Raw genomic sequence first — 144,179 nt, 5'->3', positions numbered from 1 at the left:
GGATCACAGAAGACTACACCAGATATTAATCTTTATGTGATTATAAGGGATACTGTGAAAGATAATGTACACCTTGATTCATGATTTATTAAAAGTAAATAAAAATGCAAATGATGATTACCTTGCACTTCAAAGGGGGGGATTCCATTTGCTAATTAAGTATGTGTATTAATCATTCTTTTAATCTATTAGTCTGTTAATGATGATCATGAATCATGTTGCCTACCTACCTTTTTTGTCCCTTTGACAATTTGATCTAAATATACAACAGATTGTGTAATCTTGGTTTCAGTCAGACTAATGGAAAGTGATTCTCTGCTGGATATAAAGTGATATGCGTTATCTTCTTTCTGTCTGGTGTGGGCTTGACATCACTGCAACAGACACACGCACTCAAGACATGCAGTTTTGTTGTCGATTTAAAAGCATTAAATATTGTGGGTCCAGCATATGTGTCTCTTCTCTCTCTGTACCAAACTACAAGATTAGATCAGCAAACTAAATGCTTTTGACTGTCCTAAAGCCTAGATCTATGACAAGAGGTGAGACTACTTTCACTAAATGTGTCTCAAATTTGAAATCTGGTTGAGGAAATATGTTTGGAAAGCTGAATGTCCTGTTTTAAATTCAAATCTCACTTTTTTAGTCAAGCCTCTAATTACATTCTTGTTTCATGTCAGTTGTCCGAACTTGTACATTTATTGCAAAAATATGCAAATATTTATTTTCATTCTCAACTTGTATAAGAGTGCTCTAGCTATGAATGCAAAATTGTAATCAATATTATAAGTACACATCATTGCATCCCACTTTCATAAACTAGACCAACTCACAGTTGAGGGAGACACTTTTTCATGACAGCAAGAGCCGACCATGAAACTTTGTAAGTGAACAAGTCCGACATCACGGTTCAAAACTGGCTTGGCAAAACTCACACAGCATCTCCTGAAGTGGCTGCACAGTGCACCTCACAGAGTGCAGGTTAATGAGGAAGTTCCTACAGTAAAGAGTAGTGCAGTAACACACTACTTAATACTCTCAGAGTATTCTCCAATCTCTGACCTGAAACTTTGTCGAACGTGAAATGTCCCTTACACACTGGAATGTAGTTAAACATTTCAAAACCTCAAGGTAGTGTAGGATCTCTCTCGTTTTTGTTCCACTTTTAAAAGCAGGTTACTGACCATAACAATAAACGCACATGGTTTCATTTGTTAAGTTTTTCCTTTTGGCAATCTAAACATTTGTTTACCAATATTTTGACTAACTTAAAGTAGCCTATTTTGCATGCATAGTGAAATATTTTCACTACCATCCTGCATCATTTCAGTGGATGGAAACTTTTCTATCATCACAATTCTTCAGTGTGCCACAGTACAGTTTCCTCCGAGAGGGCGTAGGTGCATAAATCATCATTCCGAACTTTGAAGGGGCATTCAAGTAAACGTTTACCAGCCTATATGCACAACTGTTGCAACTCAAAGTGAAAGTATCCGCTGAATGTTAAAAGCAAAATTAATCTTAAAAAATGCTCATTTTCAATAGATCTGGTAAGTCTTAAACAATCCAGCACTTCATGCCAGTCTCAGGCATTTATCATAGGTAACTACAGTATTCAACAACAATGTAAATGATGGGTAGAGATCACAGCAGTTGTAGTTCTATTTTTTAAATACTTAGTATACAAGAAAACATGAGCCAATTTCAGATTTAAGTTTGGAATTGTATGTTCTAATGGGTTTATGGTGTGGTTTCCCCTATGTGTGGAAACCACACCCTTATCTCTGATTTTGCATACATAATCTATATTAAATATTGAATTAACTAAGAGAAATGAACTGGAAAATGTAAGTGACATGAAAAAATTATTTCAGATAATACCTGCATGTCAATTTACTGCACAACTGCACAGGGTCATATTTTTTTGTCTTCATGTGCACACATAATTTAAAAAGCTCTCCACCTTGAGTGCTGAAGAGCTCTTGCGGTTCTCAGCACTGCTCTTCATGCCTCCTCAAAACTTCATGGAAGCGCTGACAGGTATCTTCTCCTTTCTCAATGATTATTTTCATAAGGACTCTCATCTTCTCTATTTCATTACTTTGCTTTGAAATCTCTTTGAATTGATTCACAGACAAAATATCCCCACATTGTTCAATGATGTAATCAGGTTTGCTTGAACGCCACTTACAAAGGCTGTCCTTCACTGACTTCAGAATATCTATGATCTGTGTTGAAAGAAAAAAAAATGTAAATAATAAAAGATAGACTATGGTTTTCTTGAGTGGGCAATAGGGCCTCAATGGACCCATATGTGACAATGTTTCCTTTATTATACCCCAGTTTTATTCCAGTGTTTATGAAGAAGTGCCACACAAATAGTTTTTTTTTTTCTTTTTTGTTTTTGCAGAGTCCCAGTGGCCAAGTGTGTGCTGACAGTAACAGTGTTGTTACTGCTTGTGATATAAAAAATTCAAAAGCGAAATCCTTCTCCATAAAGGTTGACACAGTGAACAGTGTACGATGCTGTCTGGGTGGTAAGTAGAATTATAGGAAATGCTGTGTTAGCTAAGAGTTCATTCTCGACAAATAGCTAGCAACAAAGATTAGCCGGCCACTTAAGCAGTTGCCTTTAATAATTAGGGTCATGATTGTTGGATGTATTTCACATTCAAAGGCCCTTAGGTTCGCTTTTAACCATTACCAGCCAACATTATTTAGCCATCTACAATGTTGATGCTGAAAATGCCCTAAAATCACATTAAAGAGAGAATCATACAACGTGAAGACAGTTATTATTGTCCTGAATACCACAGGAATTAGTTACAACACCACATCTTTTGCCTTTTGATAAAGACTTATAAGTTGTCTCTAAAGAAACATCCTCAAAAAGAGAAAAAATGGAGTATGACACAATTTCTATCTATGATTTTTTTAATCATGAACAGAAATATAGACCTGATTTACTCTAGAGTAACAAATGTAAATAAACCTATTACAGCACGAAAACAACAGTTTAAACCTCATCTTTATGTGTTGTGTACTGTTATTCTTAGCATTAAGAGCTCAATCTTGATGGTTCCTCACAAGCACCTGCAGATAATCTGCTCACTTTTTATGCTGTTCACCATCTATTGTTGCTGTTTCATCTGCCAGATCTGGTACATAGAGTGTGTATCATACGATACGATACGATACGATACAACTTTATTGTCAGTACTACTGAAATTGGCTGTACGACACAGCACCTGTATGCAGACATAATCACATAAAGCAACAGAGAGCAACATAGAGCACAAAAAAGTGCCAAGCACATGCAGCACATGGAGCAGACAGAGAGCAACATAGAGCACATAGAGCACACACACACATGTGTACCAATGTGTGTGTGTGAGTGTATGTGTGTGTGTGTTCATTCACACACACACATACACTCACATTCACACACATTCATTCAGTTTTATTTTAGACAAAATTCTTTCTGAAAGGTTCACAATAAAGGTGGTGGTGAGTACCCCCTCTGCTCAGGTAGATGCACAATATTGTGCAGCAAAAAGCCTCTCACAACAAATATTCTTAATATTTTTTTTCCCCAAAGTTTAATAAAGGAACTCTAGAACACAATTATTCTCCATTATTGGGCCCTTCTGTGGAATTGAGCTCAATAGGGTGAAACTCACTGAGTGGCTGAGAGCAGATGTCGTCATTATGCAGCATGTGCATGCCAAAGAAACTGTCACAGATAGGGAGTATCGATGACTGAAAAATATCCTGCAACCTGAAGATGTTGTCATTGAGCTGCTTGCATTGATCCATAAAGATGAAGAATCTTTCTCTCAGTTTTTAGAAGTTCTTAAAGACCCTGAGGTTCTCACTACCTATCCACTGCTCAGCCACTGGTTTGGCGTTGTTGCATCATTGGATAATAAGAAAAACTAAATCTAAGTGAGTATCAGTCAGTATGGTTTAACTTCTTCTCATATTTTAATAATTTAGTGTTTAGGCTCTTCACATATCCATCACAAGATAAGTCCGATATGAAGACATGGATTTTTACAATAGCCATACAATATGTGCTAGGATTTATACTTACAAAACGCTACACTTCTGTGTGACAGAAAAGTTGCCTCTTCCATTTTGTACTATAGTGTTTTTGGGAACAAGAGTATATTGTTCAGGGTAAGGTCTTATGTTATTTTGCTCTCGAGAAATACTGTGTGCTACTACTGTAATAACAGTGTGATACAGTGACAAGTTCAAGGATTTAATTTTCTGGCTTTGAGAGAAAATTCTAACTGTTCACCACTACTGGTAAGATCCTTATAGAAAATACAACCATTATGTATAAATTATGAAGTAAATGCTAGTCGGTCATCTGCCACTGATGAATTCAAACCACTAGAGGTCACAATTGTTTAAGTTTTTTTTGCCAAGTTTTGGGTCAGTCATACTCGTATTAGTAGTAATATTCCACTATTCAGTGGAAAATTCTTGATACTTGTTAAGCTCTACAACATACCATGTTATGTTTATTTAAATTATAATTGCATTCAGATTTATTTACTATTTTTTACCACCACATATCATTTTATTAATCATTCAGAATCCAACTTTGGATTATGGAACTAAAGCAAGATTACAAGGGAATATATTGGGCCATTTTGTGAAAGTTTCAAAGACCTCACTTTTTCACTCAATGTTGGGAAATTTATATTATTTAGGATTAGGAGACAATAACCCCCACCCCCACCCCCCACCCCTCTTCAGCTACACAGCCGCACACCTTTGCCCACACAGTCACTTACTTCAATGTGAACCTGCTGTCAGCTCTGTCAGCCAAGTGTATGGCCACACTATCTCCAGTGAAGTTTCAGATGTCATGAAACACAGTGATTATATTGGATTGCATAAAAAAAAAAATAAATCAGCTTCATTCACCTTAAAATATTCACAGATCAGGAAGTGTATAGCTTATAAGAACTGCCACCTCTGTCACTTAGGTGGAGTTAATCCTGCTCACAATGAAAAGGATGCCAGTTGGATCCCATGCAGTTGCCTCTGAAATACTTGTGGGGTGAACTTATAAAGTTTGAGCTACGCACAGTGATACCCCTGTATCCCAGCCCTGGAAGAGGCCTTGGCCTCCTGGCTTGGGACCAGGGAACTCTGTGGAGTAAGAGCGTACGGCAGAGTGCCTGGAGAATACCTTTTGGAATGGAAACAGTTTGACGCACTTGCTAGATCATAAAACGCCTAGCAGGATTAGCGCTGGCCCATGGGGGAAAGTGAACGACACTCAAGCACAATCTCGTACCTTATGTGAACCATGCTCTTGCCTAACTGCCGTATTTCTCGAGCATTCAGTTGCAGGCAAAACATGAGTTGTTCAGGAAACTGTGTTTGCCAGGTTAGCTTGTCAGGAATTCCTCTGCTTGTCACATGGCTCTGTTTGCTACGACCCCCCGCTATGGAAATCATGTCAACATATCTTCTTCCCGTCCGCTGTTGTCTCGACTACAGTCAAAGGAATCCTACAATGGACCACACTTGGTCTGTGCCTTTGGTGCAGTAAAATCCCATAGCTATCAACCTGCACAATAACAACAAACTGAGGTTGACTCATGAAACTTGAAGTGATTGTGTAGAGAATTTACACAATTCAGAGCATGCCTCAGTTATTATGAACTGTGGATAAAATACCCCCCCACAGAGATACAAAGGCAACCATATGCATTGTCCCTTTTAATTCTTTTCCATGTTTTGCTGCGTATCTCACATCAGTTGCTGTTGCCAGCATCACTGCTTTGTCATTTTTCCCCAAAACATCATCAGGTGATTCACAGCTTCAAGGGAAGTTGTCATAACAAGCCCTTCTCTCTGAGCCTCTCTGCAAGCTTCCTGATGGTGATCACTGTCAGCGCATTTACAGTATTTCAGCAGATAGTCTGATTCTTAAATTGATGAGAAGTATAAGGCATGTGATTTTCTTTGGCAAGCCAAAATGACAGAACAATTAATGTACTTACTGTCAATTTAACCCATAAATCAGTCTTTGTCATGCAGTAAAATTCATGCAGCTGTAAAAAAGTGTGAATGTTTCGTGCTGATTACGGACTGGAGATGTATGGAAGGAATGCGGTAGCACAGAGACTAGGCCAGATATGACTATAACAAAGCCCCAAACACCAGGAAACATTAGCATGTCCCTATTGTTCCACTTTTCCCCTGCCATCCCATGATGGGGGACATTTTTCACATGCCGGTGCACTGCCAAGCTTTCGTAACATGAACCCCCACCAGGGTAGACACAGAATGCAACCAGTCGGTGAGAAAAGGATATCTGTTACACAGGCAAGATGCCAGTCAGCTCTCCACAGTATTTGTGTAACAGCATGCTGTTAGCATGAAAGCTTGGCGTTAGATGCTTCATATTTTTTTTATTTTCTTAAGTATTTCGCAAGGGTCAGGAAAAAGGGTTGAATTTTGCAAAAATTCAATTTGAGAATATGCTTAAGTGCTCTTTCAGGCACATGTCAGTGGTAATATTATCATGCTTGCATTATAGCCAGTAATATTTATGATCAATAATATTTTCAGTGCAGGAGAGTCAACTGATTTTGGAAATGTAATATCAGATATATCATGTTTTGCTGCATTAATAATTATGTTTTAATGTCATTTTGCTGCATTTTAACTTTGTGTTCTGATTTTCTAACAGTAAGGGAGTTCACTCGACCATGTGTGTGGGAGGTAGTTTCTATCTCTTGAGACATGAACCAGCGTATGTCACATGAACATTACTGCATTTCAACAGTGTTTCCCAGAACATACACACACACACACACACACACACACACACACACACACACACACACACACATACACACAAACATACACACACACCAGTTCCCCAAACTCCCAGCTGCCCCAAAATAGCCCTGCTTGGTGTAAATGGGTTCTGAAATAGCGCGGGGTTGAAAAGGGGGTAGACATGGATACCCTGAGAGCCTAGTGGTCTCAGTTATCATCGCACTTCCTAATTTTTATTTTTGTAGCAGGAAAGGAGAGGTGAGGAAAGAGTGCAAGGATCTCCTGATGGAAAACTAAGCCTACACATTCTACTATAAGCACCACTCGTCTACGCCTGTGAAAATAGGCAGGCACATTTAGTTCTCATTCTGCCATGAAATCAGCTGCATAAGCTCTTCCAGTGTTTGTCCATATGGGCTGTTAGTTTGTCTGCTCTCTTTATGTGTCTGCATTGATATCACCAAGACTGTATTTGTTGTACTGTATGTGGTAATTCAAGGGATTCTGACAGGCATCAGCTCAACAAACAGTGTAGAAATGTAGAATCACAGTAACACATAAGATGGGGGCATTTTGCACGCATCAAAACATAATCCGAAGATTCAGACAGGGCTCATAATTGATTTGGGCTGTGTGCCATTTTTTTTTTTTTTTTTTCCTGTGAGAGGAAAACACTTTCACTGGACCATGCAAAATTTACTTGACTGACTTGTCTTGCATCTGGCGTGCTTTCATTAAGGCACCCTTTTGCTAGATTAAAAATGAAAGATTTTTTTTGACACTTTCAAAACATGTATCATGCAGCCTCATGTCTGCAAAACAAAATAGCTAAAAAAAAAAAAAAAGCCTCAAGTGTACTTTTAATGTGATATGTGATGTGTAATGTGATAACCACATTTTGATGCAGGAAATGACAGAGCAGGCAGCAAATGATTACAGAAATGTTCATGTGAAAGGAGATCATGTCACTTTGAATGCATCATAGCAAGCAGAAGAAAACCAGACAACAAAACCATGGCAGAATATTTCCATCTGTGCACACTTAAACATGACAGCACATAAAGCCGAGTACTGTCAAAGCATAGAGAGATGTTGGAGGAGTATCATATTGAGGGATGGACAGTATAATGCACTTGCACAATATGGTTCTTAATAAAACATGCACACAAACAAACAAAAATAGATTAAAAAAAAAAAACAGGGAAAAAAGCAGAGGTGGAGAGGTAGCCAAACCATCTGCAAAAAATCATGTGCCTTGATGTCAAGGCCTTGATAATGATATCTTGCCAAAATAAGATTCCTGAATTTTCAGGAATACCCTGATTGCACATTGCAAATGAAGATAAAAAGAGTCAGTTTGCTCTTTAGCTGTTTCCTTGTAGAGTCTGACATGCTTGAGGATCTGCTTCCTGGTTCAACGTGATAAGGGTATACAGTTAAGATGCGGGAGTTTGAGGTCACTGACTCAAAGATAGGGAGGTGGGTGGGGCCACACTGCCATACAGGAAGTACGAAGCCTCTCTTGGCTCTGCTGAGCACAAATGCAGGAAGCACACTGACAGGGACTGGGGATCCCTCCCTTCAAACAGTTTCACAAAGCTGGACCAACCCAAAGTGACTGATATACTACTGAGATGATTGCACTGTAATGATGGAGTACAATAGAAAAAAATAGAATAGAATAGAATAGAATAGAATAGAATAGAATAGAACAGACGGTGACCATACTGGAGGTCTTCAGCTATTCAGGTACAGTATTATCCAGTACTGTTAAACAAATGCACGATGGGCACACCCCCTAACATTTGGAGGATGCATCCATAAATGCAGTCTCATGCTCTGCTTTGTCATTCACCTTTCATCCACCGCTCATTATACCTCTAGTGTAAGCCAGACATGGGACTGGTCAAGTCAGCAGCTACATACCAAGTGCCCAGCCGACAAGGCCCCCTTTGGAAAACAGCATAAAAACAGAAGTAGGTGTGGCCTTGGAGAATGTAGGCATGTGTGAGAAGTTGGCCATGTACAAAATTGCATCAAAGTTTTGTGGTGTTACACTTATCTCTTTGGAAGCTATGGCTTGTTGTAGTATGACACACCCACTGCCATACCCTCTTTTGCCTGAACGGCCAGAAAAGTTAATCAAGCCTTGTGTAGCCAATGATTTACCTGGTCAAAGTTTTGTGATGACATGAGTTTATTGTTTATTGTTGTTATGGATCCCCATTAGTCTTCAGTATGATGAAGACTATTCTTCCTGGGGTCCACAGTCTGGAGTCTGTTCAAAAGTTATGAGCCTTTTTGTGATATGCCATGCCCACCACAACGCTTGCTTTTGGCCAACCGGTGCAAAAATGCAAGCATGAGTTATGCCACTTGATACACTATATTGCCAAAAGTATTCGCTCGGCTGCCTTCACACACATATGAACATGAGTGACATCCCATTCTTAAACCATAGGATTTAATATGATGTGGGCCCATCCTTTGCAGCTATAACAGCTTCAACTCTTCTAGGAAGGCTTTCCACAAGGTTTAGGAGTGTGTTTATGGGAATTTTTGACCATTCTTCCAGAAGTGCATTTGTGAGGTCAAACACTGATGTTGGACAAGAAGGCCTGGCTCTCAGTCTCCGCTCTAATTCATCCCAAAGGTGTTCTCTCGGGTTGAGGTCAGGACTCTGTGCAGGCCAGTCAAGTTCATCCACACCAGACTCGCTTATCCATGTCTTTATGGACCTTGCTTTGTGCACTGGTGCACAGTCGTGTTGGAACAGGAAGGGCCATCTCCAAACTGTTCCCACAAAGTTGGGAGCATGAAATTGTCCAAAATGTCTTTGTATGCTGAAGCATTAAGAGTTCCTTTCACTGGAACTAAGGGGCCGAGCCCAACGTCCGAAAAACAACCCCACACCATAATCCCCCCTCCACCAAACTTAACACTTGGCACAATGCAGTCAGACAAGTACCGTTCTCCTGGCAACCACCAAACCCAGACTCGTCCATCAGATTGCCAGACGGAGAAGCGTGACTCGTCACTGCAGAGAACACGTCTCCATTGCTCTAGAGTCCAGTGGCGGTGTGCTTTACACCGCTGCATCCGATGCTTTGCATTGCGCTTGGTGATGTGTGGCTTGGATGCAGCTGCTCGGCCATGGAAACCCATTCCATGAAGCTCTCTACGCACTGCTCTTGAGCTAATCTGAAGATCACATGAAGTTTAAAGGTCTCAAGCTATTGACTCTGCAGAAAGTTGGCGTCCTCTGCGCACTATGCATCTCAGCATCCGCTGACCCCACTCTGTGATTTTATGTGGCCTACCACTCCGTGGCTGAGTTGCTGTCATTCCCAATCGCTTCTACTTTGTTATAGTACCACTAATAGTTGATTGTGGAATATTTAGTAGCGAGGAAGTTTCACAACTGGACTTACTGCACAGGTGGCATCCTATTACATTACTATTACAGCACCATGCTGGAATTCACTGAGCTCCTGAGAGCGACCCATTCTTTCACAAATGTTTGTAGAAGTAGTCTGCATGCCTAGGTGCTTGATTTTATACACCTGTGGCCATGGAAGTGATTGGAACACCTGAATTCAATGATTTGGATAGATGAGCGAATACTTTTGGCAATATAGTGTATATTGTGATATGCCCCCTACCCACTGCCATGCTCCCTGCAGCGTAAGGGGCATAGAAAATTTGGCACTTTTTCTTAGTCCATGACCAGCCTCCCCTTCAACTTTAATGGAAACCTGAGCATCCATTGGGAAGTTAAGCCACTGTGTGATGAATGGATCCTGGATGAAAGGATGCAGGGTGATGGCGGACAATAATGTTCTCCAGATTGCCAAAAATCTAACCGTTGAATTTTGAAGTCAGCCATTCAGTTGCTCTGGCAAACTAGGCCTTTTTCTGAAGTGGTCACTGAGGGTTTGAGCCTCTGAGAATGCAGCAATCTAACTCTCTGGACAGGAGGGGCAAACTGTTATCTCCTTTTTGAGCAGGAGTACACTGAACTGAACACTTTGATTTTCTAAATGACAAGGGAGTCCAGCGAGCACATTGACACCACTCTGAGGAACACATCCATTTAGAGGGCCTAGATGCTGGTTAGTTAGTGTGCTTTTCTCAGCCTACTGCTAAGATAGCTTGCCAACAAAGGCAAAAAAAAAAAAAAAAAAAAAAAAAGAACAACAACTGCTTGTTCAACTTTTCTCAAGCTGCAACAGGCCAAGACTAAAAACAAGACATGAACAAGACATTGTTTGATTCATTTTACTTATAGGCTATACCACACCATGACATTTTTCATACTTTTTAGTTATATATTTTGTCATTCTTTGCACCAGTTCTCTGCTGCACCTCCTTGAAGGCACTAGACATGATAGGAGATTTGTGACACAAAGTCACTATAGAATGACATAGATCTTTTTCACCCAACTAAAGCAGCAAAATATTCTTTAGCCTGACCTTTGAAATAGTAATACCCTGCATTATGGACATTTTACAGCCAACACTGAAAGAGCGTGGCTGTTCTGGGAGGCGAGCAGGTGGGATATTACTGTGTGCATGTGAGGCAGGATGCTGCTGGGAAAAGGCTGACATGTCCATTCGAGTTCCCCTGGTTAAATTAAGTTTGCGAAAGAAAAACAGTGTGATTAAGGTTGTCCAGAGGACTACAACCTGTACAGCTCTTGTGAACATAAACACCACTTTGATCTCATTCTCTGATGTGACACAGCCAGTCAGCTGCGACACACTCCGGTCAAATTTCAGATCATTTGGCCAGTTATCAGTTATTTGTTGTACTGATTTCACACAAGGTTCAAAGTGTAATCAAGAATAATTCCAAAAAACCTTTACCATATGACATGAAGTCTACTACAATTTAAATGTACAAGCAGCGTCCAGTAATATACTTCCAACTTTCATTAGTACTGTTTTCAAGATCTTATTTAAAAGAGAGGGGGATTATGATCTGCTGTGAACAAAAGGAAATGGGACATATGCGTTGCAGACAGGGTGGATCAAAGATGGCTGTTGATAGCTTCAAAGCCTCAGAGAACACAAAATTGATTTATGACCCCAGACTCTCTGTTTCGGCCTGTTACAGCCGACTGAATGGCATACAAGCAAACATTCATCCATGCATGGATGGAGCACCAGTGTTGCTCTCAACGTTTTTTGCCTTGTTGGAATGTGTTTCAGTATTTATTTGGCTTGGGGTACAAATGCAGAGCAGCTGTTTCTCATGCTGCGCTGGGTCCAATGTATGTCACAAGAACTGCTCAGTGAGGAGACTAGGTTTCACTCTTTCTTTGGTCTGTTGTGGTTAGATGGTTCACGGACTTCCCTTTAAGTGAAATTAACTTTGATGAAAAGAATGTCTTTTTTGACATTGACTTGTTTTCCATGTTCCACTTCATTTCGGTCACACATGTAACAGATTCTGACTGATACCTCCTTTGTGTTTGTGTGTGTCTGTGTGTGTATGTGTTGTATGGTCCTACAAGTAGGCTAAATATTCTCAAATAAATCATATTCTCAAATCTGCACCCGTTTCAAGTCGGAATCTGTTTATTATTGAGAACTGAATTTGATTTTAGTTGCTTGTGTAAATGTCATGAATGCATTTTATCTTTCTCTCTACATCTACACCTCCAGGTATTGTTTGGGCCTTTTAAACATTTGTTAGAATCGCAAAAGGGGAAACTAAAATCACATTTGATCTGCACAAATCATGCTTTCATAAGCTGATACGTGCCAGTGTTCCATTATTGGTCCAGCTGAAAATCAAAATATAAATACTTGCCCTGAGAGAGGTGACTTTTAAGTCATGGGAAATGTTATGAGCAGGCATTATAGGCTGAGTGTGCAAGCCAAACAGTGCACAGCACTCTGAAAGAGATACAGTACTGTGGCAGCAGAATGGGTGAAACGATAACAAGTCAAGCCAAGGCCACGCTTGTTTGTTTTGCCTGACTTTCTCATGGCAGACAGCTGCAGAGGTCCCTCATCTCTTCAGTAACATAAGTGCATCTCCATACTTTTTAACCAGGGCTTCAGCTGTACAAATAAAAGGAAGCAGGCTCCCTGCTGTGATGACGTGTTTGGGTTGCCATGTTTGCGGTCTGACACCTGTATGGAGTGAGATAAGGGTCAGAAAAGGAGAGCAGAGGGATTAACAACATTAACTTTGCTTTATTCCTTGATGTACAATCCCAGCACATCTGCCTTGCAATTTTCTTTTTCAGTGAGAGAAGGAAATGATATAGCACCAGTGCTTAAATCTGAAATAAAATTGTTTGAAAATTAAACAACCTTTTGAGGACATGCCAGCCATGCTTTATCTGCAAAATGATAACCAGACATGCAGTGTTTGGCTTTGAAATTAGTAAAAAAAAAAAAAATCTCATTCCTTGCAGTCACAATGATGGGGCTAAATTGCAAATTGGTGGCTGCACACAGATGATTGTGTGTATGTGCAAATTGAGCCCTGTTTTTATCTCCAATTGGGATAATGTGAGACTGAGGCAAAGATTCAAATGTCAGTTTCATTGAGCCAAATAATTTTGTTAAGGGTTCCACTGTGAGGTCATGAGGATGTGTCTATCTGCAGCAGTCTGGCCATCTGGGAGATAGGATAACATTATTTCCTTTATTGGTAAAGCTGTTATGTGCTTTAGTACAGTATAGAGTGCTAATCTTATGTAATAAGCTAAAATGCAGCGGTGTGTTTAAATAGCCATAGATTTAATCTATTTAACAGGTGCATGACCCCTTTTTCACCAGGACCGTGTCTGTTTCTGCTCATTTACAGTGTTTTCTGGCGAATCATCTATAAAGTCCTCGGGCACTGGAAACTACCCAACACACAGAAATATTTTTTTTTCATCCCATCTAACCACACCATTGCTTATTCTGTATTTTCAACAACATTCAGTTTTGATCTCGTTGAATTTCCTGTTATTTGAACTGACACAGCTTACCCTTATTTCAAAGCATTTTTTCTTTGAGACCAGGGCACACATTGAGGTTTATGAAGAAGTCTTCTTTCAGGGAAAACTGACAGGAAGGAAAAATAAGCGTAAGAGGGGGGGTTGGGTTGGGGTTGGGGGACTATCATGCAACGGCCTGTGATGAATGAGCATTAAGTTTATAGTTCGGTTCTCAAAAAACAAAGGGGTAAGTGTTCCCAGTTCATACTTATTTTTAAAGCCACATTGTTCATGCTCAGAGCCTACAACAATACTCTGCTAAGTCACGATAACTGTCTCCCTGATGGATATGCATGTTTTAATCACCTGCCAGTGTTGTCATCCCTCATGAATAATTGTATTTTATGAGTTGTGCTCATACGAATCATCATTCTCATAGACAATGGTGGTTGGCGCTACTGCATAATTGGCACACAAACATGAAATTTCTACAGTTTGTACAGAAATGTGCATCGTTGTGCAATGAGCAACGCTGAAGCTGCCTTGTGGTCTTGTTGTACAACATATAGTGGTTCGTTCAAAATTCTTTCTCTGGGAAATAACATGACTGTCTGATGGTTGAATGGTGGAAGTGTATGTTGAGTCTTAAACAGGAGTGCAATAACCCAGATCATAGTCCATTTACACTTCAAGGATGTGCACTTTGCTAGACTTGATCTCTGTAGGGATCTGACCAACCATGGTGGAGCAAAGTGGAAGAGATAAATTCATGCACCTCCTGTGTAATTCTCTCCTTCCCAAAGTTTTGGTTCCCCAAAGACGAGGTGATGCGAGCCATTGGCCTGGCAACATGGATCATTTCACAATCTCTTGTCTGGTCTCATCACTGAAGGGCTCAGTGTAGAAACAGTTTTTTGTTATGTAACCATAGTCTTGACCAATGGTCCATGGTCATAAACCATGTCAGCCACACAAATGATCTCATTCAGATCTACCAGCCTTCCCCACAATGCACCATTCAACAGGCAGCATTTCATTGTATTTTGATTTCAATCTGACATGCACCCCGAAAACACAGAAAAAACAAAGAAAATATTGAGGCAATATTATGTCTGGATTCAGACGGGGCATATAACAAAGAATATATTTTAAAGATTCTTCTTTAATGTGACAAATGTTAAGACCACCAGGGACACTTAGCACTTGATTTACCATTTGCAATAAAATAAACCATTTGCAATCATACAAAATACACAAAGTAGCCATGAGTTCAAAAGTTTATGGAAAGTTTAGGGATTTATTTTGCAACCCTGATTTCTGCTCTCCAGTCTCTCCTCCCTGACACTTATGTCCCCCAGACTTAGCTCTACTGTTATCTCTGGACAGCAGGGGGTTGCTTGAGAAAAGAGAGAGGGGAAAAAAAAGAAACCATCTCAAAGAGCACAAGAGTCTGAGTAAACCTGAAGCTGAGCATTTTTACTGCCCTTTGGCTCTCTTTGTTTCCCTGCCAAAGCTAATCTTCTTTCAGACAGCCACCAATGTCTCGCAGGGGCCCCTGCGAATTTGGGACATAATGCAATCAGCACGATGAAGAGAGATTTAGATTTCTTACAGTTTTCTGTAAGCAAATGTGCCTGATATCACAGTTTTTTGATAAAATGTTCTTAAAAATAAAAAAAAAAACACATATAATATCATATTTAGAAAATAAAAAATCTGTTAATACCAACCTCCTAGATTCACCTTCATCCCTGACACATTTTCTGCATTACAAAATCAAAAATACCTCAGTTGATTTACATTTGTATGCATGTTGCCAGTGGGTTTATGAATCGTTTTAAAATTCAACCAATAATGATGAACAAATTCCTCTGGACCAGATTATGGGAAATTCTTACAGTCAAAACCAAATTAGGGATGTAAAATATGTGTAACTTGGAATTCTTTTAAACAAAACAACAGAGCATGCAGCCAATGCCACATTTACCAAGTTTTCATTATGGAGTTATGATTGCCAGATGAAATTACATTTTCAAAATACACTTGTTTTCTGCATCAGATATTTGTTTTAAAAAAAAAAAAAAATTAAGCAATGCTCATCTCAACTGTGTCTGTGAGCTCTGCTGCTGCATGATGTAGAAGAGATTGTTGCATACTGTATGTGGCTGACATTAATGACCAGCCTGCCATTTATATGTGTTACTGGTGGACCGTCAGGCCATTGGAGGCCCTCCGAACTAGGTTCTTCTTTAATGAAGAGTGATTGTGCATTAGCCTCCATAAGGCATTTTTTATGTACATCAGCAGGAAAAGGTTAAGTGGCATCAAAGTACTGAAGGTGGTAGATGCACTTGAGCCATTGCCTTTCTACTTGTAGCCACAGCCTCTTTAAGCCATATAGGCTATATGCATTTTGATCTGCTTTAATTTTGCATGCTTGATTCTGATAGGGGATTGTCTGTACTGCAGCTATTACATCTCACTAACAAGACAACTTGTTATCTTGCAAGCCTCTAATGATGGCATTGATCAGCAGGTCGAATGATAGCTAATGTTTGCCCAAGGCAATCCCACCCCTCAATGTACAGTACATTCTGCCTGCAAGAATCTGCAAATCCCACACAGCATTGCATGACTTCAAATACCTAGCATTCTGTGTTGACAGTAATGTACTGTATGTGGAGGTCAGATCAGCTTCTTTCATAACCTTGACATTACTCTTGATTTTACTGATATGTTGGTTTGTCTGCTGATCTAGTGGATCACCCACTAATTGGTGCAGATTCTGATCTAGCATCCCTACACTTATTGGATTTGAGAGCAGCGTTTGATACAACAGATCACAACATTCTTATAAACCATCAGGAGACATGTACCAATATTCAGAGCTCCTGTCATGCCTGGGAAAAAACACAATATTTAGTCCACAACAACATCATATCTAAACTTTCGCCAGTGACCTCAGATGTGCCTCAGGGCTCCGTCCTTGGTCCATTGCTTTTTTTCCATGTATATGTTAGCTCTTGCTGATATCATCAATCATCATCAAAGACTAATTATCATTTTTATGCTGATGACACACATCTGTGTGTACCTGATGATTCCTCTCAATTTTGTGACCTAGAGGCATGCCTTCTTGATAGTAAAAAAATGTGATGTCTTACTCAGTGCGTCATGTTTTCTCCACTTGTTTCATTCATTCTTGATTTTATGTTGTCATACTCACCCTCCCTCTTGTTTCAGAGAACTTCATTTCCTGCCCTTGAGTGTGTTCCCGCCACTGTGATTGTGCAGCCACGCCCTTTCACCTGTGATTACTTGTGATTACAGGTGATTACTTTCACCTGTGTCTCATTAGCCTGTGTATATTGTCTCTGTGTTTCCCTCACCTCAGTGCAAGTTTGTCTTTGTCCCTAGTGTCAAGCATACCAGCGTTATTTCCTAGCATTGTGATCAGCCTCCTAGTGTGTATCAAACCTCTGCATGTTTATCCAAGACTTTCCCTTTGCCTGATTATTTGCCTTTTACTTTTTATAACCTGATCTGCAAGTAAAGACTGAGTTTAATTTTATCCTGTGTCAGACTCAAGTTATTGAGTACCTGCCTGTTCTTCATCAATCATCCCAAAAATGGATGTCAGACAACTCTTTACTTGTAAACGCGAGTAAGACTACGCTGTTAGTTGTTCACCCAACCAATACCACTCATTTGGAAGCCTGATGACAAGTCTTAATGGTCACATAATTACAAACGGCTCCTCCGTAAAGAGCTTTGGAGTTGTTTTTGACTAATCGGTGTCATTCAGTCCACAAAGGCAATCACAAAGACAACTTTCCATCTGCACAGTATTGCCCAAATCTGTCCTATCCTATCAATGATGACTCATGCTAAAACCCTAATACATCTATTTGTGTATTCTAAGATTGATTAATGCAGTACTCTTCTCTCTGACCTGCCTAAGTCACCTACCGGAAGCCACCACTTTGCCCTGAGTGCTGTGGCTATAATACTAACAAAAAGCAGATGACATGGCCATATAACAACCACTCTGGCCTCTCTGTACTGGTTGCCATCAATGCAGTCAATTATAAAGGCCTGCTTTGAGCTTATAAAGTTTTAAATGGCCTAGAGCTATGATACTTGTGCAGTATTATTAATCTACATCAGCCTGTATATACCCTATGATGTTCCCCTGATGCTGGCTATTTAGGAATACCCAGATTAACTAGAACTTTGCCTACTCTACACCTTTTCTCTGGAACAACTTTAACATATACGAGTGACTGATTCTGTCATTTACTTTATTTCAAGACTAAAGGCTATTTTACATGGTTTTGTGGTTTGGCTTTTTTGGCTGGTTCAACAACAAACATAATGTTGCAATACACCCAGCTGCCCAGCTGTTTAGCTTTGACCTGGATATCAATTCTGCCTGACATCAGTTCTGATGTGAAGTGTTGAAACCTTTCTTGTGGAAACCACACTTAATAAAGTTTGCTTTGCTTCAGCGTAGAAAATTCATTCTATAACCAGCTTTTTCAAATGTCTGTATTATTTGTTTTTGCTTATTATGTTATGTGTATGTTTTTGTCATGGTCAGCAAGTAAATAAACTTGTGTTAACGGAATGTATCTTGAATTATTTGAGGAAGAGGTTTCATAAGCAGAGCATCACAGTAATGGGACCTGCTTGGCTCGCATAATCAGCACCACTGAGTCAAATACTGTATTTTTGAGTTCAGATTCAGTGATGCAACTCCAGCTTTATTTGCTGATGCTTATTTGAAAATGATGGCTATTTAAAATCAAATAACTTTTGATCTAACTATTCAAAACACATAAAATAATGACAATGTCTCCATTAAATATTGGTGTTTATTTCTTTACAGTGTTTTTCAAAATTTTAACTTCCAGAATAAGGCAGTGTTTAGAGCACATATGTCAAACTCAAGGCCTGTGGGCCAAACCAGGCCCATAGCACAATTACATTCAGCCTGCAAGATGACTTCTGATTTGCTATTAATACCAGCCTGGTTCCATATTGCACATAACATGGATAATACAAACCCCAAGACCACAAAACATGGAGGGCACACAGTGGAAAGTGGAAAACAGGTGTTTTCAAGACAGGTGGGAGGTCAAATACCTGTTGGCTTGCAATCTGCTTATATTTTGATGTTTGACTTTTGAAACATTCCTGCATATTCTGACCACATTACTCAATGTTAGTTTGATTGCTAGTTGGATCTGTGTGCCAGTGATGTGCATTATGAGAAGATTCTATTCAGCAAAATATCATCTATGTATATTTATGTATTCCATGTGATGAAACTATTAGTGATATGAAAGGATTCAGGGTTAGGCCTGCAGAGCCCCTTTAGTGATTAATTTTGACCCTGGATTAGATACTGATGGCATCGATCCAGCTCAGATCTTATGAGAAATCAATTGTTTGTGGCAGTGGTAAAATGTTTGGAAATTAGAGGATTGTGAAATCATGATAAACTTTCCATTGCGCCTTTCCATTTAAGGGAAGGTCCATCTTTAATTGTTTGCTCTCATTTCATTACAGTTTATCCTATTTGTAAAAAGAAAATGCTCACAGGAAGCAAACAAGGCCATTAGCAGAAACGCCTTTTCGTGCAAGTACAAAACAAACAGAATAGTCCATGAAAAATCACTTTATAGGGACAGTTTGTGGGCAATTACTCATACACCACTGTGACACAATTATTATGGGGGAGGGGAAGTGTAAGAGAAAGCAGAGGCCAAAGCAGAGCATCTGAAAATTATTTTTGCCATGTTAGGAAATATTATCCCCAGCTGTTTCACTGATCGCAGCTTATTGTGAACAGACATGAACAGTGCAAATCCATGGGAGCCCAGACTGAACAATCAGGTTTCCCTTCAGTAACAAGTTAATGCCCGCTATTACAACAGAGAACCTAATCAATACTCATTAGCAATTCTCTTAAATGAATTAATCCCTAAAACTGATTAATGTCTTTGTTATTTCTTACAGTGATTTAATTATAGACATTTTTAAAAAGGGACTATTTTTTTAAATTCCCCAAATTACTTAGAAATGAGACAATCAGCAAAATGACTCTAGTTTTGGATTTTTCTATCCAGATACTGTCACATATAAAAACAGCTGTAGTAGGTAGGATGGAGGCAATAATCACTGTTGAACATGATGTATTTCCTCTCTCAAAGAAGCAATTAGTCCTCCACATTGCATCCAGCATGGTACCACTTTGTTTTAATTGCTGTACAGGCCACTCATAGGAGTACGTAGTCTGTTTTTCTGTCCCGCAAAACCAAAGGCCTTACAGGAAGAGGCATGACAAAGGTTCAGCCAACATATGCTGGCAGGTCATCAGTGTCTCAGTCAGTGGTGGACTCAGGCTGTTTGAAGCGCAGGGGCAAAAAAAAAATAATAAAAAGAGCACCTACTGCACAACAGACGGTCCCACCAGTGCGCAAGAAGCTATGATGAATAATGTATAATGAAATAGTCTTCATCCAGAACCAATAACAATATTTGTATCATAACTGAATATAATTGTACTGTACATAATGTTGTGTTATAACTGTATTACAAAACAACACAGCACTACCAGCCTTGAATAGAAGATATGTTGTTTTTCAGTTTGAAAGGATAGTTCAGGTTTTCTAGTGATAAACTCCAAATATAAAAACGACGCAATACCTATAAATGTTTAAGGCACTTTTTAAATAGAGTCCTTGAGTATATTACTAATAGACATGCACCAGACGCCCAGTGATAAACTAAGGCTCTGCAACACAAGCCAATACAGTGAGAGGATTTGCAGCCATACATGCCTTTATCTTTATCTCCAGCTTCACTGCTGCAGCTTTGGACCCGTCCTGTCAGAGTCGAGCTGCCTCTGGATGCATTGATGATTTTTCAGCTCCTCTTGAATCTGTGTTAGTTTTTTCTCTCTCCTTGACATTCTGTAAGCACAGGGGAACTCAATTTTAAAGCCACTCTTAAATTGAGTGAAAAAGCAATTCATACCAAACTTTAAAGTCCTATAGCCTTTTGTGCAAATTACTCTAAAACAATTTCTTTTACTTGATTTCCAAATTGAGGTTAGCATAGAATCAGCTAAGTAAGGTCCCTGTTCAGTCAGCTAGCTCCTTAGCTAAGCATCTAGGCTAAAAATGTGATAGAGCTATTTAAAAAGCACTTGCAGTGTACATACATTTGTCTTTGGTAATTGGTAATTGGTAAATAAATTTTTTTTATACTTAATTTTTTTTGCACTGTTTGCACCGTGGATATGGTCAGAGTGAAATGTTTTTTGTTTTGTTTTTCTTCGATTATCTGTATGTCTGGCACATAACTGCAGAATTGACAATAAAGCATCTTGAATCTTGAATCTTGAATCTTGAATTGGTAAAAGTGTACATCTTGAAGACAGTGTGCTGTGTTCCCACACTGCAGCAGGATCCAGGGTTACAGCTCAGACTGTGTGAGCCCCTCTGACCTCTGAACATTGGAAACGGGCTGTGGCTAAAACTGAAAACCTGTACAGGTGGAATGGATGGAAGTTTTATAACAACTAAACTGCTGTCCCAGCCTCATTTTGGGAAAGCCAGTCCTACATAGCACCTTGAATGGGAGACTACAAAGCTGCATCTCTGTTTTTTTCCACTGGTATTTTTTCATTTCCATTGCAAGGGCACTTCATGGGGTTTTCTCACTTGGAAGGGCATCTCAGAGGGCACCTTCTGAGTTTTCTTCATCAGAAAGATACCTGGGGAACCTCACAGTTATCCCACTGTAAGGGCTCCTGTCCTGCAGCAGCACATCACATTGTCTCCACTGGAGGCTCATCCATGAAGAAACTTCAACATCCTCACACATGTAGGGCCTCCCTTTGTAGCACTGCATCACGTTTTCTCCACTGGAGGAGCACCTTAGTTATTATAATTTATTATTTTTATGTATTTATTGCGCAAAGGGGCAGACCCCGGTTTCAGTGACTTTGGCCCCAGACAGCACCTATTCGCTGCTGGTGTCTGTGTTCATAATGTTTATTTATTCTGCATTGTTAGAGAATTCTTTAAGACGATTAGTTGAATAAAATGTTGCTATATTGCATTACTGATATCAGCTGCTACTTTGTACAGTTGCACAGATTACACTATATTTTACAATAACTTGTGGCCATTTCCCTGTCCTCTTTAAAAAGACATTTTGAGCCACTGGAAAATTCACCCTCTCATGTCTACTGTAAACTCCCACTTGAGAATTTTTAGTTTGTTTCCATTTCAAAACTGTAAGGGCATCCTGCATTATTTATAGTATGTCCCTATATGGTTTAATGTTCTTCCCATGTGTATGTTTATCCTGTGATGCACAATTTATTTTGCTCCTGAATGTTCTTTTCTGTGAGAATTTTCTATCACATCTGGATTTTATTTGGCTATGGAGAGATGAACCGCTGCCCTCTCTGCAGATATGGACTTGTGTGAAGTGCAGATTCTCTTGAGAAAGAGCAAATCCTTGAAAGATTTGTCTCATGCAGAACAATGGCTAGGGATCATACTATATATCAGACATCCATGATCCAAGATGCACTTTTATTGCTAAACCTTTCAGTGAATATGAGAGGAAGAAATGTCCGTCTTAACATTGTCGTTTGTTCTCATATTCATTCTTGTAGTCTTATTTTTTTTAAAATGCTGTCAAAATGGGTGACATGATCCCACATCTTTTTGGGGCTCTTTCACTTGTTTCAGGCCTTTTTTTTAGAAATGGTTGTTTGTAATATGAAGCAGAGTAAAGCAAGGCAAGGCACTTGAACCAGTTGATGCAAGTCCTGTCATATTGATTTTGTTCTCCCAGTTGTTTTGGGAAAAGTAACATTTTGAGACTAACCAGTGATTGATCAAAGGAGACAGAGCTTTTTGCTCATGGGGGCCCCAAGCTATGAGTTGTCCCGCCCAAGAATATTTGAGGGGCTGTCTGTCACTGCTTTTAAGTCTCAATTGAAAACATTTTTTTTTTTTTAACTCACTTCTCTCTGAATTGCTTCATTCATCATTTTATTGTTTAGTGACTTTCTGTCTATTTCTCTTATTTATGAAGATTAACATTTTATATAATTGCCGCTATATAAATAATAAATAGACTTTAGATAATGAGTTTTAAAAATGTCCCTCATCTTAAAAATCATATAATGGAAGATTGTTATATTGTGCTACTATTATTAATTCTAAAGTGGCTAATGAGAGATATTGTCAAGCAGAATTAGGCCAGTTTGATTGTTACACATAAATTCCTCTGGACAGCTCTTCCCCTCCCAGTTTGTGAGATAATGTCTTGTCTTGCGTGCCAGTCAGCAGACAGTCGGCACCATACAGGACTTCCTTCCTGTATTGGCTCCTTCCCTCTCCTCAGTCTCTCCCTTGAGTGATGGTGTCTGCAATGCACATTAACAATGCTATTTTGTTTACCCATCTTCAAAGTGGAAAACATGCTGAAGCTCAAACTGGCAAGCTGATGTTATTTTGCTAGCAGCCTGGCAAAAATGTTCAACCATTTCCTCCTCTTTCCCTGAGTTTCCTGAGCTCTCAAAGGGATGGAGTGAGGATCTGCAGCCACCCCCCCTTCCCATATCCCCTTTTTAAAAAACAGCGAGGACACACCCAGTCTAATGCCCCTGAGGCACGGTGCCATCCCTCTCGCTGTGGGAGCCAAGCAGAGGCGAACAGGAAGGACTTCAACTTCCACACTTTCTATTTCTATTGTTCTCTTGTCTTGTTTTCCCTCATGGCTGGTTGAGGACAAGTCTGCTCATTCATAATGCATGTGTCACCTTTTCTATTTATGTATTAACAAAGGAAGAGATGCAGTGGGATGCTTAAATGTATGTGGCTGAGCTACAAAAGACTTTTAATCACCTGGATTGAATTACAATGGATCTTGAGGCCTTGTTACCTTGGTAGCAATGGAGCACTCGAAAAATTTGATTATCACTTTGATTTGCATGCTGTTGCTTTGATTGATCACTTCAATGTGTTTTCTGGATTTTAAATATAGCTTCAAATTACAAACAATAAATCACATCAATCTAACCCAATAAGATTTCTCAAGCTTGTAAAAGCTTTCAAAAACTTGCTTGTTTTTCCATTTACATGTCAGACCATGGATTACTAAATTTCTAACTGACATTTTTTTAAAGCTTCTTCTCCTCATTATATCTCCTTTTTATTTGGGAGTTTACAAACAAGCACTACTTGTACCGGAAGGCACAGAGTGATTTATACTGCACGGTGGGAGAGACTGCAATCACTGCGTGACGTCATCCACGAAAGTTGCTCAAGACATAAAGGAGCTGTGAGGATTTCACACAATAGCCACAGCGTGCTGTCTGCGATGCTGACTAATACAGACTCTGCAGGAGATCAATTTTCTCTGTCCTCTGGCATTTTGCATTTAATTCCAGAGACCCATTCAGAATACAAATTAATTTTGAGATTGTAGCTTATGCAGTGGAACTGGGGCAGCATGTCTCCATCATTAAGCCACCAATGTCTTCTTAAAAGCCCTCTGTAGTAAGTTTTTTTTTTTTTTTTTTTTTTTAATTTGAAGATTTTTGCCAGTAACCTTTACCCACAAAATGCTATTTTATGCCATCAAATTTCATGCTACCATCTGCATTTGTTTTAACCATGTTTTGAATCCATTAATGGTGCAGTAATACTCATATTTCACAGTTTCAACAATTTTGTCAATTGCTATGGTGGCCTGGCAGTTTGAGCACTGTGATCCAGGGAACCTGGATCACAGTGAATTTGTAATCTCATCATGTGTAATTTGGATATGGCAATGGTCTGAATGAAATGGCCAAGCAATATTACAAGTTCCACTGTTGGAAATACCGAACCAATTGCTGAACTATTTACAAGCAAGTCTAAATCTGTAATGGTTATCCCAGAAAGACAGTGATTCATGTCTCTGTTTTGGCTGTGAGGGATGGAAAGATTATATTTGAAGACTTTCCCCATTTTCTGCTCCAAATAATTCCCTGTTAACATCTGTGTTTTCAGAGAAAGTGGATGCACCTGTTGGTGTGCTGCTTGTGTCTGGGGAAGCTGCCCTTTTATTGGAGTGTGGAGATATTAACAACAGAGAACAGTCAAGACATTGCCTTCCTTCATCATGCTGGACACACCGGTTTCCTCTGAGATCTTTTGGAACTTTTGTAATTTTGGAGTGCTCTTCCTCTGGGAAGACCCCTCTCTATTTTTAACAACTTGTATAATCAAAACATAATGATATCACAGCTGGCAGAATGTGAGAGGTGCTATTTTGGCTTTAACGGCATAAGACAATGGTGATAGGGAGACCACAGCAACGTGCCTTATGAATGCATTAATTTGTATTATTAAACTGACTCACCTTACCTAATGTAATAAGCTGTTTAGCCTGATTACTAATACAACCTCAAGCTTATTTTAATGTAAGTACTTGACTCCAGGACTCAGTCTCGACTTGTCAGACTTTTTTTTTTTATAATTTGTGACTCAACTCACTGATGACTCGGACTCTGACTTCTGCATTAACTGCCTTTGGACTCAATAGTTGTAGTTGAGAACTCAGAGATTGAAAATCAACTCAGACATGGGTAAACAACAGGAAATGCAGAATGGACTAGTTCTTGACTTTAATGCTGAAGACTCATGACTCAATTTGGACTCAAGATCTAGTGACCTCAACAGGAAAATCAACTCAGACTTAAAATCAGACTTAGGGCTCTAGTTTCCCGGCGCAGCGCGGGGTGGCGCAGTGAGGCGAACCCCGCGCAGAGCTAGTTTCGACCGGCGAAGCGGGAGAGGCGGACAGTGTCCAAGTTTCACAGGCAGAGGTTCGCCGAGATGGGAGTGGTGGCGCAGCGGGGGGAGGTGCCGACAGATTCGGCTCGGCGCAGTGACAGTTTCGTGCCAAAAGGCTTCGCCGAGGTGCGCCAAAAGCTCGCCATCTGAAACCACGTCTACTTTCAGCGCAAGGCGGAGCGGGGCTGGCGCAGTGGAAGTTTGGCTGGCTGGCGCACATCACCAAAACCTCACAATCAGCATAAACGGTGCCAATCTCCTTTGATCTGACATCAGCTGTGACGGGACAGTTGATATGGAGATATATGTATGTGCTGATTGTGATCGTAGCATTGAATAGTGTTTTTTTCAGTATTTATTGCATTGTTCATGTGCCTGACATTCCGGGAGCCTGCCTGTGAGGTTTTGGTGACGTGTCCGCACAGCTCGCCGGTCTCCGCTCCGCGCCTGTCTCCTGAGCTCCGCTCCGCCTGCGGCAGTAGACCTCCATGTCAGCTGTGTAAACTTTCATTACGCCTTCGCGCAGCGCATTTTAAAGGCAAGGACAGGGGCTCATTTGATTGGTTAAATGTGAATCGGCTGTGTCAAACCCACTCCACGCCTTCTCTCCTCCCTTGCGCCGGTAGGAGGGACGGCGGAGTACTTGCGCCACCGAGAACGGCGTGCCAAACTTGGAAAATCCGCCTGGCCACACCCAGTTGGCGAAGCGCATCTGCGCTACGCCCCCGCCTCGCCTGGTCTGCGAAACTAGAGCCCTTAACGTTAGTGACTGGGACTCGGACTTGACTTGAACACTGAGGACTCATGACTCGACTCAGACTCAAGGTCTTGTGACTTGACTTGACTTGGACTCAACATTGGTGATAGGGACTTGCACACTTGAACAATGAGGACTTGTGACCCGAGGTCTAATGACTCACCTACAACGCTGCTCACTAGCATGCAAAATAGTAGCTTATTCTTGATTATTCAATTTATAAGCATGGCTTGTCTTTGATGAATTCAGTTTCACCTAACTGCAGCACTTGCAACAATAGCTAGTTTTAAAGGAACACATTCATTCTTTTGCATGGTGACAAGTATCATCTGTGGCTTACAAAACTACTCTGACATAATAGTGATGGCTCAACAAAACAATAACAGCTGTAGGATTTGCCTGTTGGAATCGCTCATAGTACAGTTTTGACAAGCATCACAAATCACACAGCTAGGACAAGGTTTAGGCCTCCTGACCGCTGTGTGAGAAGTGAGATGAGCCAAGCACAGACATCTGTGGGACTCTCAGCTCCAGAGGTCACAGGTCACAGAGAACATTCTGGCGGCCCATCCTGTGGCTAGGGAAATGAGGGCTTCTAAGGGTCAATGCAAACCAGCATCTTTGTTAGTCTGCATGCAAGCATTAATTTCTAGCTCATACTCAAGGCATCACATTTCATTGTTTTATTCTCACATGTGATTTACTCTAAGGGCCACGCTTTGTAAAAGATCTAATAAATACACTGAGGACAAGCACTCTGAAATCTCACAAAGAGGCTCTGCTTGACAGGTGGATTTTCAGAGACATAAATCTGTGGTCTCAGCAGAAATTGTGATAGGAAGATGTAGCATCATTCATTCTATATTCTTAAGTTTCCAGAGAAAGACAACATTGTGGTTAGTTCAGGTTAGCGTCAGAGTGTCAACTACCATGGTAACCAACCTAGAGTTCATCTAATCTCACATCTTGGACCATGGAAAATCTCAGGTTTCTCTTGGTTTTCACTGCTTCACTTGGTTTAGTCAGTAAATGTGCTTCCTGGTGGCAAAGGTTTGAGACTTTTGAATTGTGAGGATGTCAGTAATCTCTCTAAGGTTTGCATGGGCTAGAATGACAGATTCATTGTTGTAGCCTTCAGAAACCATAATCTCCTGGCTGCTGCAGGGTCTTTAGTCTCAATGGAGAACACAGAGAGGTCTCACTTTTCTATGTATCTCCCTCCTTTGACAGTTCGGCTCACACTGAAGTTGTAAACAGAGTACATGTCAAGTATTAATCTCCAGGCTTTGTGGTATGATGGGAATTTCCCCCACAGAGCTTTACAAATAAAAACCAAGTTACACTTGAAGATTGGATTACTCATCACCTTTTAGGACGTCCAGTGACATTTGCAGTAGTGTTGCTGTGGGACATGGGAGGATGCACACATTAAGTGAACATGCACTTCTCTTGGCATCATTATGCCTGTATTTTTGGCACTCATGGTGCGAGACAATAATGAAACACTACAAGAGAAATGGGAAGTTTATGTGCTTCTATCTCAGTTTCTTAAGAGTAAAATGTCAGCCAAATGTTAAAGGCTCCCTCCAGTAACCTCACAAACAAAAAAGGGGTAAAAACTGATCCTTTCAATTGAAATGGTCACAGCTGTGCATCTCCTCTCTAATTCCACTGATTAGCAACCATGCCTCATTTTGACTTCAATTGTGGCTTGTGGAGATGTTCAAGTTCTTTTTTTTTTAAGATGGGCTGATTTCAGAAGAGCTTTGAAGCATTTGGGGGGTGAGGGGGTTACTGGAAATGCATCTGAATGTAAGTTCTAGCAATCGGGGGCATTTTGTCTTTCTTCAAACTTACTAACCCTTACCACCATATGCTATTTTAAACACAAAGTCACACATGGGAGTTACTCAAACAAGGCAAAAGGCTTGGGTAAAGTCGAAAATTACTATTCTAATAGGCCATACATCTGTTTTTGGAGGGGCAGATAAAACAAATAAATAAAAAACGAATAAATAATTGAAAATAAACATTATTAGAAGTACATTAATATTTCTAAAATATAGTTCACCAGTCTCTAAAAAGACTCATGCAATCTCACACACAAAAAGCAACATAGCAGAGGTGACTACAGGATTTTTTTTTTTTTTCTTTTCCATGAATAGTTCCAGATTTCACCCTGAAAGGACAATCAGGTATGATCAGGGGTAGGTTCCTCCATCCAAAATCCTTCCCATTACACTGTTCCTCCTTCCTTGATAAAGCCTCAAACTCCAAAGACACTTGTTGTGTTCAGCAAAATATTCCAGATAATTAGTATCCTGAAAATTCCAGGAGAGTGTGAATGAATCAGTGCATTAGATTTTTATTTATTTTTTTATTTTTTTACATTTAGTTTTCTTACATGTAAGCCATCGCTCTGCAAACCTGTGGATACTGAGAGCAAGTGGCCCATCTCAGACAAGCAAGCATGAAGTCATTGCTACATGGGTCGATTTTTTTTCTCTCTCTTTCATACTCACACACACACACACACACACAGCAAGAATTACTATCTCCCTGCTATGGGCTAAATATAACTGCCTACTTATTAGACAGCAATTAAACCAGATTACTGGAGCAATTAATTTCTTGTCTTAGCTGTAATTGGAGTCTCTTTGATCGAGCATCTCAAGTCTTTGGTGTGAGAAATTGAGTGTGTTGCTTACATGAGCCACCCGGTTGTTTACAGACAACCAAAAAAATCCTGTGAATCATGGATGTAGGAAGAGGTTTCAACAGAAAAAAGTATAAAAGTATCATGAATAAGTTACATCATCATCACAGACACACACACACACACACACAATTTCAAATTTTCACCATTTTATGTTGAAGGAAATTATGTTGTTAATAGGATCCTTTTATTTTTGAATGTTATCCTGAGTCGGTGGATATGGAAAATGAATGAATGAATGAATGAATGAATGAATGAATGAGGTGTAACATCCACAGGCTGTGTTTCTAAACTGTAACAGCTACAGAAAATGTTTTAATTTTCATGAGCATAACAATTACCATTTGAAACACACACACACACACACACACACACACACACACACACACACACACACACACACACACACACACACACACACACACACACCTATTTTGCTATGGCAGCCTAAAAAGTAAAAAGTGGCTCATTTGACCCTGTTCAGCCTAAAGAAAGTAACTGAAGGCAAATAAAAATGGTTTGATGAGTCATATTAATGGACCGAGATTATGTTGTGCTCTTACATGATGCACTATGAGTCATATTATATTATTGTCCATCATACACCTAATTTCACTGCACATTATATTTCACCTTTACTCTCACTGATGCATAATTGAAATAGGTTGTCCATAGTTTGCATAGCTCTACAAAAACACCTGCAAAAAAACTTGAAATATTCTGCGTGCCATCAGGCTATTCCTTGTAGCCTGGAATCAAACTGCTTTCTATATACACTTTTAAATGTTTCCTCAGAATAAAGAGGCTGACCTCTAAAAGACCCAACAACTCAGTGACACACACCTTCCTGTGTGGTTTTTGTTTCCTCTGTTTGGCTTTCCATCTCTCTCTACTTGCAGGTGTCTTCAGGTAATTAGCACAACGTGCCACACCTGTCCTCTGATCTTTTTAGGTCACCTGGCCACGCATGCCTGTGTTGCTCTTTTGTGTAGTTGCTCTGCTGACAGCCCTTCTTGTATTTCTGTGTATTATTATGTGTATTATTATTCTTTCTTACTAAAACTTCCTTCTTGTGCATGAAAATGCATGAAAAGTGAAGCACACTGCTTCATTTACATGCCAAATGAAAGAAACCTGTTCAGCTGGGACAGAATGAAATGGGACTGAATGAAACACCTGAAAGATTAAAAGGTATGGCCCAATACTTTTGTCCATATAGTGTATATAGAGAGATTGATAGATACATATTCTGTGATCAACTGTAAATGGTATTATTGCAAAGTGGAAGCATTTAGGAACCACAACAACTCATCCACCAGGTGTCAGACCATGTAAAGTTACAGAGTGAGGTCGCCGAGCGCTGACGTGCATAGTGCGTAAAAGTGACCAACGCCCTGCTGACTCAGTAACTGCAGAGCTCCAAACCACTTCTGGCATTAACATCAGCACAAAAACTGTGCACTGGGAGCTTCATGGTTTGGGTTCCCATGGCCAAGCAGCCACACGCAAGCCTTACATCACCAAGCACAATGCCAAGTGCCAGAGGGAGCTGTGTAAAGAACGCCACCACTGGACTCTGGAGCGGTGGAAACGTGTTCTGTGGAGTGATGAATCATGTGTCTTTGGTGGTCTGATGGACGAATCTGGGTTTGGTGAATGCCGGGAGAATGTTATCTGCCTGACTGCATTGTTCCAACTGTAAAGTTTGGTGGAGGAGGGATAATGCTGTGGGCTTGTTTTTCTGGGGCTGACCTCGGCCCCTTAGTTCCAGTGAAGGGAAATCTTAATGCTTTAGCTCACCAAGACATTTTGGACAATTCTCTCCTTCCAACATTGTGGAAACAGTTTGGGGAGGGCCCTTTTCTGTCCCAGCATGACTGAGCCCCAGTGCACAAAGCAAGCTCCATAAAGGCATGGTTGGGTGAGTTTGGTGTGGAAGAACTTCTCCTGCCTGCACAGAGCCCTGACCTCAGCCCCATCCAACACCTTTGGGATGAGCTAGAACGGAGATTGCGAGCCAAGGCCCTTTCATCCAACATTGATGTCTGACCTCACGAATACTGTTTTCAATGAATGGGCAAAAATTCCCACAGAAACACAAAATCTTGTAGAAAGCCTTCCCAGAAGAGGAGAGGAAGCTGTTCTAGCTGCATGGGGGGACCAACTCCATATTAATGCCTATGCATTTAGAATGGGATGTCATAAAAGCTCCTGTAGGTGTAATTTGTAGGTGGTCCAATACTTTTGTCTATAAAGTGTATATTGATATCATGTGTTGTGCTAATTTGACCATAGACATCATTACCTACAGAGCAAGCTAATGGAAGTGGTGTATATATAAATACAGTCTTATCAGATTGATGGATTCATGACTTCAAAAGGTAAAACAGGGAAACTTAAGTGAGTCAACTACAGCAGATGAAGAGGGGTCCGCCAGCTCAAAGAAGGTCTGGAATCACTGATTTGTAAATTATTTGCAAAACTTCTTTCCCTCCTCTGCCAGTTGTGTATGCACACATGGACAGATGATAACAGTGTACAGCTGTGACATAAATGAATACTGCCACATCTGAACACTGTTACTCATGTTCAGCTCACTAGCTGGAATAAAACTGAGCCGCATACAGTCAAACAACACAAGCCCATTTTACCATTTTTCAACAGCCAATGTGCTTTACATTGTCCAGATAATTTGGTGAATGGTGTACATCAACGGAAAGCACACCATATCTGTTCTTAATTATGAATCCATACAAAACATGCATTTCCAGTTGGTAGATTATGGGAAAATGCACTGCAGATTATATCATGAAGATAGTGTCTGAAACTCTCTAATTTACACATCAGACAAACCACCAGCTCTGATTAGGAAAACACTAATCATAAATGTCATCCTTGCGTGATTGGTGTTTTTGTGTGTGTGCTAATCACATATGTAATGTGCTGGTGCTATTTGAATCCCCTATCTCATAAGTTTGAATAACATTCTAATTAAGCATGACCCCTCATCGCTCTGCGCAATCATTATCCCTCGCGGTGTAATTGACTTCCTATTCTGAAAACATGTCATCTAGAAATAGCTCCCACTGCCCCTTACGATAGTCTTCCTGTGTCTGGCTCAATTTTCCACAACACAAAGCCCTAATTATCGCTGCACGTTCATTGGAGTGGACACACACAAGCACACACATGCACACATATGCACACATGCATATGCACCCCCACACACATACTCACACACATAATCTTTATGTGGTCTTCTTTGTAATTACTTCTATGAACCAAATGCTTCTGGCTCACACACTCTAAAAGGGGAAACACAAAGAATTCCTGAAAATCCCTGCAGCACTGTGATTGTTATGCCAGTTTGTTCAGATGGCCACTCTTGTGTTGCCACAAAAGTCTTATATTTGCATTAAAATTACACAAGGAATGTTCTCTGCTGTCCACCTTTTCCTGTCACAGTACAAGACAATGTCTAAGACATTGCTGCTCACTAATATTAGTGAACATTGGCTAATGTTTTCTAACATTAACAATGATCCTTTCCTAATCTTAACCATGACCCAGCAAACATGCCCGTGTGGACCCACTGTGGGTAGACATGGGCCAGTCCCACCTGGGCCCGATAGTGTGGGGCCCACTCATGCCTTGTATTTCATGCTGGCAACAGGGCTCATAGCAGGCTGCCCCAGGGGCTCAATTTACTGCCTACAGTTGCCACTAGCCCCAGATGGACATGTTTTCTGGGGACCTTTTCCTAACCTTAACCAATTAGTTTTGGTGGCTCACAAAGGAAACAAAAGTGGCTAAAGTTGCTAGAGTAGCCAACAAGACAATGTTAGCTAGCATTCATGCATGCCTGAACATTAACAGTCATGTTATGTTGATGTAGGCTGCAATACACTGGCAGTAATTGTAAATGTAATTGTAAATGTTGATATGCAACATATTTTTGGTTCAGTAGCACTGACATTTCAACACATTTGTTGGTTTGCAGAAATGTAAAATGGCAACATTTTATTCTGTCGACAGGGTTGAACTCTTTTGGAGATGCTTATCCCTTACTTTTCCATCGTAGGAACAGACCCTGGAATACAGGAACTTTATTTGAGGTACGAAGATTCCCTTCCCTTGTTTCCACTGGAAGAACCAGTCTATCTTACAGCTCTGGGGATTGAATTCCTAAACCTTAGACCCTGCAAGTGAAGTAGTGCTCTCCAGGTTCCTGGTGGATGTTGGGGTGGAGGGTTAGTATTGATCATCTCTGATTTGGTTTAATGTATGATGCAAGCTGTGCAAAGGTATCATTTTTTTTAAATAGAGGAGGGACCACAAATAGAAATTATGCAAGGACTGTTCCATTAAGAGATTGTTTGACGAGAAATTTAGTTAAAATAAGTATTTGTATCTGTTTGCAACTGCACGCGATGTCCCAGTTGATCTACATTACTCCACATAAAAGGAGTTTCCTCTCAGCTGTTGCTTTTCCTCAATCCTCATTTTTCACCCGTGTGCGTCTCTTCTCCAAAACCAAACACAGCATCACAACAGGATATAATCATGATAACCATAACATTTCCTCCATCCTTAGATCCTTCCAATGACATCTTCCGTGTTTACCGTGTTTTTTTCCGTGTTTTACTATTTTCCTGCTGTCCCCTCCATGTAAAATGAATATACACTTCCTTTTTATTTGCATAAAGTTTGTTAGGGACATATTATCATTTTCAGATGCAAGATGCAAGCAAATACAAAAAAAAAAAAAAAAAAAAAATGGCAGCAACAGCTTGAACTATCATTATTTGTGAAGCTGTGTCTTAAACATAACACAAGACATTTTTTGGCATGTGTGGGAAATGAACGCCCAGCCGAGGTAGTGTCATGCTCATTGGACTATACAGGCCAACATTTATCTTTCAGAGGAATACATGGGTATGGCTCCCCTGGGAAGAAAGCATAAGTAACACGTCATGAATTTCCAGGGGTCTCTCTCATGCGTGACTGAAGCTGGACCCTCTTGCAGACATATGCCTACCCTCTTCAGCAGCACAAACTCCCACTCTCATCCCTGTCAAACATAGACTTCCTAAGCAGAAGTGCAGGAATGCCAAGGGGAAGCCACTGTTCAGCGAACAGGAGAAGGGAGCTAGGTGGGGGCCAACAAGCTCCCGTTCCAAAACGAGGGCATGGACAGATTCTTTTCAACACATGCAGGAAGTTTCCATAGGCCTTCACCACTGCAAGCACACCACTTGGGCTGCTAATTCCGTTTAATACCCCCTCCGCCTCCCATTTCCTCTCACCAGCCGCTGTGAGTTTGTTTTAGTGGGTGGGTTGGTTTGCTGTATTTTGCTTCATATGACGTTCCATAACCAATTGCTGTGCACTTGGGGATACTGTAAATCTCATGATCACCCCCTGGGGCAGATGCTGTGAAAGGTCCCAGAGACCTCAGCTGCAGGCTTTGCTGCAGTGACGGATGGGGGAAGGGGGATTTGGGAAGCAGTCTCCTGCTGCACAAGTCAGTCCTCTGTGGACCAGACCTGGATCCTGCAGTTTTGGGACAAGCTTTCTATGGCTTTTTGTGGGGTGGGGTTTGCAACATAGGACAGTGCAAAAAGTGTGATAAAGTTTATTTATTTTGATTTTATTATTATCATTATTATTATTATTATTATTATTATTAGTAGTAGTAGTAGTAGTAGTAGTAGTAGCAGCAGTAGTAGTAGTAGTATCATTTTGTTTATTCGATAAGGACAGTGCAGTGGACATAATTAAAATACAAAAGATGTATTGGACATAGAATTTTTAGCTCTTGTAAGTTTACAACTCTAGTTTGTTGGGCTATTACAGGAGCAGCAAATACCTGAATATCATGCAACATAATAAAAATAATGCATTTTAAAACAGCCTAAATTAGTATAAAACGTCATCACATACAGTGCTAACCTACATGGTGCAATTTTAAAAAATGACATGCATGTATTATGTAATCACAGGATCTCAACCTGTCATGATCTGAGCTCTCCTGATAAAGTGAACCCCCCCAAATCTGGCACTCCCAATGTGGTTAAATAAATACAAAAAATATATTTGCAGATGGGCCAAACATATGTCTGTCAGATACTGATTGCTGCATGGGTTTGAGCTCCAGCCTAGATTTGACCGGAGTACAGAGTGCAATTCTCTGTGTGTCAGTCTCTCTCGGTTTCTCTTCACTCCACCTTATCCTTCCTGCCCATCCCACGTAGCTCCTTGAGGACACAAGACAGTCTCATCTTTACTCACCACACCCAAGGCTTTCACAGCCAAAGTGTATTTGTCTATCAAGTGCCTTGGCCTCTTGGCCTCCGTATTACAGCTCTGTTCATATTTTCCGTTTCGGGCTCGCCCATATCACCATTTACGAGTCATCCAGTTCACACTTCCATAACTTCCTCACGTTTATGCCCTCAAAGGGACAGCAGCAGTACGGCTGTAATTTCGGACAAAATCATCCCAGAGCTGAGATGGAAGGAAAATAATTTTGAACTGTTAAACTGAAAAATTGCAATGACATCATCAAAAGCAGAGCTAGAGTAGACACACACTGTCTTCTCTCTTCCATCCACAAACTAACAAGCACTTCTACGATGTGAATAAGCCTGCTGTAAGAGCAGGGGAATGAATGATGGATGTGTCACTCCAAGGATGGATGTCTATGTGTCCATCTGTGTCTATTTTATTGAAATGCCATACACAGTATTGCCTTATAATATGGTTATACTAATAAAGTTGTAATCTTTTCAAAAAACCTTGCTCCCCTGTGTCTCACTCAGTTGTCTTTCTCTCTATCACTTTGAAAATATTTCCTTTTATTTTTGTGAAATCTGAAATCTGAAGAAATCTGTTGTCAGTTGGATTCAATATAAATCACCTGCCATTTTTCATTTGCACAGTTTGCGAGTCCTGTCGATTCTGTGCACCTGATCTGCAAATGTCTAAATGTCCAAACTGAGGAGCTTTTGGCTTTTCTGTTCCAGCAGTGCTCTCCCTAACTGAGTGTTACTAATCAATGTCTTACCACAGTTTTTAAAGGTCATGGGTCATTTTTCCCCTCTGTGGTGTTTGGCAGGCATTCCACAGTTAGACAGGAAAGGGTGCGCTCTCACATCCCACCTTTTCCCCATGCTCTGGCCCCAACCTTCACTAGCCAAGGGGGGAAACAATGGCAGGAAATGGGGGAAAGATTTCAAAATTTTGTTCTCCTGGATGAGCCATGGAGACAGTGTTTGAATTACCATGAAACTCTGGAGGAGGGGGGAGGTTGCTCTACTCTTACCCTCTGTGACAAAATGATTGACAGCTCTGACACAACATAACATAACATAACATAACATAACATAACATAATTATTCATTCTGATTAAACGCATACACCGAATTTGTATGTATTAATATTAGCACGATTGGTCTTAGCTTTGGTCGCTAACCTTGGTTGCTAATGTAAAATTTTGCATTGTCAGGTTGCTTTTATTTGTATATTTGCTGCCACTGCTAAAGCTGCCTTTGCACAAATTTATACACACAAACACTACAGCATAACATAGCATATAGTACTTTAGCCTCCAAAAAGCAACAACGGCAGTGAGCTGTCTGTAAATTCTAAGCCGTGGACAGGAGCGGTCCCTCTTGTGGTGTGGCTGAAAATTGCATCCATTAGGATTTTATGACAGATGATGTTGCCATTGTATGAGGATGATTTGTGTTGGGGCATTTTACTTTTCTTAGTACTTGGACTTTGCTCCAATTAACCGTGGCTGCATGAAAATTAATCAGAAATGGGAATAATATGAAAACATGAAAGTTTTTGCAGTTTATGTTTACATTGTACCGTTTAGATGATACAGTACGTAGAACTATGCAGAATTAGTTAAATAAACTTTCGTTCCTAGATTGGTGACATTGCTATTGTAGTGTCTATTAAGGAGAGCAAGTGTCCCACAAAACCCAGCACAATGCACTTCTCAAACTTTGCATTCTTACTTACAGCTGTCAGGGGTAGATTGTCCCTAAATCAGCAAATCATACTAGCAGGAAACACATTGTGACAGACACAAGGAAGTTTACTGCAAACCTTATCATAGCAATTCTTTGTTACAGAAAAAGATCTGAATAGGCTCATTGTCTTCTGCGTTGAGCCGAGTTTAGATGAACATGCACTTCTCCGCTGCCAAGAACCGAGTTGATGTCATGAGAAACTGTAATGGGACGAGGGAGAATTTATTGCCCTGTGAATTTTTTGCTGCTCGATGACTCCGACACACCACATTTCCTACATTGTCGTTTAGTCAGAGGTTACCGTGTGGTGATTTTAGACACGTACCTGAATCCAGAACGCAGTTTGCACACTCCCTCAGTGTGACGAAGAATATCTTGCACTGTTGCCTAATATGGTTAATTCCATATCAGGCAACAGTGGTTAATTCACTGTACTGTGTAAGTGTAAAGTGTAAGGGAAACAGGAGAATATCTGATGGGGCTCCTCAAACAAAAGTGAGCCAGATTGCAGCCTGAGGTCCTTGTGCAGCTTCCTATTGGCTGTTCAAAATGTTGACTGAAAGAAAGAGGCGACCTGGCTTTTGCTATCAGGGCTCCTAGACTTTCAAACAGCCCGGCTCAGGCTGCTTGCATCTGAGTTAACTTTTAACTTTTCTTAAAACCCACATTTATGGCCTCTTTGATTACTGTTTTGATCTCCTTTTTATGACTCTTTCCTTGCTTTTTCCTTGCTGTTTCCTACCTTGTTTATATTTTACTCTTAATGTTTTGTTAGGTAGTTAGTTTATTTGTTTTTTATTCTTTGTAAAACACTTTGTGCTTTGTATACACTATAAATAAAGACGACGATGATGATGATGATGATGATGACGATGATGATTTGTAATTCTTTATCAGTCCACTTGTGCAAAATTATCTTAACTCCAATAAATCACAGTCCCAATAAAGCCAGTACTGAAACAATGTTTCAACAGGAGGTGGTATCCAAACTATGATATATACATATACATTTATACATATACATTAAATAGCAGCTGCTGCTGTAAATTTAGGACATATAGGAGGATGTGATTTTAAGAAATGCTAAACTACTTTCAAGAAAGGATCCACAGTCACACTTTCAGTGTCACAGTGGTACTAAGCACTGAGAGGTGCCATGAACAAGACATACCTTGTTTTATTGCCCCTATCAAGACGAGAAAACTTTTGCAATATACTCTAGTGTTTATGGGCATCCCTCATTCCAGCCTTTACACAGCAATGCAACAGCACACAGTGACACTGTGTCCATGTAACACCTTTTTTAAAATTTCAGTTTTTCCAGTGACATTTCAACCATGCACAAGTGAAGGTGTATGTTTGAGACCATGGCTTAAAATAACACCTTAAATAACACCTTTTTGTCTTTTTGTTTTTCTTGGATATTTATGGCATTGGTAGACACAGTTCAAGTTCCTGTACTGCCACCCGTCCATGTCAATAAAATGCCTTTCAGTGCAGATGAAATATTGCACATTCCACACTGACATTCGCCACACATAACAAACATCAGAGAAGGATATACTGTACAGAGCAATGCAGAGTTCAACAGTGCCATGAAAATAATCACATAAATCAAGTTGCTGTGGGCACCATGATTATGACAGCTGCCCAGGCGAATGATGTACGATTCACTTATTATTATAGGAATGCTGACCTTCAGTTGGGGTTTTCATGCAAAAGATTTTTTCCCATACCAGTGAAATAAAAACATTAAAAACCAATGATAAACATGTGGCCAAAATAATGGCCATCTCTGTTGACATAAAGTTCAGTCTTTGTGCTCCAATTCATTTCAAATATGGCAACATGTTGACCAAGTAGGAAGCTCAATATTTCATTAAAAAAAAAAAAAAAAAGTGAAACATTGCTGCAGCATGCCATATTTGATTACTCATGTCAAACAACACAATGAAGTGGTCGGTCTCTCTTTATGCATGTGGGCATTCAGCTTCCATGAGGATTGAGTGGGGGTGGCTGGACTATTCCTGAAACCCATCAAAACCCGCGTTTGAGCACTCGAAATTGTGGGCGGGCTGTATTGCTTTTTCCATAATGCAACAGTATGTCGTGAGTGCAAATTCTATTTCCCATGAGTTAACTGTCACTTGAAGTGGGCTCGCAGGTCATGTTAGTCATTGTTATGATGAGTCACTCCTGCTGCAACGCTGGACCCCACAGCGTCAGATGCACAACTCAGTGTTTATCTCCATCGACACTACAATATGTATATGTATTTAAGAAAAATGATGAAGACAAAGCTTAAGTCTGTCATACACAATATAAAGCATTTAGATTGTAAAAATGTTGCTGTTGCGTTGTTCTGTTGTTAACTGTAACACATCATTTGTTTTCATTTGTGCTATCTCTTTGTAAGATTTTTTTTATTTATTTATCACATGATGGATAATTTCTAACTTTGAAACAAAACTCTTGGATGAAAAGAGAGTCAGATATGCAAACACAACCGCACACCCACACTCATTATGCAGCATTACCGATTCAGCAGGACAAAACAGTGTCAACGGTTGACTCATTAGTTTGTTTTTCTCAGTTAAGTCACTTCCATGGAGGAACAGAACATTGCTACAACATTTCCAGCATATAGCATCTACATTTACAAATACTTAAATTACTTTCAGTTATTTATTTTTCAGGCTTGCGTTTATTAAATATGTTTATTCCTCCACAGTTTACTGGCACTGAGAAGAAAAAAAATTGCTACATAATTATCTGTCATCTGTTTTAAAATAACATCCCTGGACATAGAGACAACTTCATATTGTGTCGTCTGACCTTAGGACCTTAGCTCCTGTGAGATACTGTGATTTAATAAAATGCTCAACAAATGAGTGGAGGGTATAGCTGATGTTTGGTTGCCCAGGCTGTTATGACCAGTTGGTCCCTTGTCCTGTTTTGACCTATTTACTTGGCAATGACATACCTGTCTGTATTAGACCAGAATTTGCTAATAATTCTTGGAGATATTTAGAGCTTAGTGTTTCTCAGAGCTTAGTGTTAACCTGCTTGGAAAACTAGATGGATCAGGTTTTCTACACATGGCATTACAAAAAGCCAGAAAGCCTATCACTGTCAGTCAGTATACTAAGTCAGTATTGTGTACATTTCTGTGGCATTAAATTTAAATTACATCATTCTGTGAAATCTATCTAGCAGTCCTTGTAGGTTAAAACAGATGCTGCACTGTTTGCAAATATTTTTGTTACAGATCTGGTCAGTATAATCTGCTTACTGTCCTTTTTCTAAAGCTAACAGTCCAACACCCTTTTTTGTCTAAGGATTAAAGGTAATGGTAAAACTTTTAATTTTTCTTCAGCAGCGCTGTCACACTGTAATCAACATTAAGTCAATATCAGTTCCTTAATTGCTCTCACTTACGAGAAAAGGCCAAAAGACCCAGCGAGATTTTCTAAATAATCCATCCTGTGTTTACAGAATTCTCTTATCTAGAGATGTGCAGGAGATTGGACACAAGGCAGATTTGTTTGGGTTGGAAGTAGATGTGGCAAGGGTGGAGGGTAGGTTGGGATTGGTTGAAGCTGTTATGGAAATTAGGGAAAAATAGAAAGTAAGCTGGACAACACCACCTGGGGAATTTCACCCCAGGAATTCACTCTCCTGCACTACTGGGTTAGTGCCACCACCTAGGGAAGGAAAATGTGTTGCAGCTCAATCTAAACCAGCAGGATAGTACATAAACACACAATTCAGACTGTGGGTTTTGAAACAATGGCATATTTGCTTTCCTGCGTGAATGTTTTTTGTTTTCATTTTTATTCATGTTTGTACAGTATTGTCTTTGGGTACTGTAATGCACTGGCTATTTGCCACATCCTTTATTTAATTTGGAAGTTTTTAGCGTTATCTTAAAGACAAGCTGTTACTGTGCCCAAACTGTGAGCTAAACTGAGATCTGAATTCATCCCAGCAGCTACGGATCCTGTGTAGTCCCAGAGCACATTTTAGTGATGACCAAGGCCTAACTAATAGTCAGTTTAGTTTTATTTAATCTTGGCTCTCTGGTTCTCCTTGGTTGGATGCCTCCATCTCTTCCATAGAGAATGCAGTAACATTAGGGTAACTGGGCTACATGACACTGACAGCTGAACGATAAGCAATCAGATCTTGATGTATACATGATGTACTGTCAGTACAAAATTAGGTGTTTGGAAGGACCACCTCAATAATATTGATTTGTCAGAGAGAAGTTGAACACTGAAGCCCTGCTTGTCACTGCTTACAATAGGGAAATACAAAAAATGAGACTTGCAAAAACTTGTCATAGTTGATAATTTATCAATGTAAAAAAAAAAAAAAAAAAAAAATCTATCTATCTATCTATATATATATCTATATCTATCTATCTATCTATCTATCTATCTATCTATCTATATATATATATATATTATTTTTCAGTGAATCTGATATTGTTAATGTGACCTAGCCATTTCAAGCTGTTGTTATTGATTTTATTTTATCATTTTATTTTATTTTATTTTTTATTTTTAAAATAAAGCACTCATGTGTGGCTCTGGTAGAGAAGGGAGTAAAAACCTGTCAACACATCCACAAGCGACCAACAGATGTACTATGTGCACTGGAATACAAAATCCAGAAAAGGTACTGGTACCAAAAGTGAATGGAGCCGAGGTGAGTACAGCAGATACTATGTAATGGAAAAGCGCCCAGTGTTCTCTACTGTTACTGTATGCACTGTTAAAGGAACAGTTCAGCCAGAAATGAAAATGATTTCAGTATGGTTATTGTTTTTTAGAGTTCCAAAAAGAATTATTCCATACAGCTCAGATTCAAGTTAGGCAGAGATCTATAGTATATTCACAGATAACATTTCAAAAGTAATCTATTGCAGTGAATGTCATGCCCAGGTTTACTTTTGTGAACACTATTTCATCATGTCATGGTAAGTCAGTTTATTGCCTGCATTGATTTGAGAAGTCTTCTGTTGCATTCACGTGCTTCCTGATGGGAAGCCCCAGCATCTGTAATTTTGAGGTCGACTGCCAAACAACATTGCATTCATGCGTTTAGTTAGAAAAATCATGCCCAGATGACAAAAGGATATCATGAAAAGGATGATGTGGATTTGGTTGCATCTTGCTTGGAGGAAGTAGGGATAGACTGGCTAATCCTGAATTAGGAAATTTGTTTTTTCTCATTTATCTCAAAAAAAAAAAAAAAAAAAAAGCAAAGTAAATGCATTTTTTCCCTCTTTGTTACACTGAGACATCCACACAACAGAATGTATGTCTCCTCCAAGTAGTCCCTGAAGAAAAGATTGTTTTATAAACAAGATAATTAATAGATCCATGACTGCTAAACCTGAGCACAAATGCTAGAAATGACAGAGTGTTTGTCACCTGAATGTAAAGAAAATAGGGACAGCATATCATGAATCTCAAAAACTGAAGCATTCTTTGGAAAATGCAGTAAAGTAAGGTACGTGCAGTGTGGTAAACTTGCTAAAACAAACGATAACACAAATAAAATTATTTAATAAAAGCATCCTTGACATATCCCAAATATCAAGAATTGCTTTTAATTTTACACACCGGCATTCAAAACTCCTTTCTTTTTGGTTTGGAAACAATAGCACCCTGAGGTATTTTTCCTCATCTGTTTTCCTTCCAATTACCTCTAGACTACACAGTGGTGTGAGTTACCTTTGGGTGGAGGCACATAACTATCCTTATGACTACAAGCAAAGTGGGGACACTTCAAGGCGGTGATTTCTCACAATTGCAGGAAGGCTGTTTAGTGCTCATGGCCCTCTCAGCAGTGAGCAACCTGGACGGACATTTCCTCATATGATAGGAAAACTACTCTCTGCAGTCTGTCTTGTTAGCAGACGTCAGACTAGTTGGCTCCACAAACAAGCTGATTCCTCCCTTTTTGCTCTATTTCACATGGTGTGATTTCTGCAAGTTGTTAAATATTGCAGCACAGCACGTTGAGTGACAGATGTGAGCTGAGGAAGCCTTGTTTGCCTTGATGAAGCAAGAAAAGTCAATTGTTAGAACCACGTAAGCCAGTTAGTCTGTACTGTTACTGCTGTGTGTGTCTGTGTGTGTGTTTGCATCTAAGAAAATGTTTTCATGGTTACAAACATACAGCTGATTCATTTTATTCCTATTACTTTATAACTGTCCAATAACTGTCCAATCCAAAGGCTTTTACAAAAATAAAACAGGACAAACAAAGTTAATAAGATAAACAAAAAATGACAAACCTCAATTAAAACATGCAAAGTACAGAGGACTACAGAAGAGAAACGGGCAGTGTGAATCTATGTGACCTCTGTGATTCATTTTAGACAAAGACACAGGTGAGATTTTTTTTTTTTTTTTTTTGAGATCTTAGTTCCCACAGACAAGGACTCCAGCTCTGATATTTGACTCACCGACCGACGCAAAAAGGGCTTATCTGTGATATTCTGATGAATGCCACGCCAGCAAGCGCTGACATGCAAATTCTTGTTTTGGAAAAATATTGACGCAAGCAATGGAACAGGACCCCATGACTGTCAGCTCGGACGACGTGTCTGATTTCCTTTTGAGAAAGTCACGATGCGGACCACTGATTGATGTTAATATGATGATAAGAGCAGAGCTAGAACACCAGGTTTCATCAGTGTGCTGGGAAGTGGTTAAGTGTTTTTATATAATACCAGTCAGCACTAGTGATAAGGAAACTAGTTTCTCCTTGTAATAAGTGTTAAGTGAAGTAGTATCTCTATGTAATATAACAGCTGATATATTACTTACATTACACTGCTGCAGGAGTGGTAAAGGTTAAATGACACCCTTTTGATAATGCAACAGTTTCCAATGACTGTGATGTTGCTTTAACTAAAATCTGTATAATACCACTGTCTGAGCTGTTGTCTTATTTCTGTGTGTACAATACAGCTTTTGCCTCTCTCAACCCCGGATAGTCTGACTGGTGTTTGAAACAACACCTTCTAGCAACCTCAGCTCAGTTAGGCACAAACAAAAAGATCTGGAAACGATATCAATCCTATCAGAATTGCAGCTAATCTTTTGACACTGTCGGTGTCAGTTGACCTAGTGATCTCTTCCGGACGCCCGGAGACAGATTTAGCATTGAGGTAAATCCCTAGACCTCTGGTGTCGGAACCAAGGACACACAGGAGGTATGGTTCGTGTAGCAGTGAGTGATGAAGGCCTGTTGCCATAGAGACAAATGAACAACATGTCTCTACACACGGCAAAAAAATAACCATTTTAATAAGTCACTGAGGCAGTGACGCATAAAACTAATTTTTCTTACAATATGCCCATCGGATGAGATAATTTCACTTGATTCCAATGGGAATCAACATGTCAATATTTTTGTTGAGTCAAGTCATTGTTGTGGCACTAGTGAAGTAATTTGCCTCATTCTGGTGAAACAGGTGAAACTGCCTTGGCTTGCTAGTGGAATCTCACACCATTTGCAGAATGTGGCTGAAAAATAAAATTTTAGGACTCAGTATGTTGTTAGATGACTTGTTCATTCTCATATTTTTGCAGTGCACAGGCACAACATAGACAAAATGCATGCTTTGCACCACATGCATGCACTCAGGCCCATGTGCACAGAGACAGCAAAATGCACAAAATACACATGCATATGCATACATGCTAATAAAAATACATGCATGAGCGCACACACACACACACACACACACACACATGCACACAGCTCTTCTTCCGCATGCTCAAAAGCTATGTCCGCACTTTATCCTTCTATTCTCACTTTCCACGATGTGCAAGCCACTGTTACGATACACCTGTCCTCACACTCCCGGCTGTCAGCTGTCAAACAGCTCTCAGGCTGATATGGATGCTCTCCATGCCTGATATAGACTTGGCACAGTTTGGCAGATTGCTCAAATGCCAGTCAAGCCGCCAATAAAGACTGTTGTTAGACATAGATTATTCTTGATCAGCGGGAACACATTGTCTTGAGACACTGACTCATCTCATCCCAGTTCATTCAATCAGTATTTGACTATGCTTCCATTCTCTTTCTGAGGACAAATCAACATCCAAAAACAGAACACTTACTTAGACACAGACATCTCAACAAAATTTGTGATGTGGTGTTTTGCATGGGTGCCAGTTATTAGAAAAGAGATTTGTTGTTGATTGCTCAGTAAGCGGCGGGAAAAGGCTGACAGATCTCAGCATGAATACAAATGCTCTTTGTTTGCCCACCATTCCACTTTTGTGTTTTTGGGGTGATCTCAGAAGTTCTGGCAATATTTTGCAGTATCTCTGAGAATAATGTGAAGGAATAGATCTGTCAGATGCAAATCGTCAGCTTGGAATTATGAGATTCTATCTGGGTCGAGTGCAGCTCTGAGGAACTGAACATCAGATATTCTACATCTCATCTGGAAAAATAAAGTAAGTGAAGATTATGACAATATAGATTATTCAGATTCGATTAAAAAATCAAGCAGGCCTTATATTTCTAAACTTGTAAATTGTGCTTCCATGTTTACTGATAATATGACCCATTAGAAAATACTGACTCAAGTAAGTTTCCTTGAAGAGAAAATATTGTGCCGCCCACCTCCCTGTTTTTGCACTCACTTACTGTAAATAAAAGCCTGGGTGTTTCCCAAGGAATGGGAGGCTTAGTGACCCCCTGTGAGCCCTACACATGGTCAGACTGAAGGAGGATGGTCAAGTTCAAGCAGCAGCAAGGGTCAGATATCAGCACCTGTCCATGTTGTGATCCTGAGGAGGCCCCCGATGGGAGGCTAAGAGGTGTGAAGGGGGTTCAGAGAGAGAGAGAGAGAGAGAAAGAGAGAAACACTGATGAGGAGAGTAAAGAACGAGATGAAGACAGAGAGAAAGACAGAGAGAGAGCAGCAAGATGGCTGAGTAGAAAACACTGAGTGGAGGTCAGAGAGAGTGAGCCTCAATTTCCTGGTACATGATGTTGATCAAACAATAACACATAATTGCCTTGAGTGCCTTTCCTCCGCCGCAGCTCCACTGCAAACCCCCCCACTGAGGATTAAATCCAGCAATTAAATCCAAATAAGATAGACATTTGATACTTCACAACAAGAGGCAACATGCTGCTAAAAGACAAGATAGTGCTTAGCTATTTGGACGCTGGCATGGCTGCAGTGAAAAAAAAAAAAAAAAAAAAAAAGTAAAAAAGGTGCTTGTCCTATTTGCACAATGTATTTAATAAAACTTGGCAAATGAACACAGCCAGAGACAATGAATTAAAATTGTGACCCTATAAATATAAGTGACTTTGCTTTGACAGGTGCTATACAAATAAAGTTATTTTTATTCTTGTCATAATTATTATTAGAGTGAATGAGCCATGAGAAAAGCCCTGCATACACTGATGGTCGGGTCGCTCACAGAATGAACTAGCAACCGTACCTACAGGGGGAGGGTGGAAATGATCATTCTAAAATATGCTTGAGACTATGCTTTTTTCTATCAATTTAAAGGCAAAAATCCACAAGTGGACAGTGAAAATCACAGCATGTCAACAGTGAGCCACAAAGGAAGGGGGGATGATGTAGTGCAGAAAGAGTGTGGGGAGGGGAACCCCTGCTGTGCACCCTGAGAGCACAGCAGGCTTGTTGAAGATCAGTTTAATGGGTCTCATTTTGCTCTCTGCTGGCCCGTGATTGGCCAGTACATGTAATATATCAGCAGGATGTATTCCCTTGCCATTCAACAGTCAGGGCAGGTCTGTCAATCAGTGAGCGTAAAGATTTCTAGTTGTTCCACACATCATCTTCTCTAGTTGTAGTAAGAATGGTGACATGGATGGCACTAAAGAGAGTACTGAAACTGTGACAATAATCAGGGCTTTTCTGTTCTTTCTTAAAATCTTGTATGGTGGTGGGTTGGTTTGTCTGCTCTCCGTTTTAATCAGAAACCATCACTAAACCATACCTACCACTAATGAGTACTGCAGGTGTAAGGCTGAGGAAAATTAAATATTAATAGTGTGGTGAGCAGACTGTCTGTCCATAACTGTCTACAGGTTATCATATTGGAGCTGAGAGCATAATAAACTTATCATTCGAGTTATGATGTCAACATCCTGTGTAGCTTTGCAGAGTAGTTTCAGTGTCCATATGGAAACTGTACATCCATTATTGTGTTACACTACAGAGATGTTTAATTGTTTTTTTGCTTATTTTTTGCCATATTATATTATATTATATTATATTATATTATATTATATTATATTATATAGGTGTATTCAACACACATCACAGGGACAAAAATGAAAAACGTACCCATTCAAGCTGCTCGTCTAGTGAAATGCAATTAATTGTGCATGCACGCTTCATGACAGTCTACGCTTCATGACAGTCTACGCTTCATGTGCATGAGAGGTGTGTGTGTGTGTGTGTGTGTGTGTGTGTGTGTGTATGTAAAATTTCTAAATATGCTACAGCAGATAGCATTACACTTGAATGAAACAATCCATCCATGCTGCATTTTTCACAGGGGTTCTGGAGCCTATCCCAGCATGCACTGAGCGGAAGGCAGAGATAAAGCAACAAAGATGTTATATCATATGTATTTTTTATTAAATGTCTAAATTATGAATAAATAAATAAATGAATGTCTGGAGGCATTCCTCTGCTGCTGAATAGAAGACAGGAGATTGGTAGCAAAAATTATGTCTACATCTATTCAGTCAAATTATTTGTAAGACATTTGAATGTACGTGTTTTGTTAGTATACTATATTAAATGGTATGTATCAGCATAACTATAGCAAGAGCAGCAGGTGCTAAAAATGATGTATATTATCCAAAGTCTCTTTTAGTTTATTTGAACTAGTAGATCAGAAAATCAATAGAATAACAATTAGTCCAGGTTCAGCAGAAGCGGATTTGCCCCCGGCTTCTATTCTTTAATAATACACTTGTTTGACCTGTAGATAGTCGTTCCCAAGATTTCCCCAAAAGTAAACAACCTTGCTCTGTGTCATTCCAGTGAGCTTGGCTTTTCTCCTAGGGATACACAACAGCAGCTATCAGTACAAGGCAATGTAAATGTTTTTATTGAGTTAAAACCCTCCCTTTGCCCCCATTTCCTCTGCTGTCATGGGGGGTGCGATTAGATAGCGACAAGCACACACATTGGCGCCTTCTCATCCTGTGGAGGTTTTTCAGTATTCTGCATAGCAGGTTGAGGGCCACACGGGTGTGTTGAAATGAATAATGGTTATGGTTACATTTCTGAAGAGGGGGCACACATTTTTCCCTCTTACGGAGGCTGAGCTGATGTTAAATCAGGGACTACTCAAAATATGTTTGCTCTTTTCCTTTTCCTAAGTACTAAGTAGTAAACTTTGCTCACTTTTGTCCATTTTAGGGTGCTTTTACAGCAGCGTGTTAAAAGAAATTCCCTGCTTATGCTCGCAGCTGCTCAGAACAGAAAAGTTTCACACCACATGTGAGAAGTTCATGGAAAATAATATGTTTTCAAGGTTTGTTCAAGCAAACTGTGAGAGGAAGCAATCAGAGCCAGGATAATTGCACCACCTGTAGTTTTACATAATATGTACTGGGAAATATGTAATGGAAAATTACCAGAACAATATTCTAATATTCTATCTGGGTACAGCAGCACAGCACATGAGCAAATTTGAGATGGCCAACATTACAAGGAACCATCTGTTATTTACTGCAAAGGTCAAAGTCACAGTAGCCACACAATGGATGGGAAAATCATTCCTGTGTCTGTATGCTCTGTTAAGTAAATAATAGCCAGGGAAAATCAAGATTTTTTTTTTTTTTTTTTGTAACAAGACCACAGTAAGACCAGAAGCAATTCAAGAAGGAGGGCAGGAGGGAGGAGAAATATTTCTTTATGAGAATGTTTTTAATTTACATATTTGTGTAAGATCTGTGCATTTCTTCTGTCATTGACTAATTCATACTTTTACTGTGTTGCTCACTTAATATGAACATTGTTTTCTTGTTATCCTTTATATGTTTAGGTATGAACATTAGATATTAAATGCAAGGTATTTGTGTATATGCAGTATTCTTGCCAACAGGGCAGATTTCCATTTTTATGACAGGCTTGAGAAACTGTCCTCTTAAACGTCATATCATGTGAAGGCAACAGAATAGCGACAGAATTTCCTGAGAATAGACCAGCAGTGCATTACAATTGTTTGGCTGATGATATTCTGAAGCTTTCTGCGGAGACCAATCCATTATCCTCAATGCAGCACTGACCCAGACTATAAACACTGGGTTTTCCCAGCACCACCAATATTGGGTGGAGGACAGTGCTGGTTGGTGTTCTCATAAAGTCATGTATTTGTTTTGGCCAAATTGTCTCAGGATTTTGAAGAAAAGTAATCATGGTAATGTCAGTCTATTGTCAGCACCTAGCATGAAAGGTCAGAGGAGCAGTACAGCTGATTCTACATTGTTTCCTCTTTGATACAGTGATACATACAGTTGAAATAACCAGTTCTCAGTGAAGTTCTGGAGGGAGAAAAAAAAAATGGCTAGACGGATATGTCACCTCATGAGAATACAAGAGCAGCTGCTGTGAGATGAAGTGAAATAAATTCAAAGTGAATTAATACTTTACAAGTTAAGCATCAGTATTTGTTAAATTTACTGCAACACTGGTGTCACAGTTATGGTTTCTCTAATTCAGTAGTTGAATTTATGTCATTTTATAAGGGTAATTAATTGAAACCTACTTTCATAAAATGGTGTAAAAGGAGGTTTGTGTTGTGGATTGCTCTTCACTAGTTTTGCTTAAACTCCACCTTCTGATTTGTGTTGCTTTGTAACAAAACACTGTAACGTATTTTCCTTTAACCAGCCTCTTCAGTGAACAAGTACATACGTTTCCAAGAATGCCTTCCAGCAAGCCCAAGGAAACCTACGTCACAGTGGTGAGTGGTGACGTTTTTGTGTAGTCATGCTGTTGTCCCAATTTCATGTGAGCGCCCATGAGGGCGCAAGCTTGAAAATTTTGGGGCATTTATTTATTAATAAAAACGCATAATATGGTTTTTAACTATACTATATCAACTCGACAACTCGATTTTGATAGACATGCATGCACATTTTGCCCCAATGTTACCAACAACGTGTTGCAATTTACAGTGTAAATCAAAGCGGAAATTATTAGAATGGACGGATAATGCAGTAATAACCAGTTACAGAGTCAAGCAAATGACACATGAACATGCTCACAATGTTACCAACAAAATGTTGGAATTTACCATTTACCATGAGATTGGAACTATCCGGACGTGCCACGGGGTGATGCAAACACACAGCAATGTCACCAGCTAGCCTACATGGTCAATGAAATGACACACAAACATGCCCAACTGCCCATCAGGCTACACACCAAAGTGATAAACGTCAGAGAAGACCTCTTTTTCATAACACCTGCAATAGCCTAAATCGATGAAACATGCCAGGTTACTCAACTGAAGTTGTATTTTCACCTGTTTTGATTGGCACGATGCAGATGAAAGAACAAACTAATGTTAACGTTCCCGTACTAGCTAGCCAGCTAGCGACGTTAACGGTAGCTAGCTGTCAAGTGAATGACTTGCTGTTGCCGCTGAACATTTCAAGCGAGCTTGCTACGTAGCTACTCATGTTGCACATGCGTCTTCTGAAAAGCTGATTCGCAGACAGCTTATTTTCCATTCCAAACGCCCACGTACAGGAAACACTGGCTACAAAACTACTGCGAATACTCGGTATCACAGAGCGCATGCGCGCGTCAAGCTGTCAACTTTCCAGCATTTCGCTAGCAAATTGAGATAGATACGTGTATGTAGGCAGCGGTTTGCTACCAAAATGATAGAAATAAGGTATATTATAAAAGGACACACTAGGAGATCAACATTTCAAAGATTTTAATTGAAGGGCTTGCATTTATAGCTTAAATTATGACCCCTTGCCCCTGCTACGTCACCATCACGGCTGCTGAGATTTCCAGTTCTGAAAATAGCCAAACTGGTCCAACCATTTTAATCTGTTCTGGTGTAAATCTTCCCTTCCCCATGCTCCCCAACACACACACATAGCCAGGCTGATGCACCAGACCTTTGTTGTTCAGGTAAAATCATTCAGCCAAACTCCAAACAAACAAAAAGTGTCATAATTCAGTGATGCAGTGACACACACATTCAGAATTTACCTTGTTGCTGAATTTGTTGCACGATCAAACTGAAGCTCAGAGACAAACTGATCCAGCTGGAGTGTTGTGTGAGTTAAACCCACTGTTTCTGTCAAAAAAGACACTTTTTTGTTTACTTTTCAACCGGTGGCCGACAACCAACGCTGTCCAACTACAAAGACCCGCCCTTGTAATGGCCATGCTTTTTGGCTACAGGTTACAGTAGATACATTCAGTCTGGTTATCCCTTTAATGTGGGAAACAGGACTTACCACTTGTCTCAACCATTATTTATGCTGAAATGAGTTGAGAATTTGTAAATAGTTTATATAACCCTACCAAAAGTTTGCAATAGATCTTTGACGATGACATATCAGGTAAACACAGGTGCCACTAATAACATTAAGGCTCTGTTCCATTTTAGTGTAGTAGAGCCTTTCCAGGGAACCAGAATGCACAATAGCAGGAACTCGGATCTGTTTGACTTCAAACAGAACCTTAATTAATGTCAGTGGTAACACCTGCATTAATATGCCGTTCATTTCAAAATTTGAAAAAAGGTCTGTTTGTGTTAACTGTTATGATCACCATTTGTATGTTTGCAAACTTCCCTTGGAAAACGAAACTTCCTGCATGTGAAAGGCAGGTGTTTTCAGTATCGACTGACTTTGTGACAGCAGCTAGTTAGCAGAAATCAATCGGCGCTGCCTGTCAGTGACGTACACAACATGCAGAAGAAGACGCGTGTTCTTTTGTGAGGAATCCCTGAGGATTCAGTGTTGGGCAACGCTTCCCTTTTAAACCTGTCACTCTGGAGGTTCTTTCATCCTGAATAATGAAGTGTGAAGGAATCAGTATGGCGAACTGGTTTGAATATGAGGTTGGGTCTTGGAAGGAAGCCTCTGCTCTTTGATTCTGAGTCTCACTTGGCCAGACCTTTCTCCTGAGCTGTAAACCAGCACAGAGGGAAGGCCTGGTACGACCCAATGGTGTGCCCTGGGTTCAGATGTTGTTTAGAAGCTCCTCCGTCACAACTGTTTGAATAGGCAAAGTGATTTGTAGCTAAGCCCACAAGTAAATACACTGAGCTTTTAGTTTTTACTGATATAACAGAGCCCAGATCTTACCAACTCAGACTTTTGCTTTACAGTGAATGCAAATTTTTGTAGGTTGCCTGACTTGAACCAGATGTGAGATTGTCTGGCTTTGGAGTTATGGAATCTAGTGGAAGCAGCAGCAAAGGTTCCCTACTTTGGCACTTTTCCCACTCCTTTGACCCACTTAACTCTTTGTCTCTCTCTTCTTTTAATCCACCCAGATCTGGATGGGACTCCACCTGTAAATCATAACAATGATCCATAATGTGGAAAATCACTAGACTTCGACACAACTCCACTTGCACTCAAGATCAAACCACACTCATGACCTGAGTTGCGTGACTCACCCTCCCATCTTTCCTGTCTCTCTTCATTGTATAGCAGGGCCGAAACCACCATTTCAGCATTGGGGGGGGGCAGATATCCTGAACATTGAATTGCATTTTTGGAGTGCCTGAACACTGGGGGGGACTTGTACCTCTCAATGTATATGGGCGTTACGGCCTTGTTGTATAGAGTCTAAAAAAGCAGAAATGTCTAGAGAAAGAACAGCTTAACTCTAACTGCATTTGGAATGATATACACATTATTTGTGAACTCAGTACAACCCAAAAGCTACCACTAACTGTGTTTAAGATGGCTTTTCACCTCCTTTTACCTTTTGATCCTGAGTTTTGTGTGTTTAAAAGCAGGGTGAATTCACAGACAATGCATTCTGGCTGCTGATAGCATAATGATTTTGTTCATCGCTTGCATATGCTATCTGCCATGTCTCAAGGTTCGATTCCCAAAAAATCTCGTTTTAATGATATTACAGTACAAACATGCCCATAAGGTTTTGCAGCTGAGTGCAGTTTGCCCTTGTTTTTCATCCTTGCTGACCTGACAACCTGTATCAGCAAATAATTTGTCTCTTTTCAAAAAATTTAAAAGTGATAACCTCCTTCGAAATATCTACTCTCAAGCACACCTGGCATGACGATGCCTTTTCCTGGCTGCAATCACTGCTGCCATGATCACTGGAAAGCCTGGGCATGACATCCATTAAAACACTTCAATTACCAGCAGCTCTGTGAAGACGCTAATAATTTCACTCTAACTGCATGTGGCTGTTAATGCTGGTTTTTGTGAATTTGCAGTGTGGCTCATTTGCTTAGAAAGTAGCCAATTTTACGCCATATGTATTCCCCAATCTAAATACATGAAGATACTTAAGGCACACCATGATGCTGTTTGCTTGGCAGCGCAGTTAGGCATACGTTTTACCATTTGTGTTTTATACATGGATGGAGTAAATGTTGCAGCTATCAGGAATCACCTTGTGATTAATTGAGAAGAGCCATTAGCGTGTAGTTGCACATTTCTATTTTATGGCATTTAGTTTTAGAGATCTACTCCACATCTCATGTTAGGAACACGAAGACATGAAAAAAAAAAAAAAAAAAAAAGATCTTCTGTCAAAAAGTATAATTGAGAGAGCAACCTAGTAGCCTCCTAGTTGTATTTTGAACAGCAAGTGAATATATCAGTGTTTCTGAGGTGGGTGAAAGCACCCTAAAGCAGCCTCCTCTTGCTACTACCAACCAGCAGCATGTCAGCTTTGCTTATTCAGGTCATGTAGGGGGGAGAAAAGCAGGAGAGGCAAAACGACATGAAATGTCTGATTTCGGCCACATCGAACTAGAGGAAATGTGCGCTGTCTCCTATTTCAACACTGGGCCAAAATGTTACATTTTTAAAGTTGGTGTTGAAGTATTAACATGTTATGAATTATGTGTAAGCCTCCCCTGCTGTGCTGAAAAGCTAGATAAGGGTCATTTCGAATTCCACGTCAGCTCAGGCTAGTTGGAGGCAGTGGAGCGGCAGTAAGTGCACGCTGCATGGGAGTTATAATTGGGCAAAATGTGATACGGAGGGGGATTGGCGGTGAAAACGTCTTTAGCTGCAGTTTGTGGACCAACACTGGGGTAGAGAGTCGCGGGTGAACTATTGAACTCCTCTGAGAGCAGTTTGTGTAATGAGTGGAGATGAACACATTCTGGTGGAGTGACCGTCCAGCATCAAATAGGAGCTTTGCTTTTCTTGCACTGGTGGATGTGGCCAAGTTGGCTTCTTTGTTTTAATATATAATTACTGTAATTACCTCAGAATAGAATATTTCTCCGTAATTTGTTGCAGTGTGCTGTGTGCAATTAAGAAGCCAAAGCAGAATTCCTTACACTTTTGTATAAAATGTGCTGCTAAAGGGAGCAATAGCAGGAGCTGATAATAATGTTTTGCATCCATGCATCATTCTCATAAACAAAAGCACAAACAGTCCATTAGGCCCACACTTGCTTGATTAAAACTTTCATGACTAATGCACCATTTTGCTGCTTTTTTTTTTTTTTTTTTTTTTTCCTCTGCAAGCATATAATTAATTATGGAAATTTCATCATTAATGGATTTTAAAGTGCATCTATAGACTACAGTGTCTTAAACTTAAGATGATGTAAAACATTTTTCTAAGTTGTTGCTTAATGTATACTGACAGTAATTCAGCAAGTGACCAACTGGCAAGAGGAAGAGTATGCTTTATCTCTTTATGGGTTTCTTTTTGCATAGACATCAAAGTGAGTTGGATTTGTAACAGGATAATGTAACAATAAATATGGTGCAGACATTTTCCAAGTTGATTTATGTATTTGTTTATTTTGTAATGATACACATATGCAAATGTGCTCACCTTTAACATGATTGGATTGAACAGTTTTTATTAATAAGGTGCCAGTTATTATCATCTTGCTCTTGGACATTTTGTCAATAAGATCGCAGCAGTGTTGCCATCATAAGCTTTAAAGCTACTGTAGGAGTCAAACTAATCACAACTTAAGTGATCGGGGATCTGAACGAAAAGAAAAGAAACCTTGTTTGCACTTTTTGACAAGCACTGTAGCGGCTCTTAGCCAATGCTCGGGGCAGATGTTTCTTATTACTACCCCCCACCACTGAGCCCCGAGGGTGTCAGGAATAAACCAGTTACACAAAACTGTATTGCACTCTTGGAGATTTGGGAGCAGAATTTGGCAGACTTGACTTGAAGCTTGATCTCATTCCAGAAGTGAGAAAAACATGAATGATATTATTACATGATTTGCACCCAATGCTTCACTGTTCATGGCAGTGCCTGAGAAGTGGTAAATATATTATAGTGTTTGTGCAGCATCTGGATATGTTAACACTCAGAACATAAATTGTATTTGCCTGTCTGATTAAAGATTGTAGAGACAGAGAACATTAGATAGATTACCTACAAATCAAATATTGTCAGCGTATAACCTAGACTGGTAATGAGGTTTTGACATATGGAGTAAAATTTGGAAATTTCCCTCACCTCCCCATAAGCTGCTGTTCTCTGAGCACAGGCGTTTAATTTCTCCAGTTGTGCTGCTCAGCGGCCCACAGCTCCAAGGCATGTGTGTATCTGTAGTCATTGCTTCACCTCCCATGCACTTTTTGCAGCGTCTTACCGTAAATGAGAATGTTTGCTTGGTAAAATATGGACAGGACAAGTAGATCTGAACTGTCCATCTTTAATTTTACATTTTAACTTTTTTTTCATTGAACAAGTTTGAAACGTGCTTGCCAGTGATGATTGTGTGACTTGAATTACCCTGCAAATATACTTCTCTATTATTGGTATAGTATCATTTAGTGTTTTCTGGTGGTGTTTTTTTTTTTTTTTTTTTTTTTTTTTTGTAGGCCAACCTAGAAGTTACTTCACCGTGGCTTCCCTCAGCAGATCAACACATGACTTTTTTTTCCCATAGGGTTTTCAAAAATGTTAGAAAATAAGTTATGTCACAAACAAAGCCATACTTATACTTTTTCTGACTTTGGAACAACATGCAGCTCATGTAGGCAGAAAGCTAATGAGAGCCTAAAAATGAACTTCAACCATTGGCCACACTCTGCCAATGTCACATCAAAACCAGTATCTACTCTTCCCTTAGGAATTCATAAAGATGCGGTGTAAAAGTTTGATAAAAGCTTGAACGAACACTAGACACAGCTATAGAGCAGAGCAGAACAAGAATCAGGGGTTGCTATATACCTAAAACCGCCAGTGGGTAAAACATACCTGTGTACCTGGCTATGCATTTCTGATATTAAAAATGTTCCCTAAACAAAAATGAGTTTGTTTAATCATCACCTCTGTTTTGGCCCTCGTGTTTATAATCTGTGTTTAACGAGTTTCACATAATGACGTGTAAATAGTACACGTCACCTTGTAAAGCAGTCATTGTAAAGCACAAAAACAACCTAAGATTTGATGTAAAAAATTTGATGTGGGCTCCTAAGCTGCTGCTGAACTGGATACAATACTGGTTCCAGTGACTCCTCAAAACCCCTTGGACCTTCTCACAGATGTCAAAAAGGTGTCATTTATATTGTAGAAACAAAAGATTAAACTATAGGCTTATGTTAACCACTGATTATATAACTGATAAAATATTGGAAATGTGTCTAGAACACCCATGATTCAAAAATGCTAACTTGCTTTCACATTTTAGGATGTATAAAGAAGGAAGAGACAATATGTTATGGCATCATGTTCCAAATTTGCACTGGTGCCAGACTTTGGTGCAGCTTACATTGAGCGGCCATTGAGATTCAACTACATATCTAAACACACTTTCCAGAATGCAGACTGGTGTTTTTTGTCCAATGTGTGCATTAGTTGTCCTTGTTACTGGTCTCAAAGTATCAGGAGTCTGTTCAGCAGCTGCAACACAGAGGTAGTATCAATGTCAAGAAAAAAAAGATACATACAAGGGTTGATAGTGCTAGTGCTGTGCTATACTGTATTAGTTCGATCAGATACACACAAGATAGCAACATTGTCCAATTCACTGAAATAATAATAATAATAATAATAATAATAATAATAATAAAAAAGAAACATTGTATGTAAATATGTTTTTCACATCCAGAGAATAAAACACAACTAGTTACATTCAAACAGTAGCGCAGAGTCTCAGGGTGTCAAGACCACCAATGTTAAATACAGTACAGTAAAAACAAAAACTACAGACAATGTCCTCAATGCTTTTGTCATACTTTACAATGTGTTGCCAAAGCTTCACTGGGGACCTCAAAAACCCTTTACAAGATCTTTGGAAAATCATTTAAAAATATTCCACATGAAAATATACAACTTAAAGGGTGACACAGGAGTTACAAAATTTGGCAAAAGGCTCTGGTGTATCCACAATAATAATAATAATAATACCAATATTCGCCTCATAAATGATTATGATGCATCACGATACAGTAAATGGCTTGTAAATGGTTTATGAAGGCTTGATACCATGTGTACTTCACTTGCTCCAAAGCAGCACTATGTCAGCCAAAAATGAAAAAATACACAGTTTAAGATGAACGGAGAAGAAACTGTCCTGCAGATCTGAGAAAAAAAAAGAACACTTACAATAATAAAATACTAACAATATGCATGATATTGAATTGCTTTGAAAACTGCAAATTTTGCAAACTGTGAATACTAGTGTCCAGTGTCCAAAATAATTGGCTCCACTGCCAAGGGAGAAATTAACTGCTCATTTTCCAGCAAAAATAATACATACATACATACATATATATATATATATATATATATATATATATATATATATATATATATATATATATATTTTTTTTTTTTTTTTAGCCCAGCCTGTTTTGAATGATATTAAATGTATTACTACAAATGACAAATTTTAATGGCATTTGGCTCTTGGTGGGAGATAATTTTGAACCTTGCTTGTGTCTGAAAACCTCTCAATTGTACCAGCAGTTTATAAAACACGTATTCACTGTATTATTAAAGACTGTATTACAAGCTCATGTGAATACAGCATAATTCTCGCAGAGCTTCTGATTCTCTCGGAAAATCCTGACCTTGGCCTTCGTTAACCTTCACTGAAATAATAAAGGGAGCAGCCACGTGTTTAGGAAGGCTGGATGCAGATCTTGTTAGTCCCCGTTTGTCAGCATGTTCATATCAGCCTAACTTGCTTCATGACAGATTCATGAAGCTACGATAAATAGTTTAGTCTTTATTGATGAGCGTGTCAGGAGAGATTTTATGTAACTTATAAGTAACTTAAGAGAACGTAGTGGTGCTGGTCTTTCTTCAATTTCAAACACAGGCAAAATGGGAAAATTAGAGGACACTAGCATATAATATGGATAACCTGTTGAGAGCCCCATTGTTAGTAATGCACCCACTCCCTGACCCTCCCTTTTCAAAACACAAAAGTGGAGCAAACAACTTCTTCAGCAACAACCCCCACATCCACACACATCTACATCACATAAGACGGTTGCTTCATGGTTGAATGCTTCTGAGGATAATGTACTCATAAATACTGTATATATAAATCATGCACGCACGTACACACACACACACGCGCGCTCCATTCACAAATGCTAGATTTACAAAAATATTTACATCAGCGGTTAGTAATTAGTGTTCCCAGCATTTTGGACAATGACATGTTGAACATTTTTTTTAAAGTTGGAAAAAAAAAAAAAAAAACTGGATGTTGATTATAGATGAAGTGAATGCAGAACTCAAAAAAAAAGTGCCATGAGTGAAAACAAGATTTTACTTAAACTCTATATCCACAAGCCTTCTTTACATAGATGCTTTGTAAATAGCATGTGATGTCATTGTTTTTTTGCAGTTTCTTATGAGACTTTATAATCCTGTTACATCTAGAAAGATTATGGATGCTTGTTTATAAATCATGGTAAAGCCAGGGGAAAGCAATGCGTGCAAGTGTGATATGCTTTCAACATAGCCAGATCTTCACAATTTGTTGTACAACTCACATTAAGGTATAATGAGGATACATGGGATTTTGTGGTAGTTGCACAGCTTCAGAATTTGCCAGTCAGCGCTTCATGGCTTACTTTGGAAGGATTCACGCATCAAAAAGAGATCGCTGAAATCAACTGACTGATGTTTCACAGTGACAGTGAGCTCAATAAAAATCATCAGATGGAGCCCACAGACTAAAGGTATGGGTATGGAAAGCCTGTGCCATGACAGCATGCATACAGGCAGATGGGAAACCAACAAGAATCAGACTGAAACTTGTCAAGGTGGCACCGAGTGTTAATGGTATTTGTGCTATGCAAAACTGCCTGGAGCTGACTGAAGTGAGGGCCCTTGAGGAAAAACGTGGAATAAGCACATAATTTCATGGCTGAGTCTTCATGGTTCTCACCACTGGGCCAATTCTCTGACCAATTGTGCTTTTGTCAGTTGAGTCTACAGAGTCCTCATTTCAATCTACACTTGGTAATTTTGCATTGTGCACCTTTAAGTGATATACTCCAGTTAGCCTAAGATGTATCACGTCTTTTTTGACTACTTTTGAATAATTTTTGCATTCTGTTCATTTCATTTTTATTTAATCAATGTGAATGAATGGGAATCTAATCTATGGCTTTAATTTAATTCATATTTATGATTCTATCTTTGTTCTGCTTGGACCAAAAAAAAAAAAAAAAAAGAACCAGACAGGATTTCTTGGTTTGGCACTGATCATGTCACAAAGATGTTTTTTGTTTCTTTGTTTGTTTGTTTTTTGGCAATTTACAGTAAAAGTGAAGGCTTTTGTGTGCATGACATGCTCCCAAAAGGATAGTCAGTTCATACTCACCCATTTCCAAAAAAAAAAAAAAAAAAAAAAAAAAATAGACAGAGACAGTGACATAATATTCAGAATATATATGAAACCAAGTGAAGTGGTTTCAAACTGTGGACTAAATGCAGCGCAGGAGTATTTTCGCCAAGCTCATCCTACAGTACTGGTAAAGGGCCCATGCCGGTGTGACAGAGGAAGGTAGCAAATTGCTCCAAGTGGGTAAGAGCCTGTGTGTCCAGTCCTTTTTCACCATTATTGTTGATCAGCAAAGGAGTATGAGCAGGGAGGGGGCGAGTTCTGAATCTCTTCAACATAACGTTGCCCTCGTTGCCAGGAATCTCTGAACATGCTGTAGTTTTTGAGGTGAGACGGGGCTGCGCGGGGCAGGGCTTGGAGCGAGTCCTGTCCTCAAGCGAGGGGGTGGTCTGATTTAAAGATGCAGGGGTCATTGTCGTGGCAACCCTTGCCGTTCATGTGTTCTGTGTTGCCATCGATGCTGTAGCAGCCCTGCACCTCGGTGATGGACGAGGCCGTGTAGGAGGCCGAGCGCAGGGCGTCGGCATGGGCTCCTAAGCTGCTGCCGAACTGGATACGATACTGGTTCCAGTGCCTCCTCAAAACCCCTTGGACCTTCACACAGACACAGCAGCCGCAATGTTAGTGTTACTAGGCATCAGTGATAAGTAGACTTTGTTTTACTATGGTACATGTGCTGTAAAGTTTCTGTAAAGTTCTGTGACAAGCATGTTTTGTTGAAAACACTGAATACATTTGTGACAAGCATGTTCATTAAGATCATTAAGAAATAAATTTGTGAGAAGTATGTTTTGTTAAAAGTACTTTTAGATGAATCTGTATATGTACTTGTGAGTTTGTGATGTGTTTATATTCATTTTACAGGTGCACTATGAAATATCGACAAGGAATATAGCTATGAACATAGCTAACTTTTGACTCAGCTGACAAGAAATATGGGATACAAGCACATAATCGCATAAATCACATGCTTATGCCACAATTTTTGTCAGGTGAGGTTTGTGATTCTCACTTAACCAGTTCAAAACTCCTTGTAGTTGCTTTAAGAAACAATTTAATACTGATGCCTCTATGTGACCTACATAAGCAAATGTGACCATCAGTGAGAAGATTTCTATGTAGCTATTCTAAATACCTGTCACTGGGTTGGTGTCACCATGGAATCAGACAAAACAATTTACGGCATGCAGACCAAGCTGTCATACCGCTAGCTGGTCATCTACCCAAAAACCCCAAAACATTACTCTGTTTTTTCCTGCTTCCTCCCTTGCATGAAATATCATCCCTGCAGGTGCATTTTGCTGTGTCAGTACCTAGTTTAGCAAAGCTAAGCCACCTTTGAAGCATTTGCTGCAGTCAGCCACGGCCCAGGATGTAAACAGAAGAGTCTCCTCTCACATGCTATGTTGGCGTCTTTTTTTTCCCCGCTCGCTTTCACAACAAGCCCAGATCAAGATCTTTACGACACAAGGCAGTCAGTGGTGCTCATGGGAACACCAGTCACTACTGCTTTTGTCCACAGGGCCCAACAAAAAACAACACCAAATTAAAGTTCCTTGTAGTTGCTTTAAAGCAATTTTGCACAGTGCACCTTTAACTTTGTGTCCTTATTTTATGTCCCCTTTTGCCATAAATTACCTGTAAACACTTTTTGGCACCAATGTTTTAGTGAAATAAATTTAGAAATAAATCTAACTCAAATGTGTCTCTATGTATGGACCAAAATGTTGGTGCTGGATCACACCCCACACCTTTTTTTGACAATAAAAATAATACTCAGTAGAGTTCATGATCATTGTAAGACATTCTTAGTAAACTGTAAAACACAATAGCAGTTATAGCTCATCACTATTATCACCACACAATTGTTTGTGCCCTAAGAATGCATACAGCATTTGAGGAATTAATCTGGGGTCCTTGTACAACACCATATCCTGACAAAATGGGAGTAATTTTGTGTGAATCAAACAGCAGTAGGGTCGATAACTAACTGTGTCCAGACCATGGCTGCCTGGCAACAAGGTAAGTAATGTTTAGTGAACAGCAAAGCTCTCGGGAGAGTGGGCCTCTTATGCAAGACACTCCCCTCCCCCCATCCCCCAAGATCTGTGTCCCCTGGGTCATCCAGAGGAAGTTGCCTAATCTATCCCTGATCATGCAGGGGAAGTGAGCATGTGTGTGCCTGTGTATGTGACAAACAGAGAAAGAGAATAACTTGAAGGGATCACCCCGTCTTACCTCTCCATTGAAAAAGCAGAAGATGGTGGCCACCAGCAGCCCCTGAAATGCAAACAAGCACACACACAAAGCAAAGATGAGATGTGCTCAGTTATCAGCCTTGACCAACAACAATAAAAGTCTGAAAAAGGCGCTGCAAGGCACCGCGCAGTTTGGCTGCTTTAATTTTGTTTGGCATCCGCCCCTTGCAGAGAGAGGTTGGGCAGTGAGAGAGAGATGCAGGAAAGACCAGAAGTAACGACTTGAGGCAGAGAGAGAAAGAGGCATAGAGGGAGAGAGAGTTGAGATTTGATGATTTGTGAGCTGATGCAGTCTGTTGCTCAAGAGCTTCCCAACATGCTTTGTCCCTGAGTCGGGACAAAGCAGGACGTTTAGACAAACCAAGCCAACATCCAGCTGATACTCAGCCCCCATCAGCCCAGATAATTTGTATGCCTTCCGTCCTGCCGTTCTTCCCCGAGTTACAACATAAACAAAGTCAGAGGCGGGTGGGAAGCCTTTGCTTTTACACAACGCTAAGAAACTAAAAGTCCTGAGTTTATGTGACAGTTTCTTTTAGAATCAGAATCACATCATTGGGAAAGCACAGCAAATTCACAGGAAACGGCCTTAGAATGGCTCGCTGACATGTAAAAGAGTTTTACAGCGTGTACTGACACACATCGCACAAGGACAACAGCTCCCAGAGAGCAAGGGCACACTGCATTGCATGTGACAGACAGTATACTATAAATACCACTCTAAAAATATACATTCAACATGCACTCCGGTGGCATGGTACACAGTATGGCTGCAGCTGTATTTTTGAAATGGAAAGGTCTAGTTGATGAAGGATGGCTATAAGTAGGTCTGACCGTTGTGTAACCTAAATGGGTTGTTTCCCTCGATGTTTGGTCAGGGCAGCTGACGAAACTCATTGTGTCCCCACAGCCAACAACTACTAAAAAATGTATAAAGGACACCTGTAAGTTCTATTTGAGAAATTAGTGCGTGACTCCAATCGTCCCTGAATCCACAAGAGGTATGTAAACTACATGCTGTACCTGTTGCAACAGACAGTAGAACGTCTTACCTGGTAATGCATTAGTATGTGCATGATGTAGTCGTATATTTCAGAAGAGACCCGTCCTTCAGGCTTGTAGGGAAGAAGGACATACTGAATTCCCAGAAGAGGCACCAGGATGAGAGTGGCCCTCACAGCCTTCATATAGAGACTCGACTCTGCCTGGTGGGTCACCTTCAGTTTGGTGATGAGCACCCGCACGATGTTTAGTAGAAAGAACAAATTCACCTGGAGGGAGAGGAACGCGGAGAGGGAATCGATAAGAGAGCACCGTATCCTGGATATTAGCTCCTACCTTGGTGAAAGGTCACTATGTTAAATTACAGAGGGTCAACTGAAGTGGGGAACATGTACAATTAACCTGCAAAACAATGTGGAATAACTCAGCATAAGCAATGAATCAAATAAGCAATAAGCAACAAGCAACCATCAAATTTCAAACATATTCGTTGTTCCTCAGTTGTTGGTATTTTTTCATAGTGCACATTTGAGGCCTTATTTGGCAGAAGTTGTTTACATTGAATCTACATTTACATTCTCTCAATATGTAATTTAATATATCATATATATGTGAATATTCATGAACATTACCACAGAAATAATACTCCATAAGACAGCAAAAAAAAAAAAAAAAAAAAGTAAAGCAGTGATCTGGATAATACTGCAAAGGCATTTTATTCTGGTTTCTCATAATCAGGGTTATGTGAGGTAGAGATGATGTTTATGGCCCTTCAAAAAAATGTATTCCAATTATTAATGGATATCGGGTGTGCCTGCGAACAGAATAAATGCCTTCTAATCTGAAGTATTACATCTGCTCTCTGTGGGGTTTAGTAAGCCTGAGAGAGAGCCTGGCTGCTGTTTTACTGCAAATGCACAACTCAAACAGACACTTTATATTAGCTAGCCACACCGATTTGGGTCATATCCTGAGCGGTGTGTCTAATGTTGACAGGAACTGCTCATGACAAACAAAATAACACCTTGGTGATAGACTCTTGGGCCCGAGACCTTAACAAACCATTATGAAAGGTTTGTGGCTGAACATTTACAGATTATTGTAGTCCTGAGGGAATCTTAAGGAGCCAGATTTCTCTGAAGCACGCCTGTCTGTGCTGATGGGGTGAATTCCTAGAATGCAACAAGGGGTCTGGGGACCGGAGGGTGGATCCCCAAAGCAGTGGACTTATTGTTTTCACAACAAAATAAAAGCCACTCGCTAAATTATGCTTGCCATAATATGGTGTCTGTATTGGGAACCTCTTACTTTGTTCCAAATGAAAAGAAGAGAACAGCAGCTTATTTAAAAAAAAAAAAAAAAAAAAAAAATTATGGACATGAAGCAAAGTTGTTCATTACAGAGAATATTGTCAGACCCATCTTACCAAGAGAGCAGCGCAGATTGGACCGTGGATGATGTAGAGTAGTGATGTTTTGGAGCTGATCCAGCAGCTGTAGCAGAGAGAAGGGCAGGAGAGAGAAGGTTACACCATTAATGCGTGGCCTGACACCTGACCTAGCACCGCCAATTGATGGGTTTGCTGCCAAATGGATTTACACAAACAGCTTAGTCCTGAAATCAATAACAAGCTTTCGGTGAGATCCACAGGCTTGTTTGGAGGCAAGGTGGAAGGATAAGAAAACAGATATCTTCACATAACCTAGAATAATCTTTAACACATTTTTGATATTGAACAAACAGATTTTACATGAGCCAAGTCTGTGCCATCTTTTAAATAAGAGTTTATAATTTTTTATTTTTTTTAAGACAAGATTAATTAATTTGATTTGAATTAATTTTGTATTGTATTTAGCTCTTCTCTGTTCTGATATTCTTACTTAATATGTTCTAGTGTTATTGATTATTGTTTGCATTCTATTTAACAGCTATTTTTCCTTAATTTTCATATTGCTTTTTCCTCTACTTCTGTATGCTATTGCTTGCTTCTGTAGCAACGCAATCCCCAGTTTTCAAAAGTTTTATGTAATCTGTAGCGATATTATTGTTTTTTGTTCTCAACAGCAGCTATGTCACTTGTAACAGATCATGCCTTTGAGTGCTTACTTGTCATTGTAGTAGTAACTTCGAGCAATGGCGTGTATGGAAGCCGGAATCAGAGGGAACCCTGCAAATAAAGTTAGTAATTAGTTACACTCAGAAGGTGAGACACAAGTCCTGTAATCAGCCTTAAAACCAGATTTTTTCTCTAAACAAGTGAAACAATCCGCCAATGAGTTTTGACAATGTGTTTTTCAGCAGTTACTCTCAAGGAAGGTTTCTTGTGATCCAAGACAATTCTTCTTACAACAATACAGTGAGCTTTTTCAGTCGAAAAGACGTTAAATATACGTCTATGGTCACTGTTAAAAAGATATTAAAAACAGGTTCAAAAGTGAAAGTTTTTTTTCCACCGACTATTTGTGGATGTTGACTGCATGTTCACATTTAGACCACTTTTCACCGGGTTTTGCAGTAATCATATTTTTCAGTCGTTTCATTCAGTATGTCAAGAAAAAAAGGAGAGCCAGGAATATAATTTACATGGATACATACATGCACGGAACACAGATTATTAAATAAGATGTATATCTTTTGCAAAACTGGAAGACCTACTAGTGTCGGGACAAAACAGTATTGCCACCTACCCCATCCTAGAAGATAGTACCACATGAGGTGCTGCTTTTCAGCAAACACAGCCACCACAATGAGAGTGTGCAGGTAGATCCCCTCACACAGCATCCAGAAGTAGTTGCAGCCAAACAGGTACAGATGAATGAACTGGGACACTTTGCAGCTGGTCTGAAAACAAAGGGGAAAAAAATAATTAAAAAGAAAACCAAAATGGACACTAACAACTGCTTTTCAATTTTGTAGTACTGTGGTTTCCTGCTATGTTTCTATTATCATACGCACATGTACCACCAATGTGCTGTATTTCCACTGTTATGTAAAACGAATGTAGCTCTTACAGCACTTAATAATAAATTAACCCCCCCTCTCCTCCAGAGTGCAGTTTTCAGAGCAACCCTCCTCCTGCTTTTGAATAGTGCAACTGGAATGACAAAAACAGAGCTAAGGATTGAACACATTGCACAGAGAACAGCCTTTTTGCCCTATTTGCTATTGCATGGCTATTGTCTGATGTATTCCCCTGCAAATCCACCAATCAAATCAGTGCAATGCCACCAGCTGAGCCTGATGATGGATTTTGAGAGAATGCCCATTTGATGCATTTCTTGATATGATATCATTAACCAGAATTGTCCAAAACGGCTCTCAGAACATGAGCATTTTTGTATAAAGTGGTCCATTTCCACGATGAAATAAAACAAAATAAACTCACTGGATTCCTCTGCACCAGTTCTTGGTTGTTTGCCACTGCAGTCAACAGGATAATGGTGATCACAGAATTGAGAACAAAGGAGAAGAAGAGGTTTTTGTGGAGGGTGATTCTTTGGCAACTTAAACTCCTGCAGGAGGAAAACGGAGACATTATAATGTGATGCTATTAAAATGACAAGAGGAAAAAAAAATATTATCTGTCTAAATCTAATGTCAGCCGTGGAGCTAACAAAGGCCATTAAAATGAGGTCTATTGTTTGGTTTGTTGACGCACTTGAAATGGAAGAATATTCCCAGGGAGATGAATAGGGAAGTCAGCGACAGCCCGTGTCCTATGAGGGTTAAGTAGAAAAGATTCATGGCCGTCTGGAAGAAAACATGAAAATGAAAACACATTAGATTATCTGGCTCTTACAGTGACTAGATATGTTGTGAGAAGCCTGCAAACATAATCTATTATTAAGCTGTCCTCCGGATGTTTGCATAGCCTGTGATGTTTAGATGAAAATGCTCTTTAAGAGAATTCTTATCTTTTAAAATTAGAATTTATAAATTACTGACTTGTTGTAATAGAGGACTCCCACAAAGCTTTGTTTGTTTGATCCAACTTCAAGGACAACAGAAATAACTTAAAAGCACATTTTCAGATTATTAATGATATGAACATGGATAAAAACAGGACACATGAGACTGGGAAATGCCAAACTACATGATGAAAAACGTTTTTGTTTGTTTTGAAGTGCACTGCTGTGGAATATTCATGAAATTTGATTATTGACTCTACATGGATCTCATTTTCTGATTAATTACGTACTTAGTCCATGTTTTTAGTAAGCTGAGTCTAAACAGTTCTTACTTTAATTACTCACCTTATATTTTTTATAGTGCACCTTTAAAAATTATTTTGATAGGATTTTAGTTTAAGCATGCCTGTTGTATTTTATCAAGCTCATTCAATTCTGCCGCATTTGAGAACCACCACATAATAAATGCATTTAATGACGGTGATAGGAAACTTCTACAAATACCTCAAACAGTCATAACTGTCCACAGAAACATAAATAAATCTCTACTAAGACAGTGATCTTTTGCCTGTATATGCCATCTGGGACACTGGCCTACCATTCTCCTTTCATTGGTGTGTTCATTGCAGCGGGTGAAGTTGGTCCACGTCCGGTTGCTCTCAGGATGCAGGAACCATTGGCCACTATCAGTGCAAACTTTAGTGACCATCTCTGTGGATCAAGAATGAAACCCATATGTGAAAAATCTGAGCACACTGAATACATGGTTGGTTTGGAATTCACTTTGAAGTCCACCGTCTCACCTGAAGGATCAAAATCCTGGAAGTAGTCCGGGCAGTGCTGCTGTGAAGTGAAGCCCGCCCTGGTGTCGTCCCAGCACAGCCACCCATCCCACGTACGATCACACATGGGCTCTGAATCACAGGAAATACAACTCATGCATTACTGTAAGCCTAGAAACCCACACTCTTCCCCTGAAGTCAAACCAGACAACGAAAATTTCTTAACCCTGATGTGGAGTGGCCACAACCCTGTGTCAAAATCTCACTGCTAAATGATTTAGAGTTTTACTGCATTATGCATTTCATTTCATTGTTATTGAAATGTGCTGTGAAACACAAAAGCTTAAGTCCTTACTGTTTGCACCCTTATTTCAGCTAGCCAGGTCCATTAAAATCAACGCTTTATGCATATAAGTAACTTGCTAAGTATGCGGGTACAATGCCACTAAAGTTCTTTTTAGGTTTAAAGCAAAGGAATGTCAGCAGGGACACATTTACCCCGATGTGTTTCAATGTACTTGGCTTCACTACTATCTGTTAGCTGGGGAGTTTCAGGCTTTCAGAGCTGTATTAGTGTTCAAAAGATTGGACTGGAGTCCATGAAAGCCCCACAGTGCTTTAAAAACATACTCAAAAAAAAAACAAAAAAAAACAGGAAGGCATACTTGAAATGGAAATTGTTTCACAGAACATTTAGACCAGCCAAAGGTTATTATTACCGGAAAGCCCTTCCTCTTCGCTGTTGTCCTGATCCATTAAATCTTATCAATAAATAATACATGCCATAGAAAAAAAAACAATAAAAAATATTTTTTATTAACTAAATGAGGGAGGATGTTTTTAATATTGTAAGAAGACATACTGCCAACCTTATAATATAATGTAATAAGGGTGGAAGTTTAATTCAGAAACTTAAACTAATGGTAACTTTGTATTTATGAACAGAGAATATTGTGGTAGCATTTATTAAGTTTTTGGGGAAGTTAGTTAATTCAGTTCAGTTTTATTTGTATGGCTCAAGCCATTTTACAAAGACCCAATAGATTTTGGCAAATCTCCCCTATGAGAAAGCACATGGTGATGTCAGCAAGGAAAAAACCTTCTGACAGGGAATAAACCTCGAGCAGAACTCGGCTCTGGGTGGGCGGCCATCTGCCTCGACTGGTGTGGTTACTTTTCAGTTTTCATGGAAACTCACTCTCTGTGAGTTTCTGAGCGTTTTGCACCTCACTTTGCATTCCTTTGGCTTTAAACATCTTTAAAAATGTCTCAACTTGGTGGTGCAGTCATTTCACCTTAAATATTATGCTGATGTTTTTGCCACCGCTTTGCCGACCTCTTTTCATGCAATTTAAATTTACAATTGAAACATATTTCTGATCTATAACATGTCTCATACCTACTGTTGTACAATGGTTACATTTTATGCCAATAGGCCACATTTTATGTAAAAATACACCTGCCTTATCTACCTAAATCACAGAGAAGGAATACATATTCACCCAAAAGAAACCCTGGTGTCATGTATGCAAACTAATCTGCCCACCGGAAGCAATGAATTCAAAGGTAAGAGTGAAATCCAATTTGTCTCCTGAACAGCAGTGAGCAGCTCCAAGCAAAGACAGCTGGCCTCACCAATGTTAGATCTTTTGTCTCTCTTGTTCCTATGATATAAAGCATCACAAACCAGCCAGACTGATAATCATGTAATATAAGTTCTCATTTTTTCAAATAGTTACCATTTGTTGTCGATGGTCTATCCTTTATTATCTTTTGGTAGCACTCAAACTGTGCTGTCACGATCTTGTTCCTGGTGACTCCGATGTCATGGTAGACGTTGGTGGGATGCTGCTGCTGGGTGTCATTCACCTCAAGGCTAGCCTTCACACAAATCTGCAAGTAAAGAGGGAAAAGGCACAAATGCATTATGACTGAGATGGTTCTTTTGACATGAACTGATCTCTCTTCCAGATGGGATTCTGCCCAAGACAATGGAAAGGCTTCCATTAACAACGGCTCCACTAAATAAAAATCTGTTTGGGTCAATCAGCATCCACTGCTAGGAATTCAGGAGAAGTTAGTTTGTGACTGGTTACTGGACACCACCCAAACATGATATTTTTTAAGGCCCAGTCCACTGGCAAATGGGAATTTTAAGTTTTAAATTGCTTTGTGAGAGATCCTAGAAGTTAACTGAAAAATACTGGAAAACTACCGTACTGAAAACTGGGGTCATTTAAATCTCTCACAAGCCTTGTATGACTTTGCTTATATTTCAGTGTGTGACACACAACTTGCTGAAGTTCTTGACATAGTTTTCACCAAGAATTGTGATTAAAAGTATTGGTTGTATTCTTTTGTCCCACTCCCTCTTCTCTCTTGTCCCACGCTCACACACTGTGGACCTCAGGTGTTACAACTGACTGTGTTGCACTATAGCTAGAAGCAAGAACCTAAAAATACCATGCTAATTACTAAAATAGGTTATTGTAGAAGAGGTGCATTTCTGCTTTGTTGGACAGTGACAATAGAGGGAGACAGGAAAGGCAGGGGAGAGAACGGGGATGATAGCTCTGCTACACTTTCACTGAACACAACCTTTAACTAATGCCATTAGGAGTACATGGGGTTTGCCAAGTTTTCTAAGTTTGCACCTATTCCTTTAATCAATTCAAGTGAGAGTAAGCAGTTTATGGCAAGTAACCAAGCTAAGTTCCCAATGTATGTTGGATTTCTGCCTAATATTATTTCATCATTTTGTTCCATCAGAATTCAGCAAGTTAGTAAGAAAAATGTTTTGGTGTACTGGACTGGTGGCTTGATTGGAAATTTTGATTTGTGTCATCTCTAGTGGAGTGGAAGATTCTCTCTGTTTTCCCGTTTTTTTATGATCTATGGTGGTCTTGATCCTATCCATGAAACATTTAATCTAATTCACAGCTGGGAAAAAAACAAAAAAAGTAAACATAATGCCTCATCTGGAGCAACTTATCAGCTACATTTGAGACAAAGTCATCACAGGAAAGCTTGTGTCTGCACCTTCGTTTGACCCTGCATACTGACTGCTAGCTCGATGGCGATGTATTAAAACAGGATGGTCACCATATCCTTATTTAGAACACAGGAAAGGTCTGTGCCTTGCACACACAGACCTCCATTAAATCCTTTTGAGCTCCATGGAAAATATGACCTCTGGATAAAAAAAAAAAAAATTACCAACCAGATGTATCCAGTTTTTCTAGAATGCAGGTATCAAGCCGATGTGGTGTTTTTCTTTTCCTCCTTTTTAAATTCCTGATGTAAAGTTATTTTAAAAGCACAAAGAGATGTATGCCGCTGTTCAATCAACACAAAATGAAGCACCACAGACAAACTGTTCATTTTCGCCCTGTGTGAAATGAAAGACTGATGAAAGATTGATGCTATGGGACTCCAATAACAATCCATCTAGAGAAGCCCAAATGGCCGCAGCTGTGTTTTATGTCTCTACTGACATGACAGCATGGGAACAATACTACATATACTGCATGTTAACTTACTAGTGTTGGTGTTTTGTCAAATGGTAATATCATATTCATATCTATCAATGTCAAGGGAGCAAGCAGCAAAAATGCAAAACATGAATTAAAATTTTAATAACCGATGATGATGGAAAGAGGCCCAAGAATTTTGGTGAGTGAGCCAAAACTTCTCTCAGTACACAGTGAATATATATGTATGTATATGTCATTCAACAAGGAGAAGAGAGAAAGAATGAGGTCATCATAGAATTAGTCTTAATCATAACATAACATTTTGTCATCTAACATTTTACAAGAATATAAATGCAAATAATATCTACTGGAGAAAACTATATCTATCTCAAAGAGACAAGAAATATAAAAATATGAGTATTTATTTCCTTCCTGTATTTAGTAGACTTCTGCTTTATGGTAGCTGAATATGAGCAAAAAACAAACCTATTCACAGCAATAGAAACCATAGCAGTGAATCTGATGGGTGTAAACGTCCCATTAGTAGCAGCCAAAATAACAGAAAGCAAAATGTCACCAGTTAATTTTCTATATTTCCAAGTGTCTTTGTATGCCTAAGGGTCTTGCATGTGCTCCTACCTCTGTTAGATTACACACGAGCATGAGGGCCACCATCCAGCTCCGCACGATGTCATCCATCTTCCTTTTGGCCATGTCAGAGCTGCCCAACAATCCACCGGCCACAGATCTGGAATGGAGAACAAACAACGGCTTGCTGTCATTAACGTGCAATAAAATCTTCTCACAGGGCAGTCCACCGTACTGCTCATCTCTCCCAGTTAGGATAAATGTTTCAACCAATGCTTTAAAGCCAATGAAATGTGCCTGAGTAAACTGCTAGCCCTCCCTGTTGATATTATGTGCAGGCAAGCATAATGACCTGCTCCCAGTGCAGCTCTGGGCTGCTGTTTGCCATCACAGTCACTTAGGGGCAACAGAGCATGCTATCACTTTGGCTCCGAGCGTTCACGCTACACGGCCTGGTCAGCACAGCCCTACGAGCTTCACACTGACAGGAGAGGCTCTGTGTGGAACAGCACGGAGACACCTGAGGCCCTTCTCTCCAGCATAAAAGTGTTGCACAGTCAGATAGAGTGAGGCTTTAATGCCGTCAGGATTAGGCGTCCGATTTAGCCTTCTATAAGCACATCCAATCATGGTGCTGCACTTGTAATATACTTTAAATAAAAGCATCCAAAAAAGTAACACGTTGTACGGCTGATAAAAATACAGAGCATTAGACAATCTATTCCTGCTGCATCTCTCAATTAGGGATGCACTGAGCCATAATCAGCCAAAAACACATTCTTAATAGGTCATCAGTGATTGAGTCATCACCTTCTCAAATGTCGCCTCCAAAAAAAAAAACAAACAAAAAAAAAAAACTGTAGGTTCAAGAAGGTGGTTGAGTGCATGTCATAAATAAGTATGAACCAATTTGCAGCAATCAGCAGGACATTAGTGGTGTCAGCAAGTCACTCATCTGGCACTGACAACTCATCTCTGATGTTGTCTTTTGAACCAGGACATGACCATAGGATCAAACCCATTCATTATACAAAGACCACAGACACAGCCTATGCTGCTTAGTGAGGTAAATAGATAGACAGATCACACACTAGTTTTGGCCTCACATCCCCATCTGATTGGTTGGCTTATGTATTTCAGGAAGACCACAAAACACAATTAAAAGCATACAAAAACACAAAGCTATAAACTAAAATCATTCACTCTCTGTGAATTGAAAGAATAAAGCCTGTTATTTACAATTGAAATTTCCCTCTTTGTGCCAGCTATTTATGCTGTTTTCCAGTCCCTCATCCCCATTCATGCAATTATAGCTGAGATTTATTTCTTTTATAATTATGCTGGTCTAACATTGCCATTACCTGATGACTGAGCAAAATGTGAGGTCACTTTGAAATCAGTCTGTAGGTGTGCAAGTGTTGCCCTAAGAATGAATATTTTTGCATTTAGAGCAATTGCACCTTTAATTTCCATGCTGCTGCTGATGCTGGTATCTCGTCAAAGCAGAATCCAAGAAGGCTATTTAAGACAGCGCTACGGGCTGCTGGGATCATGTCATGGCTGATGAGACAAGATGCAAATGGGAACATATCCCTCCGGTCGAACAAATCTGCTTAACAAAATAGAGGTGTACTGGGGAATTCCAATGTTAAGCCACTTGCCCTCTCTCTGACCTATAATTGAAAATGCATTGGCCCCTTTTTCCCTAATGTGATTAAGCAACAGTCTAACTGCATTCAAGTAACAGGTGTATTTTGCTAAGTCAGGGTTTAACATGATTTATTGAGATGCTCTCAGGTGCGTCAGATAGTTGTAGCCTGCTACTTCTAATGTTACACTACTTCACAGTCACCAGCTCGGGTTTGTAAAAGGCAAGTGTCCTTGAGAACAGATCCAGCTCCTTTTACTATTATTGCTAAGGCTTTGTGGAACAAGATGCTACTCACTGCTATTGGATAAAATCTTTTTGCTCTTTTCAAAAATAAAGACATTTTCATTTTCTCATTGAAAGCCACAAAATGGTTTTGGTTTGGATGGATTTTATGCACAGTGCTGCAGCTTTGTGGAACTGAATTGCCTTATAAAAGGCTAAGCTTTCAATTCAAACAAAGAAATTCAAAACTCCTAACCTGTAGTTAATGTGGTTTGTGTTTGGGCACTTCAAGCTGGGCCTGCGCCAAAGAGTCAAATGGAGAAAAATGGCACACTACATTGTCCACATTATTATTTCAACGATTAATACATGACATATTTTCTCTTTCTGATAGTCACAGGGAAGAAAGACCAGACTGATGGGAGGCAGAATGACGTAAATGAGGTCCTGAGTCAGTCTGACCCAGGAGCTCATTCACGTCACAGGACATGGCACCTTAGCCATGTTGTAGCGAACTGCATCTCATTAAGGAGTGGAATGTAATAATGCCTGTCACAGCCCAAAGGAAGCTGGCCATTAATTGTATTTACAAAGTTTCATGTCTAATTCTGTTGGAATGACATATTCCAGACTAGCAGGGCAACAGAAAAAAACATGTATTTGACAGGCAAGCTTTCATGTTAAGGCCTTCAACATGGTTTGAAAATCAAAGTGCACAAATAATTTTGTTGCGTAACTGATAAGTGACAGGTATGATAAGTGCAGTAAATTAATGTGTCTGACTTGTACACTAAAGTGGTTTCTGAATACAGCACTTTTCAATGGCAAAATGTGGCTTCACTAGCTTCCTAAAAACATGAAAATTCATCATTTTTTTCATGCATATTCACTTGATTAAAAAGAATATCCCAGTACACTCTCCTACAATATACTGACAGGCAAATAAATGATAGCTCTAGCAGGGGGTCACCCTCTAGTCATCTGCTTGACCATGTTCAATCTTTCACAGGTCTCCTCAACTCTATCAGAGGCGCTGGCCAATTGTCTCATCCCGTCTGCTTGGAATTAAACCGCCATTACACCAGGGAGTGGAGATTGTGTGGGAGGTGGGAGGTGTGTGTGTGTGTGTGTGTGTGTGGGGAGGGCCTTACTGAAAGTGGAATTGTAAAACATTATGGTGATGTGCAAATTGGAAACAGCCAGGAAAAAAAAATCAACTGCTCTGTGACACCAACACGCGCACACACACTGACTTTCATTCATTTTTTACAGCCTTTTTTTTTTTTAACCCTCCAACCAACACACGCCTAACCCAAACCCTTACCCTAACCTTAACCTAAACCTCATTCTAACCTTAACCCTCACCTTAACCAATAAGACAGAATTTCCCTTTGTAGTTGAGGACCAAAAAGTCCTCACTTCCCAAAAATGTCCCCATTCTATTGGTCAAAAATGCATTTCGGTCCTCACTATGTAGCATTTACAAGTACACACACATACACACATATGTACACACACAAATACACCCAACCTACTATGCCATATTCCCCTGCTGTTTTTTGGCGAGGGTTGTTTTCCAGACATTAACAAACTGAAACAGAGGCTGTATTTTGTCAGAAGACAGAAGAGACATTATAGAATCCACTCCCAGTAACTGTTCAAACATCCTTTTCCTACTTCATATGTCAGAGTGGAGATTTTGTTTCATCATCCCTTCTCCTTGTTGTTGCTTTTTATGGTAAGAGCCACCTTACACATACCTTTAGGTAACACACAGAAACTAAAAACTGCATGATGCCGGTTCCAAAAAAAAAAAAAAACAATGCTCAAGTGTGAAATGTTGTTATTCTCTATGAGTGGTGACATCACCTGCCAATTAAAACGAGGCACCATTATAGGTCAGGCTTCATGGAGATCTGGGTATGCTCAAAGTATGCTTATCATTTAACATCTACTCTGGTTGCCATGGTTAACAACATTATTTATGATGAAAATGACCACAATATTCTCTGTCTATGTTGTTGTTTATAAATGGAAAACCACTTATCGCATGCTTTAGCCTCTAGGTGATTAAGGCTGGGCATCATGGTTTTATAACTATGAGTCATGTCAGTTTGATATGAAACAATATGATTTCACATCATTTGAGACTTCACGTTTTATCTGTTAAGTAACAGAACATTACAGTGACTTGATCAAGGAGTTTGTTTTTTAACAGCATGCCTTTTGTTTGTCTCAAATTGAGGCATCAACCTCATTGGAAATTAGGTTAATATAGAAATAGGCTGTTTATAGAATTGAAAGACAAAATTTACCCCTCTATAAAACAAAAATTGTAAATGGTCAGAAGTATTAATATCACAATCTGCAGAACCAATAATGGATCAAAATAAAGAAAAAAATCACAATGCATTTGGCAGTGCCTTTGTTGTGAGGAGACAGATAACATTGTACACTAATTTATAACAGACCTGGCATCATCAGCAGTACTTACTTCAAGGTTTCATGTCCACACGGCCATTGAGTAGATGCTTTCTGCTGCTTTATTCTCATTAGTAAAATACCTAAGTGTCTACGACTTGTTTTTTGGAGCCAGTGCTGAAGTCTTGAAAGAGCTGGACCCTCTATTACCCACCATTGGCTAGCTGCATAACAAGTTGAATCTCTACCCACCTCAATATAAGGCAGTGGAATTGTAGCCTTCTACTGTTCACACTGTATTTTCGGATTTTTCATTTGAAGTTTACCATATTAATTAATGTTGCTACTAGGCTTCATAATATTGTTTTGGACATTGGCAGAAATAAGTTGATTATGTGAAACATTTAAGTTACTATTCATATCCTTTTTGCCTAAGGGAAAAAGTTATTTAATTCCCACCAGTCTTTGTTTTAGAGGGGGACATGTTCGTGTGACAGACTGAGAGAGTAACGTGCTGTATGCAGTGTATCTGAAAGTTGGGTGTAGTCCTGCTCTATTGGATTAATTATAAAGACTTGCCTTATTTACCCACCGCCCAGAGTGCTTGAGAACACCAAGAATGAAGGAGGAACCGAGGAACAGTTTTTTTTTTTTTTTTTTTTTTTTAAATATCAATGAATATCAGTTTTTTCCCAAGCCTTTCTATTGAGCCCCGGTGCCGTATATAAATACTGACTCAGCAGTGTTGAAGTAAAGTGCTGGTCTGTGGCCAACAGGACTCTGTTTAATGATGGCTAATAAACATCAACTCCCTGCCTGACAAAATATACCAGTAGTTTGTTTCTTCATTCGAGTCCTGTAAAATGCACTGACGAAATTTGTGGATACTAAAAGGAAAAAATACATCCATATAAGACGCATATAACTGGTACAAAAAGCAAGCAAGAAGCAGCACAGCATACTTCTCAACAAATAAACAAAACACTTATGTCCATAAATCCCAAAACCCTGAAAATAATGTGAAAAATCATGTTCCAAATATAGCTTTTATTTTCTAGAGGCAGCGTTGTCAACTTTACCTCCATAGCTCAGCCTCCATGGAGGCACTAGACATGATTATTGATCTATTTGGGTCAACTTAATCCAATCACTCAACTGCACTAACTGTGGGTGGTCCACTATTATGTATGGTACCTCAGAACCGTTCATGGAAGTGGTTAGTCATGGACACTCTGCACAAGAGCTGACGTCACCTATTACATCCACTAGCATGCAAAAAGATACCTGGAAAATTGACTATGCATAACAACAACTGCATTCTCGCCAAAGGCCAGCGCCTTTACTTATCAACTCCCTCTGTCCCTGCAGAGGTGCAGAGGGAATGCTGTAAACATCCTCCTGCCCTCACAGGATGTTAGGCGCTCCATCCCTCAAGTTCCGCTCAGTAGCATGTGAATCTCCATTAGACTAGTGAAAGATCATTAGAACAGCTTTGTTCTAGAGCAGGATACACAGCTTGCTGTTGAAGAGAGTGGTGATGAAGTCCTGACATGGAAAGGAAATGATACCACAGGTTGTGTTGCTGTGCAAGTTGTCACTAGTTCTCTGCATCAATGCCACCGAGTCAAAGTCACAGACGTTTATTGTATTCGACAAATAATGTGATCCACTTTCTTGTCAGAGGACCCTCCCTATGGGTGGTTATCAAAAGCTAGAGGTGAAACCAATTCTCTCTTGCACAACTTAAATATGTCATTTAGCGAACACTTTCATCCAAATATATGTACCATGAGTACATATACACGAGTATAAGCATTCTTGGTCCTGGCTGTAAACAAATCACTAACTGTATATGTGGCACTATAACCAGCATGCTCTACTCACTGTGCTACACATTGCTAAACACAGAGTTTAGTTTCTCCTCCTGCCTTAGTTTCACCTCTATCAGTGGAACAACCACTCCCACCAGTGTTTACACATCGCTGCCCTGCAAAATCTAAAATGATTGGGCTTGTATGCTTCCTACGGTTTCAAAAACCAACTGCTAATGACACAAAAAGCAGTACTGGTCCACTGAAATGGTTATTTGATTTCTATATTAGTTTTTAAAAGCTGGTCACTAGGGTATATTCAGCACGTACTGGGTACTTGTGGTATAAACAAAAGTAAAAGGAAATACACAGCAAGGACAAATATGAGCATCCAGTAAGATTAGCTGCTCTAAGTTCATTTTGAGGGCTTCAGATTTCAAATGACTTGCACTCTTCTATCATTTTGATACTTAGTGGGGGTGAGAGAACTTTTAGGTAGGTGTCCAATTCCAAGTGGATATCCACTTGGACACAATCCATATCCATATTTCCATATCCAGATCTGATCAAAAACAGCTTGTTATTTAGATGCCTTTATTAAGATGTATGGACAAATTGTGAACATCATCTCAATATCTGATTGCTATCAGATGGGGCATCACTGTAGTAATGACAACAGAGATGAGGATTTTTGCTGGACTACATGACAAGTCGTGCCAATATCAGTGAATGTCCCTAACTGACTCGGTCCATCTGTCAGTGACACCTGTTGTTGAAACGGGCATACACAAAAATCCATCCAATGTAGAGCTTGAGGCGACTTGGGTATTCAGCTGGACACCTGAGGTAAGCTGTACTTCAACCTAGTTTAGGATTTGTCACATGTGCTTACTTGTATATGCAAATGTCCAGGGATGTATTCAGTTATGGATGACAGAATTTACAGCTTCATCAGCAGCAGTATTTACTGTGACCATATTACAGTTTAGTATCTTGAGCTTTTGTTTATTACATACTTAGGCTGGCTAGTTATGCAGCCTAGCCAGAGCCAGCCAGAGCGAAAAGACATTTTCCAGTTTAAAGCTGCAGTGGTGGCCCGGCTTCAACTGGGTTTAGCACTGAGTTGTTTATTTGTGGGGGAAACCCTGGGGACTGACCACCGCTGAATGAATGGAAGGGGAACAATGACTTGGCAAGTTGAGTTAAGCTGTGGTGTGGGGTTGATCCTGGGGTCAACTGTTTATTAAGGTCACGGCCACGGTCAACACGCAGCTTTAAAATATTAAACTAGAAGCAGATGTGACCTTATGACTTCAAAATAAAAGGACGGGGAAAAAAATATCTGGTTTCTAAGAAAGCAACAATTTATTGTGACTGGCCAAAAGTTAAGAGCATACATAACTCCTTTGGCACTATCATCCATTTGCTCCCATTGAGATCTTTTCAAATGTCTGTGTGCAGACTGATGCCCTTGATCATATTAATTTTATTTTTTGGTTCTTGACACAGATTATCAACTTCAATCAAAAATACAAAAGAATACAAAAAGAACATACTATATTACAGTCATTCATTTTACAGAGTCTGAAGACCCAATTTTTCTATTTGCTCCTGAAAGTATTCCTTCCATTAAAACACAAGCAGCACGTGCTAGTGTGGTTTGGGCAGACAACAGGTGTCCAAGTGCACAGACTTTATCAGCTGGGCTCGTGTTACCTTAGCATGAAACACTTTTGTTGGGAAATGGGCATGAGGACTGCAGGTGCTGTGCCTGGCTGTTGGTACAGTACGTCACTGCAGCCTGATGAGCAAGATGATACCATCATGCACCCAGCTGGACTGGGTCTGCATATAAATACATGCTCAATTCCAAACACACAGTTGTGCAGATGGTACTACACTGTTCAAAGCCTCTCTTTTGTCAATGGATGTGAAGTCACATGTAAAGAATGCCCTCTGGTCATTATCTTTAACGGCCATGAATGTGAGACACTACTTAGCCTGTTTTATGTGCTTTTGTTCCAATTAGTGAGGAAGTAACAGAAGATCAACCCGCGCTTCTCCTCTCCTTTGCAAGGGTTTCAAGGAATGTTATGAAAAATTAATAAAAGGTAAAATGGAAAAAATCTTGTTGAGAGCAGAAGAGATAACTGATATGTAATTTATGCAGTTGATGCAGTTCCAGGGACATGGGGTCATCGTCCACAGGGCCTAATCTTCCACTGTTTGGGGTCATTTTGTGAGCACAGGGAGATGTACAGACCTCCCACTGGCTGGAGGGAAGGGATGAGATTCTCAGAAACTGTGGGTTCTGAGAAATGTATGGCTGTGTGTAGCTGAGAACACACTGGGCATGTGAATTAAAGAAACAAGAGGCTCTCCCACTGGACAACTTCCTTTCTCAATCAACCCAGACCAAATATAGCTTGGTCACGGTCCACAGACATTTCCCCCGGGATCAGCTGTACGTTCAGATAATCTCTCCCGTGTGACTGCAAAAATGTCTGAGTTAGAATTTAACATCTCTGGCATCCATGTTAGCAAGCTTGGGACATGAGAGCAGACCTCATGCAAGCTTGGAGGTTGCCTAGGGCACCACCAGATGTCAGAGAAAACAATAACAATCCCCGCACAGATGTGAGGGAGGAGTCTTTACTGCATGAAACAAACTTTTTCAACTTTCAGGTTCCTTCCCCTCTACTAATGGAATGGGGATTCTTTGCCATGACATGGCAAGAGTGAGGCTGTGTTCCATGCCAGCAGTCTTGCTGCAGATAACAAACCCAGATGCTTAAGCATTCATCTCATTGCATCCACACCCTTATGCCAGCATGCCAAGTTTCTCAGGGCAAACATATGGATCTACTCACTATTGTGGTGTAGACATCAGTGCATTCTCATATTAGCTCAAGGGAAAATAACAAAGGGGAGGTCTGCACTGGTGCTAAATATTGTTAGCTGCACAATACAAACAGAAACAGCAGCAGGAATAACAACGGGTGGATGCCGGAGCCTTAAAATTGCGCACTGTGAAAATGATCTTCATTTTCAGGAAAATGATCTTCATTTAATTAAATGCTTATTCATCTATCCATGCTATACATGCTGTTTCTGTGCATTGTTAGTGTGAGGCATCACAATTTTCTCCAATAATATTCAAACAACAGCTGTTGTTTGATTTAAAGTGTTTAAACAAATATGCTTATTAGTAGCACTGGGCGATATGAGCAAAATCAAATATCATTGTATTTTTGGCCGAATACCTCAATATCGATACCGTGATATTGTAGGCATGACTGTTGGTACTTTCATAAGACATTAGAACAGCTAGAATAGTCTGATGCGTTCAAAAAACTGCTTTTAGAACCAGGAAAAGACAAAATTTATGCCGTATCACAATATTCAAAAATCTCAGGCGATAGCTAGTCTCAAATCATGATATCGATATAATAATGATATATGTACAGCTCTACTTAGAAGAACGTCATGCATAGATTTCTCGAGTCCACATAATGGACAAAGTGTCAAAAGTGTTTTGACCCCTTTTGTGGTAGGTCCCATCCTCTTGCACCTTATAAAGTTACCAAAGAAAAAAAAAATCTATGAACAACATTTTGAAGTACAAGGTCCATAGATAGTTCCTGTCAATTTAGGTGGCGATGAGTCCAAAGATACAGAGGGAAAATGTGTTTTTAAAATTATTCTTAATAGCATAAAAACCATTATGGTGGATATGGGTGGTCCAGCTGGAAAAGTTATAGACCAATTTCAACAGATTGTGTACCAAGTTTCATGTTAGTCCTATGGGGCTTCACAGACTAATTACAGCTTTTATGCAGAATGTGCAAAAATGTGCATGTACTCATTAATTGGTCTACAAACAGTCATACATGTTTACATAAAGTGTTAAGACATGTAGACATGCATTACATGCATTATAAAATCCAGCTGGTGAGGAAAAAAAAACATGAAAGGGCTGTAATTTTGAAGTATCTAAGTCACAATTACAAAGGCAGCACCAGAAATGAGTCATATTATGTTGAATGCCAATTAGCAGTTTGTGTCAGCTTCAAAAGAGGTCTGAAAATCACCACTTGTGTATGTGTTTTCAAAGCAATATGAGGCAGAGCTTCGAAGAGGCCTAACAGTTGGTGCTCAAAGTGCAGGTGCATCATTTTCAAAAACTTTAAACTAACAAATTTATTCAACACAGAAAGGGGAAAAAATCTAAAATTATATCTTTGCCAAACACAAACTGCTTCAGCAAAGACAATGGTCCCAAGTAAACACTGACTGACAGGAAGTGACACATACTTATCAAGATGCTTGCTGAACATTACAAATAAAACAACACTCTCAAAAATGACCACAGAATTAACACCTGGTGCAAACACTGCTCCTGCATGATGTCCCCATGCATCCAAAATGAGAATGCCCTCAAACACAAACAAATTCAAGAGTTGTTTCATGACCATCAGGATGAATTCAATGCTTCAGCTCACTCCTAAAGGAGGTTAAGTTTACATGAGGTTTGTCAACAGGAAAGAATCCTGTTCCAAAGGCTTGCCATGTTCTAGTCTATGCAAAGGACTAAATAGTAAAAATACCTGGTTAAAAATACACAGATCAAAAATACACCAGACACCACCACACACTGTACCTGTATAGCAGAGAGGAATTCTCCTTGGTGTCGACGTAAATGTTTCGGTGTAACTCAGACGGCTTCTAGGCTAAGGTTTAAATAGCACAACCTGCTGAGCATGTGCTCCCTGCGTAACCTGAGGCATACAGTCTGGAGGGAAATCACGGCTAATTCTACCAGTTCACTATCACCAAGTCACTGGTTTTTCTATATCAAGTGCATCAAGGTAATGCGCTGGTTAAAGATGGCCTGGCAGTATTATACAATAGCTTAAAACTTCACACAAGCACCTCACCCCCTCCCCCTTGCATATATATGATGCCACTGTTTCTCTTCAATGAATGTATTGAAGACAGAATATCATATTTTTGTTTGCTGCTGTGATTGATATAGTTCTCATTATGCTAGTATTTGACCCCAGACAGAGAACGTGTGTTTACATGTTCTCTTTGAGTTTATTTTAGGATAACAAGATCTTTTTTCTCATTAGAGAATCACAAAAATGATGATTGAATTGATTTACGCTTCCTCCCCCTGGCTGTTCAAACACAAATCTAGAAAGATTCCTTATGAGGCAATGCTACAAAGTGGTCAACTAATATTCAGAAACCCATGCTATATTGAGGGTTATGCTATGTCCATAATGGTGTCATACAAGAGTTTCCAAAGCTACATGCTACAGTCACAATCAGTGTTAATCAAAGAGACTCCCACATTCACAGCATTACTTATGTGATGTACTTATGCGATAGCAGCATTTTGCCACTGCAAAGTTTTCAAAAGCTATTGGATTTAGATATCATGCTTTTAGCTTATCTCAGTAGCTACATCTCTTTGTGGTTTTGTCCAAGTCTGATAGTATGAACAGTGAACCCGACATCTCCCAGAACTGATGTGAGTGATTCCCTTCTGGCATTGCCCTGACAGAAATAACCCTGGAGCTAGTTCAAATTCATTGCTGTTTTAAGACACCCCAAGGAAGCAAAAGAATATCCTCCATGTGCACGCTTATGGCCCTAGACTTGACCTCTGAGGGGGCTATTCACGTCATTCGCGACAGGATTATGTTACAGCACTGCAAGGTTGTGCACCAAAACATCAGCTGTACTTACATGAATTAGCAAAAATTGGTGCTAAACAAGTCTGTAGAGATCTGAATGGGGAAGTGAATGAACAATGTTCTTCCTTCTCTCAGTAGCTACTGCTATGATGCCAACATTTCTAACATTTCAAACAGGTACCACCATGCACAGCATTTGGCTTCTCAGTGGCCAGCAGAAGAAGAGTGGCGGTGCCAGGCAGCTCCCAGGTGTGAGTCTGAATGTGAAACAGCACAATTCTGAAAGATTGTGCCGGTTCAGCAAACATTCCAGAATAAATAGGGTTGGGTAAATGCATTCCTTGCAGTATTAGCACCATCAAGTTAAATGATGTGGGGACCCACTTCAAAAGCTGCTGTGGGCCTCTCTCTTGCCCTGTAGATAACTTGGAAATTGCTTCCCAAAATGTGTAACAGCACAGCTCTACACTGCAATGAAAATGCAAATTAAAACCAGTTATTCAAGACACTTACCCGGATTTAATGAAGGTTTGTGGTGTTGCTAATGGCATTCTGACTGTAAAAAGTAACAATCCTGATTTATCGATGGTGCACAGGTTGATTTTGCGAGTGCAACTGCAGGTGGACACCCATGTACAAACATTTAGTACCTTAGAAATGATAGGTATGTGATTTAAAGTGTGTCAGAAAGTGCAAAAAAGAAGGAAGGGTTTATTCTAATTATTATAATAGCTCCTTGTGCCTGATTCATCAAAGGAAAAACAGCTTATTTAACTCCCAATTGTACAGACTATTTACTGCCCAATGAAACCATGTTTGAACGTAGGCACAACCATGAAAATTATTTTTCAATCTACCAGCATCATACTTAGGCTCATTTTTCAATAAGTTCACATTATGTGACTTATATGGAAGGGATTTCCCATTGATCAGAAGCATGGATCAGGCTACATTAGCCAATTACAATGTATTTTGTTTCCTTTCATGAGGAGACTGAGAATACACTTGGTTGTTAACACCTCTGCCGAAACAGAAATATTACAACAGCCACATAAGAACCAGGAGCCTTTGCACCAGCCATTTTTAGCACCTCAAGCACTCACGCAGCGTTTATTTCAACACGGAGCTCAGAATTTCTGACTCATAAATTTCTGACCTGCGTCAACATTTCATTCACATGTTAATTTAGGAAAAATAGATGCTCACAAGAAGAAGAGACTACCTTTTCCAAAGGTGTAGAGGCAGTATTTGCTCATACTGATTCAGTTATTCAGTGATTTGCTGTTTTGTTTTGTTTTTTCCATGTGCTCTGATGCGAGCTGATCTGAAATCAGAGAAACTAGAGCTTTGAAATTATGCAAAAATTTTCAACTTGTAAGTCTGAGTTGGATGTATGTTCAGTTTGTTTTTCTAAGTTGGAATGAATGCAGCAACAGATCACTGTGATCACTGGAGAAGTTTATGGAGGACCACGGCCAAGTCCTCTGGATGGCTGGGTGAGTGTGGGAAGGTACCAAGCTGGAGTGATGGGAGGGTCTTCAAACAACATGAAAAACACCAAACTCCAGCTTGCTCCTGTGAATCTGCACTACTCCGTTGTTTACTTTGTTTCACTTTCCACCGTTCAACAGCCCCTGCTGTTATTTAATAGTCACTATGTTTAAAGAAAGCTGAAACAGTACACCTTTGAATTCAAACAGTAGCACACAGGCACAAAGTGGAGACCAAACAGTAGGTATGCACTCACCATGGGAACACACACACACACGCACGGATACACAACTTCCCGGGGACCTTTTCCCCCTTTTTGTACAGCAGAAGCCCCCTCCCACTCAGTAAATCAGGCTGTGTTGCTGGCAGTTTGTTTAGCTCACACAAACATGGAACACCCTTGGAAACCACACAGCCTCTTTCCACTGTCCAGTATCCTCTGCAGAGCACCGTGGCTCACACCGCCAGCCACCGCACACAGCCACCGCACACAGCCACAGCACCCCTGATGCTGCTTTTTGCTGAGATTCACCCCGTGACAGATCTTGTCAAGCACCTTGTATTCGAAAATTAAACTCCATAGGAAAAAATTATCTTCCATAATATATGAGCGGAAAAATTGACACAAAAGGTTTCAAAGTTCCTGAAACTGAATCCAGAACCTGCGGGGAGCTGTTGGAGAGTGATGCATATCTGCATCATTGTGCTTTTGTGTAATACGATAACCTGAGCCCGGGGTGAGTGGAGAGGAAAAAAATATAATGTGTGCCTGGGTTGCTGATTTAAGTGGTGCTGAAACACAAAGGCTCTACATGCACTTGAACGCATCTGCAGGCCAATAAAACACAAAGGAAGGATTTGAGATTAGTGTTTACAGCCCTGTCACGTCCCTTAGAGCTGCAATTAATAATTATTTTCATCACTGATTAATCTGTTCATTATTTTCTCGATTAATCAATTAGCTGTTTGGTCCATAAAATGTCAGCAAACAGCGAAAAATGTTGATCACAATTTTCCACAGGCCAAGGTGACATCCTCAAATGTCTCATTTTGTCCCAACTAACAGTCTACAACCCAGATATTTAGTTTACTGTCACAGAGCAATAAAGAAACCAGAAAAATATTCACATTTGAGAAGCTAGAATCAGAGAATTTGGGTATTTTATTCCTAAAAATGGCTCAAAATAAGTCGATTATCAAAGTTAATTTAATAACTGACAACTAATTGATGTTTCTACTAATGGTTGCGGCTCTAATGTCCCCTAATGAAATAACAGGAGGATGTGGGAGCTCAAAACTATGAAAACAGGACAGGGAATATGGCAGTGAAATCAGTAGGATGCATGTGTGCTCGCAGTACTCAAACATGCCTTTGTGATTTATGAGGGGTTAAGCAGCAAGAGTATCACCATCATTCTTGCCATGGTGGATCAGGCTACATCCGCTCCCAACGGAGGGGGAGACACCTAGCAGCAATGTTTGTATGAATGCGGATCTCTCATAACAGCATCAGATCACACACGCAAGATTAGTGACTTAACATTCCCCTTTATTGCTTTTGGGATTATTTTCCTTAGTTTGTACGATCAGATAGAGTTGAGTTGCAAATGAATATGAACCCAAACTCAGTATATGCTGCAAAATTATCGTATGACTGTATAGCCACATTAATATGCACTATGACATTAGTTCCTACTGAAGACAAGATGAATTGAGAACATTTCCCTCACTGTCTAAGTGCAAAGAAATCACCTCAGTCCTTATGCACTCCTGATTTGATAGCCACAGCTCCAGTGTGTGATTGCAGAATGCAGAACAGGACAGCTACAGTGTATCTGAATGGGATTCCACTTGAAGACTCATCCACACGCCATTGTGTAGGGATACATTCATCATACTATGGAAATGGAAAGGTCTTTAGAAGCTATGCTGTCAAGACCAGCGGGCCACCTTTGTGTCTTTGGATGTCTGAAAGCCTTTTTTTTTTTTTTTTCAATAAATCAAGCAGTCAACACCTCACATGACAGCTCGAGATGTGAATCTGATGCTGGTAGGCTGGACACAATGGCTCTTCACACACACTGCATGACATTCCCATCGCACAGTCAGCTCATATATTTAGCGTATAGGCCCAGGTCATTGGAAGATGGCAGGGCACATCCACTCACAGCCCCATCACTCAGTCCAAGGTGTCCTCACCCCTAACAGCCATGAACAGCAGAGTAAAAGTGTGTTTTTTTCTGGCATACGTTTTTCTTTCTTTTTTTTTTTTTCTATTTCTGACCTTCCTTCGGTCTACTTACGGGGAGGTCATGCCTCCTCCATCAGACAAGCTAAACCTAGAGGGTCATCATTAGTTTACTGCTGCAGCCCCTAGACTGTGGAAGAATTAAATAGATCTTTATTGTCAGCAGGAAAGGAAATCTGTCTTCTGTTTCACAAAGCTGCTAAAAAATTAATTAAAAAAAAAAAAAAAAAAAAAAAAAAAAAGACTGGGCAAAGAAGTTCCCAAAGGTGTTACATCAATAGAATCTAACTAACTAACAAATAAATAAATAAAGTAACTCAAAGCTCCGTGGGCGTTCAGTGAATCTTGTTTGTTTATCTGCCCTTTTTGAAAAGTGCATCATTTACTTACTGATTGATTGATTCATTCGTTTGTTTACACATTTATTTGGTCATTTATTTATTTATGCAATTCACGTGATTTTTTTGTGGTTATGCCAACCCTCCCTATCACTTATCGTGTCTGCCTATTTTTATGTCAATAAAGATCTTCTTTAAATAGTGCAAAAGCATAATAACATGGGGAAACAGTTTGGGCTAGGTAATGTCTGTTGTTATGAGTTAATTTTTGCAAAATTAAATGGAAAAAAAAAAAATCATGCAAAGTTCACGCACTGACCAAAAACTAAGAGACTACTCTGCCCCTCTCCAAGCTTTTCAGGCCAGAGAGTTGCCCCTGCCAATCCCCCTTTAGTGACTGAGCCACTGCATGCGTTTTCCCGGCTGTGGGATCTGCCAATTGTGACCATCGTCATCATTATCCTCCTCCTCTTTACCATCATCATCTCCTTCCTCTTTGCTGTCCAGCCCACAAACTTCCAGCATGTCCAAATCTGCTGCTTATGTAACCATGCGGATGATTTAGCAACCAGTGACCATCGCTCGGGCTCCACCACAGCCTTTGTGCTGGATTGAAGCTGAAATCACTTTTGCTTTCCCGTTGAATCACTTGGATTATGGCACGCTAAACTCCCCGGCATTTCACCCCCTCCACGGTGAAGCCATGTTATTATGATCCATCTGTGAAATCAAGCGGTAAATGTCAAGAGGGGCAAACTGTGCGTGGCCAATCCATGGCCATCGTCAACCACAGCTGAGTCAGCCCGGTTCGTCCGGTGTGTGTCATGCCAGCCCAAACTCTACTGTTAATAAGCCCGGTGGAGATGTTGAGGTATGCTGACAAATTGCCACATAATGACATGCCTCTTTGAAGGCGCTTTCCCCGCATAACCATGAACCCATCTCCACTCTGGCGCTGAATGAAACACTAGTACCCGACATGTACTGTAGCCTACATGGATCACATCATGATTGAAAAGCGGATAAAGGTGAGCCCGAGTGATTTGTTACACCATGTATGTGATGTGGAAAACAATGCACACCAGCCTACATTACACATTACATATCGCCCTTGAACGTACAGCACGCCTTATGCTGCTCAAATGATTCCAACCAGAACAATGCTGTTTTATGTCTTAATCTCATCCGACCCATTCCAGTGCAGATTCATTTTACCCAACTGTGAACGCTCTCATCTATCTGCTAACTTTTAATAATCTAATCCAGGATACTTAGTTTGGCGACAAAATATGTTCCTACACATCGTCTGGGCCTAGTCATCGATGCAGATGTATGCGCAATTGCTTCCTTCCAATTTTAAAGCCAAATTACCTGCAGCCCAGTGATGAATTAACACGGAAATTGCGCTGTCAATTGCAATTCTATTCGACATCAGCGCAGCTCAACTTGTTCAGATTATGAACGCGGGGATAACACAGCAGATTGCCCAAGATTCAACCCCATTTTAGCGTTTAAATGCCTCCTACCTGAGAGAGTACAATCCAACAGGGATGTGATCAGCGCAGGAATTGGTGGGAAGAAACTCCGGGCGATCCCAGCGTGTCCTCAGTCTGCAGAGCTGCGGTGCCGAGCGGCGTACGCTGCCGATCCGAGGCGCTCAATGAGCGCAGTTGGAGAGGGGAGCCGCTGTCAGGTTGAGGTTGGAAGGCAACCCACTACTTCCTGTTACATCACACATTAGCCTACAGCTGAGGGCTTGGGAGCTGTTTCCAGTTTTACACAATGCATGAGGTTTGCCGCTCAACTTACCCAGTCCCACGGGCTTTTAAATGCACTGTTAGTCAAGTTATAATGTGACACTTCACTGATCCCTGCACTCTCTCCGCCTTTAGCCCACCACTGGGGAATAGCATGACGTGTCTTGCTCACAGGCACTTCGGCAGGGCAACTGCCTGCCAACACAAGGGCCTGAACCCACATCTTCCAGTTAAAAGATGGACTTTGTAGGCACAGGGCCACCCTACACTCTCAGAAAATCAAGCACATACATTGCACCTTTAGGGGTACAGCAGCTTGTACCCTCTAAGGTGCAGCTTTTGTACCCTTGACACTGGGATCCTATTTGTCCCTTTGTGGTTTGTACCTTATAGAGACCAGCTTTATTCCTGTAATAATAACTGTATCATCTGTTTTTCATATCCACAAATCTACAAAACTTATTTCATTTCAAGGCTACTGAACCATAAACAAGTTAAAATCTACCTTGAATTAATATTAGACAAGGATTAGACAACCCTATTAGATTAGGATTAGACAACCCTGATACTCCTGATAACAGCAATGACAGCTAAATCACAAGCACAAAATGGGAAGATGCTGATATTTAATTAGCTGATTCAACATAAAAACAATATATTTATGTATTCAAAGCAACATGTGCCAGTCCAATTCATTACAGCTTGTCGCCATAAGACTGGACAATGAGGCAAAACACTTAACACAAATGAGATTACTGCTGTGAAGCTCTTTGAAAATTCAACTTTATACAACACTGCCCTCCTCTGTTACTGGTGACAACAACACTTGATGGAGATTTATTACCGTAGGAGACTGCATTTTATTGATAAAACAAGCCTTTATATTCAGTCTAACACACATACAGTATAAACAGCAATGACTTTGCACACACTGATTTATTGCTATGACAGCAAGGCCATCCTGAGTAATGTGTTTGCTTGAAAACAATGCATTTATTGGAGCTGTGTTCAATGTGTTGCTCCTGGATTGAGGAGAGTCTGGGACTGTTTAATTTGCTAATGGCAGTGTTCACATTGATTAATCCTGGAGCTATACCACTAACAATTGTGGAAAACATCAGTTACATAGAGTGAGTATGGAGACAATAATGTTGCTGCTGCGGAAAAGAAATGCTGCATTTTTAATGTTTTTTTTATGTCCTTACTTGAACTTGAAGTTAACATGTTCATTGATGTTCATGACCTGAAACATTAAAACTCCACTTTATAATTTTGAGCAAGTTTATTCATTTGTAGAAAACATTTTTTACAGAAACAGTATATATATATATTTTTTAACCCAACAGCTGTGATATGCAAAGCATCAGTGTTCAGAAGTGCTATTTAGAATGCATCTAAGCCAAACAAATATGTTCTTTGTCTAAATGACATGCATTACATTTCTTGAAATACTGAAAGAATGCAGCAGAGATATGGCACATTGCGTGTGGCTACAACACAGCAAAATGCAGATTTATCTCATGTAATGTGTACACATGGACTGCAGCACTACAAAACAATAGATATGTAAAGGTTACAAATATTTACATAAATAAAGGTGACAACAAGGCACTGTATGGTCTAATGCGAAGCTGAGTGTTCAGACTGAGTGAAATGCGATATTGTTGATGTTTTTCTTCCTTATTCGGATCATCTTCATGCCATGATCTGAAACAGCACAAAACAGCAGAGGGGAAAATAAGTTCACTGAAGGAGTAGAATCAGTAATCGCCCTGTCATAAAGGTGTTTGTAACTACTGTACTATAGGTGTCTTTGGCTATTTGAAGTTATTTGGTTACGACAGCACCTCCTAGTGGCCAAATGCCATCAAATATGGCATGGCAGCTGAGCAGTTTTAACTTCAAAAATTCACAACAACTAAAATAAAATTCTAGAGAAAGAAAAAGCGCATACAGTACAAATTAAAACAAGAGACTGGATATCTGCAGATTCACATTCCGGCATGTCTGAACATCATTTGAATCGTGATGTGGTGGATCTAAAGAATCTCTGTGTCAATTGAATAAAGACTTGTGGAGATGAAGACATTCATTGGGTTTGTATGTTTTGAAAAATACAGTGTGATGGACACCACAGGTTGCAGTGAGGCAAACTTTTATCACACGAGTGGATGTGCTGAAAAGATTTTGGCTCTCTATGATCCACATTGTAGTATTCATGATTTGTTGGAGTTTTGACTACAGTTTTAATTTAATAAAAAAAAGTGTGCTTTTGCTTGTAAACCACACCCTTTTTGGGAAATCATGGCCCAACTGCATACAATGGATTGGACATGACCTGAGAACATGTGGAAAAGGTTTCATGCAAATTCCTGCAGCTGATTCTGGGATATAAACTTGTTAAAGCCACCTAATGTTGGAGATGTTTTTGGACGAGTGCTAAGACCGCACACAGAGAAATTTATTTTGAGTTTTGCATTGATTCGGTGGTTGATGGGTTATGGCTTTTTAAACTCTGCAAACCATTTGTGGCTCTCACAGTTTAGAAATGTACAGCCCATGGGATAAATACTAATAGCTACCAACTTTGGATTACTAAAAGATCTACTGGCTCTAGTCACTTGATGTATTCTATTATGAAAAACTATGAAACTATGAAAAATTTGCAAAACCGCCAGAGTCAAGCCCTTTAAGAAATATCAAATGATAATTTTTTTTAAAATCAAAATGGTAATAATCAGTTTGAAAATGACCTTAAAATCATACCTTTACTCCTGATGTTCATGCACACCTTCATGCAGTGCCTCCTGTGGGTAAAGTTGTTCTTGTTGCCTTCACAGCCACTGTAGCGAAACATGTGGCACCTTTTGGTGTTGGGGTTGTAGGCAAACCTCCTCTCTGCCCCGTCACACGTTCCCCTGTCAATAGGGGTCATGCAGAACTCTGGTGGCCTGAAATCTGCAAACCACAGAGACATCGGAAAAAAAGTTTTATTTTCTGAGCTGTATATTTTTGGGAAAGCAATGTCTTCGAAATATTTTCCAATAATGGCAAACTCAGTAAATTTCAAGTGAAACACAAAACCTGCTCCTAAAGCACAATGATGACAATACAAATTATGTCTGACTGCCTTTCATCATTTTTTTTTTCTTACACAGACACTTTATATCCAACTTTGTACCTGATTTCAGTCCTGTCTGTTGGCTAAAAGTCTATTAAATGACAGATCTAAAAGAGTGAGTTAATAAATCCCTGCTGAGTTTATCCTGTGCTTGCTTCCTGCAGAGCTTTGTGCTTTCTCCATTTGTTCAGCCATTGTACTGTATAAACTTGTGATTGTCAAAGCAATTACAAGTCTAGACCTGCTATTAACTTTGCAAATGATTCTTTTAGACGTCGTCACAGTGAGAAAACAGAGTCGCGATCCAGGTGTAAGAGTTTGTTAGCTGGTTTGAGCACTCTATTCAATAACTCATCATATCAAAGAATACATATATGTAAACAGATTTCCATAGGAGCCAACCTGCATAAAAAAAAAAAAAAAGCCAGATGAGGTGGTGCAGTGGTACAGGAAATATTTGGGGACAGTAAACAGCATGTGACAATAAACCTAACTTTGATCTGCAAAAAGGATGGGAAGATTTGAGTGTAGTGCAGTTGAGTGTAAATGGTCCTCACTTCAACTGACACTTTGCAGTTGATGGATTGATTTACACTTTCTTGTCAACTTCATTTATAACAGCACATAACAAAAAAGAAATTAAAATAGTCACTGAGGACAATACTTAGTGCACTGCAGACATCAAGTCGCTTCAGCATACAGTGAATCCGGGATTGTATGCTTCTCATTTAACATTAGGATTGGCTAATACACAAAAGATTGCTTCAGTCTGACCCTATTAAAACATGGAAGCCTGTAACTCCAATTTAATGAGAGCTGTAGCTATTCCCTGTTCAGAACATGGAAGAGGTTAGAGACAATAATTAGACAATAATGTTGGCCAGCCTCAGTATGTTATTATGGTAGGCTGATTCATAAAGTTTATCAAGTGGTGGTCCTACAGTCATAGATCAGATTTTCACATGGTGAAGCAATTTAGATTTTAAAGGAGTGGTCAAACTCTTGTACCATGTGTCATTGCAATACGGTTGAGCACTCAGAATCACAGATATAAAGAAAGTAAGAGTAGAATTTGTTTGTTTAGCACTAGAAGACCTAAGACTTGTGAAAGTGCTTGTTTCTTATTTAACTGAAATCTTTTGAACTCCTTTAACAATCTGTTGTTTCAATAATCTTACAAAAAGACAGCCTCTTTAACTTCAATAATTTGGGAGAGGGCTGAGATGGAAGTATGGGGGCGAACTTGCTGTGTGCTTGGTGGTCCTTTGAATTTCTTCCCCTGGCACCAGTGAGCAGATAATGACTGATTTAATGTAATTTTATTTTTTAATTGTGTCAACAGATCATACAGTACCTCAAGGATGTTTCTGTTTCAAGTGGAAACAACATATTATCTCACTGATTTCCCATCACCCTATTTTCTTTCATTCTTTCTTTCCTTCTTTTTCTCTATTTCCTTTCCGTGTATTTTTTGTATCTTTCTTTCTGCTCTCTCTCTGGTACCATGTTCTGACATGCAGTGTTAACCACTGACATTAAGAGTGTACCTAATAAAAAAATCCACAAGATGTCAGCCTTTGGTTAAGAAATGTGGACCTTCATGAGGAACACCATGCAGACAGCTTATCTCCTAACTCCAGAACACCCAGCCTCCAGATTTTCTAACGAGGCTGAACTTTATAATGTTTCTTTGCAATAAATAAATGCTAATACTCTGACCTGATGCAGATCATTACATCCCCCATAGTTTTCCTACTTTTATGTAACGATCTGACACCTTGTTAATGTTGGAGAACTCATCACAAAATCAAATTCTGCACCAAATTTTGAAAGAAAGAAAGAAAGAAAGAAAAAGAAAGAAAGAAAGAATGAAAGAAAGAAAGAATAGATATGAAAGTGGAACCATTGAGACACACACCCACACGTCCTGAAACTTTGCATCAATATTTTCTGTCAAGAATGAAACTCAGGGAATTAAAAAAAAATCATAACTCTTTTAAAGAGCTGATGCAAACTAAAAAAGGACCCCCTGTGCTTTCCTGCTGCAGCACAAAAGAGCTTGGGAACATGGTAGTGATGTGCTGTGCAAGACGGATTGCCCATAACACTAATAATGGGCTTTCTTCACCTTAGAAAATAAAACATGAAAAAAAAAAAAAACAGTTTTAATATCAAATGTAATTTCACTCATAGTAATCACTGTTTCTGGACTGACAATGGTCATCAAGCTGTTACTGATTCAGAAAGCAGCCTCATGAAGCCTGCCACATATACAGTTACTGGTCTCACCTGTCGGCTGCTGATGGGAGTACAGCTGCACTTGAGGTTGGCTTATAGCAACTTCCCCTTCAAAGCAAATACATGAAAGCATCAGTCATTTTAGCTGTGACCTGATTCACTTAGAGGAAAGTAAGCTATGCAAAACACATATCTGGAATTACAAAACAGTTTTTTCTTATGTACTACATTGCTTGTTTGTGTGAGTGATTTACTTGAACACAGTTTGTGCTATTGTGCCTATAATCTGTCCTACATTCTACATTGTGCTACATTTGTCTCTGGGAACTGCATATTGTTTTCCACCTTTATCCAAATGCAAAGTGGCCTGCTGTAGTGGTGATAATTACAATCATGACAGTTGTCTTACCAGTTACTTTGAGTGGCTGTGTGTTGGATTCTCTAGTCGGCTCTGCACTAATAACTTCTGGTGCCTTGGTGGTTTTAACTGTAGTGAACCAAAGAAAGACAAACAACATTTATTTCGTTATAGAATCATAGCCGGATTGTGCTGTTAGCCTAAGTTGAACCATCTCGGGGCAAACTTAAACTTCTATAAAGCTACTGCATAAAGCTCCTTGTGCTGTGGGGAACATCAAAATGCAATGCAGAACTGGGTGAACTGAACAGGGTGGAAACTCTGGCTAGAAATACCATACTGATTATAATGTGAATTTTAGAGCCAGGAGTGCCCTGTGGCTGGCCCAGAGTTAGAAAAAATGTAATTAAATCCCAGTGATCAAATCATAGTTTTAGCATTTAACATGTTTTAATTGAACTGGTATCAGTGTAAAGGAGTTTGGGGGCCTCCAAACATACATCATTACAGGTTACTAATGAAACAAGGCTGTCATTTGTTTGAAGTTATTATCAAAAAAACATGTTGCGCATTAATTTCAGTACTTGGTGCTGTTGGTGGAACTGGTCACAGTAGAGCAACGTGCTCATTATTTTCTTTGACAAATTTAATATCTAAATGACTTGTAAGTCGTGCGTAAGTCTGGCATAATTGAATGTGCTCTGGTCACTTTAAAACTATTTAAATGCTAAATCCAGGTGGAACGTGATTTCACGGTGAGCAAAAATCCATCAAAAAGTTAATTTTCTGAGGTAAAACTATTTTCATTATGTCACCACTCTGAAATGAGTTTCCTCTCATTTGCTGTGTAGCAACTGTGCTCCTCCGTGCAGCGGCGGCCTTGGCTGTCTGCGAGCCTAGTGGTATATAAATCACACCATGCATGTTTCTCCACAAGAGAAGCACGCAAATAATTATTTCTCCTGGGCCACACTGATGAGCTTATAATGATGGGTAAAAATGGCTATTACCTTAACTCTAGGAGGCCAAAGTATTTGACCACTGAGGCTGGCACGGGGGTGCTAGCTTTGATGCTTTAAGCAGCAGGGGAGACCTTAAAATAACAATTCTATTTTTATTAAGTACTGTCCATTTTATGCTTCTACTAAAACGACGGCATCCTGAGCATCCAAAGCTGCTGAGCACAACACCATTCAAGATTTTACTGGGGATACTGAATCAGGACCTTGTGGTGCCACTGCCTCGACAGCTTGGGGGTGTGTGCCAGTTTCTTAGAGGACAACGGTTCAAAAGTCTTACCTGGGTTCATGCATTTCGCCTGGCACTCTGCCATGCTCCTGAAATTGTTGGCATTGCCAAAGCAGCCGCCGTAAAAGAAATGCTTGCACTCCTGACTCTCGCTGTCAAAGAAGTAACGCGTCACCAGGCCTCGACAGGGTCCAGGGGCCTCCGCTAAATGACAGGGGTTCTTGTCAGCTAGAGGAACAAGAGAGAGGAACAGTTCTGAGAAATGAAGAAAAGACTTTATTATAGCTTACACGTAACACTATATTATTCATTCTCTTGCAAAAATACCACAGGTAACAGATTTGTTTCTATCGAATGTATTGATGCGTTACGTGTGACATATACCATTTCTGAATGTTACATTTCTTGAAGGTTAATCACTGTCATTCTGTTGACCACATACTATAACTACTGACTCACTGAATGCACAGACGTATGTTTGAAGGTAGGTCTGTCATGCTTGACTGTGAGAAGAAATCAACACTACCTTTCACATTGTACCATCCTTCACTTTGTTTGTATTGATCGCTGTTTCTTCTTAGTTTCTATGTTGATGTTGTTTGGAACATGAGGTTCCAATAAAAAGGATAAATTATTCTCACACAGATCCCCTTAACAAAGTCAGATAAAAACAAAATAAAAGCAAAACCCCATAACATGCTTTACCGCTTGAATTGAATTCTGAGTTTTGCTATGAAAGCATAATTTGCTCCAAATTGCCCTAATTGGTAAATTGCTTGTTTCTACAGGTATGAAAAATCAAGTTACAAAGCGAAAAATGCTATTAACTTGTGCGTTTGACACAAAGCCTTGAGCAGTGAGTGGCAGATATGAACAGAAAAGTGAGTTCAATTCAATAAAACTAAACTTTCTTGAAAAGAAAACACAAGTAAGACGAGAAGATGGGTGGGGACACAGTAATAAATGCAGACCAGAGCTGTGGGAAAGAAGACTAAGAGAGAAAAGTTCTGTTACTATAATACATGTGCACATAGAGAATAAATGAATCCAGAATTGGAAAGACAACTCATAGAGTTAAAGATAAAGATGTTGGAGGAAAAAATACAGTGAAAGAGGTGGCAAAGCTGAATGAACATGACCAACTTGATCTTAAAAGCAGACTCTGAATTAGAGTCTGCCTAGCTCCTGCAGTATTCTTTTCAGTCCCTGCGACTCATCCAGCAAACCTCTGCCCACAAGGTTTTCAACTCTCACAAATTTCCTCCTGCTACACCATTATCCACGTTGCAGAAACTGGCCTCCTGGTCATCACTCCCCCTGGCCTTGATTGTTCCTTTTCCAGTCTCCCCAATAACAGAATGTCATTCCCAGTCCAGTCAGCAGCACGGAGTCATTCCCTATCTTCCATTGTAAAAAGAAAATTCATCATTTCAAGCAATGCCTCATGTTCCCTGGTGAACTCTATCCCCTCTCCTGTATCTTCATACCACTTGCTGTGATTTTTCTTTTCAAAAAAGAAGCTCTTATTCTTCCTGTTTCTCTTCATAGCACTTGTCTCGTATATTTTATCATCCCACAGTCTAGAAATATTGGAACATTTACAGGGCATTGCAGCTCTAACTCTTAGACAGCTTACTACTTGCTGCTTGTTTTAATCCTGGATGTGACAGTCTGAGTACTTATCATTTATTTCCTTTTATCTTAAGCGGGGCACACCGATCATGTAATTTTGTTTCAAATATATGTTATGCTGAAGTTTGGAGTAGCTGAGTCAGACTGTGCTCACTTGTGGCAAATCCACACAGACATAGACATGCACAGACACAGAAGACATATGGGTGAATAATTTACTTACTCTGTGCATTTGCAGGACCTGCCTCCCCCATATAAGCTGCTGGCCTGAAGCCAGAATGCTATAGGTGAGATGCAATAAAAATTCTCCTATTATCGTACCACCTAAAGCAAGGACATCCAAATGTGTTTTTTTTTTTTTTTTTTTTTTTTTTTACATATGTGATTAGAATATATTACCCAAGTACCTGTAAGTTCTCAAAGGACACTTTAAATGTAGCTACCAGAGTCAAACCTGTGTAGGATTTAAAAAGCTCTATGTCTCTTAATTGTGAAGGCTACAGGATGGCTTCTAAATCGGCAGACCACGCCCTGCCCAAACCTGCACGGGTGTCCTTGAGCAAAGCCATGCATGGACATCAATCTGCTCCCTTCAATGTCCAGATGGGAGACACCACAAAGGCTGGTTGAGAATGACAGAGCTGTTGGACGTCCAGGTCCAGACAGTTGAACAAATACTTGTGACCAAATAGACATTGTGGTGGGAACAGAAAACAGCAGTGGTGATAGATGCCCGTAGCAATCCCCAGTGACAGCAGCGTCAGGAGGAAAGAACGTGAGAAGCAGGAGAAGTACATGGGACTGAATGAGGAACTGGGGAAGATATTGAAAATGAAGACCAAAGTGGTCCCAGTGTTGACAGGAGCAATCAAGCCTGTGACCCCCGCCTCCAAACTGGGAGAACAGTTGGAGCCCCCAAACTGGCTCCAACAGATCTAAGGAATAACAACTTCGATTTCTGTCCAGAAAAGTGCAGTGCAGTGAACAACTAAGATACAGAGCAGACTCCCCAAACTCCCAAGTCTCTGGTCGGGGACTAAGATTTAGGATGATACACACACCCCATCTGTTTAGTATGAATAATGCACAGCTAGCTCGGCTAGCTCCATCATATGGGAGTCCATCAGAGAACTGGCTGTGCACAAATAATTTGGTGAAATACATAACCAGTCTGGAAATAGAGATGTCTGAAAAAAGTTTGTTGTGACATGAAAATGTATTAATTTGGTAACTTTATGAGGGATAGTATGATACAGTGTATCTGTTTTCAAACTGAGCTTGCTGTCTTTAGGCCGAGTGCGTCCTCCAAAGCACTACAAAGGGGGCTTGAGAAGAATCACCCCAGTTAAAGACACAATCATTTACTTGTTCAATTGTGCAAATGACTATAATGTAGTGATGAGTGTTGTTGATGACACCAGTCGATCCACTGTTACTCTGATGGCAGCTGAGAACTTGAGGTCTGAACATATTCTCTGTTTGGTTTCTGGGAAAATCCCCATGAGTGATGTTAGCCAGGCTAACAAGCTTTGCCATTTGTTGCTCAGGTGAGTAACACATGCTGTGCTCAGCTAACTTTAGCCACACACTTCTATTACTTTCTACTTCCCACCACAATGTCTATTTCCCAGATCTTAGCTTCAAGTCTCACATTAATAAGGTGACGAAGACATCATTCTTCCACCTTAGAAACATCGCTAAAGTGCGACCATTTATAAATCAAAAAGATGCTGAACAACTAATACATGCTTTTATCTCAAGCAGACTTGACTACTGCAACGTACTTTTTACCGGCCTCCCAAAGAAAACTACTGACAGACTTCAGCTTATCCAAAACTCTGCTGCTCGCTTATTAACCAGAACCAGGAAGAGAGAGCATATTAGTCCGGTCTTAGCTGCCCTACACTGGCTCCCTGTAACATTTAGAGTTGACTTTAAGGTTCTCCTATTTGTATACAAAGCACTTCATGGGCTAGGACCGAGCTACATTGCCAACTCTCTTATTGGCTATGCACCCCAAAGAACACTGCGATCGTCTGCTGCTGACTTATTGGTTCCCTACAACAGTCGAAGGAAAATTGGGGATGCCGCCTTTATTACTTACGCCCCTAAGCTTTGGAACACACTACCTTTAGACATCAGGGAAGCCAGCTCACTAGACATCTTTAAAAGAAGATTAAAGACCCACCTTTTCACTTTAGCCTTTAACTAGCTCCTATTTTATTCCACACTGTTGTCTTTTATTGTTTTATTTGCATCTTTTGTTTTATTTCAAATTTTATTTCAATTTTTAGCCTTTTCTTTTTAATTCCACCCTGTGCTGTGTTTTATTCTTTTTAATGTTTTATTTAATGTGTTTTCAAATGTTCTTCTTTTTATTGTGAAGCACTTTGAGCTGCAATTCTTGTATGAAGGGTGCTATACAAATAAAGTTTTATTATTATTATTATTATTACTTTGCTTTCACTATAGGCTATGTGTAAATGTCTGTCTGTCACTATGCTCAAAAAACAGCTTGATCCTGCAGAGCATTACAACTTGTTACAGCCTAAAACATTTTTGCCTTGCTGCTTGATTCTGCTTGTGGCTCCTTTACACATTTGTAGCCTTGTATGTAAACCTAACCTATATTCTGCTGTAAAAATACTGACTCTAAATATGTTTAATCAAACAGTTTTCGTATTATAACTCTCATACTCCTCAAAATGTATACAGACAGTGGCAAGAATAGCCACTAGATGGTGCTTAAGCTGATAAAAGTACACACATGTACCTTTAACATTAACAAACAGCTATTTTGGGGTTTGTTAGTTAAAAACTTAATTGCTAACAGTCTAAATTAGCAGAGCAACCAATGTTGACATCATCTTTTAACTAATAACCTCTAATGCTAGATTCTAGTACAAATTAGCTTATGTGCACATCATCAGCAAAGACCTGAGGACATTTACTGTGGCCCCAGGAATGTCTTGCTTTGTCCGAATGCCCTCAAGTTTATCAGTAATTTCCATTATCTTTCATGTAATAATCTCCTATCTTAATTAAAGCACTATCATTGTGACATTTCAAGAGGTGACACAGACTTACAAGAACGGGGAAAGAGATGTGTCAAAGGGTAGTCTCGCCCTCTTGCACTGATGAATAATTCAGAGACAGCTCTCGATGAAGGTTGGGAGGGTGGAAAAGGTGATTTATGTTTTGCAGGAGAATTATCGGTCAGCGCTTTTCATAACGAGTAGATGTGAATCATATGGCCCACCGTCTTCGAGAGGTTTGGCCGATCTCCAAAAAGAACAATATTTCAGCAAAATTGACTTTAAGATTTAAGGCACAGGTGTATGGTTTTGAGGGAGTCTGTTTTGTATCTGTAGAAATTTATTTTTTGCATGTTTTTGCCCCGTCTGAAAGGAATACCCATCAGACGGAAAATAAATTCTAAGCGAAACTGAAACAGTTTTTAGGACAATGTAAGACGAATCTACTGCAAACTATCAATGTTTAGATTAAATTGATTGTTTTGGGACTATGCCACAGTTTCTTTTTTCCTACGTGCCTCTGTATCTCCCACTCTCTCTCCTCCACACTGGCTGACTTTCTCCCTCTTTTCTTCCTTCACTTTTCTGTGACTACTTATGAAAGCTTTTATTGTGTGTGACTAAAAGTGCTGACATGGTCTTGGCCTTGGGTCTCTTGTGCACGAAACATCATTGATCTCTAATGGAATTAATCCAGCTAAATAAAATAAATGAACAGAAAAATAAATGAATGCAGGCGTAAAAATACCCTTGGCCACTGGATGGAGACAGATATAATCCAATTGCACAGCAAGACAACAGCACTAACAGACAATCCCCATTCCAGAAAGACCAATGAGGAGTTTCACCGCTAGAAGACTAATGTTTAAGCCTTGACTCACCACAGCCAACACATTGGCTTTTCCTTTAATCACATCATTTATGGATGCCTACACAGATACATCTTTTAGAAAGGCTTTTAGAAACCCTGACTGGGGAGCAACACAGTAGCATCTGCTTAATCACTTCTTATATTTTTGTAGACATTTTATTTTTATGCCTATGTATATATCAGCACAGCATGTGTTACTGTTCATATTATTGGCCTTTTATATGGTTACATTGTCTGTACAATGTAAATTTCTACTCAAATTAGTTTTCTATTATTAGTATCATGAGTTCAAATATGCAGGGCTGTCTCATAGTCATGACCACCCACATGCAAATGGGGGTTGGCCGTTTATGGAAGCAATGTCAGAGAAGGTTAAAGGTTTTTCACAGTTTGCAGGCTGAGCTCTGATGAGTGAAATAAGTGTGTAATATTGTGGCACAGTGATTAGCTCATTAAATGGGCAGGGATGAATAACTGACAGAGATTCTCTAAGGCTCTTGCCAGATGCGATTTTAGCATAGTAGACTCCTCCACAATCTTCCATATCCAGCATTCCTTATTATCCATTCATCCTATGCAATTCTACCGTCTCCAGAGACACCGTATTGTTTGTGCTGTCAGGTTTCGTTTCACTTTTGCCTTTGTTTACTGTTTTTTGAGTTTCACAGACTGAGCTTGAGCCTTGAGCTAAGATAAAAAATAAAAAAAAAGCCACTGCCTGTGTCCGTGTGATTATCTCTCTGACCTCTCCAGGCAGGGCTGTGGAGGGACATCACACCAGAGGAATCCTTTGGCACCTAATGGTCTACAACTCATTAGGGGTTTCAGTTAAAACATCAGGACGAAGAAGAAAAGCCTTTGCTGTGCTACGGAGACATGAAGCATCTGATGCAGTGTGCAAGGATTTTTTTCACGGCGGCGTTTCATCTTAAAAGGCCAGACTTGTAAAGGTGGCCATGAGTGACGGGGTCGTCACTTACTGGCAACATATGTAAGAAACATGAAAAATGTCCTGCTAACTGGAATTCTTTTATTGTACAGTAATACTGTGCAAAGGGAAGGTGCTTGGACTCTCGACTGTTGCTGAAAATGAAAAAGTCACCCATTTGCTGGCGAGAGCTTTGCTGCACAGAGACTGGGGAGAACATGCAGTACATACAGTAAATGCATGTTAGACCTTGAGATCTGCTTTGAGTAAGGTAGAAGTGGCATTTTCAGGAGAATTCAAGCTTAATTTTCTTATTAGTTTGACAGAATAATTGATTCCTGTGGCACAACAGCTGGCACAAGGCTAAACTGTATTCATTTTCTCTAGTAGTTGTTGGTAGTTGGTAATTATCATAAAAAAAAGAGAGTTTTGCACATTTTACATAGAAGAGACAAAAATAATGCAGGTGAGATTTTTTTTTTTTTTTTTTTTTTTAATCAAGGGCATTTTCACATTTGCCTTGGTCCAGAACAGGGACTAGTTTGTTACAATAAATAAAAAGCCTTGCATGAGGAAACTGCTCTCTAATTGGCTGGAATTTCCATGCGGGAAAACCCCTGGAAATAAACAAGGAGTCAGTAATTGAGCAAGAAACGGAGCATCAGTGTAAAGGGAAATCATCAGTGTGGACGCATCATCGCAACAGCATACATTCTCTGGTTGTCATACTTTTTTTTTTAAATTAGCCGAATATTTACTTTGAACATGGATCAATTTTGCATGTCAGAAATAATCTACTTATGCATCTTATGAATACAAGGTGCCTCATGATACCAGATATATTTATCATGCAAACACAAATTCTTTCGTGGCAGCAGTGAGTCTACTGGGTCGAACTGTGTTCTCACTGCAAACGAACCATTCCATGGTTTAATTGGAAGCGCGCCGAGGCCACTCTTTCTTGGCAATCTTGGCCCGCTTGTTTTATCCAGCATCCAAGTGCGATTGCTGTGTTCCCATAGGCTACGTTATGCCCAAACTATCCGATCTTTGGGGGAAAACAAAAGTTTTCGAAACAACTGCTCCAAGTGAGCCACGTCTGAAAGCACCCTAATTAACCACAAACACAAAATATCCCGCAAAACACTAATAATGGAAATAGTGAACAGTAAAATATTTCTGCGTCATTCTCTGTTCTCTCTTCTCTAGACAAGTTATAATAATCTTGGTGGCACAATGGCAAGGCATTAACATGAATGGAATCCCAATCGTGCCTTACAAAGGCCAGTATGACCATGGATTCCTAATAATATGACTCAAATCAACTTGGCAATCACTTATGGTGATGCAATTCAGAATCGCAAATAAATGTTATTTTTCATAGATGAGAGATTAGACTCTGGTCTTCATACTAGCTTCCTGTGATTATGTCTATGTTGCTACATGAAGCATTTTTAAACATAAGTATTTTACTGTCACAAGCACTGCATGGTAACTTGGTAAAAATTACCACAAATGAGACCTCGATCAAGATGATGGGTAGCCTCTGACTCACAGCGGTGAAATCATTAGTGCAAGTATTTCTCCAAATTAAGAGGACATTTCCCATGTAGCCTGTTGCTTCCTGTCTCCACAACATGAGGACATGCTGTCTCCATGTTGCTATTCATCCCCGCTCCCTTTGCTGCTGCTTTTGTGTCCATTTGTTTCCTCTATCAATTTACTGACAACAGCAAACTTAGGATAAAGATGTTGCAAGTGATTTTTTTTTATTTTTTTAATAGGCTTTTCACTCATTGCACCATGTTCTACGGTGAGAAAATGAAAGCTTTGGCTCTGTTTGTGCTGGAGTACAAGTGTCCTCATCATGATTTATGCTTAAAAAGAAATCCATCAGATTTAACCAAAACTCATGTACAGCCAATGCACTACTCATAATGCAAAATGCAGTGTACAAAGTGGCAGAGGCTGGCACTTTTTTCAGCAATGATCTTGTGTGTTCACAGCAGAGGTTTTTTTTTTTTTTTTTTTTTTTGCTGCCTATTGGGGACTGATGTAACCATGGGATGTCAGGTAAATGTAATTAACTACCTGGTGGGACAGAAAAACAGCAGTGTTCTGGGTACTGGAGCCCAGATTTGGGAGCCACTTGTTTTCAGTCTGTGTGGGCACCAGCATTGCAGACTGTGGCACCAGCACAGTCAAGGTTGGGGCTCTGTTTCTAGTGGCGGCACCCATGTTAAAATATGTATACTCATGCTACTGTTATTTGGTTTGGATAAAAGCATTCCACCAAAAGGAATATGTTATTCTATTCCACATTTCTGCAGATTAATTAAAGCAAATATATTCAGGAAAATGCCCCCTTTAGCGCAGTAGAACAAACAGGGCTTTTTAAAAGTACTGTTTAATTCAGTCTAACTTTCTCTGTGATGAGGAAACTCTGTGTTTTACTGCCATGTGAGACTTGGCACTGACACAGACCAGTTGTAACATTCTGGCATCAGACTCTGACACTGTTTTGTCGTGGCAGCTTCACACTTCAGTCACAAGCTGACAGCAGCTGTATTTAATGTCACCTTCGCTGGGGCTAGCATTTCCTGATTTAGACCGCTAGTATTTTCTTTACAATGCAGATTTGTGCATGCTGAATAATGGAGGTGCTTTAAGTGGATGTATCTAAACGGCAATGCCTGCAGGATGCAAATGCACTCATGATTCTCTTGTCTGTCTGAATAATGCATCCTGTGGCACACAATGAGCTGTGTGCAGGTGAAGGTTTGCCAATGGGAAAAAAGACTTTGTCATACCACAGGAAAACATGCCATCTAAATACTTTGATAAATGTGTTCTTGCTGTGTGTTCTATTCAGTAATGTACAAGGATATATTTCACTGTCAATCAGACAAGCTTGGATATTACAGGTGTACTCTTTGTCTGCTTTAGATGACAGACATCATTACACACAGCTGTCGTGTCAAAGACAAAAGATGTTTATATCCTTTTTCACATGATTAGCTCGTGCCATTCTCCACTCTCCTTCTGTGGACTCCAACCTCATGTATTTCCCATTAGCCATCTTGGCACAGCTCAAATCATAATGATTGCTTTTGAAACAAGTAGGCGCAACACAACTTGTCTCAGTCTGGCTCTGTTCAACACGCAGGTGGGAAGGGTGTCATCTTGGCCATTTGCTTGTCGAGAGCATCATTGTGATTTTATACTTACATTCCACTTAGCAGAAGCTAAAAGCCCTACAGTGACTCAGTGAATGCATTCCTATGCTGTCAAGAAGATGCTGTTCTCATACCGATGAGTGAAAAGACTCAGATGTGGCTCAGTTTAGTTAACAAGGTCTGTGGGAGGCCTTATGTTTAGCTGATGACCTTCAGCTCTCTGCTTTAAATATTTTCTGAGAGGGAAATTCCACTTTCAGACACACTCACCACTGTTACATATCAGCAATCTGTGATGGATTTTTCTCCAGGAGGTATTTTGTGATGAAGTGTTGAATTTACTTAAATGGATTACCCACTTTCCCTGAACCTACATTTTTTACTTTTACCTCAGGTTGTGATTTCATACATTTCCTAGACTGCCTTTTGACAACCGCGAGAGAAGAGATGCAAACCTGTTACATTCAACTTTGGATAATATATGTGGAGCAAGGGTTATCTTGGCTGAGGAAATTAAGTCATGTCAAAGACAGACAAGCTGGCAAATATTCATTTACAAATTATCCTGAAACTGTAAATACTGTCACAAGTTTCATAATTCATGGCAAGAAGAAGTAGACACTGAATGCGGTATTCAAACTAAATGCTCATATCATTATTGATGAGTGCAGCCATCTACAGCAACACACTGACCCACGTCTTGCGGCCATATTGCATTCTGCACTAATGAGGCTATACTGTCAGTGGACAAACTGGTATCTCTGCCTCATTTACACTGGATTTTTCCATGTGTGGTTGTTGAACGCTGGTGAGACTAAAATTTAGGACAGGCGGGTGAAGTGTCATGGACAGGCACTACTTAGGCTAAAACTGACAATTTGACATCTTTTATTAGTGCAGCACTGACCCAGAGGCCTTCACATAAGTCATGATTGGAATGCAGGAAGTTGTGGTTTAAATATAAAGCTTCAATAAGTAGCCTCAAGACTTTTACTTAACAGTTAGACAAATGGTACCAATCAGGAATGCTTACAACCTTTGGGAAATGACTGGCTTTGAAAACTGAACTTATAGCAGAAGTACAATCAAACAGGAGACGCTGGCACAGCAAGCTTACAGGTAACAACAGTAACAGTAACAGTAAAGGAACACCCAGCCTAAAGAAATTAAATCAGAGGTTATATTTTAAGCAATCAAGGCAGGAAAATGCACAACGCACAGTAATACATGATTCAAACTATCAAATAAAGTTTTGTATAGTAGTTTATAGTTTTGTAAAGTTTTGTAGTACATTCTATAGTATTAAGACCAGACAAGGGCAAAAAAGCCACCAAGTTAAACTCTTAAAAAACTATCGACGGGCCATAAGTGGCTATAACCATGTTAGAAAAAGTAAAACTCTTTACTCTTGAACAGAGATCTCTCTCCCCCTTCCTTGATGGCACTTTCAAGTATTGAATTTTCACGATCCATGACGATCCTTCCATTAACTTGTGAATGAGATCATTTTCAGAGCTGAATGAGGTAGGCCTTGCATTTGTGCAACACACTAAATCAGTTAAAAAGGGACTTTTAGCACATTGCAGCAGATACCCCGAATGTTATGGCAAGGGTGAGAGCTGTCATGGCAATCGGCTTTAATGCATGATCGGCGTTAATGCATGGCGGAATGTGCTGAGAATGGTGGCTATTGCCCAATCTTATGCTTTGGGAAAAATTGGATTCTCCTTCATCTTACTGAGAAAGAACAGATAAGACAGATGGTGTTGCAATTCAGCCATTTCAGCGCCAGATAATCTCAGAATGGGAGCTACCTTAGATGGATCTATGAAACTCCCATGGTCTTGGGGTTGAAAACAGCCAGCATAGCCACGGATGTGCTCTCCAAAACACGCAACCATGCGCACAACATTATAAATTACTCTCAAGAGCTGCCTTTTCATCTGTGTGGCTGTGTCCGACTGTATCTTTGACAACAAATTCACCACGGTTCTTATTAAATGTGTGTGTCTGTCTTACTCTCAGTGGTGGCTGGAGCAGGAGTCTAAAGATCCCAGTTCAAAACCTTGTTAGAGTCAGCGGTGTATTTCCACAAACCTAACTCCCTTAATGGTTGCATCTGATGGAAATAACAATCTGGTTTTATAAAACTGACCACAAAATGCTGTTTTTTTTCTAAAAGCGCAGGTTTTCTAACAAGCCTATTGCAGCAAAAGGAGAATGACCATAATCTCTCCACACAACCTGTTGAGGCTGGGTCCATACCACGGTCATCCATGCATAATCCAGTGATTATTTCTTATCCCATATAACCAATCCCAACAGTATCCACAACACTACTAGTAAGTCTTGTACTGCTTAGGCTGCATCAGTAGAATTAACAGAGTGTTAGGCTGCATTCCATCATTTCCATTAACATGAGGTTTGTGTGCTGATTCTTATTTGGAGGGCAAATCCTTTTTTCCCCTCTCTACTGAAATCCAACTCTGAAAAACAGTATCTTGAGTGGGTGGGCTTGGCCCCCCGAGACCCTACCATAGTAACAGGTCTGGCCAAGTGAGTCTAAATGAGTCTATGATTCTGCGGGGCTGACATCTAATCCTAATGTTCATCATCAAAGTTTTAGACACCTGATTTTTTTTCTCTTCTGCAATTAAACCAGCATGAAACAACAGAATGGGTCGAGAAATGGAAGGTACATGACTGCTCTAGGTTGATGTTAACAGTGTTAAAGTGTTTTCAGTGGGTTTTCCCTAGAGGACAGGCCACCAAGGTGTTGGTGTTGTGATGTCAGAGGAAATAAACTGAATTCTCATTATAGCTTCAAAACTGTTTTTGGCTGCATGTATTTTGAATTCACCAGTTAGCTGGGAAGACTGCCATAACATTTTCCACATCCATCAAGAAACCAGTGGGAGAGGATATTGTTGCCTCGACTTTACACTGTATCCTATAATTGAGCTACAAAAAAAAAAAAAAAAAAAAAAGAGGAATCCTTTACAGCTATTTCCGATTTTAATGAACACATTTGACTACCCACAGGCAGCACAAACAATCACAAATACACACACAAGCTATATGCTGGCCTGTATGTTAGCTGTGTTATATGTACTTTTACTGCATTTTCTCTGATATTCCTCCCTCCTCCTTGTGTGACATTTATTGCTATTTTTATATAGCCTATTTTATAAATCCTTCCCCTTGATGATAATAAATGTTATCTAATCTAACTGCATAATAAAATTTTGTATTTCCTGCCCTATAATGCAGTGTAATGTAGGGATTACCAACCTTTTTTGTCTAGAGGTGACCCTAATTTGATGTGGTGTAATTTATGTGACAGTTATGTTCAAACTATAAACGGGGGGTGGAGGTCAAATCAGCTAAACCGACTTGACTGGACTGCTTAAGCCAAAATGATCACACTTATGTTAAAACATCAGGAATATGGGCCTTTTATAGCACATTTGGGCACTTAGAGGTCATTTTTATGCAAAGCAACTTTGAAGCAGGGGTTCAGTGTCACTTAAACTGGAGGAATGTGTGGTGATGGACACACTTTGTAATTGACGGGCATCACGCCTGACACCTCTCCACCTCTCTAAACATCAGGTCAGCCTTCAGCCCCCGCCGGCCAAGTGACAGGCTGTCTCTTTTATTGTTGATGTTTATTGTGTATTATTTTCCTCAAGGGCACAAATATCTAGCTTTAACTGAACTGCTTAGTGGTTGGCATTCATTTCAAAATAATGATTACATATTAGCACAGTCACTTTAGGAGTAGCTGTAGTAGGGCTGGGTGATATGGACAAAATCCAAAATCACAATATTTTTGTATATCAATATTGTGAAGATATTGCAGCAATGACTACTGGTGATTTCACAAAATATTTACACAATGAAATTTCTGATACACAGTCATTGATAAAGTGGATATGATGACCAGGTAGAATGCAGCCCTTTAAACCAAGAAAATCCATTTTTCTTTATGTTTGCAAATGCATTTTATTAATATTTACTAATATTTAAGTCTTAGGTATTACTGTTATTCTTGTTATAATTGTTTGTCCTTTTTGCACTATTACTACTGTGTTTGATTTTATTGCTCTTATGGCCTATATTTATTGCTTACTTTTAATTGCTTATTTGCGCCTTATGTAAAGCACCTTGAATTACCGCTGTGTATGTCATGTGCTATACAAATAAACTTGACTTGACTTATCCCATATCACAATATTACAATGTCAAAAATCTCAAACAATATCTCATGATGTCAATATGTTGCCCTGCCCTAAGTTCTAGTAATTTGTTTTTCTGAATCTGTTGAACTTTCCAGAATAAAAAGTTGGGAAAGCCTGGTGTTCAGCTTGCTATACTAGTAGTTATTATCAAATTAATCAATATCAGTTTAAACTAAATTTTGACAAATATTTATGATGATGGTCTAAGTCTGAATGCCTGCTATTATGTAACTTTTTTGTTAACCAGATGCCTCCAGCCAAAAACAAAGTGCCAGCAATGCTCCATTTAATCCATACACACACCAAATGGTTTTCTACATATAATTTTAATCTGCTTTCAAAATGCCTTAGGTGGCAATAAAAAAAAAAAAAAAAAAAACTACCAAGGAACATTAGTCCTTGAAAATGAAAATGGCCATTTGCTAGAGACAACATAACAATACAATGCTGTAATACGCAAATCTCCTGGTAGTTGGTGATTGCAAATATAACGCATCAGTATCTGAGTGACATAAAGGTGTCTGGGCTCACTGTTGCTGTCATCTTAAAGTGCATGCAGTAGCTACATTAATTTGCCAAATATCAAGACAGAACTCCATGAACATTTCAGAGATTGTTTTTAAATTGTAGCCTAAATATCAGCTGGAGGTCAAACTCACCAGACACAACACACATTTCTTCGCATGCCTCCAAGGTCAGGAAATTGTTTGCGTTTCCCCCACAGCCTCCATATTCAAATTGCTCACAGCGTCCCGTGTCAATGTTAAAGAAGAATCGGTCCTTAATGGCCTTGCAGGGCCCTTTGTTGTCCTTCAGGGCACAGAGCTCGTTGAAGATGAAGAGTTCGGGTTGTGCTCCATCTGCTGAGGTAGGAGAGAAAGACAAAGTTAGCAGTCTGCTGTTTGTGGCAGTCTGTGAAAATGTTTTTGGAGAATTTAGGTCACAGCAGTAAGCTCTAACCTCGGGCTTTGAGATAAGGTAAACTTGCATGCCAGTATACTTTCAAAAAGACTTGAATGTTAATGGTTTGACAGCTTAGTGTTTTTAGATACTTGGTTGCAGAGGGGAGGCTGTGAGGGATTTGCTGTGGTGGAGCACAGGGACTGCCATTTTAGTGACACATTTTCTTTCAGATTGCAGATGAATATTCTGAATAATTAAAAAAAAATGCAAACAGCAATGTCATACTAATTGCCAGAATTCTTTAAATCACTGCCATCAGAGTGCCTCACATTTTGTATTTTGATAAAATGACACAGAAACACAACTTTTGCTTTTGGTGGTGGAATGGTGCTTTTTTTTTTTTGGTACAACCTTTGGGCATCAAGCACGAGCTTGCATTAGGGAGCACCTAAATCCCCACCAGTATATGAAAGCAGATCTGAGGAGCTGACTGCTTGGGTGGAGGTGGGTGAGCAAACACAACAAAATCTGCACTGCCTGCTACTCACAGCAGCATATCGCACAATAGCAGATAACAAGCTGCAGAGTGCAACGAGTAAGAAACTGGGTGAGAATTAGTTTGGTTTAATTAGGCCACCCAGTTTTGGCAAGTGTGTGTAATTGGTGGTGTATGGTGAATATTCTGCTGGGCGTGCATTTGGATATAGAGAGTCATATAGAGAGAGTCAGTTATGCGGAACAGCTTGCATACACGCAGCATATACATCATACTTTCCCACTGTCACTAACATTAACAGCCTTGTTGGAGTGAGGAAACAGGCGACATGAAACCCCTCCAGCTCCACTAACCAGCGGTCAGAATGTTAAATCACTATCTCAGCGTGCTACTGGGAAATGGCTTTTCTCTGACCTCCCTCCTGCTGTGTTTAGGTCAGACTAGGTTCTGCTCCCTCCAAGGAGGTTTGCAGATGGTCCAAGTTTGAGTGACAGCGTTTGAAAGTGTCGGACTACTTTGCACATCAGTCTCTCTCCCTTTCTCTCTCTATCGCTCTCTCTCTCCTTCTCTCATAGAATATTTTTTATTCTCAGAATATTCATACACTAAGAGTATTTTTAATGCCCTTCCACAATATTAGAAGTGTAGAGTGACAAGAAGGGGGGAGCAAATGGTTGAAAATGCAACAAAGCTAATGAGCTGGATTTGTAATACACCATGTCACAAGAGCACATTAGTATGGTTGCTGTGGAGCAAGGGATGTGAGCACATTGAGTCTGAATTATTGTGACTGTGAATTTAGCAAACATGAAGCTGGAAACCCAAGGCTGTTTCTCATTGCTCACATACAGCCTTATCATCAGCAATTCCATTATTATCTGCTGTGATCAGAAAGCCTGGAAAAAACAAATATGTACCGGTTCATCCTTTAAGGTTAAAAGTTCCATCAAAGCATCCCATTTAACAGCAGCCAGCCTGCCCCGACCTATCAGCCCAGCAGTCAACAAACAGTCCCTCAGCCAGGCAAGTGGGTAATGAGAGCGTCGGCTCACCACCACGACCTGCCCTCCTTTTTCACACGTACAATTCCAATTTATAACCAGAGATGGGGAACACCATCCAAATACTCCCGATCTCACTCGAGCCTCACGCCTTACGGTGCTCCTATATTGTGGGAGGATGTTTTCCCTGCAAAGCCTCAAGATATTTTTATTTACATTCTTCATGTCTGGGCAGATAACTGGTGAGAGATTTGGTCGTCCAGCAGGGGGGAAATTACACAGCAAGACAGGCAATCTGGGTTCCTATCTCAGTGGTACCAAGGCCCATTTTGGCTATGTAAACAGGCCCCTATGCTGAACTTCGCTGAGCAAACCTTACAGGGAAATAATGACAAGCTGAGATTGTTTGCTCTCTTCTTCGATATCGGGGGCCTCATGCCACACGGCAAAGGAACGGTTGCTTATGGAAAAGAAATGTTTGAAAAAGGGGCGAAGTCCTGACTGGTCTATGTGATGGACGTTTTCTTGCAAATGAGGACGGTTCAATAAGCCAGGATTTGACCACCCAAGGATAGGAGAGAAAACAGGATGTTCCTATCGATTTCTACTCTCCTCTTCTGAGACAGACAGAAGTACAATAAGCAGTGTGTTCTTCAATCACTCGTGCCCAATATCCAGCCTGGGCTATTATGAGTCAGTCCAAAGACAACATGACTGAAGACGATATGGGTTCACAGCTAAATAGAAAGCTCAGATATCACTGAGGGGCTTTGAACCCCTGAGCCAAACCACAACATTTTCTCTGCAAGGAAACTAGATGTAGGCCTCAAAGCACACTCAAAGACAGATGTTCCTATGCACATACACATATGTGCACAGGAACACATACATACTGCTACTAATCAAAAAGGACAATGTTGGAGACACAAACAATTTAAGATAGACGCTGACTATACAGTAGGTACCAAATTATTTTTGCCAGTTAAGTGTGCATGCAAATATCTCTCTCCAAGCCTTCTGCAGATTCATCCCAAGCTTCCACAACTGTCATCAGCAATCCTCTGCCTTGCTGAACAGAAGGTAAAGTGCACTGCTTTCACAATGCATCAGCAAACCTCTTGGAAGACAACCAACACATCAGCAACCCCCCTGAAATATGTATTGAATAAGGGAAGAGATTCTGGATGCGTCAAATTTCAACTGGCAGCTAGTCTCCTGGGTCCTGCACACAGGCTCTGCTTGGCCAAGATTTACGCACACACACACACATGCACACACAAAAACTCAATTTGGATAACGATCTGAGTTGCTCAACATGTGTGTGGTGCCAAGCACCTGTGTAATTCACAATAGGGGTATGTTGTGCCCATGTGAGGCCGAGTCTTGGCTTGTTCAGTACGCCCGAGGAAGAGTATCCTGTAGTTTCCCTGCTGTTTTGCCTTTTTACAAGGAAGACTTGGGAACCACATATGTAGAGCCATTTAGTTTGCAAATACCAAATAATGCACTATCAATGACTGACTAATTGACTGACTGACACCACCAAGCATACAGCATTATCATGATGCCAGTAAAGTAAAACCATCTATCTCAACAGCTATGGAAGTACAGCTCTAGAAGATAAGACAGAGGCGGTGACACAAAAAGACAAGGAGCAAAGAGAGCAGAGCTGTGCCACTGTCTGGACAGATTGACAGCTCCCAATGGCTGTGTTGTCTGCAGCCCTTGCTGAGGCTCTGAAATCCACGAAAGAAAGTAGTTCCTGTAGTTTCACGACGGCTTTCCTGACCATATCCGTCTCAGCTTCGGTATCCTTGACATGCTGTGTAAGTGTGACGGAAACAGTCTTTTCCTGATAACAAAAAGGAAAAATGCAAACAGTAAACAGTTAAGAAACAGTTTGCTGACTGTTAAATTCTGGGTGAGGCTGACTGGAGGCGAGGAAAAAATAAGATGCTACTGTGTCTGGGTGCCTTTGTGTTGACGTTACTTAATGAAGAAGAAATAAATTACATTTGAAAATGAGAAGACGAGAACTGGCAAGTGGTGGGACATGGTGTCAACAGTAACAAGTTCTGATGTGCACTCATCAAATAGCAGAAAATTGTTCTGATGATCTAATTCACTTCCTCATTGAAATCAACAGTGCAGGGCAGTCATTGTGCATCAGCATACAATGATATACTGCACTGTAATTACAGCAATTATACAAATGTTAGAGCTGAAATCATGGTGGTTAAGTAGCTTAGAAGGGGCTTTTATATTTCCCATCTTCTCTCACAAAGGGAGTCTGACCAGTGACAACACCTAAACTAAAAAGGACAGACTACTGTGGAGCATTGCACTGACTAGAAGTCAAAGACTATAAGCAGCTCAAAGTAAATGACTGTCTGGATGTGGTATTGTCCCTCATGATGGAATAAGCTTGAATGTATAATTTGTAGAGACATTTATTCAGCAGTATTTGAGCAGTATATTCATAGTTCCCTAATTCATTGAAATTAACCAGTCAAAAAGTAGGATGTAATGATTAAACGACATTTCAAGCATGGTGAATGAAATTAAATGAACACGAATGTAAAATGAATGCCTATCAATTTTAAAGACTTGAAAGAATCATAGTGTTTTCATGAATTGATAGCACTGAGAATACAAACAACGCCAAAATGACTGTCACAGCTTATGGAGTGGACCTCGTTTAATAGTCTGAGGGTCATGCATAACAGAAAAATGGCACTATTCTGATATGACCTTGGTTAACATTTTATGCAATGCTGAGAATTCAGCAGTCACAATGGTCGGTGAAACACTGAATCATAGTTCTAGTGACTCATGCTGCTAACTATGTCAAGAAGTTGAGAGTAGTTCTTCCACTGGCGACTCCAGCAGAGTTTGTGATCATGCACTGCAACATTTGGACACAGTGGAGTAAAAAAATGTCTGTGTGTGTGTGTGTGTGTGTATGTGTGCTATAGTGAAGAAAGCAAAGGGCACATCAACCCTGCCAGTGTAGATAGGCCTACAGCATAAAAGGCTGTCAGTGTTAATCAGAGCCGTGCCCTGAGGCCAGTGGACAAAGGGCTGATGTGAGTCACAGTCAAATGCCTCTCCCAAAGCATTACAGCTGCAGTAATTTATCAAGGTAACAGGTATGGACCACAACTCCTCAGCACAGTGTGTGAGTGTCAGTGTGTGTCCATGCGCACGCCTCCTTACAACTACCTGAATGTGTGTTTGTCTGTGGGTTCAGGGCTGTAATGTTGCTGGAAACGACCTGAAAGACTCAGTTATTATGGAAATTCTAATTTTTGTGTTGAATTAAAATGGCGTGGAGGGCAATGCATGTTTGAGTAGCGTTGCGCTCATGTTTACCTTGTTTCTGGGTGTTGGGCAATTTTGTGCTCTCTTACAACTACAAAGTGTCAAGTTAATACACGCAAGCGGTGGGGAGCACAGAGTGGTTTCACTTTAGCAACACGATAAGCTCTTTTCTCCTTTCACAGCATTAAGCGAAGTGAAACAAAGTGTCGGATCGGCGGTTCTGTCTAAAGCACGACTCCAAGCCTCCGAACACAAATATGGTGGTCAGACTGACTCAACACAATTCAACCCGCATCATAGAGCGTAGAGGAAAACTACAAAGAGACGACGTCAACAATGATTTTGAGGGTGGATGAATATGAGTCACAGCTTATTAAGAGAATGGACCTTTAGGTCTTAAAAAGACACCTTTTAGCAGCAACACAAAGACGACCTCATTCCTGCACTGAACCTACAGGCAGGGGAAGAACACTTCCTATGGCGCTTCATGTTGGGAGATCAAAGTGGGCTTCAAGTGCCTTCCAAAGCAGTTTCTGCGGAAGATCAAAGGCATCCCACTTAAACATGGACACGTTGTTCCCTCTAGGAGAACACTTTTGCCATTTCCACTAACAATAAGAGCTTTGAGAGTTCACAATGTGTGGTCTGAGAACAGTCTTGGGGCTGTCTTGAGGGCTGTCTTTGAAACACAGACAATAGGGAACCTACTCATATTGGGGCAGCAACAGGCCCAGTCCTGTATAGCTCAGTGCAAGCATGGCTCTCACACTGCCAGGCATGGAGGTTTGATTCCCACTGGAGGCAACCAAGCGAAAAATCTGTGCACTCATGATACTGTCAGATATTTAAGATAAAAGCTTTCATGAAGTGGAACACTTAACAAGACGCCATGCACACTTCCCTCAGTGTAACCCCACAGAAATCTGTGCGTGTCATTGCGTAATGTTTTATGCCTGTTGTTGCTGAATAAATTGCAATTGTGCTTTTAGTTTTGCACTAACCAGCAGCACAGCGGAAAAGCCGCCTTAATTATCTAAAAGGTTTCAATGAGATCCATGCATTTTTAATGAGAGCCCGCATGTTGGTATGGCAGGTGGTGGGGGAGGAGGAATGCAGTGTGCGAGCTAATTGTCACTACACCGCTCGATAGCTTGTGTAGACCCATTTGTCCATGCCAAGCCAAACTTAACATTCATCTCAGCCTGTCTTTGTTGCCCATGACCTCCTGAGGTTTTTTTTTCGCTTTTAATTGTCTTTCTCTTCTTAGTTGGAGGCTTTAGAAAGTAAACAAACTTCATGTCTGCCGTCTTTGTCTTCAACCCTTGTTCCTCTCGATCTGGCAGCTGCAATCTTGAGTAGCTCTGTTTATCAAGGCCAACTCACTTTCCCCGATTGTCAACACGCTGGCTGAAATCTGCACACCCTCCCTCTGCAATGGCATTATCTTTTCCTGGCCATATCTAAGTTGAGCCCCTACCTGTTTCTCACTTGGTCTCATACGATAACAAAACAATAGTGGAGACTCGAAAATCCCTCTTGCATCAGTGCTTCTGCCAGCACTACGCCCTGACATTTTGCAGAGTCCAAGCTCTGGCGAACTGAACAATCCCACTCAATGCCAATTAGAGACCGCCTGGGCTGGTATTCAGCCAGTCAATAGGAGAAAGTGGGTTTCCTGAACTGCACTTTAATGGGTAAGTGCGATTAGCCGAGCTGCAGGTCGGTGACAGATAGCCACAAACTGATCATGCCTATCCAGAGATCAAACATGCATCAGGGAGACAAACAGTGTCTGGCACTTAAATTGACAGAAAATGACCACTTCTCAGTCCAGAAGGAGCATATGGAAAATACTGATGTGGACATAAGTTTGCAATAAGTTGGATAAGCCTGCAGAGGAAGGAAAGTGCCAAAGCGCCATCTGTCAAAATCCCAATTACAAAATGCCCAGTGAATTATTTACATTGTCACCAGCAGTGAAAACCACATGCTTCTAAAGTGGGTGATCAAGTCAGTAATAGAAAATGTTCAACCATCGAAATTAAGCGGGTTTCATTATACAGAACATCAGTGTTGCACAGTATCTTGAGATTATCTGTGAAAGAGATTATAGTGAAGGAGGCATTACACGCATGTATGAGCTGAAAATGAAAATGCTTCAATTACACAAAGTCACACAATGTAATCTGATTCCAGTATTCCTGACACAGGAGATACAGATCCAAATTTGTGAGCTGAAATAATAAGAAAGTGACATTAATGTCTCGCATACGTATTGCCTATTTGAAAGATTGTATGCAAAACACAAGATACTGAATATATATACATATGAAAAATGAGATGTCTGAATTCTCTAAAAGTGACTATTTTGTATGGATAAAAGCTGGCGAACTGATAACAGTAATATCCAGTAGCAAGTTCAACCTTTGTGCCAGCAATAGTCCTGTCAGACTAGTGTCATTTTCCAAATAGTGGGGTGAAATTATTCATCTTTTCATTCTTTTTGTCCTCATTTTTTACTATAGCCATAAGGTTGATAAAAACCCAATAGCAGCAATAAAGCAGTAAGCCATGACACATTTGATGATGTAGACTCATTATTCCAGCAATTGCTCCCACTTCAATGTGCAAAAGCGAGACATATTTGAAAAAGGACACAAATGAGTGGTGAGAGGACCAGAGAGCAAAGGAGACACAGAGAGGGACTGTGGTGGGATCCTGTCCCTGGTCAGAAGCAGGGGTATGCCTGTGGTCAAGGAGGAATGGATTCTGACAATTCGACTACTTTCTCTCTGACACGCGAGACCTCAAAGTAACCGCCAAAGCAACATCTGACTTGTTTGTACTTGTGTTTGCTTGTGAGCCCTGTAAAGCTGCTCAGTGATATCTGGATATCATGGGATATGTTTGAACTGGTTGCCTGCTGTTTGTTTCCCCTGCTTATGCCTAAAAATTATTTACTCTCAACTCTGAATATTTAAAGCTTCTTCTTTTTCCACCCTTTCTTCCAGTATAGCTTAGTAATGCATATTAAGTTCTTTAAAGCAGGGTTGAGAAAAAATTGGGATATCTCATTTTGCCTGGACTTCCTGGCATTGCACATCATTACAACATAAAATGGGGGAAAGCAGCAGACCAGACTGCAGTGCTGGCATGAATAAGGAAAAAAACTGCAGATACGGCCTGCTATTACGGCTATCTTCTTTTAACCACAGCTGAGGCTAAACTGAGCCCCATTCTCCATACACGTCATGCCCTTGGCTAAAATTAGATTTCATGTGATAAACAGTTTGCATGGAAAAAAAAAAAAAAAGAATTCTATATGATATCATGGCCGTGAAACTTCTTGCTTTATGGACATGTGCCATCAAAGTTCAGTTAGGTTTGGATTTGGATAGGGCCACTGGTATTTTATTACTGTATGCAATCATGGTACTCTAAGGTCAGGACAGAGGTGCTCAAAATGGCATATGTTGAGTTTGTGTTAAATGACTCCTCTGGATGAGACCAAACCCAACACACCAGAAATGTCTCATCATAAGATGTACGTTCAAATCAGGTCATCTAAATGCATAAAACTCTATCGTACTCTTTGTCATCTGACCTGCACAGTTCTGCAATACTCCCTTGCATCCCTTCACTGTAATGCTGTTTGCATCACATAGTATCTATATGTATTGCATATTACGATATTGCGACATTCAAAATCCCTGATGACAGCTAGTCTCATATCAAAATATTAATATAATATCAATATACAGTTGTCCCTCGCTATAACGCGGTTCACCTTTCGCGGCCTAGCAGTTTCGCGGATTTTTTAGTGCAATTTTGCATGTTTTTTTTTTTTTGTTTTTTTTTACAGCGCATCGTGTTGTGTGTCCTGATTGGCCAAGGGACTGTAGACCATTGTCAATCAATCTCCTCCGTGCCGTGTCTCCTGTACAGTACAGAATGCGTTCATTCTATAATACTCGACTTATTTTTCTATGAAGGTTTGAACTTTGAGAGTGTTTAAACAAGAGAGAAAAGTGAGAAAATGTTTCGCCTGTTGCGCGTTATTTTTAGAACATAACTCCCGCGATAAACAAGGGACCACTGTATTACCAAGCCCAAAGAGAAGCTTAAGGCCCTGTTGGCCTTGTGGTGGGCCAACCAGGTGTTAATCCAAAATACCAGACACCAATGCCATCATGCCACTAAATTTAATCTGACACAGGCTGGCAAAGGCTGAGAAATTGTGTGTTACAGATAAAATGGAGGTGCCCAATCCATAGTCTCTTCTCCAGTCTTCTATTGTGGGGGACAATATAAAACATTATGATTGCAGATTATGCTGTCAAAAACAGGGATGTGTGGTCTATTAAGGGTGCCAGGGCACCACTCCTCCTGCAGCTCCAATTGTGAAATACATAATCAAACAAAAAATATTTTTAGTTATTGTTGAGTTGCCTGTGTGTATAAATTTCAGTTGTCACTCTAACATAAACCATACATTATTACAGAAACTGCCAACAGCCTACACTCTTTGTGTGGGCATACTTTTCTCTGCCTGAAAATAACCGGATCTGGGGCGGAAAAATTTATGTTCAAGCAATGTTGGGTGATTTTCCACCACAGGGACTACAGCAAATATGATTACACCGGCCTGTTTTCCCATATCAATTGTTTTAAGTGTTGAATGTCCTTAGTTGAGGTCGTGGTGCTGTGGTGATGATTGTGAAGTGAAAACAACTGCTAAGTCGCCTACATAAAATACCTTTTCAAACTTTTAGAAACCGCTAGCCTTACCACCAGCAACCAGCAGCTGGCGCTCTGCTGCACCGTGCAGTGCACACGCACAGCCAAAATACACAGAGCCACTTTGGGCTGTAGCTCCACCTAGTGGTAAAGTTATGCCTCACCACTGGTCAACGGCATGTACACTGAGCTTTTAACAGGGCCACCATTTGTTGCTAGTTTTAACTTGGAAACACTATTACTAGATTTAGTGATATTTAAGACATGGCAACTTTATTTTTGTGAAACGCAACCAACAACAAAACTAGCTACTTCTTCAGATTACACACATTCATATTTTCATATCCACATTATTAGATGTCATGTGACGACAGAGCAGTTTGAGCAGTCAATAGCCACTTTCTCTGGAAGAGAGAAGACCACAGTACACCGAACTGTTACAGACAAGCAGCTATGGATGGGCTCCCACTTAAATGCCTCCAGTGATAAAGAAAATTATGAGGGCAAATTAATAAACCATTTGCACACAATGTGAAAACTGGTGAAGAAACACATCTAGTAAAAATTCAATTAATTCCTGGTCGGACGTCATGGGGCTTAGTCTTTCACTTTATCTCCAAAAGTACATTTCGAGACGCCAAAATCATATCTGTGGAACAACACGAGCCCAATGACAGTCTGGTCTATTGAATTCTCAACTTGAACCTTTCCTCTCCCTCTTGTGATCCATCGTCTGAGTCCCTCTCATTCTTACTGGTATGAATAGAGGAAAATACAACAAAGGCCTGAATGGGAAGGCATAATCAATGTTCCCCGGCCTTGACTGAGGCACATCTGCCACACAATCTCACTGTTTTCTTCAGTGTTCATCATAAAAATACATTTTAAAATAACCATATTGCAGTCTTTGCAATATCGCGATGTGCATTACCTCAATATCAATATGAATTTGATATAGGCCTGTCCTCTATTTCTACTCTCACATCGTTTTTGATGAGAGAGTTGTGATTTATAGATTCAGCAGTTTGTCACATGGCTGCGAGATTCACTTTGAACAAAAAAAAAGACTCAAAGCTGGCATGAGAGTTCAGCCAGCCATCAGTAGGGAATCTCAAGAGGGAGACCATAATACAACAGGGTTATTGTAGCATAGATAGTAAATGTATTTGCGCAAAATACTGTTGAAATAGGGCCACTGAGGGCTTTACACTCCATCAAAATGAAACGCACACTCATTTTAAAATGTTGTATTACGGGTCATATCGCAATCAAAGGACTGCAATGTGAAATTTTCATTTCAGCCGAGACATGCTTTCATTTTTGGGATTCCTGAAAGTCGTCGTGATACTCAACTTAAACTGCGGCTGTCGTTTTTTTCCTACTGTGAGGGGAGCTCGCAGGACTCCCATGGTGCAAACATGAATGTTTTTAGGTTAGCCTACTCTTCCTTGACATGTATATGATTATGCCGCAGAATCAATGGGACAGAGAGAGCAAGAGCGGGCTGCCTCATTCGCCGCTTGTGCAAATGTCACTCTGGACCGATCGGCACTGTAGATGCGCTCTTGATTAGAGGAGAGGATCAATGTAAGAGTCATTTTCTGCAATGCAGGTTATCACTCAGACAGTACAAATGAGACAAAGGGAACACTTGTTGTATTGGCAGCTGGTGAGTCCCAGTAAGACTGAGCTGGGCTTGATACCCTGCCTTCCTTTGAGGGATTAACTCTGTTACTGCCAAGATCAAAACACCTGCAACTGAACTAAGTTCCCTGTTTTTTTATTTTTTTTTTCCCCTGTGATCTCCTGCAAGTCCAAAAGGTATTTTTAAATCAGAAGCATGACAGTTACTGCAAATTGGTGTTCCTGTGATATAACGGCACGCACGTTCACAGAGAGATGACAGAAAGACAGGGAAAGCGAACACTGTGTGGTGTTGTCTTATTTGTCCTCTCACTCGCACGGCCTGCAGATTTCAGTCGCAGAATCAGACCCTTCAGCTGCATCACCATGTTGGTGTGATCACTGTTGCTGAACAGAGAAGATTAACAGAGCCCAATATAACAATGCCGTGTCACGGTAGTGCGGCGAAATGTTAGGATGCTTATTTTGGGGCCAAGGATCGACGTGTTGCTGGGCCAGACTTTTCTAGAAAGACAGGACAGTTTTAATAACTTAATAACTTAGGCGTTATTAAAACTAGGAAAGGAAAATGACTGGTTTCATATCACACATAATAAACTGGTGGCAGACAGGCACACTGTTTCAGATTTTGATTCTCACAACTGTCATTGATTAGCGTGTTTTTTTTTAAGTCAAAGCTTTCTTTTTTGTTCTTATTCTTTGTCTAATTCGCCACTGGCTTATTGTAATTGTATTGTTTTTGTCACATTCTTAAGCATCATCCCTCTGTAGGCACTATTCACAAATTACACCTCACGTTAGCTTGTTAGCCAGGTTAGGTTAAAAAGTTTAGCTTTTAGTTTACATTTTATTAGTTTCAGTTTTAGTTTTAGTTTATTATTAGTATTATTGTTATTATTATTATTATACAGGGGAATTTGTCAGGAGCAAGATTTAGGAAGTTCAGAACAGGTATTCCAATACACTTTGTGAAGGGAACTGACTCGCAGTCATGTAGACATCGAAGTCTCAGTAATAAACATCAGGTTTTTATTTTTTATTTCAGTTGACTAAAATGTTTTTTTCACACCTTGTTTTAGTTTTTAATTTAGTTTTCATGAACTACAATAAGCTTGGAAGGTATTCAAGCTGGAGAAACACTGCTGAACGTTTCAAGAGGACCCATTTCTGTTCACGCATTTTGTAAATGTAGTGTATTTCATATGTTGAGATCTGCCATGAAAGAATTAAAACTGCTGAATAATTTGATTCTAGTGAAATTACTTCAGTGCATCTTTTCATTTTAACAATACTATGACAATTCCAAAACTGATCATTTTGTGATTTGTAATTTTCACATTGTCCCATCTCCAATCAAAACATGGCTGATCTTACACATGCTCAGTCGTGGTTTCTGCTCAGATATTAAGTATAAGGCGGTGCACGGTAGAGTCTGAAATGGGACAACAGATCACCCTGAGCTCTATTACATGGCTGCTCAGTTCACATGGTGAATTAAGGTGGGGGACAAGTGAAAGATGAGGAGAAAAAGCAGACGAGATGTCACGGAGCGACAAAGAAAAATGACACTCAGTGTGTTAATATTCCAATATTATTTGGGAAAGTTGAATATTGAAGTGCCGGCTTGTGTAAACACCATATCTCGGATGATAAGCTATATCGCAATTTTCTGAAGCCCAAATATGATAGGTTCGATATGCCCATATTATGCCGTCCACTGAGGCATGTTATTCCATTTACTCTGGGATTTTGCAGTCTGCATGACTTCTGTTTCCATGGTAACATTTGGGCAGTATTGTTAATCCATGCTTACCAGGATATTTGGGAAAGTAAGATGAAGATGTATATGGGCTTATACCACATATGACCAGGATATGCACTAGTATCTGGAGTAGGCTGAGCATGTAAACACCATAATTGAAGTTAAGGGGTTTGGAAAACAGGCTGTTTCTCCTGAGAGGAAATGTCATTGCTTTTAACTGCTGGGTTGCTCTCATTCACCTCAGCAGCGGCGGGTCCACTCTGCAGGAAAATTGCCATCGCTGCTCAAAAAACTGTAAAATAACAATTACCTTTCATCCCTTTTTTTTTTCCTTCTTTAGCCCCAGGCACAAGATAATATAATACAACAAATAAAATTTATAGAACTTGTTGGACCATTATGATAGTCAATCCATATATTTTCATATAAGCATGAAATATAGCTAATACTGTTCAGAGCAGTTTAAAACAAGTACTATTATAGAATAAGCTGAAATCCAAAACAACCTCAACTGCTGCCAGCCAATAAATTTGAGTGAAGCTGAAATGGCACCAGGTGAGGGTAGGAAAAAAAGATCTCTTTTGTTGTTCACTTTGTGTGGTGCATACAAGTACAAACTTGGTTCACCATCTGTTTCTTTTCTTCCCCCTCACACCTTTTGTACGGTGCACTCTGGAGACATCAGCCGCTTTGGACGAGTGCAAGGCTTAAAATCATACACCTTCTTGGGCTAAGTTTTCACTGTCACACAATATGTGGATGTGCTCCCTTCAAACGATCAAAAGGCAATCTGTGCATGCTAGAAAATGTCAGCTCGATTGTTATCTTGACTGCTTTAAAGGCCATGGCTGCATGTGCCGTGAAGCAATCTGAAAGCCTATCCACGCTGAGCTCTTGACCTCCGTTTCAATGTTTTGTGTGGAGCACTTCAAGCTCCGACTCGTTCGCATGTTCGAGCCCCGAGAAAGAAATGGAATATGGAAATGAAACGGAGAGGGCCAGCAAAAGAAATGGAGCAACGGCGGAATAAAGAAGTCATGCAAATTCATTTCCGGCACTCGGTGCTTTTGAAAATAACTGTCATGACATGTTGCAACTAAAACGTTTTATCAGATTACCTGGTGAGCATGAATTATCCTCAGGCAACCTCAAGCACAAAACATCTTGAGCTACTCAATAAACAAACCTGAAAATTTGGCATTTGAGCACAACGGTAACAGATAGGTTTGTGAATACAATAAAACACCATGACATAACTCAAACACACTGAGACACGTTGTTCCTCAAGTCATGTCTGCATTAAATTTTAGGCATCTGTCTGTCATCCTGTGTGGCTTAACATGACCATTATCTCCCATGGGTTCACTATCCTGCAAAGAGCACAACTTCCTGACACTCTCTTCATGAACTAAAATTTGCAGTAATTCTCAATGTGACTCATACAGGAAGTGCTATACATAACCTTAGGACAAGACACCCAATAGTCTTGCAGAAATTCAAAATGCTGTAAGACTTAGATACTGATACCAAACATGCAAGTCATTAGGTCCACAATGACTGACATCTTAGTCAGTCATTGTCTTAGTGCCTGTATCCCTGCATTGATGCATGGAGTAATAGGTTCTGACAGCAGCCTCAACCAAACCAGCAAGGCAACATGTTGTCCCTCCTTAATGATGAAGGCAGTCCTTGAGTCAATCAGTAAGGACATCCATCATCTTTCCAAGTCTCATCACAGCACTTGCGGCCTTCCAAAGTTTGATATTTGGACAAATAATTATAGCGTCCCAACCAGGCAAATCATTTAACTTCTTTTTCTGCAATATCAATGTTATAATCCAGTGACAAAGTGCATCAGCACTTTAGTATCAAGGTGTATCAGATATTTAGGGACTGTCATTGAGGTATCACAATTGAATGGAAAAATTTGGATCTTCATTCATAGTGCCCCCATCAGGCCAATCGATTTAATTTGTAAAAACAGATTTGTGTGGCAAGTTTTGTGTCAGTCTAAGTTAGGGGTGGTGGAAAAAATCGATGATCGATTAATCACGATTATGTTGTGGATGATTATGAATCGATTATTAAATTTTTAAGAATCGATTATTTGGTGACACTGTTCTTCGCGCTTCACCAAGCTGATCAGCGATTCGCGCTCGATCCCCTCGCGAGAGGTTAGACAAACACCGCGAGACAGCAGAGGAAAGACACAGACGAGAAGGAGCGCGGTAATCGAGAATCGCTAATAATCGAAAATCGGTTGTTAATCAAATCGGGACCTCAATAATTGTAATCGAATCGAATCGTGAAATCACACAGATTAACCACCCCTAGTCTAAGTTAGGACCTTACAAAGTTTGAAATTTTGACCTTGAATTAAAAGCATCTCCATGAGGCTAATTAGGATAATGCTTTTAAGTGTCAAAATGCAGAATTTCTCCAGGTTTTGTCAAGACTGCACCAACACTGTTTTTTTTTTTGTTTTGTTTTTTTAAAGCGCTGGAACATAGTTCCAAAGTGCATCATCCCTCCAAGTTTAATCAAAATTGGTCCAGCACTGCAGCAGTTACAGCCTTTCACAGTTTCAGATTTTGACCATCAATTACATCCAGCCAATCTGTGTAATGTTTTTAATGGCAGAACACAGTGTAAAAATTACCCAACTCGAATGACCCAACGAGCGGGGTCAAAAGATATTTACTGAAATCCAAAAACACATTTATACTTCAACACTGTTCATGCCAGAGCTTTAAGACAGCACTGACAGAAAATGAAGCCAAACTTTAACTACAGTATGTGCAAAGAGAAATGAGAGCAAGACACTATCTGTTTTTTTAGCTTGACCAACTTTTGATTGCAAGGATGAAGGAAAGTCAGCACAGCTGGGATGATGGAAAGAATGGGCAAGGAGAAAGCATCGCCTCTCTCAATACAAAAACCAAGAAAGCATCCTGTGCCAATTTCTGCAGGCGACAGTGCACAGGACACGTGGATTAACCTGTGGCTTGGGCTCCCACAAGTACATTTGTCATCTTCTCTGCTGTGTCAACCTTGAGTGGACAGGCATTTTCTCACACCAGACACATTTCTGCACCATATTGTGATGTAGTCAGCCCTTGTCTGGGAGTGGACTAATGGTGCTTCAAAAGTTCGACAGTACAGAACTGATTCCCCTGAGGCAGTGCATGTGCAGGAGACTTCACAGCACTACACACAACTAGTCACAAAGCAGCATCTGTGCTGTTGTGACTATGCTAAACCACATACGGAAATGTTTTGTGAGATGAGAATGGGTGAAATACAGGGCAGGAGAGCTGGGAGCGGGTGTGGTTTCTCAGGACAAACAGGCCAGGATTGGGGATTCGCGACAACTGCTCATGATTTGGGACCGTCCTGAATTTTTTAGGACATCTGGTCACCCTGGTGCCTTTCTATTGTTTACTGTGTGGAAGACTGCTTCAAGTTTGCACTTGAGCCAAGTTCTCTTTCTCCCCACCTTTGCCCTACTCTCTATCCAAACACACCCCAAAATCACCCTTAAACAAAATCACTTTCACACTAGCCTTTGTTTGTCTTTGCTTCATCTGATCGATTTAAAATGCTTAAAGAATTAATCTATATTTTTGTTTGTATTCTGTTTCTCTCTGAGAGTTTTGCTGGTATGTGGTTCCTGTTATCTAGTTATCTGTTATCTGTTATCATCTAATGATAGATTTGTTTTACTCTCTCTATACTTTTTTTTTTTTGCCTTTTTCATTAGTTTTATATCTTCAAAGAGACTGTAAAACTCCTAACTTGTAAAGCCACACAAAACGAATATTCCCTTTGTAATCACTTTTATGATTCTATAGACTATCCTGCGACCTACCAGCACCCGATCCGAGGCTGTGCATGGATATTTGGACTTGAACTAATATTCCCTTCTTTATCTTGTGCAGTAAAATGCAAGTTACTTGACATTCCACTGCAGATGAACCCAACTTTGGCCTAGATTCTTGAACTCAGCAGTATTTCCAGCTGTGTGCTCTGAGTCCTGTAATACTACTGTTCAACTAAAACACCAAGCTATTCCAAGACAATTAGATTATATAATGTCAGTGTCATCATGAGTTCACCATGATTCCCACTTAGTGATGGGACACCCTCATCTATTTATGTATTCATGTATTATTTCATTTATTCAGTTTATTTATGTATCTATCACCAGGGAGCATGTGCTCCATCTTGGTACTGTTGAGACATCAGGAGGAAGAGTTTGAGACAATAAATGCATGGTAACCAGAGAAAGTTTAATAGCTAGAGGCGCCACCTGAAGCAGGATTCAACCCTCCACCTTTGAGGCATATGGCACAGTGAGTGAAGGTAGCGAGCGGAGAACGCCACCACTGAGCCACACTTACATACTAATCAAATCTGTATGTCCCAATTTGGTTTAATGCCTCCTATGAAAAGCCTGGCGCAAAAAGGAACAATAATCAGGAAGCTGAAGAAATATAATGCAAGAAAATAAAAGAGAGAAAAAGGAATGTGACATCAAGGGGCGGCCCTAATGAGCGCCTGAAAGCGACAAATTGCCTTCATATCTGCCGAACTCAGCCGAGTTGACATACTTCACGCTGTTATCACGTTACTCACACAAGTCGCTTCCGCCACATCAATATTTCATCCATGCAGCCTGCTGTAACAAGCACAAATCTATTTAAAAGCATGCCTTCTTTAAAACATTTATGATAAGAAACAAATTTGTTGGAGCCAGCCTGTCTTATGTCTGATGGAAAAAAAATTGCCTACAGGAGCCTACAAGGAAACGGGAACATTAACATTGGGATGGATAACTGCTGATGACATTAATTGCCGAGTTAAGTCTCAACAACAACAAAAAAAAAAGAACCAAGGAGTTAGATTAATCAAGATGACAGAAAAAGCACATCGAAATTGGATAAAAGAAACTAAATGGCAACAGAACCGAACGAGGACAGTGTCCCTAATGCAGATAATGAAATCAAATGCAAACTGGGAGTGTAATGTGTGTGTGCGTGTTTGTGTGTGTGTAAACAAAGAAAGAAAGACAATGGCAGTGAGAGGGAGAAGAGCGTGCAGCATCACAGAGAGAAAATTTCAAGCCGTTTTGAGCATCGGTAGTTTGCACAAAAAGGCTGGCAGCCAAAAGAAGGACCCAGTGGTCTTGCAGCAGTTTGAACTGCTTCCAGGTGAGAATCACGCTGAAGCGCAGCGCACACCTTCTAATTAAAGGGACTAAAGGCTGCGTGCTGAAATCATTAGATTACACCTATCAACAGGTAAGGCAGAGAAGCGTCTGCGCCTGCAAATTAGGGGTATATTCCTCTAACAGCCTCACCACAGTTCTTTGAGACGGGAGTCAGCTGGTATTTTTGTGAAGTCTACTCCTTATTACAAAAGCTAATTAAGACGGCACATGCTAGGCTTTTTCCTCTCTGCCTATGGCCCGCGGCAGCCGTATAACAGGACCACTTCAAACACCAAGTGAGCATCTAATTAAATTTCTCCACAAATTAATGAGACACACTGTTTACACCTCCACAAGATGATTAGCAGAGCTTATGAGCACCGAGACAGTGTACCAGTGATACTAATGCTTAGTTTAAAAGAGGCCCAGCAAGTCCCTCATTGTTTTTCCTCTCAAGTGCACCTAAATTATATGCAAATAGTAAATGATAATGTTCCCCCATAAACGAAACCTTGTTAAAAGGCTACTGTGATGAACATAGCACAAATTGCCTCTCTACATGCACCTTGTGGCTTACATTCTAATATCTGCTGATGGATGGAAACAGTGTGATTGGCAATTAAATAGTAAGCAATGAAATGGCATTTTTTGTAAAACTGCCTGGGGGCTCAATTTTTATTTTGGAGTATAAGAAACTCAGATTAATTGACCTTCGCTACTTTAAGGTTATGACTGAAAACTTGTGTTATTTGCCTATGTAAACCATCAATAATCCCCAGCTGATAGCTTGTGGGCAACTGTAACCACTTAAAATGCAAATGGTGTTAATAAATGCCTGGTTGAGGAAAAAAATAGGGTGAATATAGGGTATAACATGCCAACCAACGATGAATATCAAATATGACATCCTGGTTGATATTTGTCTTGATTGCTTCATATAAAATTTGATGAACTAATACATGATACCTTTACAACTAAACATACATCATGTTTTCCATCATTTAAAAGCAGCTGCCCATTTAAGCACAGCAGCACGTGCAACGGCTTTCATTCATTTTAGTGCAAATTAAGTAAGGATGAAAACTGCAACATCTTCATCAAGTGACTCTTATCACACAAAAGCAGGCCTCTTAACACTTGACCTTCTCAAGGATGCTGCGCTGAGGCTGGATTCACTAATGTGCTCTTAAAGTGCTACACTGACTTTTTAGGAGACTATAGACCACTTGTCGCCTCACCGTTTCAGTGGAGGATTATTTCTTCATGTCTATTGGATGACTTAGCGCCATTCAGTGCCGTAACCATCTACAATGACCTACCATGTTTGTTAAAGCAATGGAGTATGAAGAAAGGCTCTTTAGTAATGCAGCGCTGATACTGGTTTAAATGTGCTCATCTGCAGATCATCGATCTTCATCATAAGGTAAGTCTATTACAAATTAAAGATCAATATCTACTGGTTATCAATAATGCCTTCAAAGCAACCATGGATACCACTTTGCAATAAGACTACTCTTGTGAGAGGTTTACAGTTAGGTTATTAAGTAGGTTGTAAACACTTTATGAATCATTAATAAACAATTATCAACCAGTTTTCATTATACATCGATGCAGGCTCACTATTTGGCAAGATCAAGTTACTGCTGCACTGCATCCTATTCTGTTACATCTCAGATCTTGCTTGAAGCTTGTGAATAACTTGTTTATAATTATTTACTAATGGTTTATAATGTAATTATATTAATTAATAACCTAATTATAAAACATTTATAAATGCTTTATAAGAGTATTCTTATTGTAAAGTGTTACCCAACCATGAGAGACAGAAGAGTAAAAAATTATGTTCACTATATATAATAAGCATGTTTGACCTATTTATGTAATACATTCTCTCTTTCAGCTACACAGCGATAAACTTTGGTCAGTCTGAAAACATAAATCTACTTGTGCAACATTTAAAGAGAAAACATCTCAAGTATTTTGTAATTATCTAAAAAAAACAAACTGGAATAATTAATCAGGGGGCCTGCTTGCTGTTTGTTTAAGTTGGGACAGAAGATGACTCATGGGTCTAAAGCCCTCATAGTGCAACTGTCTCATTTGCTCAATTCTTGTCAAGAGACACAAAAAGTACAACAAATAATATCAGCGCCAAGAAGCAGCAAAACAAACAGTTTAATATTTACTTAATGTAGTAAAACAGCTGTTGAATTTAGAGGCTTTCACTTCCACTTGCTGCACATTTCAGACAAGTGCAAGATTAACTTTGAGAACTTTGGAAACTTTGCCTTCAAGAATCACATTTATTGACTGAGTAAGTGGAAGCAAAATAAGAGCAACATTAAGAAAATACTTTCAATGCACTGCCGTGTATCAGCTTTTCACTTTATTCCATAAAAACTCAAGTTAGAGAAAAAGCACATAAGGAGATTTTTTTTCTCTCTCCTTAAGAAGATTTTGTGCTCTGATCCGACCCCTGGGCTTTAATTACAAATTCCACTCACATTGCAAACGTTACCATAACTTACACATTCCATGCATGGAAACAGTGATAAGAGCTACACACCATGTTTCGCTTACAGACACCACAGATAAGAAAAGGCAGGCAGATGCTTAACCTAATGCATACAGTCTGCTTTGGAGTTCTTCCACCAAACCTCCCTTAACCCCCCCTCTCCTCAGCTAACATCTGACCTAATATGCTTGGAATGGTCATCCTGGACTTTCCACTACACTGCATAGCCTTTTGTTTGGGAAGTCACTACCAACTAAGTGATTCCTTTCAGCAGCGGAGGAATGGAGATGGGAATGAGAGAGAACGAGAGAGAGAGAGAGAGTATCAAGTGGCTATAGCTTCTCCTTCACTCTGTACTTGACTTGCCCACTCAGACCTTTCACAGCTTGCTGAGTCTTTGACATCCAATCCCAGCAACCTTATTACTATGAGCCTTTGAGGCTGTTGCGACATGACAGAAGGACCTGGCAGCCGGGCCAGGTGTGGGCCATGGCCTGCCTGTGGACTGGGAGCTGTCTGGACTTTGGCCCTGACGCCTGATTTGTCTATCAGCTCACTAGAGAAGGCTCACAGGCCCAACAGCAGCACCATCCCAACAATGCGTTATGCATAGTACTGACATAAAGCAAAGGCTGACAAGAGAAGAATATAGGATGAGCTTTAATCTGTGTAGAAAAAATAATCAATCAATAAGGGAAACAGCAGGATGTTTGTTATTTCACACTTTGAGGACAAAAAAGCATTAAGAATCTCTTGGGGGGGGGGGGGGGGGGGGGGGGGGTGCCTATAATAACCACATAATGAAAATACTGTAAAGTAGCCTTATTCATAATAAGCTATAGGAATATTACACAGATAATGATGAAGCCATAGGGGATACATTAATAACGATAAAAATACAATAAGCTCAATATTCACTAACTATTAAGCGGTACAGATACACTAAAAGTCGCTTTATGAATGTAATAGTGCTTTCCCCACCGGTACGCGACAGCAAAATAATAAAACGCACAATCCGCTGCCTAAATCACTGCCTCGATAATAGATTCCCACAGTGGCATTGTACAACAACAACCGGTGACTTTACGCACGGGTTTCGAGACGGAGGAAACTCTTCATGGAAAGTTTTTTTTTTTTTTTTTTTCCTTTCAGACCTCACCTTGTGATCACCGTGGCATCCCGGCCAAAAAATAATAATAACAGTACTAATATATCCCACGCCTGTTTTCTTACCTGTTCGGTGTGAAGTGCAAGAGCCAAACGGAGCGACGCAGGAGAGCGAAACAACGCACAAAGTCCACCACTTGCTGCCCGGAGCCATGCTGATGAGCGGAGGCTGAGCCAAAGCGAATGTAAAGTTTAGAGGGAAACTTCATCAAGTTTAAGGGCTGAAGTTGTGTGTGTGTCTGTGTGTGTGGGTGCGTACTTCCGGCTGATAACACCGTGCCAGTCATGTATTGAAAGAGATAGCAGCCCTGCACTATTCCCGTTAATTTCGTCGAGGGCATCGACCTTCCAGCGTAATGAAATTTCCCCTCACTGGCACGGTTTAATCTAGAGCTAATTGAAAGTAAATACGAATTCATACGGGAGTGGTGGTTTTGTTTTTTATACTTTTTTTTTGCGCGGATTATATAACTTGTCATTAGCCTTTTTTTTTATTCTATTACCATATGTGCCATATTATACGATTGCAATAAGATAATAACAAAATATAAGAATGAAAATGCACACAATGGTGCTCATGAACAAACACAAACCCTCACCTTTGCCAGAAACTTGATCCTCTCTCTCTCTCTCTCTCTCTCTCTCTCTCCCTCTCTCCCTCTCCCTCTCTGTTGGGGGCTGATGAACTGTGGCAAGCCTTTCCTCTCCTCTGGCTGGCCCGGCTTCATCTTTTTCACCCCTTCAACAACACTTTAATCCGCAGACAATTTATCTCACTGTGATGAGAAATTTTCATCTGAAGCCCATTACCTAGTTGAGCTTTTGGCAGAAACTCTATCAAAGTGTCTATTTCATTCAGGAAATTCATACCTGAGTTATGGCCTTTGGAGAGGTTCTGAAACCCTTTCAGCTCTTCTAGGCCTGCACTAGTGACACAAACTGTAATTGAGCCTCAGGCTGGCAGATACAGACCGAAATTATAGTCTGCCAGCCCTTTTACTCACCTTATACCCTCGTAACGTGAATAATTTCAACACACTATGTTAAACACTGAGCTGAATTTATGTACAGTAATGCACTAAATAGATCTTGGCAGGGCTTTAACAGGGTTATGGGTTTGATCTGAACTGGGGAACCACCCATGTACATCCATACATATGTACACACTGCATACTGCAAGGCGCTCCAGTCAAAAGCATTTATCAAAAGGCAGTTTGTTATATGTTAAATTGAAATAAGGAAATTTCATACTGGAGGCTCCAAATGGCAGCGAGAGCTAACTCTTTCTGTAATTTGAACTTCAGTAACCTCAGTGTTAGATATTCCTACATCCATAGGCTGAAATTCACCATTACATTCATGCTTATCGAGCTGGCCAGTCTGTGGCTACAGGATGAAAGAGGCAGTTGGTGTTTCACTCTAATTTTTAAAACTGTCATTTCCTGTGGATGGAGAAATGTCTATATCACAATTCATTTCAGCAAATAGCGCAAATCTAAAGCATCTCAGTTAGTGGGATGGGAAACTCTTCTCTGTTGCAGCTCCACTTTGTGTTTTAGCTGATAAGGCGGGGGTATTTTTGTATAAAAATCCTGTGTTTTTGGAAGCTTTAAGTAACCACTTCTACACATCGTCACTGGCACTGAAAAAAGTTCAGCTGAAAAAGTGAACGCAATAAGCTCTTTCATCGGAAGGCAACCTTTGGCCACTTCTTTCAGAATTTAGAATTTAGAAGTGGCTAAAGGTTGCCTTCCCATGAAAGGGCTTTATTGCGCTCACTTTTCAGCTCATTTGGACTGCTTACTCACCCAAGATTATAACAGTGTTGTCAAAGCAACTGAGAGTTTTTTTTTTTTTTTTTTTTTTGCAAATGTACTGCACAACATAATGACATCCACTTCAACTTTTCCCCATGTTGGCCCTGGTTACTGCGTCAGCTGTGGTTGCCAAGTCAATACCAAGCTCCCTTGGACAAGATGGTGACAAGAGGATCCCAGCTCAACTGCTCGGAACAGCTGGGAAAATCCATGCGAGGAAAGTTAATATTTCTTCCCCTCCCTCGCAAAGTACCGCTGAGGTGCCTTTGAGCCAGGATCCTTAAACCATCCTCCTCCAGTGGAGCCTGTAAGTAGCCCACAGCAGAGCACTGTGGTCAAACTGGGCATCTTGCAGGAGTAAAAGTGCGTAACTTTATGATTGCAGCGCAGGGTGGGAAGAGAGCAAAGCTGCCAGCTCGACCTTTCCTTTGGCAAATAAAGGTTTATATGAAATATCCTTCTAAATATCATTAAGATAATTACCTTGTGTTTCTATGACGACATCATGTGAGTCAGTGAGTGGGAAAAACGCACCCACCCTGAGTAAACAAAGTAAAAGTAAAAAAAAAAAATTGTACTGGCCAGTATCCTTCTTGAGAAATAATGAGTCATGCATAATAAAAGATTCACATAGACTGGAGTGCTGCAAATTGAAATTAATAACATTTAACAGGTTGCAGGCAATTTAACACATCCAAACCGCAGCAATAGGTAACTTTTCTAAAATTATGTAATATGAGGTCAGTAAACCGTACACCGCACATAATGATTCCAGTTTGTGATGCTGCAAAGCAAAGGACACCAAAGGGATGAAAGAAGCGGAAGATTTGGCGTCAGTGAGTCCAGACTTGTGTGGATGTGGCGCTGCCCACCACTGCTCAGAGGACAGCATGTGTTTTCTTAATGAGTTCTTGCTCATTTCCCCTCTTCTCTTGCTGTTTGGAAAGACCCTGCTGCATTTTCCAGCACTTTGATCATATTTTCCAAAATTTGCTTTTCCCTTCATCGTAGTTGTTTTTCAAAGTAAATATTTTTTAAATAAACCCTGTCTAAATATTACAAACTGCTGCCTGTAAAGTAGAGAGGGCAGCACATTGAAAGTGTGAATGTGAAACAAATGAATGTGTTTCACTGGAATCTAGCTGGTGGAAGCTGTGGTTGGAAGCTGGAGTGGGTTGTGATTGATGGGAGGCAGGTGCCAACGTTAGTACTAAGGAAGTTAGCTGTTGGTGTAAAGATTTCTTATGAAAAGGAAAGCATGGAAATCAGACACGTAGTGAACTGTTTTATTAAACAAACAGTCATCCCTTATCTGAGCCAATCGTATCTCCTTGATTTGACCTGTAACAGCATCTCCTCCCTCAGGCTAATTGGTGTTTGAGTCATGGGACACAACAAAAGTTTCTGAACTTCTCTTTCCTTCTAATATCACCTCTTTCTGTGTAATTGCCTCCACACTCAAGACACCAGTCCGACATCTTGCGACTTCTTTTGTGTGTGTGTCTGTGCATGTGGGCGCACATGTGCGGGGTGTCACTGGACAAGAATGTGCCTGTGTGTTGGACTAATCATGCAGAAGTATTACTCACTCTGGTCGAGTGAAGCCATGCCTCTGAGATCCCCCACCGCCTGGATGGAAAGTTCTGTGTTCAGTCAGTGGGAGGGGAAAAGTCACACGGACAAATCTGCACCAAAGCTCAGATAGAATTTCCTGTGTGCTAATTTTCCCACGATATTATGACCTCAATATTTCCGGGCCGACAGAGTGATATTGCCAACGGTGCGTTGGATGAAGTGATGGGATTGAGTTACGGCACATTTATAGGACTATTTGTGAGCGGCGGCCCTGGAGCATTGTGATGCCACCTGCACAAACACGCACAGACACAAACACTACAATAAAAACTGTAGTGCCCCCCTTACCCCAATCTTACATAGCTTTAAAATATCCCTCTACAAAAGTTGGTGTCCACACAAAATGTCCTCACTTCCCTAAACTTACAAGTGCACACACACACTCATGCTCTCTGTGTCTTTGTTCTGTGTGTCTGAAAATCCTTAGATTTGAGGTCTGGTGGGTTGAACTGTAAAAACCAGCCTCCTCCATCAAAGCCATCATTCTTTGTCCTAAAGCAGCTCTCCCCCCAAAGACTTGGATTAACATCCTCACATGAGCAAGAGACCACTTCACCTTGCTGTGACCTGTTTGACTCAGATAAGGCTTCAAGTGGGCAATTAGTCCTGATCTTTGGTTTGGTTTGAAATCCTCTGCCCACCGCCCAATATATCTCAACTCTTAATGAGAAGCCGTGCAGAAACAGTGAATACTGTACGTTGTTGGGACAAAGGACTTAACACGAGTAATTTATCGAGGGATGCCATGAAGCTCATTGTTTTGAGCCGAGTGCCTTATACAGTTTCTTGTTCCTATAGGCTCTATTCAGGCCTGCTGGGGTGGGTGTGGCATTGCTGTGCAGCTTACAGAAGTTTATTTTAAATTCCAGTGAAGATCCCAAGGTCTCCAAAGGAACCAAACATGTCCTGTTGAATTACAGGAAAATGTGGATAAAATGATGCACAAGGCATGCAGATATTTTCCCTTTGATGTGATGGTGCAGTAATAAAAAATAGAGTTCACACACTAGATAATGTGTTCCCATCACTTCTGTGAACTTTGTGCATGGTGCCATTATAAAACAGTGGCATCTTGGGCTTGAATATTTCCCCTCAATGTAACTGTGTATATCTGTGTCTGCTGTATCTGCAACTAGCAGATACAGAATATGTATGTGACATTGTGATATGGGGAAAAAAACATTTTTCTAACTTTGAAGCTACTAATGGTGAAGTTTAAGGCAAAATTGTAGTTTTAGCAGTTCATATTTTATTCATTTCAGTCACCTCATTCACTGCCTGAATCACTTAATATTTAAAAATGTGACATCCCATTATCCACTTTTTTTTTTTTTTTTTTTGCTTTTAAATAAACAAAGGTCTTAAGACAACTTGTAATACACCACAGTGAGATCATATGAGTAGGTTTCACCTTTACCTGAGCATAAGTTTCCATCTGATAAAGAATGGTCGACAGGCTGTGTAAGAGACTAGAGTGTGAATGCGAGCTTGCACAGTGGAGTTGAAGTGTGCTGCCTCTTATAAATCAACGTGTGGATCATGAATCACAACTACAGCACCTGCTGGCTTTAATGTGAAAGCCCCCCGCTGAATTCTGTACACCACCTGGTGCACTTCATCATCTGTCTCAATGTAATCTTTGTTACTACTTATTGCTCAGGGCTAGTGAATAAGTAGTTCCCTTTGCCATAAAACGGTGGTATGATTACGGACCAAACAATTCCCATCACCAACCACTGTTTTAAGAAAGGTCAGAGCAGTTCATTCTTTTGATGCTGGCAGCCCCATCGAGTGAGATGTGTGAAACTTTGGAAATGGCTGTCGACACTCACAGAGCCGGATTTATGAAAGGTTTTCCCACCTTGGGCCAAAATACAAGCCGCGGTTGCCTGGATATAAAGGAAAAAAATACCAGCACCATGCATTATGGGCTGATGTGTCCGCTCCTTAAGTTGCATCGGAAGGCAGGTATCATTAGCCCCAAGCCTCAGTTAAACGCATGAGACACTGAAATTTCACCCCTCAGAAAGGATAAGTCATTTTAGATCAGAAGGAAGGAAAGCCAAAACCATTTTTATACTCCCACAGAGACAGTTTTTGATGTTTGCTGGCCTGAATGTCACAACAGAACTAATGAAAATTAATTTTGCCGTATGGGCATGAGCTTTGTTTGCTAAGATTTTTGCAGAAAAAAAACCCCATCTCGTCACTGACTTTGGATCCAAAGCATGGCAGGGAGATCTCTGCGGCATGTAAATGAGGAAAATCCTGCACTATTAGGCATTCTTGCATCATCGCCATCATCGAGTATCATCATCATCCTCTTAATGCAGTCACCATACTGTGAAAGAACAGATCTATTAAAAGTAATAGCTAAAATGGTTTAGGATAGGCGTCATGAGTCCTACTGGGCCAAAAACAGAGGTAGAGGATGAGCTGTCACACTGAATTTCCCACAAATCTGAGCTTGAAGAGAGAAAGTGGCAGCTTGAGACTAAATCCTTTCACCTGGCTCACTTCACCAGGTATTGCAGTAGAATTTGTTACTGCTCCTGGCCCTACCGCAGTGAAGGACAATTTCACTTTTTTCTTTTTCTTTTTAGTTTTAAACTTGAATAGGTTGGATGGCATGCAAGTCAAATGAAACTTGATTAAAATGGATTTAGGTACTAGGTTAATGTCAAACAAAGAAGCCTAAGGGGATTCCGACTCATGCAATTACTTCAAACAGAGTACAAAGGCTTTGTGCTCTGCAATTAAATTCCTTGTTTTATCCCAAGTTATTAATCTCTGATCATGGTCACAGGGCAAAACCAAAGGTAGGCAATTTGAAACTGTAACTCATGTAGTCTGGTGCATTTTTAGTGTTTAATCAAAGTTTCAGTTTTAAAATGAGAAAGCAGGCCCAGAAATTGCTAACCCAAAAGCACAATCACTCGTACAATCAGCACAATCAGGAGTATAGTCGAAGCTTAGCGGCCGTGCAATTGAAACACATAGAAATGCACACACACACACACACGCACGCACACACGCACGCACACAGGCACACACACACACACACACACACACACACACACACACACACACACACACACTCCTGCAAGGTGCACTGTGTAGGCTATCACTGTGTTTCAGTGTTGCTTGCAGGCATCACCTCTTGAATGGAAATGACTTCTCTTTGTTATTATTTACCATCCTCAGCATTTCAGCAAACCTCATTAACAGTGTCATCACATAAAATAGTGGACTACATTTGCAGTGTAAAACACTTATTTGAATTGTCTCTAACCTTTCCCGGCACTCTGCTTCCAAACTGATAATTAACCACAAGTGCATTATGTGTGAATTACAATGAAAATTAATTTTCCTAAGCTGAGCTGAAGTTTCAGCTCTCCACAGGTCTGTAGTATGGCCAATGAATCAAAGGCCCTGCAGCATGAAGTAAACAGCCAGCTCCAATAAAATTAAATAAAACACTTCAGCTAATGTGTGCATATAATAGTCCTCTGGAGTTTGCTGATAACTCTTATTAAGAATTCTTTGTTTACTCATTAGAGCTACGCATTAATATCTGTGAACACCTGTTTTAACTCAGGATGTTTTCCAATGAATTTATAACTGCACCGTAAAAATAAACAAAAGTAGAGAAGCACCACCATGCATGCTGGACCAATTTTAATTCACGAGCTAATGGAAAACAATACCCTTAGCCACAAAAGGCATAATTTTGTTGTCACAAATTAATTTTTGCTGGCTTCTCAACATGTAGGCATGGCTGGTGCCAATTTAGAGCAGGCACCCAACACTCACAGATGTTTAGCACAAGAGAGTCGGGGAACACAGTCTGAGCTTTTCCACATTTTTTGAGCCACGCAGGGATTCCCATAATCCCCAACACATTTGATGTAATCATGTAAAAAGCTGCATGGTACAGTGTAGTGAGAGAGAGGGTCCACTGTCTCTGAAGAGCACTGAGATGGACAGACTGAGTGAGAGAAAGTGTTTCTAATGGGAGCTGCACCTTAGCCTTAGTCTGCTGAAGTGATGTGGACAACTGAAGCTACAGCATAGGACAGAAATATCAAAAGAATAGAATAGAATAGAATAGAATAGACCAGACCAGACAAAATAGTACAGAATAGAATAGACCAGACTTGAATAGAAGAGACCAGAGCTGAATACAAATAGAATAGAACAGAATACACCTGACTAGACAAAATAGAATAAAATATACTAGACCAGACCAGACCAGACAGAATAGAATAGAATAGAATAGAATAGAATAGAATAGAATAGAATAGACCAGACCTAGGATAGGAGTTTCTTCAAATAAATGCCAACTCTGTTTGTTTTTATTTATTTCCATAAAATGAGCACGAGTGGAATGAAACCCTTAATTAATGAATTCACTATGTAAAATGGATCCCTCTCTGTCCCCGCACAGCAGAGTTATGAATGCCTGGGCAGATGAAGGCAGTCACTTCACATGGGAGTGCTTGAAAGGGAACATTAGCCACTCTGCCTTTAAGTCAAGGAGGACATAGTGATGAGGCATTGCTGAAATACTTATGTTACAGGTTGAAATCCGAGGCCATCCCCTCAGCAAAAAATTTAGCAAATAGTAGTCATTTCCCTTCGCAAGCTATTCTGCCGCCCTGCTCAAATAATAGTCTTCCTCTGAGGTGATGCCATCACACCAGGCAATGCAAACCGCACTCTCTAAACCCATTTTAATCATCTCCCCTTTGACTGTCTGGGCTTTCTCTGCATAGCCCTAAAGCAAGGAGATGAAGTGGGCTGTGACCTATCCACTGGATAAATTCATAGAGAACATGATGAATTTTATATTATTATGCATGACATGCCATTTGGTGAAAGTCTTTTATCCAAAGTACTTTACAATGCGGTGAGAGCATGGATTTTTAATATTAGCGGCTTCAATCGGCTTCAGGAACCTTCTAATTGTGGCAGAGCCTTGCTAATTGATGTGTGAAGTCCCAGAAATGCCACTAAGATGTTGTGATGCTGTCACGTAAACCCAGCTCTCTAAACCCCGCGTGTCTTGAAATGCTAATAAGTGAGGGGTTTTTCTTCTAAAGCAGAGTATGGGACACAAAGTGAGCGCAGAAAACCAGAAATGTCAGCGCCCGGGTGAGTAATGGTGAATCATCAATACTGATCAACGGCCCTTTCAACCCTCCCACAGGTTTTATTACTGTGGTTTTACGCCATTATGCGGTAAACATTTTACTATACATAAAAAGTGATGCTTTCTCCGATAAAATGCTGATGTTATAAAAGTAAAATTCACAGCGAAAAAAACATTGGACTTATTAACTAATCCAAGTGCTGTGCCTAGATCAATACCAGTATTTTCAAGGATGGAAGCGGCTGCTCATATATTTTTAAAATATTGATCAATGAGCTTCAGGTAAATTCTGCCTAAAAAAGGCTTCATAACTTAGGAGAAAAGCCTTCAAATATTTAGTCCTTGCATTTTGTTGTAGCAGCACCTTGTATATCTATCTATCTATCTATCTATCTATCTATCTATCTATCTATCTATTTGCCTGTCTGCTTACTTGTAAACAAACATTTGTTTTTGAGGAAATTGCAGATCCAGATTTTAGATCTGGCAGGTGCTGCAGGAAACTTCTGCATGCTAAACTTCAATGACCTGAGATTACACTAATAACTGTAATTACATACACGCACACACACACACACACACACACAGACGATTTTGGGAGTTGTTTTGCTGTGCCATGGAAGTGAATGCCAGAAATACGGAGCGACTAATGAGGATGTTTCTCCATCGTGTGGACTCGCGTAACACCCAGAGAACTATACAACCCAACACTCTATTGCAGTTCAGTTTTGCTTGAAATTGCTCATCTGCCTATGCTAATTGCATAAAAACACAGCGCCGGCAGAGCTGAGGTCATCCACACACGATAAACACGTTAAACAGACTGTCAGCTTGCAAGTGTGTGAGTGAGTCAAGTCATTCAGCATGGACGAAGAATGATCCTCGCTGGATGATTGCACTGGAGTGGGATGTGACTGTTTAATTCATAGCATTAAAGTAATTGGTCTGACTTCAGCGGTGAGTAGCAAGGGCAGGGTAGCGCCTCTGTTTACAACTCGACTCTGCCTTTGTCCTTGTGTATCCACAGGATGTAATCATGTGGCGGCTTTAATAGCTTTCCCCTTGTCATACTGTACAGTGCAGACAGGGAGACCCACTGTGCGTACTTGAGTTAGACAGATATATTGGTTTATCATTATTGGAAGGTCATGTACGTCTATAAAATCGGCAATGAAATTCTATTTTACTTTCAAAACTTTATGTATACACTGAATTCTTTAGTAATGTCTTTAGTCTAATTCTTTAGAGTTTTCCCGACCAGAGAAACATATGCAGTGGGTCTCTGTGTCTGAAGGAGCTGCTAAACTCAAGTGGCATCATTAGTTTGAGTTTCAGTGGAGGGTTCTTGTGACACACGGTGGTCTAAATGCTGTTTCACAGGCTTTTCCCTGAACCTCACAGGAACACAATTTGGGGAGGAAACACTTACTACTTGTAATTTTTTTTTGGCATGGAAATGGAAAAATGGAGAGATGAATGACAGCAGAAAATTGCTACTATTGGCAGCTTCAATACAGAAATATGGCCTAGGCAGAAACCCGCTTTCAAACAAAATCATTCAAAAATGAGATATCCAGCTTTTGCTTTAAAAAAAAAAGGCACCTATTCTCTAAAATTAAAACAAATCATTGTACTTTGCAGAGGGTAGCTATGTCTTTAAGACCTTGACTGACAAAATGACAAAATAATAACACATCAGGTCCTTTATATTTCAAGATGTTGAATGATGGACTTCAGGCAATGATTTTTTTCCCCCTTCAAAATGGACAAATGGCGTTTGGGAGAGAAAGCTGATGTTTCAATGCGTCTGGAACATGTCAAGTTCCCAGCTGTGATCAATAGCTCTCGGTTTTGTGACTTAATGATGAAGCTGCCGTTGTAACAATATAGGCGACGGAGAAAATCAATCAAACATGTTTCCTTCTCCCTGCCTCATAGGTGACCGAGTCTTGGACAAATTATAAATAGGCCATGGAGCTACGTAGTCCTCTGCACTGCTGAGAAAAAAAAAAATCATTTTGCATGGTGAATGCTCATATTTAGGGCTTCACACACACACACACACACACACACACACACACACACACACATAAAAAAGCCTCTCTC

At 40.0% G+C, this 144,179-nt stretch overlaps 2 protein-coding genes across 3 annotated transcripts; both read right to left on the bottom strand.

Moving 5' to 3' along the window:
• Positions 1-58,188: 58,188 nt before the first annotated feature.
• calcrla (calcitonin receptor-like a) lies at positions 58,189-89,764 on the bottom strand. Its single transcript, XM_030081388.1, has 13 exons — positions 89,636-89,764; positions 72,277-72,385; positions 69,904-70,057; positions 68,186-68,296; positions 67,981-68,093; positions 67,133-67,224; positions 66,860-66,986; positions 66,162-66,315; positions 65,581-65,641; positions 64,901-64,967; positions 63,525-63,743; positions 62,453-62,494; positions 58,189-60,808 (listed from the first exon to the last, which is right to left on the bottom strand). Exons 2-13 carry the CDS (start codon positions 72,349-72,351, stop codon positions 60,587-60,589), a joined length of 1,437 nt encoding a protein of 478 aa, XP_029937248.1. The 5' UTR covers positions 72,352-72,385; positions 89,636-89,764; the 3' UTR covers positions 58,189-60,586.
• Positions 89,765-91,133: 1,369 nt separating this feature from the next.
• tfpia (tissue factor pathway inhibitor a) lies at positions 91,134-133,730 on the bottom strand. Of its 2 annotated transcripts, none has more exons than XM_030081409.1 (7): positions 133,536-133,730; positions 111,374-111,574; positions 96,883-97,059; positions 95,635-95,712; positions 95,277-95,333; positions 92,633-92,824; positions 91,134-91,573 (listed from the first exon to the last, which is right to left on the bottom strand). In XM_030081409.1, the coding sequence occupies exons 1-7, from the start codon at positions 133,621-133,623 to the stop codon at positions 91,506-91,508; spliced, it is 861 nt and encodes a 286-aa protein (XP_029937269.1). In that variant the 5' UTR covers positions 133,624-133,730; the 3' UTR covers positions 91,134-91,505. The 2 variants fall into 2 exon arrangements, with proteins under 2 accessions (XP_029937269.1, XP_029937267.1); XM_030081407.1 differs by having other exon boundaries at positions 111,374-111,577; positions 133,536-133,728.
• Positions 133,731-144,179: the final 10,449 nt, after the last annotated feature.

Source organism: Myripristis murdjan, chromosome 21 (assembly GCF_902150065.1).
Source record: "Myripristis murdjan chromosome 21, fMyrMur1.1, whole genome shotgun sequence".
Taxonomy (NCBI): domain Eukaryota; kingdom Metazoa; phylum Chordata; class Actinopteri; order Holocentriformes; family Holocentridae; genus Myripristis; species Myripristis murdjan.
This window is presented reverse-complemented; position numbering and strand designations above follow the sequence as displayed.

Excerpts from the sequence above, each read along its gene's own strand:
- calcrla (XM_030081388.1), bottom strand. The coding sequence starts at position 72,351 with ATGGCCAAAAGGAAGATGGATGACATCGTGCGGAGCTGGATGGTGGCC. Across the intron at positions 68,297-69,903 it reads TAGACCATCGACAACAAATG|AGCCCATGTGTGATCGTACG; the intron begins GTAACTATTTGA and ends CCTGTGATTCAG. Across the intron at positions 63,744-64,900 it reads CAATCTGCGCTGCTCTCTTG|GTGAATTTGTTCTTTCTACT; the intron begins GTAAGATGGGTC and ends CTCTCCCTCCAG.
- tfpia (XM_030081407.1), bottom strand. The coding sequence starts at position 133,623 with ATGGCTCCGGGCAGCAAGTGGTGGACTTTGTGCGTTGTTTCGCTCTCC. Across the intron at positions 95,713-96,882 it reads GGCGAAATGCATGAACCCAG|TTAAAACCACCAAGGCACCA; the intron begins GTAAGACTTTTG and ends GGTTCACTACAG. Across the intron at positions 92,825-95,276 it reads CTCCCATCAGCAGCCGACAG|ATTTCAGGCCACCAGAGTTC; the intron begins GTGAGACCAGTA and ends TGTGGTTTGCAG.